Source organism: Botrytis fragariae (genome assembly GCF_013461495.1).
Source record: "Botrytis fragariae strain BVB16 chromosome Unknown tig00000012, whole genome shotgun sequence".
NCBI lineage: Eukaryota > Fungi > Ascomycota > Leotiomycetes > Helotiales > Sclerotiniaceae > Botrytis > Botrytis fragariae.
Window position 1 is genome coordinate 1580542 of NW_023500989.1, and position 112693 is coordinate 1693234.

Consider the following 112693-nt stretch of genomic DNA (forward strand, 5'->3'; position numbering starts at 1 on the left):
AATTACCTATAAAAACAAATCAAATTCAAATATAATCTAACTCTAACTCCTCAATATCTATTCTCAAAAAACTAGATTCTTTAAAAACTATCCTTTTAACCCAATCTGGATAGATTTCAAACCCACATATAGAAATATACCTAAGCACAATCTCTCAAGGGTTTCAAACCTGAATTATATTATCTCTAGTTTTTAGGAATATATCTATACTGATATAACCCTTAAAGATTTCAAATCTATATTAGGAATATATCTAAATACAACCTATCCCAGAGATTTCAAACCCACTCTAGAGAATATGCTTTTAGCACGATCTCTGTAATTAATTAAAAAAATAATTGTTGACTCTTAAATAATGTGACAAACCTAAAGCTCTCTTTTTTATTATTAGGCCACAACCCTAAAAGGGACAATTCAAGAATGTAAGCTCTTGAAGAAGAGAGTCTATATACTAGAATCATATGACTCGTCATACTTCCTTAGACTTATATTTAAGTTTCTGAGTGATTGTAGCTCTTAGATATTATATTAAGTTCTTTATTCTTATTTTATGACATTTCGCTGGTTTTGCTATGTACTATGATAGCCGGCCTAGTACAAAGGAGATATTTAATCTTATATATATTATTAAATGAATAAGGCTACTTATAGCTTATTGATATTTAGTAATATTAATTAGTTTATTATTTTCTATAGTAGATTATAGATATGAATAATCAGTAATAGGTATTTTTTTAGTATAATATTAAGTATATAAGATTCTGAATTTAGTAAGTATAATTTCTAAATACTTTTTTTAGTTTAATGTGAATAATCTGTTTGCTTAATTTCTTATAACTCTAATATTTAGAATCTTATTAATCTCTTTTAGGTTTTTAGTATTAAAATGTAAGGAGAGTATTATAGAAAATTAATTAAATTGATTTTTTGAGATCGAGGAGATAATTATATTATTAATATAAACTAGTAGATTGAATTATTAAGCAGTATATATATATAAATATAAATCAACAAGACTTTAAATAAAGCTCTAATTAATTAATTCAGACTTTAAAAGTTGATTCCAATTTTGTCTAATTTATTTAAGGTTATATAAACTTTATAATATATGTAAAATATATTTATCTGATATATTGACTCCCTAAAATAATATAAGGTATATCTCTTTTTTGAAATAGAATTCTATAAAAATATTCTTTATATTAAAGTATTAATACTCTAAGTTTTCTTTTATAGTAATTATTAAGAATAAGTAAAATATATCAAGTTTGTTAGAAGTAGACAGCAAGTTATACATAAGGAGTGATATATTGAATATATATATATAGTCTATATATCCGGGAAGTCTGAAGAAGGAGTTTTATAGTGGTGTGTATGTACTATACATGTGCTACACATATGATTTCCAATATCCCTTTTATGGTAGAAATCTATTATTTAAATTATATAAACTTTATATATATATATGTTTGTAAAGAGCCTTATTAATTTCTGTGATAATACTAATGTTTTAATATTGTTTGTAGTGTTTATATCTTTAGTGGAGTTTAATAACTCTATAATCTAATATTATATTGTAGTATAAGAATACTCTTTTATTTGAATTCTATTCTTTTTGCTTATATTAGATGAAATCTAATTTACTAAAAGATATAATAATACAAATTCGATTTGCTTTTATAAAATCCTTTTTATATGTATACTAATGGATTGCTTCAGATTCGTTATTTTTGGATTATAGGATCACTTTTTTAGTATAGTAAACAATCTAAATCCAATCTTATATGAATAGATTTCTAGTTTATCTGTTACTCTATATGGTTTATTCGAAATGGTCAATTTAGTTAATTTGGTTAATTTAAATCAACCAAATTAATCAATTCGAATAGTTTTTGATAAATTCAACAAATCTAGTGAACAAAGTGAATCTAATAAATCTAATAAAATTATTGAAATAAATGAAATTTATTAATTTAATTAATTTAGTTAATTTAATCAATTTAAATCAACCAAATTAACTAAATCAACCAAAATAATTAATTTAACTAAATACAATACCAGTATCTATTAACTCTCTTTAATATATATATATTCAGCATTTCAGATTTAATCCTAAACCTTTTCTATAAATTATAAAGCCGAAATATATAAATTGTTTTATAAGAATATTAATAATCTATTTAGTTTCTGAAATCTATATAACATATAGCCTTTTAATATCAATTATATCTTTTCGAATATAATACTATCGAATATTGATATACTTTGTTTTATTATAAAACTTATTTTTTTATATTTAATTAATTCTATTAGTATTATTGTAATATAGAATTGGGATAAAGGGCTCTTCCTTAGAGTATTCTTTTAAATCTTTTATTAGCTTTTTTATTTAAACTAATTTTTTTGTATTTTCGTTTATTACTATAATCTTAGCTTTCATTATACAAAGAGATATCGATTTTTGTTTTATTAAAGATTATACTATAGCACCATTATATTTAATAAGAACTACTTTTTGAATAGATTTTCTATTAACTAAAAATCCCTATATCGAATCTATATAAACTCGATATTCATATAAAAACATATTAAATCGATTTGAATAAACTATACTAATTGAATATATATCAATAAAATATTGAAACAAATGTTTTATAAGTATTAAATGATTTTCCCCTAGTATATATATAATATAAACAAATTAGTCTATAGTATATACTATATTGAATTATATACAATTGAAAAAGTAAATAATACTACCAACAATTTAAAGATAAAGAGTCTTATCATCTTTATATAATAACTCTTCTTTTTCTACATTTCGAATTACTATATCTAAAAATAAAAACAAATTCTTAATATCAAAAAAATCAATTCCAAATCTATATAAAATCTTCTTTATATAATTCAATTAATATATCTTAAATAATCAATCCTATCAATAGCACTCTATCTGAATACCTAGGAATATACTAGTTTTACCCAAATCTTTACATTTCCACTTACTTGAGATCATCTTTTTCATTGAATTCACATTAATACAATTTCCTATTATTAATAGATCATCTACATATAATAAAACATACACTCCCTTTCCCATAAAGAGATTTAGATTTACTATAAATTCCTCAAATCTAATCTCTTTAAAGAATCTTTAAATAATAATCTACCAAACTTTTGATACTTATTTTAACCTATAAAATGATTTTTTCAATTTGAAATACAATTTGCTTTTGAATCTAATCTCAGAAAAGATTTCTTTAAAAAATTCTAATACTTTTATAAGAATTTCTATATTCATTAATTCATTATTCAAAAAAGCAATATCAATATTTATATTATTAATCTCTAAATTTTCTATAATAGCTTTGATTAGCAAAATATATAATATTGAATACCTTATTATATTAGCAAAGATCTCTTAAAAATCTATTCTATATCTTTAAAGATACTCTTTGATTACTAATCTTGCTTTTCTTTTAATTAATCTATCAAATTAATTTAATTTATTTCTCAAAATATATCTATTACTTAATAGTTTTTGATTTAAAAGTATAACTCTATTTATGATTTTAAAAATACTATTATTCTTTAGACTCTATAATTCAGATTTGATTATTTCCATTTATATTTAAATATCCCCTCGTATAGCATCTTCAAGCTTTATTAATTCTTTAAATATTGAATTAGAATTACTAACTAAATAATCTTCAGAATATACGAAAACAATATATAGTACAACTACATACTAAACAATCTGATTACTGAAAATCTTTTTCAATTGTTTTTTATAACTTTCATTTAGAGTATCTCAAACTAGAATAGCTATTGGAATAGATTTAACTCTTGGAATCTCTATAACTACTTATACTCTCTATCTTGAAAATAAAGATATTTGTATATTTTATACTAAGTATCTAATTCTTTGTAGTTATTATTACCATAGTATTCGTGAAGAATAGATCCAAGTTTCCTTTTACTCTTTTTGAATCTGAGTTTTCACTCGCTTATTAGTGTATACATCTTCTTATACTACCAATTGCACCCTTCTTTTTATAGTTTTTTGCTTATCATATAAATAAAGTTTTCTTTTCCTTTTTGTTCTGAACGATTCTAGAATACTCTTTTCTTTGAATTCTTTAAATAGATATCTATATTTATTAAAGTTAATATCTACTATTCTAGTAATAGTTTTAATATAAAGATTAAGAAAACAATAAATATTATTTTTATTTATTCCAATTATAATATATTCTCCTTTAAATACTCTAAACTTGAATTTCTTAGTTATCAGATTTGGTTACTAAGGGTTTTTGGTTTATACTCTATAACCAAATATTCTAAGCTTCTTAAAATCAGATTATTTGCTATATATAGTTTTATATAATATTATTACTATAGAAAGCATTTTTGCCTTTCCAAAAGGTAATACTTTAGTAAATAATCTATTCTTCAGATATATAATATATTTAATAATGAATTCCTATATATTAGATTTGATATCTGATTTACTTAATAACAATCTCACTATAATATTAATATCTTAAATCTTTTTTTTAGTCATTTCATTTATAGAGTGCTTTCTAGAAAGTAAGAGTTTGAATATTAATTTTCTTTTTCTAATCTTTATTTGAAAAGATATATTAAATTCATTCTTTCTATTATTTATTTTAATAATAACAACTTTGTAATTAAACTCTTTTTTAATCTAATTAATAAGATTTATTAATATAGATATAATAGTCTCTATAGATTTATCTTTTATAAATTTAAATCAAGTTCCTTTTATTATATTATCAATAATTACAATAAAGTATTTATTTTCATTTTCAAAAGATTCTTAAATTCCTAATAGATTTATATATAAATATTATAGTTTTATAGATATACAAATAACTATATATTTATTGAAATATTTATTCATTCTTTTTGTAAAATAAGATTTACAAATTTTTTGATTAGTATTTTTCTTTCTTTTAATATAATACAATTTATTTGAAGTTTTCTTTAGCTTGTTTATTTGATTATAATTGAAATAACTTAAGTAATAATATACAATCTTGACTTTATCATTATTCGTATTAATTTTTTCTATTTCTGAATCTATATTAATCATATATACTTATTAAATAAATAATTATCGAATAATATAATTATTATTAATATATCTTACAGTCATTTCTAGTTAACCATTTTTCTAGTATAATATTGAATCCTTTTTAAAGATAACTTTTCGATCTGTTTCGATAAGTGTTTCAATTGAAATAAATTGATTATTTCGAAAGTCCTTAATATACTAGATATTTCTTAATATAAAGTTTCCAATAGTGGTAGTTCTATATATAGTACTTATAGAATATACATTATTCGTAGTTTTGATTCTTTATAGAATACCCTATTATACAATATTAAAAAGATTTTTAATAAAGCTAGTAAAATAATGAGAGGCTCCTGAATCAAGAATCCATATATCATTTTAAACTTCAATACATATTATAATATAAGAATAAAAGAAATTAATATATTTATTTATTATAATTACTTATACAAAACTATTATTATTAATCTTTTTATTTGAATATAAGACTTTTTTAGCCTTATTATATTTCTAATAAGCATTTTACTAATATCCTTTCTTCTTATAGAACTTGTAAATATGAGATTTAGTTTTAATAACTTTATTAGAATTTGATAAAATAGTATAGCTTTTTTTAGATATATATTTTCTTTCATTTCCATAATATTCTCTATATCCTTTTCCATCTTTTCCTTAAACTCTCTTATTATCTTTTCTTTTTATATTTCTTTATATAATATTAACTATTACTAAATAACTTATTATATCTTAAGGAATTCTCTTAACTTATTATAAAGTATATAATACATTTTGTATATTTATATTTAATAATATAATAAAGTTTTATTATATTTATTAAACTTTTATATCTAATAATATATTTAAAAAATAAAAGTAGATCTTTATTTTGGATAAAGATTATATTATTATAAATAATTTATATTGATAGTCAAAAAGTCGATTAAAAAAGAATTGAATTATCTCTATTTTAAAATCGAATTACTTACAAACAAACTATTACTAGAGATTCTAAGCATATTAAAGATTCGTATTATTATTAAATATTAAGAGTTTCATCTAGGTTTTTGTAATATCTTTTATATCGATTATATATATAAATTAAAAGTAATATATAGAAATAATATAGAAATTGATAATAGAGAATACAATTCTTACTTTTCTATTTTATTTAATAATATCAGCTCAACTACTCACTAATCTTATACTTTTCTCTATATATAGAGATAACACAAATACTATTATTATAGTAATTCAAATAGTTTTATAGAAGTCTATCTAATTATAATTATTAAAAGTGATTAATATTCCCTATTTTGTTTGAACTATATTGATAATAATCTTGTTTATTATAATATCAAGAATAGGAATAATTATAAGGGAATAAGAATTCGAGATTCAGGGAATATAGAGATATAAAATAAAGCTTATAATAATATAATACTTATAATCTATTAAAAGTAGATAACAAGTTATATATAAGAAATAATATATTGAATATATATATATAATCTATATATCCGGGAAGTCTAAAGAAGGAGTTTTATAATAGTATATACATACTATATATGTGTTATACATGTGATTTCCAACAAAGTTATACTATAAAAGCAAATATTTTATTATAATCTTTTCTAAGAATTTGACTAAAATCTTTTATTATTAATTATACTTTAAATCTTTTAATCTTATTATTCTTTGTTTTTATTATAAATACTCATTTAGTTAAAACAAGATTTCCTTCTTTCAGCAAAATATATTCTTCCCAAGTATTATTTGTAATTAATAAGCTGATTTCCTTTTTGATAGCTTGTTTTCATTTTTCCCTATATTCAGAGTTTGAGATTATCTGATTATATATAATAGAAATAAGAATACCTAGAATTTATTCTATAAAGAAAACTATATCCTTATTTATTAAACTTTTCAAAATCAATTAAAGATTTTTAAACAATTTCGTTTTAACATTTAAATTAATTCTTAATATAAGGAATATAAAGATTATAATATATTTAATAATATTTTCATTTAGATTTACTAAAAATATTATTATTATTACTTTTATTAGTTTTTGAATATACTTATCTAATTTATTATTGTTTTATTTACATTTTCGAAAAAAATATCTTTTGAAGGGATCTATATTCATATATATAATTAGAGCTTTAATTAAAGATTTATTAATTATAAGTATTATATTTAATATCTTTATTTCTTTTATTCTTAGAGATAGAATTGATTTTGTAAAAGGATTAATTTCAATAATATTCTTTTTACTATTTTTGTTGAATTATTGAATATTATTAACTTTGGATATATTAGGGATTATAACTTTCGAATATTCAAAGATAATAGTATCTTATAGTAACTCAAATAGGGATTCTTATATTTCTTATATTTTATAAGATCTACTTTTTAGTTTTTTATCAGAAATAATATTCTTTATACTTTAAGATTCTAATATAGAGTTTCTTATTCTCAGATTTAAATCTCCCCTCTTTTTAGATTTATTTATAATCATTTGGCTTACTTATATAATATAGTCTAACTTTAACAAATATATTCTAATATATTTATTAATTATATATAAATATTCTATAAAAATGCTTATTTAGATTATATCTCATAATTTGTTATATTATTAATTCTTTAGGATTATCTTTAGATTAATATATATATAATACTTATTTCCCTATATTCTATAATAACTAATATCCGGAGTTAATCCTATAAACACTTTAATAAAACTAATAATATTATTATCAATAATTAATCTAATATTTGTTCTATTCCTATAATATATATTATATTCAATAGTTTTATTCTAGAATTCTAGTAGTAATTCAATCTCTTTTAGTATAGCTCTTATATTAGCTTTAATAATACCAATATTTCTTTTAACAACTTTATTCTAATAAAATAATACTATAATAATCAATTTCAATTAAATTCTAAAATTCTATTCCTTAATAGCTTAAATCAGCTCTAATATATTATCAATTCAAGCAATTAATATCTTATTGTTTATATCCAATTCTAATTCAGTTTTTTATTTCTTTAATCTTGATATAGCTTTATTTTTCATTTTTAGAATCAAAATCCAATTCACTTTTATTTAGCTATTTATAATCAATAAGAAATAGTGATTTCCTTATAAAGACTTTAGAAATAGACTAGCAATATTGAAATAAATAAATTCTAATCTTTTCGTTTTATAAAGACTAAATTGTTTTGGGATTAGATTCTTTATTTTAATAAATATACAAACTTTATATATAAGAATTTTGAATAGGATTTTGATTAGCTTTTTTAATATAATAACTTTATAAAGATTTTGTATCTTTTCTAAACTAAGGTAATTGAATTATCTATATCATAATAAATAGTTTTTTAGATTCTTAGATTTATTTGAAAAGGTTTTTATTATAATCTTATTCAATTCTATATTATTAATAATCTCTATACTTTAAAGAACAATATCTTTATATTTTTTTGTAATATCCAAAATTATATAAATTCCTTTATCTATTTTTGCTTTAATAATATTTATTTCATTTTTTCGAAAGTATATATAATTTGAATTAAATTTACTCTTAAGTTTAGCTTTATAAATCTTTTTGTTAAAGAGGAGATTAACTTCTAATCCTAATATATATAATATTTTTGAAAGTAAAACTATACTTTTGTTTTCTAATTCCATTACAGTAATATCTATTTAATCATAATATATAATTTCTCTACCAACTTTTATTATCTTTTTCTTTATTTTCTTAATATCTTTAAAAAGAGAAAGTTGATTAAATATATATAAGGAAATACCAATATCTATATATCAGTGAGAAGGGGTGGTTTTATAAATAAGTTCTTTAGAAATATGATATTCTTTATTATTGAACTTATCTTTGCTTTCTAATAAATTGAGATTAATTAAAAGACTTTTGTCATCTATAAAATAAATGTGATTGCTTTTTTTCTTAATAAATAATACTTTAATTGTCTTTTTGAATATTGCTTTTTATTGCTTAGCTTTATAATAATTGTGAATTAAAGCTTATACAAATATAAGATCTTTATAATTATATAGAAAATACTCTTTTTACTTATAAAGATAATAAGCATAGGTTTTAGCTTCATTATTTTGATTTTACTTTATAAATAAACTTAATTCTTTATATTCTCTTTATTGTTTTGGGATTATATATTTTCTACTAATAATATAACTTTATTCTATTTTCTGAATATTGAACTCCTTAATTATAAGATACTTGATTTTAATTTTTATTGTTAATATACTTTGAATGCTTATAGTATTAATTATTGTTTGATATTTGCTTAAAAGACTTTTAGTTAGAATTAAAAATAGAGCTTTATTTTTGTATAAATCCTTGAATATAGGGTTGACAGTATTAAGCTTATATTAATATTCTTTTAATTTATTCTAGACTTTAATAATAATTATTTTTGGATAGCTAATAAACTTAAAAATAAATATTTGAATTATTGTTAAATATAAGTTAACTATAATATTACTAATTCTTAAATATTTTGATTTCAGATAGTTCCATAATATTCGTATTATATCATATTTATCAACAAGTGTTTCATTATTATCACTAAATGATCTATATATATATAATAATATATTAACTTTATTTTTCAAATATTTAATCTTTTTATCTAGATTGAACTTAATGTTTATAACTTTACTTTCTTCAAGAATCAGAAAAACTTTGGTATTATCGATTTCTATTCTAATTCCTCTAACCTTAATATACTCTTGTAATATAAACTCAATTGTATAAAACTAATTCTTTTCTTTTAATTATATTTTCATTTATTGAAATTATTGATTATAGGTTTTTTAGATAAGATTCGGAATACTTTTTGTTTGCTCTTTGATTTTATTTATTTTGATATCTATATAGAGAATTTGTAAGGTTTTTCTTTCCCTTTTTCTATATAAATAAATCCGTATAGATTGTAAATATAAGTATAATTAGTATTGTATGCCTTTTTATTATATTATATATGTTTTGTTTATAAATAGTATTATATATTCTTTCAACTCTATAAGTTAATAATAATAGTAATTATAGTATCACATACTAATCATAAAGTAGTGCTGTACATTCTTCAATTCTGCAAATTGGATTATAATAATAATCATATTAATTATGTCCAGAGGTTATACTAATCAGACTTATAACCTATTAAAAGATTGAGTGGAAGAGGTCTCTATATTAACTATATTACTATACGTATAGACATCTTGATCCCCTTTTGCTCCCTTTCAAGGGAACCAATATACCTGTCTATGGTTCGTCTAATCTAGCCTATTTAGGTAACTGTATTACTAATCACAGCACGTGATTAGTACCGGTAACTTCTATTCCTTTTAACATAAACTACTTTTATTAATAACAAAATATAAAATGATTCTATAAACAATATTAGTATTCGATAAATACTTATTTATATCTATATTGATAACAAATATAGATCTATATCACCTAAAAAATAGATTCGAATAAGCCCTAAGGTGAGTATATATTAATTTCGCTCGCTTGCTTTTTTGCTGTAACCCTTATAGAATAATTAACTAAGAAAAATAGAGATCTATTCTGCTTAGCCTTTAAAGTTATATTTTAAGGAGTTATTTATTCTTTTACTCTTTATTCATTCTTTATATAATCTTCGTAAACTCCTATAATATAGATCATTGATATTAATACTAGTATTGATATATCTGTCATTTAGTTGCTACTTTCCAATCTGACGGGGAATTAAGCTTACAGAAATATCGTTAGAGAAGAACAGATTGGAGAAGAATCGGTCTAGAGAAGAAGTGTGTGAGTAGGGAGTCGTCGAGGACGATTCATAGGGGAGAGTCGAGGCAGCAAGAGGATGACATTAAGATTAGCGTTAGTTCATGTGCAAGGGTAAGTTAACTTAGCTAGAATGGGTGCTAGTATGCACGTCATTTGCGCCTTACAAGCCCCACTTGGAAATCTTTAAACAGTATACTAAGACGAATGCGGGGAATACCACGTCCCTCAATTGTTAGCACCTAAAGTAGAATAGCCTTTGATTACTCACTCACACTGATATAACACTACGATCTAGTATATTCACTCTCAGCTTCAACTATGTATTATTTGTAACGACAACTTTTTAAAGCCTCGTTAAATTTTGCAATAATGGCAGACTTAGATTATATCTCACAATTGGAAAGCATTGTTAGCTATAAGTTCGCAAATCGTCTTTTAATATACAGGGCATTGACAGCACCTGGTGCAGAAGGCAGCAAAGAAGGGAACGAGGAAGAACGGCAACAGTACGACGGTAATCGTAAGCTTGCCAAAGTAGGCGAAAGCCTCATTCAGTCAGTTTTAAAAATGAAAGAGGCCCTTGGAGAAGAGGAAGGACAAGGTACATCTTATAAGTATTTGCTAGCAATTTTGTTCTAACAATAGGGAGGTGAAATTGAAGCTTTGAAGTTCGGTATGATCAAACGAAATCACGCAGAGAAAGCTAAGGCTTTTGGAATCGATAAAATAATGAGACTCAACCCTCGCCAACGAGGAGTAGCAAGCCCGAATACGCTGCATCTAGCAATTTGTGCCATAGTCGGAGCAGTCTGGGAGGATTGTGATCAACAAATTTCGTTCATAAATTCAGTGGTAGAATTTCTCTTGTGAGTTATCTCTTACTCTAGGTCATGAATAAGCAGCACTCATTAATTATTTACAAAGAATCAGGAGCAGTACGAATTGTAAGATCATTCCCTTTGAGGAATTCATTTCTATGGAGATGTTGATTGACGACGACGTTGTGCCAAATTCTGCGATGAATGTCGGTTAGTTCATGTTTTCATAGCACTTTACATGAGGATTATAGCTAAGGTCATTATGGCTACAAATGTTTCGATGCAGACTAGGTTAGGCATTTCCAATACAAAAGATTCCAATGACAACCGGACGTTAAACGCCGAACTTAGACAGTCCTCGATGTCAGGGCTAAGCAATATCGACTTATTTGATAAAGAGACTAGTGTTAATCAAGGTTTTTCTTTAAATGCCATAGAAATCGACGACTCCAGTCAAAATATATTCTCAATCTCTCGAAGTCCATCAAGCCAGCCTTCAACGATGACACCCGGCAGGTCACTGGCTACGCCTTGTCAAGACACAAGAATATATGAGCAGAGCAGTCTATCTCCCTTTACGCAATTTCATGAGGGAATTGACGAAGCCGTTATGAGTTGTATTGGAGAGTCGCTTGAACATTCACTGAGAGAGTCATCGAATACGCCCAACACGATGGACATCGCGAATCTTGAGAGCCCACATTTTACTCGAAATCTCACCTGCGCGCGAAAAAAAAGGAAGCTACCTGCTAGTACCACCCGGGAATCAGCAAAATCTAGCAGGCTACATTTATACATTACTTCGGAGAAACAAAAGTGCCAGAGCTCCGGACTGCCTTTCTCCGAGACAGAATTTGATTTGGCGTTTAGCAAGATTCCAAATATGTCATTAGGTGCTCGTGAACTTGTCACTCTCAAGACTCTCTATTTTGCAATCGGAAGCCCAGAGTCTCTTGTCGCTTTGCAAGAAGTTTTCAAGGTGCAACGAAGGACAATTGCAGGCAAAATGCCACGAGAAGGGTACAATCTTTCTCTTGCAGAAAGAGTAAAGGTTATTGAATGTATAACTCCTAACATTGCTTATCATGTCCTTCGAAAGAGATGTCATATCTATCAGCTCTTCGTTGATAGCAATAAAGGGAGTCGAAAAACAATTGATGGGTTTGTTGTTGATACCGTGCAAAGCCTCACCACCCAGCCTCGCCACCAAACGGGAAATCCCAATAACCTTGAGAACTCTCGGATATCGGAATTGATCTTAAAAGAATTATACCCGACCTTGGAACCGAGCAGCGAAGGGTATAAAGAGAAAAAACGATTTGTTGGAAACTTGAGAAGACTGGGTGGACGTTTCGATTTGATGGTGAGAAAGTTTGGCTATGGAATATTGGCCTTGCTTCAACTACCAATAGAGGAACTAGCCGGAGAGCCAACCCTTGTCATCACAGATGAGCTGTAATTATACAGAATTCCACCTATCTTGCCTGGCTAACACGTGTAGGATCTTATCTATCTCCGATCTTAAATTCAACTCATTTCTTCTTTGCCTCGATGACTTGCAGGGTGAATATCTTCGCGGAATCAGCAACGCTATCTCCCAGGCCGTTACTGCCCTCTTTCACAATATGTTAGATCCGTCGATAATTTACGCTCTTGAGCAGGTTGAACCGTCACAAATTCTCAAGAATAGGAAGATATCTTATGGACTCGTAAATTTGATCTCATAATTTTCAATCTACTGTGGCCTATATACTTCTAGATACTAGTGAATTATATAATTATACCATTATTTTGAGTTCTAATAAGTCTAGTAGAGTTTATATCGCAAGTGCAAGTTACATATTGGGCTCTTGCCAACCTCATGGGCAACCTATGGTTTGATTAACCTTCCCGGGTTCTACCGGGAATACTCAAGTAGATACTTTCTACCCTCGACTCTCAATTTACGTATTAAATGGTTTCAGAGATAGTCTCTCATTACGAAGTATTTCCATACAAGCAGCACTTAAGCTATTTGGTCGAGAAGTGCATGTGATTCACAGGTTGAGTGTAGTTATAATTCTTGCCTTAGGCATAACAAAGCCATAACAGAGCTTTAACCTTTGTGTGACTGATGGTTTGTTTTTGGCATTTCGGCATATCTTGTCACTGCTATTTCTCCTCAATTAGTTGTTATTTCTATTCTGAGAGCGAAAGCCTAACAATACTATCGGAAGAACAGCACCTCAACTTCTTCTATCTTTTTAACGTGTATGGAGGATGCGATCTCGTGGTAGCTACCTTTATAAATTTCATGCTAAATAGTTTTATGATCTCCATAGGAATAATCAAAGTCGATCTCTAATACTATGGCTAACGTATTCGATTATATGGACGAAGCTAGTGCGGCCTTGATAATTCAACTTCAGATCCAAGATAGCCAACGACTCTCCGAAACATACGAGAGAAAGGGCAAAGGTCGGGATGGTGAACCCTCAGACTTGCAGCTTTCATTCAATCTGTATCGTGAGGAATTGGAGCGCAATGCTGTCATACTTTCCGACAGGAAGATGGCGAGAAGCGTCGTTCGAGCCTGTCAGACCGACGGTGAGATTCTCACAACATCATTATCTCAAGAACAAACCGCGGCGAGCGATCGACAGATGGCGTGCAGACTTGGTAATGTTGTAGATCCGAACTTTGTTATGCCAAGAACATCTACTTCCGAAGTAGACGAAGAATCACTTGCAAAGCTTTCAACTCTCTATATACAAGCACCTGTCAATTCTGAGTCTACCATAACAGAAGCAGACTTCGAGTACGAGCCAGAATCATCTAGTTGGGCAGCTATGAGAGAGAGAGAGAAAGCCTTAGATCGCCGTTGTACAGCCTGTCAAGAGCTGATTCGATGCTCCGATATAGCTCGAGTTCCTTGCAATCATGAATACTGCAGAGACTGTTTGCAAGATCTGTTTCGTACATCTATGGTTGATGACTCCCTGTTTCCTCCCCGGTGCTGTCGTCAACCCATCACGTCTGAGACCGTGCGTATTTTCCTGACCGACAAGCTCATATTACTGTATGAGCAGAAGAAGATTGAATTCGACACGCCAAATCGAACATATTGCTCTAATCCTCTTTGCTCGGTCTTTATACAGCCAGAAAGTATCATAAATGAGCAGGCCACTTGTCTGGATTGCAGCACTATAACATGCACACTATGCAAAGCCACTGCTCATAGGGGAGACTGCCCCGCTGATACAGCACTTCAGCAATTGCTACATACTGCGAATGAGAATGGTTGGCAGCGCTGCTACTTTTGCCATCGACTGGTAGAGCTTGATATTGGATGTAATCATATCACGTTCGTATAATCTCTCTGCCCACTGAATTCCCAAATGTTACTAATTTATCTAGTTGCCACTGCGGAGCACAATTCTGCTACATCTGTGCACAACTCTGGAAGACATGTGCTTGTGCACAATGGGACGAAGAGCGCTTGCTAAGCCGCGCGAATCAAGTTGTAGCACGTCGGCCTGTGGGGTCTAATCCCTCACAAGTAGGCGCTCAGGTTGCAGCAGCAGCGCAGAACCTGAGATATCGACACAATTGCGTTCATACGAGCTGGCAGTACGTTCAGGGAGAACATCGCTGCGAGGAGTGCTACCATACACTGCCGGCTTTTATCTTCGAATGTAGACAATGCCAAATCCAAGTTTGCAAGAGGTGTAGAATGAACAGGCTATAATTTATATACGCAATACAAATGATGATATCATTCAACTCACGTTTCACTACATCTTAAGTATATTATAGAGACTGAAGTGATCAACTCACGGCTCCATCAAAATACTCGAAACCTCTAGGTCTGGACACCCCTAGGTCGGGGAATTACCCCTCATTCATTGTATGTGACCGCATACTATACAATATTTATTGATACTTCTTCCTTTGATTCAAGTCTTTGGGGGTAGTGACAGACTCTCGGAGGAAGCTATGAATCTGGTCACATGACCATGTTAATGTTCGTGAACCTGCCACGTCTTGAATGGTCAGTACGAGCTCACGTGTTAAGCATGACACAATACCGTTGCTAAAAAAAAATTATATCTTCAGTATTGACTTTTGGGAATGTCAAATCTCCCATCTAGGTTGTTACATTTTGATGTAATTTTGAGGTTTCCTATAATTAATGAATAAATATAATATGGGTTCGCGGTCATGATTTTGAAGGGAGAAAAGCTCCGCCAGGGAAGTTAAAACGACAGCCCTAAGCGAGATTGTTATATGGAAAGTTTTTGAGCTGCTTCGATTTTCGTATTAAAATTTTGCGTTCAACTAACTCCGAACATCGTGGCAACACTTTTAATCGCCGAGCGTAGCCGTTTCGCCATATGAAGCCAAAACCTAACTGCCTATTCGCCAAATCTACGATGCCAGTATATGAAATTGAGCGGAAGTTCGTCTTTAACCCAGCCTTGCTGACACGCTTCCGAATGAACCATGGCCAACCGCCGTTTCGCTGTCTGGCTCATCAGCGCACCGAGAGCTTTCAGGACGAATATTTCGATTCTGCAAACAAGTTGTCGAAGAGTGGCATATGGATACGAAAACGCGATAAATCCTGGGAGGCCAAACACCGTCAAGATGGCAACTATCTTCGATCTTCCTTTTATGAAACCGATAAAGTTCATGAAATCAAGAGGTTGATTAGCACCTACACGCATTTAGGATATAATGCAGGTCCAGATACCAACTTCGGCTTAAAGAGCATATGTCGGTATCGTACGACAAGGGAGACTTTTCTTGCAGACGATCGATTTTTCATCATGTTAGACTTCACGGATTTTGGCCATTGGGTTGGCGAGGTAGAAGTTCAAACGCACCAAACCGCAGCAGCGCTCTTGGACATTGATATTTTCATGCAGAAGTATTCATGGTTTTTTGCGAATCGCGATATTCCTAAAGGAAAGATGACAGCTTACTTTGAATTATTCGGCTTTCCTTCTGAAGTATGTGTTAAGCATCTGAAAGGTGAAATGATACTAACGGCTAAAGGATGATTCTTAAGAAATTGAATAATGAAAATCAATATTGTATTTGGATCTGGCAGATGGGATTACTTTATGGATTACTATGGCAGGAATTACAAACGGAGAATGAAGAAAAAGTCAATACTATACTTTGCATTAGGTTTTCTGATTGTATCCGCGAGACATTCGATAGCAAACAATATCGACATAATACGTTAACAAAATCCCTATAAATATGAATCATTTGTAGGATATGAGCTGTTGCATTGAAACACAAACTAATAAGTAAAGATAACGATGTCCCGTCTATCCCAAGAGAGACAAACAAGACGACATTGAGCCTTCGATCAAACGTAACATTCGTGTTCACCAATCCAGTAGCTTATTACTATCCTCATGTGTAGCCTTGGTCCAATCATAGATACCTCCCCGACGTACAAAGTTTTCCTCGTCCCAGAAGACTCTCTGAAGAGCCTTCTCAACTCCAACCTCAAGTATCGATGCCGATGGATCGTTCCCCTTATCAAGGAATCTCATATACTCATCCAAAATGAGGTAGGAGTCTTTCATCACATTGTTTGGTTCTGCCACAAAGCCTTGAATGGTTGAGTGCTTGTTACAGAACTGCTGAAACTGATCGTCTGAGATGACAAACTGGGTCGCGGAACGAAGGGTAGTATCTGAGTCATTTTCCCCCTTGACCACCAGGACCTGGAAGCATTTCCAGCGAAAAGGTGCTATTTCTTCGATGGCAGCGCGCATGTCCTCTTTAAAGTTGTATTTGTTGACCACGGTATTGACTTTAAATTTGATGTCATGTTCTTGGCAGCTGATGCGGAGTTTTCTAAACTTCTGCAGATGATATCCTCTACCACGGCCAATCTTCACATTCGTGGCTTCATCGAAGGAGTCGCAAGAAACCGCGATAATATCAATAAATCGTCCAAAGGTTTCGAGAAATTGCGGCTTTACCAGGCTTCCATTTGTCACAATCGAAATCGATTCAAGCCCCAATTCCGTCTTGCAGTACCTCGCCAACTCTCCTACAAATCTTGGATATATCATAGGCTCTCCGCCAGCAAAGTTCAGTTTCTTCATTCCAGCCTGTTTGAGAAGTGAAAGACCCCTCTTAGCCTCTTCTAATGGGAGGATATATGATGTCTTTGCGGTATGAAAGCAGAAACCGCACTCATAGTTACATTTTCGGGTCAAGTGATAATTTACCGAAATCGGAACTGTCGATACAGACTTTGAATTCCCCCTTCGAAGTAAAATGGCAGTAAATAGGATTACCATAAAAGCTGCCATAAGAATATATGCCATAATCTTATTTTGAGGAGCTGAGTCCGTGTTATATTGTATCTCTGAGTTGATGGAGCTTTTGACAGAGTTATGGAAAACAGATAAGTTTTAACTGAATGAAAGCATCATTTTCCATCTTGAACCTTTTTATGAAGACAAGTTCCATTTTGGATGCACGTAAGTATTGCTGTACCTCGCTAAATCTCCACTGGTGTTATAAAGTTTTCCTCGCCCTTCATGTGGCAAAAGAAAGCTTTTCCGGATTTGATATCTATTATTAAAGCTTGCATATCTTATATGATTTCCTTACTACTTTGGATTGTTGATCGAATAAGATGTAACTCTTTGCTTCCAGGAGTTTCCATTCACGGGACTACATTTCTATTCTTTTCTTATTGGCTCGACAGTAGATTTGACGGATATCAATGGCCGAACTTTCAATTACATTTCTCATTTAAGATATATACTTCCAGGTTTCCAAGGGGTACTTCAAGTCAACTTATTATTTCCAGATCTTATATGGCACGATCAGAATGGATGAACAATATAACAGAGTAAATGTTCTACCACGCAGTGACACTTTTCTGATATACGTTATCGGTAAGCTCGTGCTACAAACACTTGTATGAATCAAATTAACATATTTTAGGATGCCCAGGATCGGGAAAGGGAACATTGTGTAAGCTCTTGGCACAATACTATCGCTGTCACCATATCTCAGTTGGTGATCTGCTACGAGATTTGCAAAATGAACAAAGTCTTGCTATCAAAGACTATATACAAGAGGGTGAACTAGTGCCTACAATGACTATAATCGATATCTTGAAACGTGCTATAGCAAGCAAGCTAGAATCTTGTCCTGCTATCATTATAGATGGGTTCCCACGAAGACTTGACCAGGGAATTGCTAGCGAAGAGCAGGCAAGTGATCAATAGTTTGATATATTTCTATCCTTCTCATCGTTTTGTAGTTACGCAAACCAGATCTTGTCCTTTATTTTTGCTGCGGAAAGGAAATTGCCCTGCACCGATATCTGACCAGAAAGCTGGAAGGAAGACTTGACGATAACGAGGAAATCTTTCATCGCCGGTACGAAGAGTTTGAACGGTTGAACCCGGCTATAGTGGATTATTATCGAGATCTCGGGATATTGCTTGTTGTGTGTTCAGAATCTTTTGAGCGGCGAGAAAATGCTGATAGTATTCTAGATTGAAACGAGTGGGGAAACAAGCGTTAGTTTTCGAAATCTAGTTACAATGATAAAATCGAATGGAAAGTGGGTGTGAGGGGTAGTAGAGAAACTCAAGTAGATAGAGTTGTAATGAGATTTGGTTGATATATTGATCGATTCCTTTGGTGTCCTATGTGAAATATAACTTATACGTATGTGATGGAAAGGGAGTATTGAGTTCAGAGTAGCATGACGCTCTAAGATTAAGGTACAATACTCAAGTGCAGTTTTTGATTTAGGAGATATAATTAGGTGGCTATTTGGATATCAATATTCGTAAAATCACCAGAGGGTGAAGTGATTATTCGAGTGCGTTAATACTATTGAGTGATCGTTGATTCGGTTCTTGAAATAATCTTTCCACAATGGACGTTGTTGGTCTCAGACAATCAATTATTCTAGATGTAGACTTGGAAGTAATGCTCAACGGAGTAATGAAATTGATATTTATTGAGTAATGTAAGGGAGTCGGGTAATCAGTGTAACTCCCGGTGTACAAATGGAGAGAATTGTTTGGCATGTTCATGCCATAAACAATGGCTATGGTTACAATCTGAACGATCATAGATCCACTTCGTTTTGGCTCTTCATGCCTAATGCGTTTTTGATTAAAGCTACCCGATCCTGCAAGTCCGTTACGTGCTTCGGCAAAGTGATGTATTCAATGTGGTGCTCTATAAGCATGGCATGGAACTCATTGTTTAACCGTTCCCATTCCGCAATGCTGCTGTACTTCATTCTCACTTCATCCTCGCTGAGCCAACTCGCGTCCCCAGCTTCACAAAATACTACCAGGGCATCCTGCATTCTTTTCTGCAACCTGTTCCACTCCTCTGTATCCTCTAGCTTCTTCGCCGCAGAAACTCCTATATACGCTTTTGCATACACAAGAGCATCAAGTCCAGACCGGTCTGATATACACCAGTCACCTTGAAATATCTTTTCGGCATTGTATTGTTCTAGTAGAACACATTGCTGCAACTCAAATCCCCTCTCAACATTCTTCAGATCTTGAATATTGAAGCATTCGCGACGCATGACTCTCCTTACAACCTCTTCGATAATAACAGGGCGCTCGGCACATCGGCTCTCAAACTCGCGGTTGGCGTCAATCGCATAATAGGCTCGGAGGGTTTCGAGAATAGTGGTCTTCCCGGTGCACTGCGGCCCGATTAAGTAAATATTCGGCAGTCTTAGGGAGGTATTTCTGCTGGTATGAGAAGACATATTTAAACCTTTAGTATAGGATTCCATCATACATTCGTTATCAATATGAATTCGAAGTTTTCGGATTTGAAATCTTAATGCTGGGGAAGCGTCCAAAATGTATTTGCCCAGACTGCCCTAGCACGTCCAGGTAGGCTATCTTATCACCATGTGATATAGTTTGTAAGAACCTCCACCTCTCTCGCTTCCTCAAACGCATCTCTATAGCCTGGATATCTTTTTGGTCGATGTATCTTTTATTCTCTGTGTTTCTCTCTGTAGTATAAAGTTATATAGCCGCTTGAACTCTGAACTATTTGACCGATGTATTGGTTGCTTTGCCAGAGATTGACGCTCACCATGTTTATAATAATACATAAAGCCCTAGCCATTAGGCCAGCGGTTTCTGACGCCGAGTATCGGGAGGTGATGGGATTCTGCCTACGTCACATGCAGGGGGTGGGAAAGGTGTTCTTATAATGTCCATTCCTGCGTAACGGAAAGCCCTATATGCTGGAAAAAATGATGGGCGCTTTGACTTCAAGCATCCCAAAATCTGTGCACACCTTAATATCTCCTTTGTTTTCTTATCAGTTATATTTCATGACTACTTCCAGACAGCCCTGATCCCTTCTTACCAAAAAATCACGGTCGCATCATCGCATTCACGCCTGATTTGCAAAGAGTCTCCTTTCACAGCGTAATAGGCTTCCTCTATCATAGCTGCACCACAGAACTTATACTATCTTTAATATTCATAGAGAAGTTTTATTTAAGTTTGAAGGTCTTGTACTTATGCAGGAAATCGTCGTTAGTGTTGTGACTGCTGTGGCGCGCAAATTCATGCATGATCGTCACGCGACTCTGTACCTCGGATTCAAGCAAGTAATGGTTTTGGTTAGTGCAAAACAGCCTCACGATATTTACGTCATAATTTTAATTTTATAAAATCTGAAGCAAAAAGACCAACAGTGGCTGGGCGCGCCATATCTAGCTTATTAGTAATGACTTTAACGCCTGGCGTAGTTGGTCCAGGCACGAACATAAGTGCTAGCCTGCAGCTCAGCCGAAGTCTTCAAAATTAGAGTATTCAATAGGAGAAGTGCGAGCGGCATACTACGACCTGTAGTTATATCCTTTGTACCCTCTCAACTTCCACATATTGCTCACACCCTGTATGTACAGTAGCACATCTTATCTCAAACTCTTCCTTCGTTGTCTTTTCTGTGATCCTCAACGGCCAAGGCTCGATAATAGCATGCTTCTTCCTGATCTTCACCCCATACTTCTTCGTCAGCTTGTGTATTTGGGCTTCCTGCAAGAAAGTGCCAAATGCCTTTTCAAAATCGCCGAACATTGTATAGCATGAAGAGATTCAAATCATGTCCCGGCTGCTCATTGTATTCGCACCACCGGCCATCATAGTCGTAAGTGTTATCGATGTCACCGGTATAAATTTCTGCATTAATACCCGAGACTCATTGATACGCTGATCGCTCTTCGGGTCATTGTTGTGACATACCTCGCTGACGGCGTTCAAGAAGAGTATTAGCAGTATCGCTGTTGGGTTGGTGGTTTTTGAATTAAGGAGCGGGCTGAATGTGGAAAGGATTTTTTCAGGTCCGATGTATCCGCGATGGCAGATGTTCGAGACCTATTTTTGTATCAACTGTCATCATATGTTTACTATTAAGGTCAAGAGAAAACTTGTGCGTACCTCGATGCGGTCGAACTGAGATTCTTCCATGCTGAGATGATCCGAAAGCCTTCGAACATCAACGTTGGAGAGTCGGAAATGAATATCAATATCCTTGATACTCTTACAGAAACGCAAGAGTGTATCTCTTAGAAAGAAGAAGAGGCTACCTATGACATCATTGATAGCTTTTGGTGTGAATCTGATGTACTCATGGTAGTCCCAGACTTCAAATGGACTCTCGTCATCTTTGATAGGCCAGACTCGATCCTTATGAAAGAATGTGCTTATAAAGTCGGCTGGGCCACGAACGTGAAGGGATAATGTGGAGCTGCTCACGGATTGGGCGCATTAAGCCTCTGAACCTCTGTCTCGATGCGCCATGCGGCAAAAGAATGCCGTCTTCGCGAAATGATATCGTTGCGACTCGGATCGGAGAAGGCTGATTGCATAATGCACGATGCAGATAATCGATCCTGTCCGGAGCTAACATGACGAAATGCCAAATTGCCTGTGCATTCTTCTGTGTCAAATCACATGGAACATTGAAATAGTCCTTCAGCTCGTCCCTTTGGTGCTTCTTCAGTACTAATCGCAAGGATCTCTTTCCGAAAGAAAATGTCTTTGCTTGAAGGGAAATTGATGGCTTATCCTGAATCTTCTCGCAAACTTCAACAATGCTTCCTAGTGCAATGTGACAAAGAGTGTCTATCATGGTGTGTGGTACTAGCGCTGAATACCACAAGCATATCATTATCGGGACCGCTTCTTCAGGCTCAAGGTTTAGAGCGACGAATAGTAAGACAACTTTGCGTGCGACAACCATGAAATTGATATCGTTGATGACAAGCGTGCATCGACCATCATATCCATGTGGAAGACCTTCTATGGTAAATTTAACGAGGTTTCGGATATCTCCTGATGCAGCGAAAAGTAAGGTCATATCGCGATGAATATCGCAGATACTCCGCCCTCATCCATGTTCAGTATATTCACAACCAGCATGTTTCCCCAAAGATATTGATTGATACCAAAATTCGATGAGAGACCGCTATCGGAAACCCAGCTGGGAAGACGGCCTTGCTTGATCCAGCTCGGAACGTATTCGCTCTTGATAAGATCAGACTTGCAAATCTCCTTGTGATGGGCCAGTTCGTGATCTGACACTCTTAAGAGCAATGCTTGAATACGTCAGACTTATTCACACATGTTGTGGTAATTTCTGCGGTATTCTGAGACCTAGCAAATGCGAAATGACATGTAAGCAACATACCTGAACCAATTTGCAGAAGCGGCAGACCAGGCTGGCTGTAACTTGGCATTGCGACTCCTTACCATCAGAATATTGTTTAGTGTTTGCGCATGATGCGGGATTCAGGTAAGTCGCATTGCCAGGCTGGACCGACGGCACGGGGTCCATGTTGAGGCTTGCGAAGGTCGTAACTGTCAAATTGTTGGATCGGCAATAGAAAGAGCCTTAAACGAAGGTTATTGATTTTCTATTGTATTCGAGTAGCAGACATGGTATTGTGTACCATGAAAGAATTTGAAGACAATATTGGTAGACAAGTCATGAAAGACTTTATATATCATTCCCAACGAAGTATATTAGATGAGTCTCATGCGTTGATACCCAATATCACTTGGTAACATTTTCTTTGGGTGTGAGGGGTAGGAGGCCCAAGAAACGTACCGCAGCAGACTGAAACAGGCGATGTGAGCCATACGAGGCAAAGCCTTAAGCTTAACTTTTATTATTAAACAGAACGAATTAATCTTCGGAACGAAAGGCCGAAAGCACCGTGCTCTTTTTTTTTTCCAAGGAAAATCGCGAACAAAATCCGGTACAGACCCTGTATCCAAAGTCGCAATCAAGCTAGCATCGTTGGCTGTGCTGCGTTCCGAGTAATTGTATTCTGACATGACTTATCGCTGGGCAATCACTAGCGTAAACAGCTTCGTACAGCCCTAAACTTCTATACTGATCTACACTGAAGCATGGCTTCTGAGTCCAGCAACAGCTACGAAGACTCTGCTGTTCCTCAAAGAGACAGCGATCAGACCCAAGCACCACCCTTCAATTTCGTACTTATCAAGGTCTACGATCCTAAAGGAGAACTGACGTTATATCGCCTCTATTTCTCCACCCCTTTTAAATACAATCACCACAACAAAGAGAAGATAGAGAAGCTTATGGCTATATACCACAACCAATGGAACAACCTTCATTGTAACACTTGCTATAACAAGCTTCTCTCCGAAGATTAAGAATCAATCGTCTCGATAGGATCAATAGGAACTACATGATTATATAGAAAGTGAAACCGAGGTGTTATAGATAAGATAGCAAGGAACTTGAGTGTTGCATACTCGAGTTGAAGATACTCAGAACATGGGAATCTATAGCTGAGCTCGAAATAGTGAGATTGAATGGGAATTTGTTTACATGACTTTTGTATCCATAACAAAAGAGAAAACCTGATACCCCAGGCTTGATCGGCGAGATTCCATTGAACCTCAAACCATACCTGTTGCTGACGAGATATCCCCACTTCTGAGAATGGAGGCGGTTAATGGTTATTCTGCCAGATTTATCTCAATAGAAATATGATGGGAGCATTAATGACGAAAGAACTATTTGTAATCGACAAATTTGATGGGCGAATAAACATTCTTATAATCAAACACAGTATATTCTTCGACATCGCTGTATTTACAATTGTATTCAATTATTCAATTCTAATTATCGAAAGTAGTTGTTGCAATTATTACAATAATATTTTTCTTTTTTTCGTTTTAAAACGCGGTTTTCATACTCCATATCACAATATGGACATGTTTTTCCAGAATGCGTTGACACATGTAGAGAAGCCTTGAGAACATCAAATGCGATATCCCCATTCTCCTTACACAATGCTGCGAATTCCCCTCTGTCAACCAGTTCGTTAACATGACTAGCAGCAGCTTGAATAGCAATATCTTTGAGCAGGCGATCGGACTCCGGAAGTTCATCGTACATAAGCCATAGGCTAGCTGAGAGTGAAGCAGTATTCCATTCAGTAGATACGGCTTCTTCGAACTTTGTTTTAGCGAGTACCTTCAATTCTGGAATATCATATTTTTCCGCCATGGTGAAAACGCGTGTGCAAATTGTCAAGATTTCCAGGGGTTCATCAACTGCTTCATAAACGGTTTCCTTGACGAGCACAGGTGAATTCTCATCGAATGCTTCAATTAGAGGCTCCTTGACATGTTCACTTGACGCTTCTTTGACGGTTTCGTCAGTGGAAGGTGTAGCATCGAAATCTCCCGTGTAGAGGAACTTGATAATTCTTTCGAAAATTGCTGGATGGTCGTCTGGCAGATTGATTTCGCCGGTCAAAGCCTCCTAAATCAGAGTAAGCAGAGCTAGCTCAAGGAAATAAATGTACCAACCAAAAATGCACCATCCACATGAGCGGCGAGAGGCCTTGATTGTAGACACACTACATTTCGATGGACTTTAAACACTTTATTACCACATTTGATAGTAAGATCAGAGTAGCGGCCAGAGTCAAGCATCCTATAAGTATCAACAGAGAATAGCTTCTTATGAGTTCATACAAACTTACCTAGCAAGGAGGCTTGATGTACCAGACATATTGACTTTGACCTCGAGGTGGATAACTGTTGAACAAAATGCTCAAGAAATATGATGCTGAGTGTGAAGGAGAATACAAGAGATTTATATAACGATGATTACTTGATAGCAAAGGAAGAGTAGGTGTAGTCAAGGCGAGGAAGCTCGTAACTTCTGCTTTTCTTTAGGGCGGGGGTATCAGTCACCCTCAAACTATTCGCGACATGTGGCAGTCCCGGAAGCTGTCCGGTTGAACCAATTACAGCTATACAGTCCTTTGGGCAAACCGTTGAATTAGTGACAATCAAATCTTCCTCTACAGAAGCTCTACACCTATCAGATAATGAGGAGTGGATAGTAGGTGACAATCTGATCGTTGGCTCCAATTATAACGCTAGTTTTGGGTATTATTCTTGTATGCTCACTTGTTATGAAGTTATCAAATTTTTACATTGTATGGACTGAATATCGGAGGGTTCTTCAGCGATAGGCACCACCGCGTTCAGGGTAAGACCAACCGAGCCGCTCAGCAACGGGATAGTGGAGCATATTTATGTGGGTTGTGGGACTGATCGTTGTGGGGTGCCGATCTTAAGAACAAGCAGGACTTTTCTTCTATCATGGCTTAAGACTGATTTTCTCTCGGCATGGTGGGTTTCTCGTTACTCAGGATGGAAGTTAATTGGACAGCACACCAATTTCGTCGGAGAGCGCAAGAGAAGAAGAAGTGAAAGCCGGAATGAAAAGGTGGAGGGGAAGCTTTGGCTGCGCACAGACCACAAACCACGATCTTTGATTGCTTGATTAGAGGAAGTATCAACAAGCGGTTCCATATTGTGTCAATAATCTATACTACTCCTTGCCAAAGTCCTACAATAATTTATTAACAATCAATCCTTCGTTTCATTTACCTTCAATCTCGCATCAGAATATACCGCCATCACCATCTACAGCCACAACACTTACACCGCTATCTTCGAACAATCCTCTATATCACCAAATACTATCGTATCTACCTCAGTCATCTGTTATTTACAATAAGAATACGTTGATTAACCCACAGAATCTTTCACTCGACTATAACCTTATCAATTAAGTTCCTATTTATACTAAGACGAGAAATGGAAAACGGATTTTTCGAAAGTTCTTTTCTTAATTCTCAAGCTTTCTACAGGCTTCTTTGTCTTCTATTTAGCATGACTCAAATTCTACACTTTATTCATTAATCGATTCTTATTGTTTTTATTTTATTTTATACCAAGCTATTAGAGAAGGATTTTTATTAGACTTTTCATCAATAGAGTATGATATCATAAATGATAACACGAAATAAACACTATTTGTATTACTATTATTACATCCCCTAAATCTTTTCTAACAGCGCTATTTATTGTCGACCTCATTCATTTCCAGAAGCGCGATTCGCTCGGTTTGCTGAGTGAGTTGGAGTGTGTGGGAGGAGATGGGGTTGTGGAAGTCCCGCATTTGCGTGCGCAGGAAGAGCTCGGTGAGTTCGGCGCTGGTGGCGAGGGTTTGGGTTACGGAAGGGGAGGTGGGCGATGGGGGTGCGGGTATAGGGAGGTGAGGGTGGAGGCGGGGTTGGGGGGTTGGAGTCCATGGTTTGGGGGGTTGGAGTCCATGGTTTGGGGTGGATGGGTTTGGACTAATTCTCTCATTCTACTTGGGGGTTTGTCTAGTGAGATGCTGGGGAATGGGTGTGAGTGGGTGGATTTCTCTATGCTGTGGGAATGAAACATTGAGAGGAAAAGGAGAATGTAAGAGCTTATAGCCATAAATTATTGTTGTTTCGGATATTGTTACTGATTTGTTCGCCTGAAGTACTTTCTGGTAGTTCCAGCTATGAAATCCTCATGGGTACTTCCTAGAGTTGATTGCCAATCTGATGCCAGTTTTTAGACTAATATGATGACTGCTTCAAAAAGAATTCTCGTTCACAGCATCTTTCCTTGGTCATTTCGCTTACAATTATATCCCCTCCTATATCACATAATCTACCTCAACATAAGATATGAAGAACGATTATCCCTCGAGATTTCTTGCAAGAATGTCGAATCAATAGTACTTAGCGCTTCAATTCATTTCTCAGTATCTAGTTGATAGGAATTGAAATAGGATTCTACAGGACATTTCGTAGGGTTTCATATGATATGTGATGTCTTTCACGCATGGTATGGACATCCTGATTGCTGAGATCATCCATACTAATTAGCTTCAAGCGATTGACGAAACAGGAACATGATATAGACTTTATAGAAGTACTTTAGAAAACAACGCACCTTGCGTCTAAGCAAATATCACAATGACTTGATTAAACCTTCCCGACGTGTTTCGTGTGTTTCTATCATTTTCTTGCGCAATTTGTACGTCGTCATCTGCGTCTCGAGTCTTCTCTGGATCTTTGCAGTTTTCACAATGATTCTGTGTGAGAGATCACAAATTTTGTTTTTGTAGATTCTTTCACGGGAAGATAGCATTGAGTAACTTGAACTTGTGTCTTTGAGCTTGTTGGTAGCGTTTTTCTGGTTGCGGAGTTGCTCACTGATGGTATGGTCCAAGAAGGATAAGCTAGGTATTTAGAGATTGAAATAATCCTCATGTTAGTCTATACAAGTTGTTTGTTGTTTGTGTAGATGTTAGGGAATCTTAGTCTTTATGTTGTATTGTGTTTCCAGGAGCCTGGATTTATACATTGGGGTATTCTGAGATGTTTCGGTTAGATACTTCTTAAATGAACCAGAAATACGCCTCAGCTCACTTTGTACAATTATTGGCATTTCAGTAATCATCCAAATCCTCAAAGTCTCAAGTAATCCATGTTACTTTCCTCTCAGAAGTAACACTTATTCATGTCAAAATTAATTTATGAATCATTTCGCACTAACACTCGGCACAAAAATGAATGTACTCATGTATTTTGAATGTATTTATATTATTAAAATTGAGGAAAATTCTCTAAACGTCTGAAATGCCCAAAAAGTATTTCAATCAAAGCGCATAGTTGATCAGGATGAAAAACGAAAAGTACGAGAAAAGCTTCCAATACGTTCTTAACGAAGTTTTCAGCTACCGACAAGAAAGGGTGGCTGAGGATGGAAAATATAAGAGCCCCGATGAGTATAGAAGCCGGGATAACGTATTTCTGAAACATTCTATTGTTCATTCTCGACTTCTTGTGTTGTGGATCTATTTCTTGTGTTGATTTATGTGGATGTGTACCACATTCCGAGATGGGTTTCCGTTGGTTGCTGGCAAGGTTTTCAGAAGTTTCGTTTCGGAATCCAAGAATGCCCTTTTTTGGTTGCGTTGATCTCTCCCATTCAGAAAGAAAGTCCCAGTCGGTAAATTCTGATGTTTGTCTTCTTCGTTCGGAAGAGATATGGGAGGATACCCGTGGATATTCCTCGTTATTAACTATCGCGGACTCCGCTGGGTATCTTCGTACTCGGCTATCTGTTCCAGCAGATTGTGCAAGATATTGAAAATATTGAGCTTCAGCGTTCATGGTTGCGGTTTTTTTGAGCAATTGTGCTTTCTATTGGAGACTTTTCGCAGAGCATTAAGAAGTATTTATATCCCCAGAAATTTCTTGCTTATGTTGACTTTGTACAATGGCCAATGAATGTCTTTGTCAAGTTATTTAGAAAAGATTCAATGTCCTTGTGTTGGATGATGGTGAGAATGAAAAGGAATGTCTTTATTTAGGGAGATCACAAAGAAGTTGATTATTTTGAGATGGGGAAATGCGAATTGTTTATTTGTGGATGAAGAATGAGTACTAATTGTTAAAGTTGTATCTCATTCGACAAAGAGAAATTTCCTAACTCGAGGTAAACAACAAAGGTACCTTGTATAAGGTGAGAATGGACTATGAGACTCGAATTCACAACCCAAAATCAAAAAATAATCTCTATTGTACGATTCGAATTTAGTCAATCATAGAATTTACAACTTCCTCGGGGTATGCCGAAACCTTGCGATTATCACTTTAATAACGTTGAAGACCAGAGACGGCGCGAAACTGCTTCCATCTTCCGTGCGGCCAATATATCCTATTGAAGTAAAATAATCTCGAGTAACAAAATATAATTGATCAATTGCAATGGAAAGAAGAATTCAATATGATATAGTTCGATTTCATATACGTGGAATTAATTGGACCAACTTAGTCAAGAGCGGAGGCAGTTGGGCCAAGACCTATTGCTTCAAATATTTCACGGATTCGATTTCACCTGCATCTCCATACAAAAACTGGGAAAGGGTAAAGAATATCATCGTTTTCCGCAACAGAAGGTGACGGAACCGAGAACAACAGACAAACAATCCCGTCAAAATGTATTACTGAAATCGAGTCCCCTTTGTTCGAACTTTGAACTTTTCTTCACTAACTATCAGAAATATTAGATCAGCTTACATACTCACAGGAACACTTACCCTAACAAAAAGCTCAACCTACAAAGATGTGTCTCTCAATCTGCCACGCCCATACTTGTCCACACATGTCCTATATTAATCATCTTTGCGAACCTAATGCCCACCCTCAAACATGTCAGTTCCGCAAGGAAGAAATAAAACATTTGGGTAGGAAATGCATTCGTTGTTTGAAGGAAGAAGGAATCTACATCAAGAGAGAATCTCTTCAGAAAGCAAAGTCAAAAAGACTCAGTGAAGCAGCCGCAATCAGAGAAGGTACAATTCTTACTCTTAAGAGATTAGAACAAGCAGAAGAGTATGTGAGAGAAGAAAAGAGGCAGAATATGGTAATAAGATACACAGAAAAGGTTGATAAGACACGCAAGTGTGTGATTATGTGAGGGATGATGAGCTCTCAGGAAAAGAGATGAGTGGAAGTGTGAACTAGTCCCCGTTTGAATGCGTGCTTATCAGGAGAAAGTACCGAACCGCATCACTAGTCATGATTTCAATACAACTATTTTTGGGAAAAACGAACCACCTTGACCAGAATGTGCTGTGAGATTCAATGAAGAACTGTCAGGAGATTGAATTGTGACTAGATCGAAAGACCTTCATGAATAAGCGAAGTGCCCCTGGACTATTTCTGATGATGTATCAAACAGCTCAGCAAGATTACCAACCTAAGCACATGTACGGAATTTCACCGGTGCTTGCATATTGGCTGCCTCGGCTGCCTAGGATTGACTCCAAGTGAGAGGTAAAAGAATGAGAAGTTGCCGTGGTTTCTCCGGTGTTTAATCGATTCACGATGAAGTCTTTTCATATGCCTCTAGATGAGAGCTAAAATCGTGTCATCAAATACCTAGCTAGTTAAGTACCTAGGTATGAAATATGATTACTAAACACCAAGAAACTATTCTGGTACGATTTGCGAATTTCGGCTTACATCGTATATGCGGCCCGCAAAAGTGGGGTAGCCAAACGCGTGATCTGTTCCTTCCTGTCCTACATCATGACTACTATAAATGGATGGAGATGGAAAGAATTTCTATTATCTAAAGCAACCGAAGTTTAATTCTCCCGACCTGTGGTGCTATTCAAGATCAAAATTACTACGCACTCGCGAAGCACAACCCATACAAAACAATATGTCTCCCACCAAAGAACCCTTCACCATAACTGCCTCTCCATCCACCGATATCTGGCGCAAGCCTCCCACCACCGATGCCTTCAATGCACCCACCAACATGGCTTCAGTAGTACCTCTCACCTCATTCCTTTCTTCCAAGATCACATTTTCGCTCCCTTGCAAATATCGCTACGACCAAGGTGGTCTTCTTCTCCATCTCACCAAAGCCGGTTCCAAAGATCGCTGGCTGAAGACTGGAGTTGAATTTTATAATGGCAAACCATTTGTGAGCACTGTTGGATGCGATAACTTTGCGGACTGGAGTATCTACCCGACGGGTCTTGATCCAAGTGAAGACGTGGAGGTTACTGTCGAAGTGAGGAGAGAGGGGGATGAGAATGGAAAGGGTCTTTGGGTTTATTGGATCAAGGGCGAAGAGAGAATACCGCTTAGAGAGGTGGCGTGGTTTTTCGCCGATGAAGAAGATTGGAATATTGGAGTTGGAGCGATGGCTTGCAGACCTGCTAAAGCTGAGGCTACTAACGGAGAGAGTTTAGATGTCAAATTTTGGGATTTTGAATTGAAACAGAATTGATTGCCGGATGTTTTTGATAGATGCATTAAACAACTCTGAGCACGGGCATTTGAAACTTTTATGGATGAAATGATTGTGAAGAAATGGGATCGTTTTTGGTTTCTCATGATGGGTATCACACTACATATATATTCTCAGAGAAAGACATGTAAACACATAAGTTTCTGCTTAAACCCTGAGGACTCTGATATGAAGATATTCTTCCTCAACATAATATCCCAAGAGAACAACCAGTGTTGATACTTGTATGCCTCCTGTCATTGGAAAGTTCGAAAAAGCAATGCGCAATTGAATTTCCAGTGACACCCGTCCGAAAGTGCAATTTCAAACTTTGCCCATTTCTTTAGCACAATGGATATTTAGTTGTCGTTATTCATCATTCCAGAGTATTACACGCAATACTAGCTCAGTATACATGAACAGATCTAGAATTCGTCCAGAACAATCCCACACAACTAGTATAGAAATTCGCCTCCTCTTAAATGCTTATTATCTATTCCACAGCCTCTTGACTCTCAATTTAGCTGCAAACACGAAACGCAGAATGAACACCCAAGAGCCAACAAAAAACCCCAACGCAAAGTTACAAAGGCCATCATGTGTACAGAAATATGCACCAAATTCAACGAATGCGGCTGCTGTCATTTCAACGCCAGTACCTGCCACTATTAACACCTACACAACTGCGCACTCCAAGATTGTCCTGTCTTTCGCGCCACATTCCGTCGCCAGCCAGGTAAGTGCCAGCGTTACACTTCTACTATTCCACCAAATTGATTAGGCTTTGTTTGTAATCATTTCTTTACTTTCTTTGTTTCATTTTAAAGTTGAGATGAGAACGGAATGAGGCGAGCGCACGTTTGAGGGGTTTGTAAGCGAAGAATAGATAGATACGTTGGTAGATGCTGAGAATCATCTACCATGTAGCAGTCTTAAAAATCCCCTATAAAAATTAATTTTTCCGAGAATACTTTGAACATGAAAAAGCGACCCGCGATGAAATTTGATGTGATAAATATAATCTTGCTATCTAGTCACGAAGTAGCCACACTGAGATTGACCAAAGTAATAGAAGATCAGGAAATGCGGGATGACCAAAGAATTCTCAAACAAGATCACATTGTTTTGGACTTGTTCTCCCATAATTCCAATCTTGTTTCTATGACAAGCACGTAAAAATCCAAGAATTCATACTGACATGAGAACGTAATAATTTCTAAACAAGCACAAAACAGACCCAGAATAACCCCCTATCTCAAATATAATTACCCACACATCGATCTTCATATTAACTCAAGTCTCAAATCCCCAAGAAATTCAAAACTCATCAAACATACCCAGTATCATGGTCACATAACACTTCAGCCTTCTTCCCAGATCGACCCAGTAAAAACCCAAGCCCAAAATCCAAAATGTGCCACGACCAACACACCATCCACATTTCCTGCAAGCATTCTTCCACTCATATGCAACCCTGTCTTCGGGCTCCTATCAATCCATCCGACAACACCCCTGGCCCAACACGTTGTTCATTCTACTGGCTTTCTATTGTTGAGAAGCAGAATTCTTGCGCTGTTTGTAGAAAAATTCGATGGATTCGAGTGACTAGATTTATGAGACGACGAACGGAAGGAGATGGACGGGATGGGGACGAGAGTCCATCCTTGGGGTGTGTGGTATTGTGAGGAGGGGAGGAGTTTGAGAGGGTGGGGAGGAGACAAGAAAGGTAGGTGGATGTGATGATTTGTTAGAAGCAATATTTACTCCGTTTTTTATTTTCCGTTTTATTTGCCGCCTTTTAAATAGACCGAGAATAAAAATGAAAAGAAAAAGCGTTAACTCTGAGATTAAAACTAAACAAACTATTGTGATTCCCATTGGTAAATCTGACTCAAAAAATGCCATGCATAGGTACTGTTGGTATGTGTTATATGATATCAATAATTAAACATGCGTTCCGATTTCCCAAAGCTATTTGAAGAAAAGAAAGGGAACGAAAGTGATCTAAATTCGCAACTTGAGATCAGCTTTACTATATCCGTAGTTCCTTGCCTCAAACGCTGCGTATACACTGTCAATCTCAGCTTTATACATATTTGTACAAATAGATCTAACGAGGGTTCCCTTAGCAGCTCTCTCAAATCTCTTATCCTTCTTCGCCACGAGAACCAAATGTCGCTCAACTCGAGCATGTGTTGGTACCGTATCATTAACTTTTTGCACTCCCGGCCATACCTTTGATATCAAATCTTCCTCCGTCAATGTTGAATCCTCCTTCGGTTCCAATAAGATCCCACAACGGGCTCTGCCCGTTCCGAAGACAAGACAGCCATTCAATAACGGGTGTGACTGTAGTAGAGTCTCAATGTGCACAGGGTTGACTTTGGCTGCATAAGAAAGGATGATAAGATCATCGATTCGGTTTTCAAATTTCCAAAGTGGACCAATTCCATTGGGGAGCGAACCTTCGTAACGACGCAGAATATCCCTGGTCCTCCACTGAGTCTGATCACGTTCCATCTGAAAGACAGGTTGAGCCCAAGCAAGAGCTGGATCATCGTATTTGTTTAAGATCAGTTCGCAAAGCGTAGAGTCATCATTCACTGGCTCTAATTCTGGTAAGAATTGGGGGTGGAACTCGAGATACTGCCAATGTGATTTGGGTGGTACAAGAAGTGGCAATTGGGCGGTTTCAGTCGACCCGAAAATTTGCCACAGTACTGCGTCGGTGTTGCGGGTAATGAAGTCGCCTGTTTTCTGTGATAGTGGACCTATTTTTTAATTAATAACGCACCCAAGAGCGGACTATAGGAAATATGTTTACCTCCAACCCAGGAAACATGCTTCAAAGCAGCGATTTCGTCTTCGAGGCCCTCGCTGTGATTCAAGAATAATTGCTCTGTAACGCTTGGAACCTCTATTATTCCATGAATTGGGAGAGCCTTCATGATATCATGAAGTATTTTCCCACTAGACGGTTCCCTCGGTGGGCCGCGAACCAAGATTGAACCTAAGATGATCGTTGAGAATGCAATGGCAATTCCAGATGCATGAGCAAAGCCACACCCACTCAAAAGTAGTTTGTCTTTTTCTATACACTTGTAGCCTGCAACTACTCGTCCAGGTACATCAGGTAACAATACACTGCTGTGGAGGAAACTACTGAGGAACCTATGGCTGCAATTCTTTGGCTTTGGTGCACTTGTGGAACCCGATGTATGAGCAATCAATGCAAGCTCATCTTTATGGGTATCCCAATTCTTCGTGTAGGGGTACGGCTCACTTTTTGTGGTTATTATCTCCTGTAGCGTCGGTATTTCGTGCTTTTCCAAAGTTGTAAGTACATCTAAAATTCGTGCAGCAAAATCCGAGTATTGAGATGTGTAGAAAAGTTTCGTGCTTTTGGTAGCCTTGAGTAATGAAACTGTGTTTGCTAATGCATTTCGAGTACTTGGTAAAAGTAGAGGGTTTCCAGTTTTCATACAAGCAATTTCAATGATCGGATAGCGAAAGTCCTGAGATCCAATAAACGCGAAAGTCTCCGTCGATGAAGTTTCAGACTTATAAGAGTCGATCCAATGAGCTAGGAAGTCCACACCACGCAAGAACTGTCCAGCATTGACCTGATCGAATCCCTCGGATATGTCAGATGACTTGGCCACCATTGCTATGATGCTTTGAGGATTTTCACGTGCCTTTTCCTCGAGAATGTGAGGAATGAGCCTGTTAGCACGTTTGAGTTCTGCATCGGAAGGGAGTGTCTCAATTTTATACGAGACTTGGTAGTCGTGCTTCGCACTTGTCATGATTTGTGTTGTTGAGGCCATGTTGGATGATAATGCTTCCAATTATGACAGAAAGAAGATACAGAGGATGTCCAGGTATATGTACATGTCTTCAACATCATATTATCGATCAACCACCATGATTCATACAGATTTCCAAAACGGGACAAGAAAGTCTCACACCCGAATGCAAGCACATTCCTTTTTGTTGTAATCAACTATATTGTTGATTCGCGAATGATTTGAGAGAACGGAGCACATATGAACTACAAATTGTGCTTCTAATCTGACTATTAGACAATAATTACAAGTACAGCTATTAATTGGAGGGCTGTTATATTCAATGTGAACTAACACATATCCTGTTCTCGCTCGAGAACAGCAACGATAGATGTAACAATACCTTTTCGATAAGAAGTTGGGTTTTGCAAATTGAATTTGTGTCTCACAATGCTACTTGTACTATACCAAATACTTGTAGTTTGATGAGCGATATTGAACCACCCGTATATCTGTGATAGTCATTCTTTGAAGTAATAGATCTGAAGTCTTGTTTCCACGCCAGCCTAGTAAACACAGAATGGTTCATCTACCAATTGAGTGCTTTGATCAAGTAAACCACTGAGCTTATTTCAGTGATGATCTTGTATAAATTTTCTCTCAAAGGCGAAGAGCGGTGAACTAAAGATCGTTCAGTTGGTCGGGGCATTCAATTGGTAAGTGGAACCCTTCAACTGTCAAGGACTTCAATAGCGCCATGGCATCAATAGTCTCCTCTCAGATCAAGAAAAGATAGCTTTCGAGGACGACAATGTGTCTTGGAAACGTTTATTCTTAGTCAAGCCACAGGTGTCGTGGTGTCACTTGTGCAGATGGTATCAGATGGATGTCAAGATAAGAATTGACGTACAGTCAGCAATTCCTCAGGCTCATTCGGCGACCCTAAAAAGTTTTAAGCAACGCTAAAACACCCAACGACCCTTGCAACGTGAACGTCGCCGACCCCAAAGAACATCATTTCTTCTACCCCACAAAATGAAGCCCGAGCCAAAGTTTAATGAACCACTAGGTATATAAGAATAAAGAACTCGCAACGTTATGGAAAAAGATTTCAATCTATAAAAAACAGATCAGTACCTGCCACTTCAGTCCGCAACAAACAAAGTAATCTTACAATGTGTAGACAAGCAAGCTGCCCGACCTGTCGTATGTTTCTCACCCCGCCCTCCTCTTATTCTACATCATACTAATATCGGCGGTGCGGCAGAGAAGGAAACCTGGTTCGGCTGCGGTCAACACTTACCTTCCGTCTTCTCTTCGATCCCTGCCGATCAAGAATGTACCTGCATACCAAAGTTTGAGAAGGACGGGGTCCAATATCCACCGAAAGTTGGTACCGGCACAGCACAGGATGCCGGAGAGGAGGGGGATGTTGTCATACACGATTTAAAGCGCGATACATGACTAGCCGATCTGCTAAAGGTATTAGTACCAGTTGGCTTGGGGGCTATAGTTTGGATTTGGTGGTCATAAAATTATAGGGGATATTAGGGTGGGTGGTGATAACGTTTGGCGTCAATCTTTGCAGGTTACCAAAGCAGGGTGCAGTCGATTCTGGTATGTAAGAACTGGCGAGTTGGGTAGATTTCAGGATAAGTGGCTTTCAAGCCTTTAACATAACCGCTTTTCGATCACGATACATGTGCTATGTATGCTCGCGCCTCCTGAATGTGTTTTGACAGATATATGTCTTCATTAAAGAGCGCTGAATTCGAACCCCTCTTCAAATCACAAGCGTTTCTAGAGAATTGGGAAATTCCGTTTCGTACATTGAGGAGCGAACGCTTTGGAAATCGGACGATGCACGCCATCTGTAACTTCTTCGCTATCATCTTCTCTTTGCGAAACTTGCATCGAGTAAGGCAACATTAGGAGACTTGCCTATGTATGCTCCCAATTCTTGTCCAACTCTCTTTCGATAAGAATCATTGAGATATTCACTTTATCAATTTCCGCTAGCCCACATTGTTATCCATACTTCGCGCCTCGTCAAACTCTTTTCGCAAACCATTCTCAAACTTTACAATCACAAAGGAGTGTGGTCTGGCTTCCCATTTGATCCCGATTTCACAACAAATCTTACCCAAACTCAGCTCAAACATGGATCTTAATCGGCCCCTTGGGTGAGTCAACGAGTACCTCAACAAATTTGTGATATTTCAGCCTAAGTTGACATTTTGATTAGAGGCAAGATCCAGATCAATGTCGGCAACTCTAAATACCACATCCACGAAGAGCCTTTGCGCAGAAATACGGAATCCTTCAACTACGAACATAGAAGTGTCATGAACATAGATGTAGGATCTGAAGTGTTTGAGTCGTTTGTTCAGTGGCTCTATAACCGAGATCTCTTCAAACATCCAGCTGGTGGCGCCCGGGTGATTCTAAAGTTGTGGTTCTTTGCTGCTAAAATTTCCTGCCCAGAGCTTCAGAAGTACGCTATGGATTGGATTCAGGATGACCAATATAATTCGATGAAGAAGTCGGATTCAAGATACGTTTTTTGAGACGCCCAAGGATGGTGGTGAGCATATTGCTTTAGAGAGTTTCTGTGCTGCTATGCTTCGCCAGGAAAGCACTGAGGACTGTTTCACAATAGTTCGTGATTTTCTTCAAGCAGTCCCAGTCGCCCTTGGTCCGTGTCTGCGATCCCACATGCCAAGACAAGAATCATCTTTGCCGATTCCACATTCACAGCAACAATGACAATGACAAGATCTGCGAGTCCAAACCAAATGTTCAGTAGAATCTGCGCTTCAATTGCGTCGGTGAATATCTTTGGTACGTTTCTCTCGTGTTGCTTCTCTCGACTCTCTTTGCTGACCCAACCTTAGAGTCTTTTGATAGTCTCGAGATCCCGTCAGAAGTCTTGGGATTCGCTACAACTTCGATGACCAACTTCAAGCAGCTAGTTTGGTCCATTCATACTGCTAGGGAAAGACGTTCATTCATCTGGTATATACAAAAGCAATGAAAGACATCATCAGGATTCCAAAATCTATTCATCAGGTTCCATGCACCGAATACGTGAGAACACCAGTGCTTCATGTGTATCCAACTTTGTATTCTCCCTTTTACCCATTCTCCTACTCCTCTTTCTAGAACTGAACCGTATAGCTCGTGAAACCTAGTCTTCTCAATTCCATCTCCCTCTTTACAAACTATAGTTTGTGTTAACACCCACCAGTGGATGCGCGAACTGATAGATTGATCAATATAAAATTTACATTTTCATTATTTAAGCTGCAATGAGCCATTGTCCCCGAATCCAAAACACTTCGGTCAACCAGTCAGGAAATATTACCAAATTCAATCCTAATAGTGTGCTATCAAGTAGTGCACCTACTACTAACATGTTCATTTCAAATCACTTTTGAAGAAGGCTGATATTCACTCCATACACGGTAGCCTCGATTGCATTATGTTCATTACGCGATCGTAAACTTTTCAAACGTGTTTTTCTTTTTTGTGCAACGTCAAAAGGATCGATTGTTTCGCGATAATTAGTGATGTTTTGAAGCAGCAGCTCCGAGACAACGAGAAAATGAATTCCACCCAGCGTAGCGGGTGAGTCCTCGGTTGTTTCAAGAAGTGTTAACCCATGAGATCCAGACTAGCAATATCCAGAGAAAAGATCCGAGTCGAAGTTATCGGGGGTTGCTACGAGATTCATGAGGAGTTATTGGCTGGTACAGGCTTATTCGAACGTCTGAAGGATGATCAGGCTATTATCCCGGATGAAGAGTCTGATACATTCGATTATCTGGTCCAATGGCTCTATACCCCAGGACATTTCTTTAAGGTGCCGAAAATCAAAACAGTCCTAAAACTATGGATCCTTGCCGACGGGATTGAGTTTCCAAGACTCCAAAATTATTGCATGGATTTCCTTCAGAATCACTATCGTCGCAATGACAAATTCACGGACTTGGATGAATTGAAATGTGTCTTTGGGGCCACAGAGGGCGTGTACATGGCAGGTAATCTTTTAATGAAACTCTGTGTTGCTCAACTTCATTTTCAAAACAACAGTGAGGGTAGCACAGCTGTTACATACTTTCTTCGGACTGTCCCAACGGCTATTGTCGCGTATCTCGATTATGAGACCTGGTTCAATGTATACAGCGACAACGACCCTAGAAGTCGTGAAAAATTTCCTTGTGAATTCCACGTCCACGATACCAATGAAGATCGCGAGGACTGCCAAATAAAGCTCGAATAGTTCAACTATTTTCCAGCTTGCGCTTAGTCAGTGTGTCTTCCTGTGTGCCTTTCTGTCACTTTTCTTCCTCAGAAACCGCTTGCTCACTTATCGTTCCACGTTTTTCTAGACTTCGAGTAAGCCAATACTCGTCAACACAACTTGATTTCTTTCGAACAATCGGCAGTACCCCGCGCATTGGGTCTAATTTCCATCATGCGTTTAAATGAGAGCGCGAGTCAGAGATGAAAGTCGGTGGTGGTCATGGAACGCTGCACTATCGCGCGGGCACTCAGTACTTTTCTCGTGGTATTCATAAATTCTATAGGAAGAATCAAATTCACTGAAATAACTGGAACGACGCTGAAGCGCCAAACATGTGATAACTATCCTTCCTGCCCATTCAACTCCATGACCCATAACTATCCATCCCAATTCCACCACTTCCCAAAACAACAATCATAATCCAAAGTCATAAACCCCACTAACATTTAACAATTATAATTTAAATACACACCTCGAGCACCAGCTCCATTCAAAGCATTCACATACTCAGTCCAGCTCACACTTCCCTGTCCACGAACCCAATCCGCGTATCTGAACACAAAAGCCAATCCCTGTCCACTACCCCCATTGCAAGCTTGGGCATTAATCACAATACTCTGTCCACTCGCAGGAGTGACAGAGCCGAAAATACCAGAATTGATCTTGGGACTGATGTTGTTGAATGTTGGACCGCTGGGAAGAGGTGTCGAGACGGTGTAGACGTCCAGAGCTGGAGAGATGCCGGTGATAGATGGTGCGTAGTCTGATGGGAAAGTGAGAGTAAGGGAACAGCCGTAGGATCCGGCTGGGAGAGCGGGGAAGGAGATAAGTTCCCAGAATTGATTGGAGGGGTTACCTGGAGAATGTGTTAATTTGGATTCATGATGATATTTGAGAAAGATATACATACCATTGGCGTCAGCGTCCTGACTAATCTTGACAGATCTATCCGTGTTCCATGTGTTTGGATAGGCAGTGTTTGGATTTGCCTTGGAAAGTTGAACGATTTGATTTGGGAAGAGTTGTGTTCCGCAAGTGCGTTTTTCGTTCAAGACTTCTGGAACGGGAGAAGCTTGTACGAAGCTTGTCGCTCCGATGAGAAGGGAAAGAATAGTCTTGGAAAGCATATTGATTTAAAGATTAATTTCAAGTGAAGATCAAGCGTTATGATTCTTTGTGAAGTTCTTAGCCTCTAGTAATGATGGTGATGATGGTGATGATGATGGAGAGAAGACAACATCTCCATCGATCCAGCAGCATCATTATATACTCAACAATCAAGAAGTAACCTAGTACCACTGCCACCAACGGCTGAGGGAAATCAGATGATGCTCTCATGACTTTGTGAGCGGATACGAAGAGGCTTGCTACAAGTGCTGATCTGCACAAGGCTGACGCAATACGAATTCTTCACCAAGCTGAAAACATCATATGATTGTCATGATTGTCATCTTGACATGATGAATTTAGCAAACTGGTGAGAGGAAATGTTTCTGATTTCTTTGTAAAGACAATTTTTGTGACAAATTGAATGATTGATGTGTGTAGCTGTGTAACTAAAGTTGGATTGGGCCACCAGTGAGCGTCGCGGGGTAATTGCTTGGCAGCTGTAAGGGAGTGAGATTTTGGGGAACCTCATAAAGGCTTGGGGGATGAGGCTGATGTGAGCTATTTTTGGAGGGGAATAAGCAAACAGCAAACAATATGCTGTCGGTGTAGTGGGGCTTGGGGTTTTTTTATTTGCTGGCCCGAGTATGAAGGCTGATAGTCGAATAATAATCTGAACCCCTTTCTCTCAGCCTCTCGATAAGCGAGACATTTGACGAATTCATATTGCGGTGCCAAGATAACATCCCATGGGGCTCGTTTACTGGTAGGTAGAGGCATAATCCATGTTTTTATTTTAGTAGAATCGTGATGTGCCCAAGGGCCGAGTACCTGCAACAATGCCCGAAGATTGTTCGTTGATTTGTAAAGCATTTTCTAAAGTTCTGTCAGTTGGCAGTGTTGATACACGTGTGTTAATACATTCGAGCCTGTCTCAAACAAAAAAAAATTGGTATCCCAGCGATTTCAATTTGTAATACCATTGACAAATTTACCTTGGGAGTTTGATCTATCCGGAAAATTCATAATTCTTCGGGTGCTAGAACGCTAGATTTTCTGAATTGTGAAAATAAAAGTATGGTTAAGCAAGCGCAAATTCATTTCGATAGTAATGACTTAGACGTCAAGATTTAGAATGCTATCTCTCTACAACTTGGTAAGCACTTTGAATATCTTAACTTTCATATTGCGAGTAAATTATTAACAGCTCTTAATTGTGATAACTAGTTTCTGTGTAATCCTTCCTATGATTTGAAAGTCGCACCAATTTTGACCATCTTTGAATCAAATTTCAAAGATACCAAAGCAACCCAATCCCTGAAAAGATGAAGCTGGCTTTCATTGTCCTACCTCAAATAATTGTATCCACCAATACTAGGATCTACATTCGGATCCTCGGCTAGGTGGGAAAAATGCAAGACGCTGAGGTCTAGAAGTCGAAAGTCTTCTGTACATTTAAGTTGCACTAGTATTTGTTTCTATATTGATGAGAATTCAATGCCGCGACTCAAACATACTCATCGTTATAGTTATGCTCGTAAAACGCACAGTTATCACAACGACCGCCGCGAACTCTTGGATCAGCAACAGGCTTCCCTCCAAGATCTTGTGTGAATTCTAAAACGTCTTCAAATGAGCCATTAACGTCGTTGAATATACTCTCCAAGTTAGCAACATCTTCTGGATCTCCAAACGGAATCTCCCACGCCAACATCGCGACCGCAAATACTCGGAACTCATCCCCCACGTTGTATTCTCGTATATGTGCACAATTTCAGAACGAGAAAATAGAAATCGACTTATTATTTCATCGCCAAGCGCATCTTGTAGAGCATTCATGGCGCAGTTTTTCAAGGTTATAGCTTGACACTTTTGGGCAAAAATCCAGATATTAATGATCAGCATGGGCTCTTTGGATCCCCCTCTGAGATGCTCGGAATACATCCAGTTGACGAAGATTTCGAAAACTTCCGGATCATCCTCGGGAAGAAGCATCTTGTTTTCAATACCTTCCTTGAACCTTCCATTAAAGGCTTTATCAAAGAAGTCGCAGGTTGATCTGATGAGAGTTTTATGCGCAAAGAACTCTTTGAGCTCGGGACCAACAATGATCTGGACCAATTCGTTGCCAAGGCGATTATGAATTTCTGAGTTAGCTTTGATCCATATAGTACACAAGATTATTTCTTACTTAGCAGTTGAATGTGCCATCATGGAATATGCTATTTGGGCATCTCTTTGTCTTAATCGCAGCGTTTCTGCTTGCTAATCTTGATGATTTTGTACAAATTTTGTTAGGAGAACCACGGATCGAGAATTATTGCGTCGCAATGTTAATCGTGTCAAAAAATGTTTGCCTGCGAATGCGAAGCTTTTGTTAGTTTGGTATTGGTGCTCTGTCGTACCATCATGTACCGTATATATCTTTAGGAAGTGAATTTGGTGATATAATGTCAAATCATGTAGCGAAGAATTATTCGTTTCCTCCAGTCACCTTCATTGCGGTAGTAACAGTTATGTCTGATCATGCTCAAATTACTTCATCCTCACATTGCTGCCAGTGTTGATAATTCAATTTGCATGTTGATTCTAGTAATTAAGTCATTGTGGTTGGGGGGTATTATACAAACCGGGTGTCTGGAATAGAAAGAAAATGGTTCAATGGGAATTGTCTCCTGTAGGAATAGCCATATAATGCGTAGAAAATGTGCTCATATTTTCTGTTCACTTGAGATTTGCTCTATCAAGCCTATCGACCCTAAGATTCAATCTTGTGCTCAAAGCATAGTACACTCCCGTTGCCAACCATGGATGCAAACTTTCCATTCTCACCCCCTCCAATGAGCACAAGCTGAGTTTGAACTTCCACCACTATTGCTATTCTCGAGAGTTGATAGACGAGGCGAGGACGTCGTAAGAGTAAATTAGACTAATCCCACGGGTTTATTCGGTGGCGAGTTACAGATGGCATCAAGTTTGTGTTGGTGAAACTTGCAAATACCAAATCCCTCGTCGCATGTAGAATCGTCCGTACGATATTTAGGTCCCGAATGTGTTAATAGGAGCAAAGGTATACACTTGAGAGTTTCTATCAGCGCACCGTCAATCTCTTTGAATATCCTTTCCATTTCCTGAAGTGAAGAACAAAGTGTGCCGTCAAGAACAGTACAAGCCATAATCGATATAGCAAAGCGTCGTAGCGGTTGATTAAACCTGGATTTCGTAAATTCAAAGACCATCTCAACTTCTCGGAACGAAAGGCCACTGCAGTTGTTTTTGAGAGAATTCTGAAGCGAATCCATGGCAAAGTCCATTAGCTGCACACTCTGATACTTGTCGGCGAAGATGTAAAGCTCAATGATAGCAAGATTGCAATCATCTCCGGCCTCTTCAGTTTGGTCTTGATGGCTTCCAACTTGTGCAGTATACATCCAGGTAACAAATTTCTGAAAAATATATGGCTTATCTTCAGGTAGATCCATCTTATTTTCCGCCCCTTCTTTGAATCCGTTGTCTTGGAAAGCTGCCTTGAAGAAATCTCCAGATCTGCGAATGAGATTCTTGTGGACCGAGAACTTCTTTCTTTCGGGTCCAACAAAGATATGGACAAGCTCATCTCCAAGCTCACTAGAAATATCATCAGTTAATGTTCATATCCATGGGTATTCTGAGATATTGGGGAAGAGAGCTTACTCTAGTCGTCCCGCCATGGTTGTCTATGGTTTGTTTCAAGTAACAATTGATGGATGGAAGTATTCCAGGCAGGCTGAGTAAGTCGAGAGCCCACGTAGATTTGCTTCGTGATGAAAATCTGTATTTGTTTGACGATTAAGGAGTTGTGTTGGCTGGCACTCGGTATTTCTTGTAAAGTCTTTCGCTCTAAGACCCAGTGGCAGAGTCTTGAAGATGAATATCAACCTCAACCGCAAATGTCTCTTCCGTTGTAGAAACAAAAGAATTTTATATAAAGTTGGAATGAAATTCGAGTGAGCTATTGAGGGGTGAGGCGGCAGACCAATTTTTAAAAATTGCTTCGTTGAAGGTGAATGCAAAATTTGCCCTAGGGTGCTGTTTGATTTCTGGCTCTCGATATCAGTGTTTTCCCGCCATTCGATGAATAGTACGAATGCCTTTAGATGATTGGGGCTCGTTCAGATCGTTTTTCTATATCTTCAACACGTAAGAATACCATTGAAGCAAATACACATTGAGGTGTATTTCACTATATTTGAATGCAACTCACACATTCCAAAATATTGAGATGTGCATAATTGAATAGAAAATGATGAAAATATCAATTCTTTCAAATATATTGATTGATGTTAATTCAAAGATTATTGTTGGGTATTAAGTAGAGACTTTTTCCAATCGTTTACTATTCTACTAATCTATTGGGTTTAATATCAAATTCACTTGAAAAGATTTCAGACATAATACGCTTACAAACGATGTCATTTTATTAAAGAAAGAAAATTCTCGAAATCAATATTCTGCAAATTAAAAGTTCCTTCACAGTTCAACAGAGGGCATTGTAAGAGTAAATTTCTTGTGATACGAATCTTCTATTTTATTATTATTAGATATCATGTAGAAGAAGCTCCACGCCTATCATCTATTCATATGCCATAACCATGCAATCTTCTATCCCATCATGATCGTAATGAATGTATACCTTCCATATCCCACCAACGCTGCCCTCGCTATGCTCAAAACCAAAGATACAATAAAGGGTGACTAAAACCAACTTGCGCTATGAATATGCATCCAACAAAAGAAATGTGAAATTACCAGTCCAGATCCACCATGCTCAAAGCCATAAACCCATAAAGACTAAAACGAAACATTAAAACCCCCTCCCGTCTCTACACTTCTCCACCGCTGATCACATGCCAAATGCCATGTCTTCTATGGAAATTGTAACTGGCAAGTATCAGAGCCGTATGCTACGTACAAGCCGTAATTTCTAGAAACGGTGTTGTTGACACGAAACTGATAGATATCATAGCTGAAGTCGCCTGGGTCGGATAAGTTGGCAATACCCATCAAGAACTGAGCCTGCGAAGAGCAGTCAAAGGTGCCGATGAGAGTCTCATGACCAGGATTTAAGGTGTTAGGTGTAAATACTTCCACAGTGGGCTCGCCGTTGACAGGAAAGACATCCCAGTATGTAAGGTCACTGGAGTCGATGGGGATGGATGGGCCAAAAACTTCGACTTGTGGATCCAATGGACCAGTAATGACCTCATAGTCATCTCTGCTCGAAGGGAATGAAGACCAGAGTTCACAGTTTTGTGCATCAGCTGGAAGGTCAAATGATGCATAAGTGTATTGGCGCGAGGTCCATGCTGTTCCATTCCAAGTTGCACCCATTCCAAAATAACCTTGGTCTAGATCTGAAGAGTCCTGGGATATGGTGTTGTAAGCAACATGCTGAGGAGTGTTTTCCCAGATGTACTCTAGAACTCCTGGCCATACGATTGTACAGTCACTGGAAGCGACAGTTGATGTTGCCGCGGATGAAGAGTCACTGGTAGGTGTAGGTGCAGCAGATGCAAAGCCGATGGCGGCGACGAAAGCGATTGTGGAAGCTTTGAAAAACATTGTGATGGTGGGTACTCTTTGTGTAGTAAAGTTATTCAGGTGATGTGATAAAAGAAGAGAGAATAGGAGTGGTATTAAACTGCAATCTTTGAAGTTGAGGAGTTGTATTGGAATGTTTGATGTTGATGATGGAAATTAAAATTAAGGTGGTCAGCTCAAAGTATATATACCTCGAATCCAATGTAGCACAGCACAGAAAATTAATTCACCTCCAGTAGGTTCTTACCCAGCCCACAGCTTCGTTAAGAGTATTTACCGTATCTACCAGTGGAAGACAAATAAAAGGCTGTGATCGTATTCATTGTTTGCTGTGTGATGCTTGCTTGTGTGGCTAGGGGAACAGCAATGGCAATGAATAATACCACCAAAAAGTTTTTTCAATGTAGTGAATATGTATGGGAAGTCTATTTCAAGAATCGAATATGGCCAGATGAGAGGCTGAAGAAATTGGAACCAATAGAATTCCAGTAACCATGCCACACTGTGAGGCGCGACTGACACCTTTTCAGCAAATCATACACCGCCAACCACCTCAACAGAGATCAAATCTCACGTGAGGCTGTGCATTCTAGAGCAGTGTCTCTTAGAGAATGCTGCAACATGCAGTAGAAACATAGTAAGACTTCGAACAGTTGCTTGTCTATTATGTCAAAACTTCAGGGCTTCGGAAAACTCTAGGGTATTCTGCTTGACTAGGGCTTACATCGATGGATTCTGGTTGCATCCGGGTTGAATCCCCGCCTCCATATTTGCATGCAATTAACTACCGACAACACTCTTCTTTTCAGAACAACTGTTGGAAGAAGTATCTCCAAAATAACATCTTTCGAAGTCTGTGACTCGTGGAAATGTGTATAGTGAGTGGGGTCCATGTCTCCCCGGCACAACATACCAGAACTTTTGCTCGGGAAGACTACGCCGCCTGCGCCATCATCTAACCATTGCCAACACAACCAATATTCTCATGAGTGAAACCATTGAGTAATACCAACACAGCATTGTAAGCCTCAATACTAATCGGTCTTCTCTTTTTGTTGCACTATTCAAAGACCACTCGATCGTTGAAATCCATTGAAGAGCTAACAAGCTCGCATCTGGGTAAATATCATAGATTCACGAGGGATTAGACGTGTTGGACATGTAGCAAACTGCTCACAATTCCAAATACTCAGATGTTATCCCAAAGTTACCTTCCCAGGTATGCGTACAATGAAGAAGACGTGAGATGAACGTTTTTGGTGAATGAAGTTATTCTGTCAACCGAGGTAGTTTTGGGGGTTCTTCAAATCCGGGGATATAGCGTCCGATCCACGCTAAATTGCGGGACATTCCGCATCCTCATCGGCGTCCGTCCGACCGACCACTTTCACATTCATCATTCAATCCTTGGATCCTTGGATAGGATTGATTACTGTACCTATTATTATTATTGTTATTATTGTTATTGTGAACATTATATATCATTCGCTTTGGCAATCATGGGATCAATCAGTGGTGGTAATGAGAATACACATTCCGATTCAAAGGAAATCCGAGTCTTGGTTACAGGTTTTGGTGTGGGTTATTCTGACATCGCACCCCGCTTTACCCCCCAATCATGGACTTGTTCAATCAATATGTTGAACTGGCCAAACCCTCAAAGTTCCCAAATGCTGACTGTGATTTCAAACAGCCTTTTCGTGCGCAGTTTCCCATAAATCCATCATGGGAGATAGCATCTCGTCTACCATCTTACGTTCCTACAACTGTGAAAGATGAGGGACATCATCCGCATGCACGACCACCATTAAACAAGACCACGCCACGCATTAAGATTGAAACTTATGGAGCGCCAGTCCATGTAGGATACAAGGCTGTTCGAGAACTTGTGCCTGTACTTCTTGATGACACCAAGCCTGATTATATACTACATATTGGAATGGCATCTGGTCGATCCTTCTACAGTTGTGAGCGACGGGGTCATCGAGATGGATATTTTATGAAAGATGTCGATGGGATTGTTTTGAACGATGAATACAACAAGATCAAGGAAGGCGATAACTGGGTGTGGCATGACTGTCCTGGGGAACTTTTGACGAGTTTGCCATTCGACAAAATGTTTCGTCAATGGAAGGAAGCTTGTCCTGTTCGTATTGACTTTTCTACCCATTTCATCAACAACATTCATTACCTTGGTCTGCTTCATACTTCCTAACCCTTTACTAAACACATTCATGTAGGAATTTGATACGCGTATTTCCGAAGATGCGGGTAACTACCTCTGCGATTTTATATATTACACCTCTCTCGCACACCGTTACAAGCATCAACAACCAAATAAAGCCATATTTCTGCATGTACCCGTCGATTCGGATCCCGAGTCTATACGGAAGGGTGTTGGAATTACAACTGAGCTAATCCGGGCAATGGTTGAATGTGATCTCAAAGCTCAAGCCAATGCCGTGGACAACATTAATACCACAGAAGAGAAAGTGGATCTGTGAATACTTTGAATATCTGACAGTTGAAATTATATATACCTTGACTTAGTAGAATGGAACTGGTAAATATATTAGGCAGGACGAACATAACGGGAATAACATTTTTGACATTATTGGGAGCATCAAGTATTGGTAGCATTAGCAGTTCTAAGGCCATGGCATCATGACAGCATCAGGACCTGAAGAGACATGAGAATCAGTTATCAGGAATACGATGAGAGAAATGCAATACTTCAATAAAGGCTGAAATTAAACGTTGAGTGTTCACTACGATGTTTTCAATCAGAAATCGTTAAGCAGAGTGGACATCGATCTGTCATAAATCTCGACTCACGTATACAATTCGATGAAGGGGCGGGTTCGATGCGGCGTCAAATGATCTCCAGTCACTCTTGTTAACAGCGGTAGCACAGATGAAATATTTGTTTAAGCATCAAAAAACTTGGCACAACCACGTTAAAATGCATTCTTACTGAGTGGAACATATACATTTATTCTCATTTAATATCTCCACTTCAGTGGATTATTCATGTCATCATTCTCCGTCATTACCCCATCATTATCATCATCCGATATACCCATGATTCCCCAGTCCCTGGTCCCCAATTCCCCATCATCTAAGCATACCCGACCGGACTAGTACATCCAAAACTAGTTGCATGACCCAATTTGAAATTGGCAATGATACTTTTGATACTGGTATACATACCCAAAATAGCAGTAGCAGCGCTTGCCAAGAAGAACAAGAAGCAAAAGACCTTCAACCACCATCTTGGAACAAGACCTCTCTTCCATCTGCTCATATCTTTCCAGGTATCGACTCTGTTTATGGTTCCGGTAGCAGGGTCGAATTTTTCATCTGGATGCATGGCATCTTCTTTGATGGTCATACCAAAGTAGAGAAGTGTGGGGAAGGTATATGTAAATTGCATGATACAGACGGCAGCAACGAGCGAAGAGATGTTGGTGAATTGAGGGACTGCGGATCCGAGAACAAATGCAAATGCCCAGTACAAAGGTACGATGGCAATCCAAATGAGTTTTCCTTTCTTGGTGGTGAGTTCTGGGCCACCGAAGAGATCCTCAACAATATTTTGATAGATGACCTTGATACCGATGTTACCGTATAGAACAGCAGCGATGAGACCGGAAACCAGGTTGATTGCATTAGTGACGGTTTGCCACGAGTAAGGTGAGAGCCCTTGATTGGCTGGGTTGTAGGTGAATTGACCTTGCTGCGAGTAAACGACGAGACCGAAGACGAGGTAGCAAACGAAGATGAATATCTCGGCGAGGAATTGCGCCTTAATAAAATCGAGTGGTCGTTTCATTTCAGCCATGAATTCACAGTACAACATTGCGCCACCGTAAGCATAAACGATTTGCATAGCAGAGCTCAATTGCGAATCGAAAGTTGAGCCGGAAGGAATCCAAACAGTATGCTTGATAGGAGCTTTCGCGATACCAAAAGATGCTAACACGGCGTCATAATTTGGAGGACTGTGTGCTGCCACGCCCATGGTCATGAAAATGACAAGAATGTTCAACCAAATGGCGAAATTGGCAAGATATCCAAACTTCTGCAGAGAACGGATTTGACCCAAGATCATACCAGCGAGTGCCCAGACCAAGATGCAGATGGAAAAGCAGAGCTTGTATTTGGACATTTCCGACAGTGCTTGACCGTTAGAGATGACAATAACACCAACATTGAATAGAAGTTGGATACTTTGCAGGAGATTGATACCATGGCGAGAATAAGTTCCGAAACTATTAAAGTTAGATGTGTACCCGTGAAGTTTGTGATGGACGTGGTGTCCTTACATTCTGAATCCTAAGTCACCAAATGTCCTCATTGGATACCTGTCACTGTCGAGCTTCAAAAACATGCGCCAGATTTGCCATCCAGCGAAGAAAGCCATGATGCCCATGAAGAAATACATCATCACACCTCCAACATATCCGAATTGTGAAACAGCGTATGGTGCGTTTGATGGCCCCAAAATATCGGTGGTAATAAGGTATACACTGTTTGACCGTCAGATATATCGTAGCTTCACCGAAGAGCATAACTTACACAGCTCCCCACGTAGCGTTTCTTGCTGCTCGGGATGCGGTTTCCCATTCACCAGCTCCAACGAGCGAAGGATGAGAGGCTTTCGTAATGGAACTAGGTTTTGATTCGTCGACTGGCTGAGGTTCGGTCTTCTCATCCTGAATTTCTGGAAGGGCATGTTTCTCGTTACCGATTTCCTTTCCGGCAACATGGTCTACTCCGGCAAGATACTCCTGGTACATTCGCTCCCGTTCCTCTGGACCAAGTCCATTCTTCTCCTGTTCCCGCTGAATTTTTGCATAGTACAAGTATTCCTCAAAGGGGACATTAGGATCGTGCAAGTTGCGACGAACAGACGTTGGTACGTTCACCTCGCCTACGCCGTCGATGCGAGGATCGCCGCCATCGAGGGCAAGATTTCCTAAATTGTTGGCCATGATTGAAATCTGTAGGAGACTGACTAAAGGTACCACGTCGAAACACTTTGGGAATCAAAGAGATATATGAAGGATTGTCAATTTTCTCCGGTGGATTCATCACATGGCTTCAGCATGGTTACCCGTGTAATCCGAGGTCCTTGATATGGAAGTCGTTAAAGGATGGTGGAGACGCGTATAGACGCCCCACCAGAAACCTTAAGTATTGAAGCAGAGGAAGCAGCATCACTGGATAAAGTCAAGATCAACAATCCACATTACGTATCTCTGACCCGATGGAACCGTTAACCCTCCACATTGATCCTATCAGATATAGTTTGATATGAAATTGTACTAAAGACATATCAAAATTGGAGAACCTCGATAAAAGAGGAAGGTGGTTGAGATCAAACGCATCACCTGGAAATTGCAATACGAATAGCACAATTTTCATTCGCAACTCTTGCTTATTGTATGTAGGGTCGTCAACACAAGCTTTGGGGCGTCTACGGAAAGACGGAAAGCTCTTCAAGCATTTGCCAAGACGGTCGTCACTTGACGATTCCATCAATCTGGGAATTATTTTGATTCGATTCCTTCTCAGACGAACCATTTTTTGGCAATCGTCAAAGATCGGAACTGGCCATATTGAGGGGGCAGTCCGTGCTATGTTTCCACTTCCAGCGCAAGCCCGAAATTGAGTCGGGTGAGAAAAAAATTTGCTTCGGAGCGAGCCGAGGTTCGAAAAGTGATATAGACCTATATATGATAATAGCTTCTTCAACCAGAGTAGCGTGGTCTGTCCCGCCCTGACTAGATAGATAAGAGTGGATTCAGTGAAGTAACCCTAGAGATCAATTGACCGTTTACAAGTACCGGGCCATGGTTTGCGGGTTGGGGCCCACAAAGTAGAGTGTCTGATACGCAGTGGAGTCCTGGTCAACTAGCGTAGAGGCCGAGACAGGCAATTGATTCGCTATCAACAGTATCGACGCCTTTCAGTCATCGGAAGGGCGGCGTGCTTGTTACACATGTGCGGATTAAAGGAAGAGAATGGATCCTGATCTAGTCGATATAGTCCTGTAAGAGACTGGAAGTGCACGAGGGATTTAACCTAATGCCAAATTCAGTTGCTGTGTGTGACAATTCGACACGGAAGTCATATTACTGCAACAAAAGACAAAGACAACGCTGATGGCTGTTGATTGGAATTTTGAAATTCATGACGTTGTCGGCAAAATGTAAGAAATTTCTTCGCGTGGCACGTGTGTGGCTAGTGGTGATGTCTAATGTCCCACTTAAAACATGCAGATAGCCAGGTTGGAGTCTGGAATGAATGACCAAGGGATCTGACTAATGTTAGCTGTGCAAAATCAGTTGATCAATCACAATCGTTCTAATGTTATAACTATATGATTTTGATCTCAACACTTAAACGCTCTCAATCAAGTGCGCAATAAGCCAGTACTATCCGTACGAGGCTCCTCCTGAAGAACCACCAAGCACGTTCTTTGCATGAAAGATGAGATGCTACCAACATTTCAAACATTTCCTCACTTCAATAACTTCCTTTACAAGAACGGGAGAGCATTCGAACATCGCATTGAATTGTCAGGTGTCAAGATTGGGATTGCCTCGTCAAAACAGGTCCTAACATGACAGTAACCCAAAGACCGGGCACTTGGCTCTTGTGCTTCAAATCATGACGAGATCTGATCCGAAACCTCCTTCACTTCTTCGCCTGAATGGTTATACCCGTTAAGACAATGGGGTATTTCGGTATGTAACAAAGTACAAACATACCACCAAGACACAGCGTGCGGGGTATGGCTACCTTACAATATGAGATATGTTCAAAGCAGTCGAAAAACAGCCACCGCAAGCAGATCTGCTTGCTGAACTCACTCACTGATCAAGCGTGCATCTCCCTGATTGGTTGCTATATGACTATTCAGTCATTGTTTTGTTAATTCAACCTCCTCGTTACTTGTTTTATAAGGACAAGTAGCTCCACGTGCATGCTGAGAAGTACTTCTACATGTATTACCACTTATGTTGGGTTTGAGTACTTCCCATGGCCAGCTTAGGCCATTTCCACCCAATATTTGAGTTTGAAACCCTACTTGCTACACTATATAACACAACGGTGGAGAAAAACAAGATTTTTCTACTATTTGTTGTCAAGCTAGGAGCGAATTACTGGTAGAACGGTTGCTTTTCTGGTCTGCTGCGGTTTACAATGAGTCACACTTGGTTATCGGTTGGTTTCAATATCCATAAATTCTGGAAATGGCTGGCTGATAATCTTTTCTTTGTAGTGAAAGTTGAGACTGAGTTTGAAGAACACAGCAGATTTATTGCATTTGCAGATACATTCCTGGCAATGAAATGGGAGATCTTTCGGCTAGTAGTACAAGATATGAACACAGTCGTAGAATTCAGGCATGTTACAAGCCAGTGGGATATTGACACATCTAATTGAACATGTAAGTAATTGTTAGTTGCAATTTTGGGAAGCGTGAGATGTTTGAATGGCGATATTTGATACAATGAATAATTTGCGCTTAGCAGGTTTTGGCTGGTAACAATTACTCTTGAAATATATGTAGTCCTGCCCTCCTACTTTACCAAAGAGATATTGGCTAATCGACGAGTCATTTGGGCTCTATTGCTTTCTCAAAATTTCCCATAATTGTTTTAATTATTTAATTATTTGCGTTTCTACAAAGAGAACATAGCACATATCAGCTTCCCAATTCAACTGAGCAATTCAATCGCAATCCAAGCTACCTCCGGCCATTTCACTTCCTTATCCTCATTACTCTCCTTAGCATTAAGCCTCTTGCCTACAGATTCCCCTTCAATTTAGCAAATTCTACCTCAAGAAATAGCAATATGGCAGGAGCAAACTCTGAAGGTATTGCTTGGTTCCCTCGAGCAGCTTTAAAATGCTGGGGCTTTGACCCAGATGATGCCAAACAGTTCTATAGTCATATTCTACTCGAGATAGTTTCCAACTCTTATGTCGATGAAGGCTTCGGTGCCCCTGATATTCCTTGTCGCGACATCAACCGCTTAGGAAAGCAGATTCTCAGTAAACCTGTACGAAAGACTTATGTCCGTTACAGATATATGAACGCTAGTGAGTGCAAATGTTTCACTCTTTTTTATCCTTCTACTGCATGATTCTGTTCCCCGATTCCACCTTCACTATTCTTGCTCTTCAACACAGATTTCAAGTCCTTACTTCTCCCCATAATTTGTCGTCAATAGGATAACTAACCCCCCAATTTTGTAGTGGCCGGCAGCACTTGCATGGGTACCAAACGACAAGATTCTGTCGGGGGTACCGATGCTTACTTTCAAATTAGTGATCAGAGCGGAAAGAATGAGGTTGGGCTTTGGCCATGCCTCATTCCTACGCTCGACGAACAGTTTCTCTGGGTAGATTTGTCTTATCCACTGAGATGTATCTATATCCCGCTATGTCAAGAAGCGCATAAAAGATACCCTGGTCTGTGCACGTACACTCGGGTAGCAATGCATCTTTATAGTCCAACCCTAAAGATCTACAGATATATCAAGCTCGACGAGGAAGAACTTATTAGAGGGAATTACAATCTTCTTAACCGCGAAAAGGACTACGCCAAACAGATCGATACTCTTAATAGAGGTAGTGTTGGCCAGAAAATGAGAGAAAGAGAAGGTCACACGCTGAAATCGGAGTTGACGAAATTGGCACACCGAATGGAGCATAGAAATCCGATAACAAAGCTGCCAATTACAAAGGAACCCGGTGTCTTTGGCGCCGAGAAAAGGAGAGAACAAGGAATCTTCGGTGATGACTTTGAAGTGGTAGGTAGCAAAGTTTTGCAACGAGATGATACCTTAGGGTGGAGATTCCTGCCTCAATACACGGCCCGGTTTGATGTCAGATCTCTTGCAAGTATGCTTGCAATCCCAGCTCGATTACGAAAAGAGGAGTTTCAAAACCCTTATCAATTCATCGCCCTTTTTGATTCCAGATCCGTGGCTGCAAAACAACCAACCAACATTCGATAGATGAATCAAGCAGGTCTCGTTCAACTTGACAGGTTGATCATTAGCCAATACGGCATCAGTGTTACTTACCAAGGAAATGGGTACGACAAAGATTGGATTGTCAAGTGCCTCATGGGTATTGTGGCTGTGGGTCTCAGCCGTATTCTGATGATTGGACCTTTAGTTGCTTTGGGGTCTCAATTGATCACAGATGCTATCTTAGACCCAGAGTTTTTCACAACTGCACAAGAACTTGTTGCCAAAATACCAGATATTACTCAGCCTTCGTTGCAACTGGACAGAACACCCAAGGATTTCTCGCTAAAATGAAAACTGGGAAATCAGGATCTAGGCATGTGCTGGCTTTGGAGGGTGACGACAAGCAGGGCAGATCAATTCAAGTTGGGCCTGATGCTAGTAATAGAGGCGGAGGGAGTGGTCAAAGTGATAAAAAGGTTGATACATTGATCAACAATGATACTTTTGAGAATTTCAACGATGAGCCTGAGAAGAGTGAGGAGCTGGATAATCCAGAAAGCAAAAGCGAAACTGGTGAAACGTGGGAAGGGAAGGTGGGGAGGAGGAAAACGATGGGAAGGAGGGCAGTGAAATCGATGGAGATAATACTTCTGAAGATGGGGCCAAGCATGACCCGGAAAACGAGGCAGAAGAGGGCGATGAGAATAATCAGGAAGAAGAGGGAACAAGGAGTAATGAGGAGGGAGAGGAGGGAGAGGAGGGAGGAAGTGAAGTTCAGGTAGGCTCTGATGGGGAAAATGGGAAAAGTCAGGATGAGGAAGAGGCGGAAGGAAGTGAGGCTCAGGTGGGTTCGGATAATGGGGACAATGAGAAAAGTCAGGATGAGGGTGGGAGTGGAGCGAATGCCGTTGTGGATCAAGATGACGCAAACAGCAAAGATAGTCAGGAGGGAGATGAGATTTCTAAGAACGAGGCTTCTGAGGAAGATCTTAAAAGCGAGGACGATGGTGGAGAAAATGATGATAATAATGAAGAAGAGAACGAGGGAAAAAATCAGGAAGCTGAAGATGAAGGATGAAGATCAGAACAATTCGGATAGCGGAGATATGGGGGTAATTGGGAAGGCTGATGACTCAAAAAGTGGGAACGGTCAGAACGAAGAGGACAATGATGATGGTGGGGATGTTAGGGATGGAATAGGGGTGGCGAGCAAAGTTGAAAATGGTTCGGATAGCGGAAACAATGAAAAAGACGAGGCGAGTGGAGATGCTGATCAAGAAATCAGAGAAGGGGATTCCGATGCTAATGACAATCAGGAGAAGTAAGAGGTGGACGATGGCGATAAAAGCGAAAGAGAAGAAGGCAAGTTAGAAAGCGGGGGTGATGGAAGTGATAGAGATGGTGAAGAGAACGACTCAGAAACGAAGTAGTCGACCAAGATGACAAAGAGGAAAGTGGTACTCAAGAAGTAGATGCAGGAGATAACAACGATGTGGAGGGAAGTGATCAAGATAACCAACAAGCAGGTACTGGACAGGAGAGTGATCAAGAGGAGGATGATAACCAAAGTCAAGAAGAAGTTACTGAAGGGAAGAATGGCGAAATCGATTAAGTAGATGGAGACAACTAGGGAAGTGGTGAAGAAGATGACGGCAAAGGAGATGAAAAAGGGGATCATGATACTCAAGAAGAAGACTCGGGCGAGCAAAACAAGGAAAAAGAAGATCCAATGGGTACAACCGAGCAAGGGAATGACTCAGAAAGAGATGATCCAGAGAGAAACAATTCGAGAGGAGACAGCCAAAGGGAAAACAACACAAAGGGGAGTAATCCAAAAGAAAACGATCCAAAAGGAAACGCTTCAAAAGATAGCGATTCAGAAGGAGATGATCTAGGAGAATGGATTCCAGAGACATATGATGCAGATGAACAAGATCAAACAGAGGACAGTAATGTGGCGAATAATTCGAAAGGAGGGAATTAAAGCGATCAAAAAGATGAAGGAGAGAATAGCGAAAATGAAAATGAAGGGGCAGCTGATGAACAGGGCTAAGGGGGTGACGATGAATATGATCATGAAGGAAGCGAAGGAGGAAATGAGAGTGAAGATACTCGAGAGAACCAAGAAGAGGGCAACCAGGGTGACGATGGAAGTGAAAACAATCAAGACGGGAATGAAGCAAACGAGAATGATAAAGAAGAGAATAACGCAGACGGAAATGAACCAGAGAGAGATCAAGAAGGAAATGATACTGGTAATACTGAAGCGGGAGACGAGAGAGAAGATGATACGAAAGACCAAGGGGACGACCAAGTTGAAAAAGATCAGGGGGGAGATGATCAAGCAGAGGATGGCCAAGGAGAGGATGACCAAGGAGGAGATGACCAAGATGGAAATGAAGAAGGTGGGAATGATGATGATGTGAATGATAGTGGTGGGAATGATGATGAAGGTGAAAATGATGATGGTGGGAATGATGGCGGTGATAGAAATGACGAAGTTGAAGACGATTAAGTACCTTTCAAATCGTAAGGCAATATCCGGTTATGATTCAAGTATCAAAGTTAACCTCTCTTTATTTTCCCTATTATATTGATAGTCTTAAATATGCAAGCAAACAATAATGATGATTTCGTTTCTTGTCTATTTGGGCATGATACTAGTATTCGAACTCGAATGATCAAACCCAGGGCATATGTATATCAGTAGACGGGCTTTTTATATTATACTTTGAACAATATGTCGACCCATTATTCATTATACAGGCATCAACTTTCTACGTATCATTTCAGTTGCTATGGGCTTGACGCTTTTACTGAACAGCGCAAGAAGAAAATGTAATGATAGTCGTAGAATCATCTCCATGTTCAAATCATCAGGAAAAGTAATCATCTTCATATTCCACAAGAAAAGACTATTGTATTTTCATTTGCTACCTAGATCTGTATACAGATACCAAAAATGAGTGTATTGAATTCCCTCCATTCGAAATCAGGCTACCTACTGGCAGATAATCCCCTTGCCATTTACTTAGCATCAAAATACCATTTCTGGTTATCCCCATTCTTTGAAGTTGCGGAGAGAATATCGGCTCCACTTTGGGTACTAAAGTCTTTCACAGAGAGTTGGCCACGGCTGGAAATCTTGCTGTTGATACTGTGAATTCGATGTCAGCTACCTAGACTATTGACTTGCTCAGGGTGATTGGGATTATACTCACGTGAAGACTTGGTAGCCATTGGTTGTTGAGGCCTTGATGGTCCAGCGGGCAGACTGATCAGTTGGGGAGATTTGAGGAGTGGAGGCGATCTTGTTGTCGCCTATCATTATCGGATCAGCATGTGAATTCATCCCTGAAGATTATCGGTATAACGCTTACCGGTAGCGGTGAGGAAGAAACCGCTGCGAACATTGATGATCAAATACTCAGCGCTATCCCCAGAGCCAGCAACGAGTGCTACCTGCCACTTGGCATTATCACTTGGTGTGTCGCCCCGAGCGCTGCAATTTCCATAGTATTAGTTATCGTCATCTGCAATGTGTCGGGATGGTTTTCATATAAACTTACTATGTTCTGACAACCGCTCCAGGTGTGAGCAAGCCATCCCAAGCATTGAGGTTGAGAGTTGGAGCCTGGTATGGCACAATCTCGTAGGTACCGACGCCGTTGAAAACCATATTGAACAATGATATGTGTGAGTTGCTAGAAAAACTTGATTTGGGTAATGATTGTTGCGGTGAGAAATAGATGAGTAGTGAGGAATATAAATCGGATCTTGGTCTGGATATGCTCGACTTAAATATTCACCCCCTTGACCTTTGACGGCTATGGTAGTGCGGGGTCCTTCACTTTCTGTGCTTCGGTGGCTGGCTGTGATATGGCTAATGGTTGCCATCGTGAAAGATGCAAACTATTGAGTGATACATCAATAGATTCTTCATTGGAATGGCTTGACAGTAGTGTCATGATGTATCGCATGTTGCTGCAACCAAAAGAAGGACGGCATGCCCAAAAGGTTTTCTGGCATAGTCAAGTACGTTATGAAAACACTTTCATGCACTTTTGTGCAAAATCACCCAATCATGATGCCATATCACATCAATGAATTCAGCTCAGAATCACAGGCAAATTCCATCGATAATATCAATCCACCTAGATTATGGTCCTTGGCAGAGGGGTGATTTGATATCCAGCCCTTAGCGATGTTACATGGGTGCGGGGTATTTAAAGAGGCGTAGCTGGAAATTTCATTTGAATCATCTTGAATGAGTGGGGTCGTCTAAGACCTGTGATAGGTGTCAATCGCAGTATCAGATTGTTGTGCTTGGACTATATGCGCGTTTGCTACAAATTTGTAAACATTTCATTACCGCGGGGTAAAATGAAGCTGAAAACACCCATTTAAAATCTTGACTCTCATAGACAGACGCCCAATTGCGCCTCATTCTCGTATTTTCAAATTCATTTGCCCATAGAAAGAACGGATATAGTCATCGCAGAAAGACAGATCAAAGACTATCACAAGTAACTGTTCAGGTTGTGCTTAGGCCAAAAGATGACCCTGACCAATTTCGCGTGTGGAGAGCGTCATGTCGCAGACTGGACACAGTAGGAGCCTTAGTTTATTGTCAAACATAAGTCGAAAATGTCTGTATCGTGTGATTGACAGCGGTGGGACGGACTACAGTCATGCAGTGATACAGTGGGGGTACCGACTTTGGGAAGCTGTGTGCAACGTAATGAACGATAAGCTGTCGCCATACTGACGCCCCCCATCTATCTAGATGTAGCAGAGCAATTCCTCCAAAGCCCAGATTTTCGCTGTCGTATCCAAACGTCTCAATATTCCACCCCTCTTAAACTACCCAAGACTTTCTCAAACGATGCAACTGTTCTTAGCGGACGCTCTTTCGTATCTTTCAAAGTCTGTAGGATTCTGCAAGATTCCAGACTGATAATTTAGGTAGCATGACGTACTTCATGTGCACAGTCAGGACGTGAGGTTGATCAGCTAATGATCTATTCTTGATACGTCGCAGTACGCAGCTTTGAATGCAAAAGAATTTTCTTTAGGATTAACAAAATGTAGCGCACCTTGTCTGGGGGTTACATTGTGATCGGTAAGATATGTAGCATAAAGAGGATAAAAGAGCATTAAGACGTTAGCACGCTTGTCGTGATAACAATTTATGACCGACTGTAACCGTATGGACAATAGTGAGACCTGTCTTGATGGATTTGTCTCGGAATTGCGGGGAAATATTTTGTACCACAAAAGATTTGCCATCAGTGATGACTTTTTAGGCAAAGGAAGAGGTTAAAAAGTTGTGCCAAACTTACAGCAAATCTTGTCAATTTAGTATGTCTAATAGGTTTGAGTCGCCTCTTTCGGCATAATTAATCAATTCAAAAGTATACACAGCCGTAGACTCTTTCCCGCGATAATATAATATCTGCGTAGAAAATGATTTGAGATATATCAGAAGGAAGAGCATCCGTAAAACAGTATCGATTTTGTGGATATTGTGAGGATGTAGAAGAGACATTTGGATTTTCTCAAAAAAAAAAAAAAAAGTTTCCAGCCAGTTGTTGCATAGCATTACTAAACATAAATCGAGAACCTTAATAGCTACTGTTTTAAGCGTGAAGTATGAAATTGGAATTTGAGGTTTGAGCATGATGAAATCTCAGTATCAGGTTTGATAATGCCTACTTGAGACCTCCAGCAAGATTCGTATGTGCTGTAAATATTCCTCAACGACCACCGCTCATGGACCTCTTCAGCCCGACACTTGTCAGTTTAGCATAACAAAAAGCACCCAATGGACGAAATCAAATATAATCCATCTAATATCTCAATTCTTAGCCCGTAGAAGCGAACTATAGCCCCAGAAGCTCCCCCCCGTGTTGTTGGATTTCAAAAAGCTCGCGGTCAAAGAAAGAGACATCAAATACTGCACTTTATCAAAGTAGAAAATACTCTTGAGCTCTTTCTGATTTTGCATAGATCAACAGAGGGCGAAGTAAATAAATATCTTCAAATATACCTACCTATCCAGCAGACGTTCCTCTTGTATCCGTTTGTGAAGTGAGAACAAACCCACTCACTCCCAAACAGTTGTATTCTTCTTATCTTATCTCTCCCATCCAAACCAGTGCTTCCGTACGAAGAGCAGTCGTCTTGCCACTTATACAAGCCATAGCATAAGAAAATAACAAGTCTAACGTTGAGGGTCGTCTGAAGTCGTCCTCCGCACCGTTGACATCATCCCATAATCCCACACAATCTCTATGCTCGAAGTTTTCTTTCAATTCTAACTTACCCAATCATCTATCTATCCATTACCTATACTCGCAAAAGAAATTATAAATTCCCTCCCAATAAAAGCAGCGCCCCCTTCCTTCACTCGCTTTGCCCCCATGCAAAATTTTCGCCACCCACACCACCACAACTTCAAAACATCATATCTCCATCATTTCTTGACTATTTTTGATGATTTTTGATGCAAAAGAATGACAAAAGAATGACAAAAAGATGACAAAAAGATTAATTGATCACTACGAGGGTCGAACTCGCGACCTTGGCGTTTCAGGATCCTTGAACTGATCAGGACCTATTAGCACCACGCTCTAACCAACTGAGCTAAGCGACCGATTGTGGTTATTTGATGGAGGAGGGTGCCCTTTAATAACATATATTCACATGACTAGAGATGTAGAAGAGAAGAGTGAGGAGTGCGGGTGATTGGTGGTGGAGTCTAGAGACAGGGTGTATTCCGAACCGAGCCGGGCACTATTAGTGGGGCTATGGCTGGCTTGCTATTCCGAAGAGCAGGTTGCTTCCACTACTCCGTACAGAGTCTAGGCACCTATCTAGAAGTGATATGTTGAGTAAATGAGGCTACATATAGAATACAACAAAAGATTTGACTCTTTGAACTAGGAACGATCTATCGAGCCGCGACTTTACAGAGAACCCTTTATAATAAGAGATTGAGATTAAGAACCGACAAACTCCTTTAGGTGATGTCGTTGGGAAACAGTGGTATCCATATTGGAAGACGTGAGAAAGTTGAAACTAGATTAACGACATTGCGAACTTGAGATCAAATTCTAGAAATGAAAGCGAAACCCCAATGCATCCAATTAATTCGCAGCTCATGGCATTTTCAGGTTGAAACGTTCCCAGAACTTAGCAATATCACCAGCTCGTCAGAAATCTAAATTTCGCGATACAGTAACGATAAGTAAGACACGCAAGATAATTCAAACACACCAGGAGATCTATCTACAATGATGAAAATAGGAGACATGAAGGCGCTTGGGTTCAAGCAAAGGATCTTAGTTGGAATAGATGTCGTCGCGTCAGGCAATGGGTATTAGTTCACTCCCTTCTACGAGCCTCTTTATTTCCTCTAAAAAAGACACAAATGGCTCGAAATCTCCAAGTATCGAAACTTCTCCACTTCCCGTCTGCTGGGCTTTAAATTCATAATCGACGATTGGACGGCCGTGAGATAAGACTCGACTCATCACTACCGGCACGGAGACTATCACAAATAATCACACATACATACATACAAACATCCTACTAATCACACATGCATACATACAAACATCCTACTAATCATCCATTTCCAAGTCCAAACATCCTCGTAGACAGACAGCCGTCCTTTCCAACCAATCTACAGCTACCGGACTCACAATTCCAATTCCGGATAAACCCACCAACCAACCAATCAACCCTCAAACTAGCTTGAGCATCCCTCTCCCTTTCCCGGCATTTTATATTAACATTGCACCATCGCAAACCTCAGCCAACAGTACGCCTCTAAGAATATCCCGAACATATTAATAGACACAAACCAACATCAAAAATCCCATCCCATACATACATACATACATACATAGCCAAGACCCCCGTTTGTGCAACCAACATAGGCACATACATATCCCGAACAAGCCCATGTAATTTCCTCCCGCAGCAGCCACCACTTAACTCGGCAGTTTTCAAATCTCCGCAATTTTCAAGGGAGAGAAGGAGAGAGTCTCGAATATCGATTATCGAAAGAACACTATAATCATGTTTTGGCCAATTATGAGGGCTACTATACTATACTAATATATATGAGATTGATGATAAAATCAGCATGCATGTCATAACCATCACCGAGAATCACAAGGCGAAGCCCCCAGTTTTGAGTAAATTTTGATATCTTATTATATCCTATTTCATCTCATCTCAATTCATAATACATGACCGAAATTCCCTAAGCCTCTCCCACTAATTCAATTCTCAGCCCTCATCGCCATACCCATTGAACTATCTCGCCCCACAGCACTCTCTTTGTTCAACACTTTTGTATATCCATTTTAACCATCAAGATTAAAATGGAATATCAATCCCATAACTGCCCATCCAAGCCTAAAATACATAAAAGTACATAGCGTCCAAATCCTCGCCTTCGTTTCGTATGTGAAAGTCTTTTCTAAATATTAAATCATGAATGCATGTAATGGTTGTCAAGAAAAGAATAGACGCAAAAACCGCCTGCCGTGCTGCGTCGTGTTTGTTTCGTGAAGGTGAACATTATGTTTGAAATAGAATACAATGGAGAAAGAATGAAAGAAGAAAAGAAATTGTTTGAAGGAAGGAAAAAAAATGAATGTATAATGTAGGAAATAAGGAAATTGGTATCATGAACGCCGTAATAAGAATGAAAATTCTTTGTCCATCTCATTTTTGATTGAGAATTCCTTAGAAGAGTGAGGGTTTAAACCTTCACTCCAATTTCCCTTCTCGAATTCACAAAAGAGGTACCCCTAGTTCTTCCGATAGTACTTATAGCACTTCCAGGAGGCAGAGGAGGTAAAGCACAATCTGGAGGGGGAGCTGGGGGAGCACCATGCATAAGAGCTGGCAAGCTTCGTCTATTTGAGATAGGTCTTCTGGATCCACCTCCCGGCGAAACCAAACCAGAGGAATAACCTGATTTGTGATTAAGAGGGGAAGAGAGGGTTGTAGGAGCGAAAGATGAAGAATGTCGCTTGCGACGTGGAGGATTTGATGGTTCTTCAGCGATTGGTGGCTGATATCCCGAGGAAGCAAGCATACTTCTTGGACGACGCTGTAAACTTTGCTTGATAGGTATTTCTGGAAGTGTTGGTAATGACTGAGCCGGAAATAGAGATTCTTGAAGGGTTGGTAACGAATCTTTATCTCGAGTAACCTTTGGTGAAAGTGGTTCGGGAAATTTGAATACACATGATCCATTAGATTCGATAGGTGGTGTGGTCTGACGAACTGTCTGCATACTTGAGTGACGTCGTAAATCTGGGTCGCGAACGTCTAATGTATTATTTGATGGCGTAAAACTAGAGACACGTCGAGCGGACCTTAATTCTTTGCTTGATCGCTTTCCAATTGGAGACCGTGCTGGAGAGCGTAATTTGGTATCCACTGTCGATGATCTAGTTCGTTGAAAAGGCCGCTGTGAATTTTCTGCAGAGGTAACAGGTATTGGAACTCGTTTCGGTGATGTTGTATCCATAACAGGAGATAACGGTCTAGCCACAGAAAGTGCCGTTGGAGGTCCCTTTTTGTTTCTCTTCTGAGTCTCCATGGTTAGATTCATTGCAGGAAGCGATGGTCTTCTTTCCGCAGCCGGAGTCCTAGTTGAAAATCTCTTAGTTGAAGAGACAGGTACGCTAAAATTTGGTGTTGCAGGCGACGGGCTTCTCATAGTTCGGGAAGTTACACCGTAACTTGATTGTCGCAAGGTTTGTTGGGGACTTTGAAGGTGAGATGATACTTGAGATACAGTATCCCGTACCCCTTGAAGTGTTTGTAATGATCTTCTACGTTCAACGATATCTGCAGCATTCGGCCTTGCTCGTACTGCGTCCAGAGACAAAGGAGGCAAATCTTCCATGGTAGAGGTACTATCCCTAGTTGGCGAAGTTGCTGGAGACGAAATGTAAGTTCGTTGATCGGATGAGCAATATGATAATCTATTAAAACTATCCCGTAAACCCTCCGAATTTTGTTCATATGAACTGGAACTATTTGTAACTGATGCGCATCCTGTCATTGGTCTGTTAGCTGCTTCACTTTGGGCTTCGTGTAGTGACCAGCGTGGAAGGGGCTCAGGTAAGGATATCTCCTCGATATTCTGTTCTTCTGGCTGCCAAGAAGGACGACGTTCACGGGGAGTTGACCATGGTAAAGCCAATTCTATATTTTGCCCTTCTGGTTGCTGCCACGAGGGACGACGATCACTAGAAGCTCGATGTGGTGAGCATGGAATAGAGATTTGGTCCGAGCCTCTTCTTTGGCCAAGATATCGATGACTTGGTTGACTCTTCAATTCTGGTGGGTTCTCTTCTGTCTTCATAGTTCCAATTTCCGTAATCTGCTTTTTGCCTCCAAGTGTTTCAATTTCTTTCCTCAGTACAGCAATCCAAGCATCCATTTCTTCGGCGCTATCCAAGACAAGCAGAAGACTAGTAGCATTTCTCCGGTAATCTGCACTTCTGAATGCAAGTCTTGATAATAAAGACCTAGAATCTGATGTTGGAACTCCATCTGCACTCATTGATTGAGATACTTGTAATACCCAATGTTTACCAGGAATAACGTCTGACGCAAAAGCTACAGACTCCTTGCCCAATTGAATCATCTTTTCTGGCAATCGATCGAAATTTCCTTCGCCGGGATATTGTAGAAGATAACCTGAAGTTACCAAAACGAAAATCTTTTGAGTCCATTCACCTTTGGATATTGAACCCGACCTTTGCCTTTTGTGTTTGATTGTTATATTCTTCCCATCCGGCCCAATTTCGGTTGTTTGTGCTATTTCGTCTCGTAGGCTGGTATTCCTTTTGTGATTAGACATGCGGATAATGGCATCGGCTGATAAAGTCAAAGCGGAAAGACGAGCATGCTTTACAGATTGAGGATAACTTTGAAATAATGGCGGCGGATCAAATACCGAGGTTTTTGGGGTGGGTTTTGATGCAGGTTTGGCGGCAGTTTTGCCGTCCATGATCGATTTGGCTCTAAGATTCAAACGAGATGGGGTCCTAGTGGCTCTCCCTGGTGTTGCTGGTGTAGTTGGAGACGATGATTCAGCTGCATTGCCCGTACCAAACTTCCGAAAGAACCCATCTCCCACCGGGCTTGTTATTGGACTCATTAGCTTTGGTGAAAGTGGCGTTGGTGATGTGACCAATGGAGCTGGCTTGTGTTCTTCACACACTGACGATACAACATTCTTTTCAGATTTATTGCGGGTGAAAATTCCTCGAAGACCACCTTTCGACTCCTTGCGTTGAACTTTTCGACCACCCAGAGGAACTCTGCCTTCCTCTGAGTTACTTGTATTTATTGGTGGCGGACGAACGCGGCGATTGAGCGCGTTGGACGGTGATGTCGATTCATCATTGCTGATGCTCTCTCCCATAGAACTCATTCCCAGAACTACTGACATTGTAAAGATTATCCAAGCTTCCTATGTAATTGATATGATTCTGGAAACCAGATCCGTATGTCGTGGCTCGGAGAGCTCAATTGAGCCAAGCTTCGAATTCTCGCAAATGTCTCGATTTCCTTGATTGAAGAGTAGTACTGCAAGCTCTTGAATAGATACCGTTGAAGTGAATTCGATTCGCAAGTACGTTGGTGGTGTTCGTAATGTATCGTGGTGGTTGTGGAAAAATGAGCTTTTAGTCAATGTAAACAAAGCCAAAGGTGAAAAGCCGAGTCAGCAAATCACGATTGATTCAGTGAGTGACAGTGAATATCGCAAATTGTTATGATCGGGACAGGCATCATAAGAGGGGTGGACCTGATATCGAGTGAGATTCTTCGGATGAGATGGGGAGGACGTTGTAAGCAATTAACAATACACCAACCGAGCTCCTATATGTGAGCAATCTCAACACACAATGGGGTTTGATATATCTGAGAAAAGCATTTAAAGGAAGGAATGCAAGGAATGACGATAGAAATGAAACAGTGTAAGAAAATGTGAGAGCACACAAAATGTAGTGAAGGAGTGTGACTGGATAAAGTGAAGGAAAGTACATCGTACTGTATAAGAAAAACAAAACTTCTCTCTTACAGAGTACCCAGGTCCACGCGGTGACAAGGTCTTGACAAGGCCGCGACATGGATAAATAGACTTCACGTTCCCCATAGCGCTCAGAGACCAAACTGGCTGAATAGTTTTGGAGTAGAGGGTTTCTCCCATGTCAATTCCGTAGTCTGCAGTCTAAACATAGTAGACAAGGTATGGTTTAGACCGCTTAAAATTAATTTCCCAAAATCTTACTGGATGCCGGTTAAATAATCTTGGAACTATAAAAGCGCGAGAACTTAGAACTTAGAAATTAGAAGTTAGCTTTGATTTTCGTCTGTGAACTCGAACCGAAGATAAATGAATAGGGTCCCTTGGCTTGTGACGCACGGATTGCCCCAGTTTGAGGTTTTGGAGGTAGTTTGAGATGGATGAAGTCTTTTTGTTTGTTTTTGGTTTTCTCTCGAGTTGTTTGGATGAGTTCCAACTCTGAAATTTGACTTTTTTAATTGCAAAGCATCAAGCGAGTAAGTTCTATGTTGGCTTGGTAATTCTGCAACGGGAAAGCCCCGCACCGGCACACTTGTGTGAATATTAACAATCAGTACTTGAGTGGTTGAGAGCTGTGCGACGTGGAATTAAAATAGTGTAAATCGTCTTGTGCAGAGTGATTATCGATCTTTTAAGGGGTACATGAAGCCCCTATACTACTGGTAAAGTGTCCTAATTCGACTATCTTATCCTTGAAAATTCGTCAATATCAGTACGTACGATGCAGGTAATGGACATATCCAAATTGTCTACCCAATGATTTGTGTGCTGATCTCTGAAAGACGGCGGTTACATCGTAGGTAAAGATGGAGCCTCGGCAATGTGGAACCTAAACCGAAAGTTCCTGCATAAAAGCTGTCGATGATCCTGCAAGGGTGATCCTATCGTTGTATGCACACCACCTGCTCTCTGCTCTGAGTAGTGTACGGAGTATAAGCCATAGAATGCTTGTTGTGCTTATGAAATATTACCTATTAGTCCAAGTTTCTTGAGGAGAATTTTGCTAGTTTGAGGCAATGGTCGTCATGGCAGTTGAAGATTATTGTCAAGAAATGTTTTAGGCTGTTAGAGATCGTGATCTGGAGGTCTGGAATTTCTCTTGATACAAGGAAAATGAATTCGCCCACTTATCGACTTTCAATATTCCTAAATGCTCGCAAGAATAGATTGCTTTGCTCGCCCCTATTGAGCAATTGGAGGCAAAGGCTGTAGAAATCTGAGACTCTAAGGAAGGGGGGAGGGGGAAGCGGGGTGTCAAAAGAAACGACGCGAAAAGATAACGTCAACAAAAGGAGAGAATTGCGGAACACACCAGTAATAGTGCAGATATCCAGATGGGCTGATGCTGATGCTGTAAGGCTTCTGGATGGAGTGGATTTGTGATAATCCTCAAGGGATATGATCCAAATTCCCAGGGTTTCTTGTCTGTGCTTTTGATTCGAGTTGAATCAGTTGATGCCTACGATGGGGTTGATGTTGATCAGATGACAGGCTTAGCCAGAATTCGTGTCTGCATCTGTGCAATCAAGCACCAATATTGTAAATGCGTATAAGAAATAAGAAACCTTGGGTTAAGGAAGAGAAGAAGACGGCACAGAAGTTGGAGCGCAAAACAGTTGCATGAGCGGGAAGAATTGGTGCGAACTGGCGGGAACTGACGGGAGTCTGAACGTGGAACAGCCAATTTCCCCATGTCATCCAACCATCCATCTGTACCATCCATATCGCCCATATCTATCCATCTCCCAGTCTCTCTGCCTTTAAGCTTAAGGTTGGAAGGAAATACTGGACAGTGCGGAGTCTGTTCTCCGTATACTATACCAGAATCGATAGTGCTAATTACTACTGAGTTAACACATTGGTAAGTATAGGATACTAGGTAATGTGATGAAGAAACAAACTTTGCAAAGCCTCAAAAGGAGGGAATCATCAACGATCGTAATGTAACATTGATGCTGGTAGACTTGATTTGCATTGAATTCCATGTTATCTTGAAAGTATAAAATGTTGGGGCAGTAAATATATAATAAAGTTAAAGTAAACAAATCTTGAGAACTCCATGATCACGTGTTGTGCCATTTAATCATTTTGCTTTTGCGTGGTAAAATCATGTCAGTGACGCGCCGGTCGCTTCAACCCCTCAGCAACCCCAAAAATTCCAGTCTCTGAACGAGATACAGAATCCCATTAAAAAGTATGTCTCGAGCTAGTGTGTCGTCTGCAAGACCACTTTCTCTTACGGAAGAGCTTGAGAAGCTAGAGCAATCTATCACTTTGACTCTCCAAGGCAAGATTCCACCTCTGTCCTAAAACATTGTTTGTTTACTAACGCAACCTCAGAAATTGATCACAACTTTAGTCGAGCACACCGTATCGTTACTACAAGTATCCTACCGGTCGTTGAACAATATGCCAACCATTCAAATGCGGTATGGGAAGGGTCGAAGGTTGGTGCACATCTACAGAATACCTGAAAGGTAACTAATAGCGGGGTAGTTCTGGAAACAATTTTTCGAAGCCAGTGCCAATGTCTCATTATTACAAGTAGAGCAACAGGAGGAGGAAGAGGATGTCTCATATACCCAGTCCCACGAAGAACCGAGTCAATACACAGCATCACACGTTGATGATGAAACTATCCGAACAGAAGATGATGGACATCATTCTTATGATCAGGATGATTCAATGTTAGAAGATAATGACATAAGTGGTAGCACGCCTCGAGCTCCTCCTCCCAGAAAGGATAAAGAACCACAATTTGCAGACTTCTCATCTCCATACGAGGACTTGAGAAGGGAACTCAAAGGAGCGACATTACAGGATGATGAAGATGACACACAACTACCAAGTACACCTGGAGCAAAGCAAAGGGCACCGGATATGTCGATGTTACCAGATTCATCCCCATTTGATCCAACCTCATATCGAATGGACCCGACTTTATATGATTTACCATCGAATGCTCAAACTTACATACCATCAACGGCTCAAAAGTCAAAAGATCCTCAATACCTTAAAATGCTGGAGAAGAATTATCGAATCCAAGCTACGCCACTCACAAATCGGAAAGAAAAGAAAACACCTGCCAACAAACCCTCGTGGCGAGATAACCATTCACCGTTGTCTTCGCCGCCAGCTGCAGCACCTCAACTACACGCTGATATATTCAGCTCGCCGATTAGACAACCATATAGACAAAGTGCACCACGCACTCCCGGTGTAAGCGTTCAGACCCCTGCGAAAGGCAAGTCAAAGGATATCTTTGCCAGATCTGTGAAGAAAGAGAAAGATGAGATTACATGGGAAAGCGATAGTGATGAAGATGCGGAGGATATCTACAAGGAGCTTGGAATGAGTCCTCCAAAGACCATTCAATTTTCCTTACCACAATCAAGATTGTTACAAACTCCTGGTATGCTGTTGCCCTTTTTTGACCCGTTGACGATGCAAGCTAACTTGCTTATAGCACGAGAAGCAAGTAAAAGAATCGTTGAAGATCTTCTGAACACCGCAGGAGCTGGATTTGACAATACCGACGAACTGGACAATAGTCCAAGTATAGTTGCGATGAAAGATGATTTTGATGATAGTTTTTGAGAAACTTAATTTTATTTATTAAAAACCTAACGAGATATGAAAATCAAGAAGTCAATTTCCAACACCAAGCTAGAGCTTCCAAAACGCCGTTTCCCAATACATCCGTTCCCATTTAGGATAGGATTGTTTCATAGGTATCTGGCTTTGATCCAGACACTATCAGTATGTCACCAATGATTCAAAAAAACTCCACCGAACCCCATGCCGAAAGATATATAATATCACAGCATTACCGTAGAATCCCCAAATTCCAAGGATCTGCGGTAAAGACACCATTCAAACAAACAGACAGATTGAACGCTGGCTATGATTACTTCATAGCCATGATCATATATGTCTCCGTGAGTGATTGTCTCGCTAAAAATCCAATCCAATCAGCCTTCTATCCTTTCATTCACATCCATCACATCAGGCTTTGGGGTCGAACGTACGTGTCTTCTCACTTGGCGTCGAGGTATCAATCAAGGTTTTTTCGTCCGACTTGGCTGCTTCCCTCTTCGAATGCTCCTTATGCGAAAACTTTGCTTTGAGTGTACTGAGTGGATGCTTCAAAAGAGAAATGGTGGAAGTGGTGCTGTAGAGTGAAGAGGTATCGTTTGCGGGAGTGTATGTGGTAGTGGTGTCTATTGAGTCTTTTGAAGAGGAGGAAGATGTAGCAGTATAGGATCTAGAGGTGGAGTAGGAGACGGGTGTTGCTTTTGGGGATTTGGGAGAGGAGGGGTGGAAGAGCGTTGGGGGTTTTTCGTTTGGAAAACCTGGGGTTTGTTAGATGGGTTTATGGGATAGAGAAGAGAGGAGAGGAAACATACGGGAAGCTGGGTAGGCAGGGAATCCGGCAGGCATTTTTATAGATGTACTATTGATTTTGTTTGAGATGTTGGTGATGATAATCCTTTTACTTCGAAAAATGAATTTTATGTCGGAGCAGTAGTGTTGCTGTTATGTGTATTGATGTTTTCTTGTATCAGATTGATGATGATGATGATGATGATGATGATGATGATGAGAATAAGGAAGCCTTCATAATCGAGGCATCTCTCCCTCTATATATATCCAACTCAAATCCATCACAACCCCAGACTCCAAAAATTATGACACCCGTCCATGTACCTCCACTCCAACAAACCGAACCCAGAAAAAGCAAAACAGTCACAACAAACCGAGAATCCAGAATCCTAACCCCGTCCCATCTCATCTCATGCAAACTCCGCCCGCTAAGCAATCATGTAACTAAGCAATTCTGAGCAAAATATCAAAAACAAAAACTCAAAAACCTTCTCGTCCCATGCTTGCCTCATTTTCACCCACCCCAGTCTAGAAAAGAAAACAAGTACGGTATATGGATTCTGTATGCTTGCCAACCAACGACCCATGCAAGCAATGCATATCAAAAAATTTCATGTATGACTTTTTTTTAAGAACAATGAGAACGCCGGCCGCGTACACACTTTGCATGTGTTGGATGCTCGAAAGGTAGGAGCTATGCTTGAAGGGGTTTGGGATAAGGCTGATGGTGAGTGTGGATGTGTGGAATGAGTGGAAATGGGAAAATGGGTATGGGTGATGAAGGGGTCGGAGTTCGCTTATTTCACTTGTTGACGCTGTATTCCGTGATTTCTGGTTAATTAAGCGTTTGCTAGCTGCAGCGGCGATGGAAAATTTGTGGAAGCGCGGCCAGATGACTCAGGTTTTGGTGGTGGATCGGTGAGGTGAAGTTGAGGGGGGGGGGTGTACTCGGGGAGCTTTGTTTGGGACGGGGTGGTAGGGAGAAGGGGATTTAGGGTATGGGGCATGGAGATGCGTCATTCATTTTGTGATCATATGCTTTATTCAAGTGATGTTACTAAGCGTTCTCTATTCATATGGCTCTGTGCTTGATATTCCCTAAGTCCCAAATATCAGGATATCGAATTCCTATTCTTGAGCGTTCCTATTCGAAATCCCGATGTGCCCGCAAGTTGGCAGGTAATGTTTCGGATCCACGTATACCGTCAGCTCGTAAATCAACAAACAAATGAACAAATATAGATATGTATGTACTTCATTGTGCCGCGACAGCTGATCGACTGGAAATCGCTATGTGCAGGTACCAACCATACCGAACTACGTATCAGTAGTTTCATTACGAAAGACACACGAACGGATTGCGAAGAAATGTGTGTGATATGCAGGTATTCCGCGGCTTCTTGTGGCTAGTGATCTGCTGCCTGATTTCTGATCTATCTCTTGTCTTCTTTTGTCTGTTTTGTGGGAAATTCCGGTGTTGGTGGGTGGTGTTATGGTCGTGGTGTCATATTGTGATCGCCAGCTAGACAAGGCAACATTGTATTTGTAAATTGATCTGTCTATCCAGCCATCCCATACAGAAACCCTCTCATCACATAGCTCCATATCTAACGATGTTTTTCAAGAATTCATAAGTAAGCAGGAAGAATACTTCCTACACCGTAGAACTAAGATCTTACTACTCCGTGCTTCACCACTTATTAACCCAATGAATGAGTACCCAGATCCCAGCCACACCTCGCACTGAACTCCGAAACTAGATTAACATGTCGGTATAACAAAAGGCTTAGACCCCAACCCGGCCCGTTGGGTCGGAATACCTGTTTTTTCTGGACCGAATTCCCCAGAACGAAATTGGTGATGAAAATTTTTGAGATAATATTTCGTGTGATATGTCATAGTCAGACTCATTGTGATCTAGACTTGTACCTCTTCTCGGATTCTAATTGAGATTATTGAATACCTGGGTATGTACCTTGTGGTTTCTCCGCTCACTCCACTTTCGAAGCTTTCTTATAAGTTACATCGACTCCAATATCGTCTGAGCGGGAAAGAGTCATCGAAGTTAATTGATATTGATATTGAATTGACCAATTAGCATGGAGAATTGGAAAATAGAGTATTATGATGCATTGGTAAGGGAAGAGTCATTCTTAGGGTTAGGAGATTAAAGCTTTTCAGACTGCGGAGGAATTGACCATTGAGATTGTGAAACCGATGTGATAAAGATTTTACTCTCAAACATCTATTCGACTCATTTTGAGTGATTAGATGGTGACAGAGTCGGAATAGACTAGGTGTGATTCGGGAGGTTTAAAATGGGTAGCTCGATTTTGTGAGAAAAAAGGTTATATCTTATCTTATCTAGCTAATCAAATCAAATCTCATTGTCTTGAATAAATACAGAGCTGGATCAAAGTCCTGCTCCTTATACTTCAATTGCTACCAACCTTATGTGAGATGTGAGAAGGAACACACATACTTGGAATGGGAGTCAAGCAAGATCCGATACAAAAGGAGGTGTGAAGACAATCTACCACGAGTATTTAGACCTGTCTTCAGAGAAAACATCATACCTACCGACTGCGCATAATGTCCTGATGTTCTCGCTCACGTCATTGATGTGGTCGTAAATAGCAGCGACGAACGTCTTTCGCCGCCCAATCTGGAAGGTGGTGAGAAGAATTAGAAGTCATTAATCACGAAGTTCACCGTAACAGATCAAAGTAGATAACCGGAATACCGATTTTGTGTTCCCCGTCGAGCTCTTCAACTGAGCTTCCACTTGATCTTTGTAACATGGTGCACGAAGTTGACTTATAGCTTTTGGTAACGCAGAACTATCTTAGCTTCTGGTGACTTTCAAATCATCCTCTGTTGATTTAATCCTTTCCCCCTTTACAACCTGATTCATCGTGATTTTGATAATCACTCAATTCATTTCATTTGAGGACAGCGGTATCAACATCTCAGATATCTCCCAAAAGCTTCACAAAGTAAGTCTATAATGATCTATAATGACTTTTGTAGAGTTGATACCTTCACCCAATGGTAGAAGATCAGTCATTAAGCCGATATGTAGCATCCATTTCAATGTCTTCCTCTTCACCCCCACCCTCAGAATACCGCTCAGATTTCTTTACCAAGAAATGGACAATTACCATCCCATCGTACCCAACGGTCAAATTCTTCCGCGCAACACCATCTCACTTTGATGTCTGGCTCCCCATTGCGACAAGCGCCGATAACAACAAATTGCAAGACAGCAAAGACCAAGTCTGGGATGAGGATGCTATCTCGAAATGGAAAGCCAACATGTATGATCAATACGACAAGTCTAATACGGACTTTCATTGCCTCAAGATCCTCGTTGAAGTTGATGGGAAGGTTGTGGGGTTTGGGGATATTTATGTGATTAAGCCAGGAGTAGCGAACATCGGCGTGGTGCTGAATAAGGAGGTGAGGGGCAAGGGATTGGGAAAATTAACGGCTAGTGTTTTGACTCAGTTAACTCTTAATTTTGGCCTACAAGCTGTCGCTGGGACAATGAGGGATAATGAACCAATGCGCTCGACATTGAGGAATCTAGGGTTTGTGGAAGAGGAGAAAATCATCGAAATCGAAGGTCGTGGAATAGTGGCAGAATTTTCTTATTCGCTTTTGCAAGAAGGATGGAAGGATATTGCGTTGAGTGTGGAGTTTGAAGAGTGACTTGGTACAGCAGGTACATCAGATGAAACTATCTATGGACGGTGAACTTATCTCTAAAGTGGCTGTTTGCGATATCGACCCAGTGTTCATCCATGAGCTTCATTTTGTTTTTGGTGAAATGAGTTTGTCATTAAACATTTTCGTTTATTTAAATGCAGGTATGTAGCATATGAAAGTTGTTTTCCTAGGCCATCAAGTGAAGGACTGGGAGACTTAGAAGCATACATATTTGGTGACTCAAGGCGGTTTCTCAACGCATTTGTGCGAAAATCAAGCTTTTCTCTTATGGCTGCTTCTTATCAAATTGTTTGTCTTTGACTATTAAGTGCTTGAAATCTATAACGCCTATCTTTCAAATATCACGAGGGTCGTTTGCGCTTCAGAGTTGGGCCATTTTTCACATTTGGTAAATAGTAAGCCGGAATACTGCGCAAATGCATGGCTCTATATCACGTAAAATCTGTATACTTTGCTTGTAGTCTATAAGGTAGGCTCATGTTCTGACTTATATACTAATACTACTTTATTTCTTTACATGAATCTGGAAATCCTTGCGCCAAACAAACTCGCAAACCTCTTAATCCACATGGCTTCCATAGGGATCCTTGCTCAAAGTAGCGATACCGTCAGTATCTAATTTCACACAACGTCCAATTGCCCTAAAAGCTCTCAAAGGCGTCAGACCACTCGTCACTCTGTCAGAAACCAAGCCATTACAATGCGCAATATGACCCCCTTGAACCGCATCCTGCAAGATCCAAACATTTTTCTCGTTGTCGAGAACCCTCGAAATCGCATCAGTAGCCAGAGCCCAATTGTATAAGCAATGCGCAATATGCCATTCATGAGTGGTCCAAATAAATGGATATTTACTCAGCTCGTTTGCATCTTGCGGGACAGGCTCGGTCCGGTTGGACCAGCGGTACCAGGGGAATATTCCAGCTCCGTCCAGAGGTAGATTGGCATGTTTGTCGACGAAGGAGCTCATGATTTCACTGCCGTTACATGCGGCTGGAACGTAGGAGAATGCCATGACGTTGAAGGTGCAGCCTGCGGCTTTTGCAGTGGTTTCACTATCGCCGCAATCGAGGTCTGGACGTGTGGGATGAATGGATTGAGTGGATGAGACGGGAGAATGCTCATGCTTGTATTCGTGGCCTCCTCCGTGGCTTTCGTGGGAGTGCGGCTCTGATGGTGATGGTTGCTGAGTAGACGCGCTGTTATGACTATGCTTCAAGGCCTGGAAACGCAATGTCGAGTATGCTCCGAATGTGATGGATGCGAGAGCAATGAAAATAGCGATAGCGGCCACGATGTAGATTTTTCGCTTATGGCTATGTTGCTTTTGATGAGACGGAAAGTCATGACGCTCGAGGAACAATTCTTCTTCGTCTGCTTTGGAGAAGTCATTATTATCTTCTTTCTCTGACTTGAGAAGTTTTGGGTCCTCAGGACCTTCGTAGTGTGTTGCTTCGGGGTTGTATAAAGCTGACATGATAATTAGACCTGTGTTGAAAAAGGAAGAAAAGGGTTCGAAGATTGAAGATTCAAAATTCAACACCCAGCGAGGACGAGAATAGAAGTGAGTATTCGTCTTCTCAATGCGAGTACTTTGTTAAACAACCAGAGTAAATGGGAGATTGACTTGATCACGGAATTTTAGCAAGATAGAACTTCCGGCTCGAATCCATCACAGTACTGCAGCACTTCCAGAAATTCTTGATTTTCCTTCATGGTTATTTACCTCATAGATGTTATATCACATATTCTTCATTTTAACCGCATCTGCAGAGAACCCAACACAGCTTCCGCCAGCGCACAAAGTATCTTTATCTTTCTTTATAACTTCTGCAACCCCCGCGTCTTCATGATCACTTACTTGCAACAATCACCTCATCAAAAGACACAGTAGGGAACTACATGACGTGTCGATAAAAGGGTCGATCTCTGATGTTATCGTTATGTTGAAATTCATTGGTTTCAAATCCTCGCTTGCTCGCTACACAACATGCTTTTCTTATTAGCTTTGCACAACCGGTAGTTGCTTCGATTATCTAGGTTTTGGTGCGAATTAAGTGTGCGTGTATACATAATTGTGCAACATACGCTAGAGATTAGATAGTCGTTGGAGCAAGGATAGTTATCGTAAGGAGGGATTGTTAAGATTGAAAGCAAGTTTAGATATTCTACGAAGATAACAACACGATTTCCGAATTGATGGTCCATTTATCTCATTGTACGACTGACGATCTTTGGAGGAATGTTTCGAATAAATATTGCTGGAGCCAAATAAAGCTCATTAAGCTCCCGATGTATGCTCTAGTTTTCCGCGTGCATTTTATGTAACACTCGGGATTTCCTGAATATTAGAGTTAGGTTCGAGTACCTGCTCTGAGTGACTAGAATACGGCTCATATCTTCATCATACCATTAATAGGCATGGCTAATAAACAGCATTTTGCGTTTCTCCGAGTATAAAAACTCTGTGTCTTTCATTTCGTCCTAGTACTCGCTTGTAAATTGCAAATCCAGGTGTATTTCGACCATTATAGCATGTAAGCCCCATTGCCTTTCTTCTGTAGTCAAGAAAACACAGCCCCTATTCCTTCCCACCTTCTAGCTTTGGAAATTCCATCACAAAATTCACACATCCACAGCAACCATGGAAAACAAATTCAAGCCCAGCACTAGCTCACCTCTCCGCTTCATTTTATACACCATCTTCCTATCCACAGCAATAATATCAACATTCCTCCTCCTAGCCCACAAAGAACTCCTCCCCTTCCTCGCCCCCGTCCAAAACCTCATCGTCTACCAAATCTGTCCCGAAGCCCACGACCACATCAGCGGCGCCCCCCAAGCCCCTCCAAGCGAGTTCCACCCCAAGATCTTCACCCCCATCCCCGCGCTCGAAGCCGCACTCGGAGACCCCGAGGATGTAGACTGGGATGAATATCTTCTCACTCCTAACGGCGGTTTCATCATGGTGGATGAAGGAGAGGGGGTTACGAAGGGGTATGGAGTGACCATGTTTCATCAATTGCATTGTTTGGGTATGATCAGGACGATGTTATTTGGGGGACCGATGAATCATGATCATGAGGTGCAGGGGGCGGAGTGGTCGAAAAATCCGTTGCATTTTTTGCATTGTTTGGATTATATTGCGCAGGTGGGTTATTTCTCTTTTTTTTCTTGTTTCTTTTGTGTGCATGGAAGTATCGTTAATGCTAACTTTGTACTGTCTATCAGGGAATTATATGCACAGCCGATGATACCCTTGAAGTTCCTAAACCCACGACCAACGCTATGGGCAAAGTGGTGGATGGGATAGATGGTATGGGTCATGAGCATCAATGTCGCAATGCCAGTGCTCTGAGAGAAAAAGTGCTTCTTAGTGAAAGTAAGCCGGTTTGGAGAGCAGCTCTTGGTCGGACTAGTGTTTTTAGTCATCGTGCTATTCCCGTAACCTGAATTTTGAACAGTGGGACAACGGAGGAGCCAGATTTTGGGTCTCTGTTGTGGGTAGGTGAGGACGAGTTTCGGTAAATATTCTAAAGATGTAGGCTGGAGAATACAGTGTGCTGAATGGAAACGAAAATGAATCTGAGAAAGATCTGGTTCTGTCAAGTTCAACCATCATTTTCCCGTGATGTTAAGTTTCTCGAAAACTCGTGAAATGTACTTGTTTCCAATAAGACATCGGAGTAATGCTTCACAACGAAAGGGTAGAACCTGTTACAGTGAGGAAATATAATTTTGACGTTCTTGCATACATTAATTCCAATCTGGTCAACATGCACGAGAGCATTTGACTAGAATCCTTTATGAATCCTTACTCATACCAACCAATTTATCCGCCTCTCCACTCTCTTTTACCATACCCCAAAACATTCCCTTCTTGTCAATTAATTCCTTTGGACTTCCCATCTCGGCTACTTGCCCATCATTCATCACTAGAATTTTATCAAAATCCCCTACTGTACTAAGTCTATGTGCAATAACCAACAGCGTGCTATCTACAAATTCCTCGCGAATGCTTTGCTGGATAAGCGCATCCGTTTGCACATCTACAGAAGACGTCGCCTCGTCGAGAATGAGAATCTTTGGACGGCGAATGATAGCACGCGCGAGACAGAGGAGTTGGCGTTGGCCTTGGGATAGATTGAGACCACCTTCGGCGATGGAGCTGTTTAGGGAGAGGAAGATATTTTGATTTTGAGATGAGTTCGACGATGGAGTTGTAATGCCGGAGTCAGATTCATTGATGAGATGAACTCGGCGAAGGGCGTCGAAGAGCGCTGTATCATCGTACTCATTATCTGCATCTAAGTTGCTCCGAAGTGTGCCTAAGATTCTGTTAGTGCATTTCATTTTTCGAAAATCCGGAGAGCCCTAACCTGAAAACAACACTGGATCTTGAGGAATGATGGCTAGATTACGGCGCAAAGACTGTAGTTTTAGCTTCGAGATATCGTAACCATCGATAACAATGCTACCTTCTCTCGCTTCCAGAAAACGGAAGAGTGCCAATGTCAGCGTAGATTTCCCGGATCCAGTGCGACCAACAATCCCGACCCTAATAACATATTAGACTTGAAATTTAGTTGAGGTAAAGATTTCGGATATTCACCTCATTTGTCGATCAATACTGAAGTTCAATCCTTTCAAGACAGGCTCGAGATCATGGTTGTATGCAACGGCTAAATCTTTCACTTCCAAACACCCTGCTGTTGGCCAACTCGCGGGAGGTTCTTCTCCATCTAACGTCTCTGTAGGCATCTCTGTGTATTCGATCACTCGCTCCGCTGCGTTCATTCGTAATTCGAGGAAACCTGCATGGAAAAGTGACCAAAACAGGGCGCTTGAAAATTCCAGAGATATAGCAAGGACGAAACCAGCAAGCCCTGCATCAGTCACAGTAGCGGCTACAATAGCTGCGATTGACATTGTGTATGCTGCCGAAGCCATGCCGCCTATCCTCCAAACGAGCCAATTATGACATAAAGTAGTATTCCAAAGTGTTGAGCTCGCATCGTCGATCCTACGGTATACCTTTTCAAGGTAAACATCTCTCTTTTCGAAAGCTCGTATGGTAGTGATACCAATCAAAATTGTTCGAAATTGTTCAAATATGAGTGATCTGTTAGTCGAATCCAAGCGTCTAATTGCTCTCGCGGCTGTAATGGCCTGGAGCGCTAAATATGCGGAGAATGCAGACACAGCAACTGTTAAAAATATTACATATGGTGATAAGAACATGCTTTTTATTTCATTAGCAGAGGGATATTCAACGAGAATCCACTACTTACCCTGCAACTGCTATTCCAAATAACCTAAAAACATCACCGACTCCCCACGTGAGCGTATCCTAAGGTAAAAAAAATATGTCAAAAATGGGAGCAGTCCAATGTGTGAGAGGTGCCATATAATGGATCAACCAATCGATCAAGGGGAGTATAAATAAAATAGGCATACTCACAACAATATCAAAGTCGACAGTGTTGAAGTCAGTGGTGAATCTATTCATAACCCTTCCAAATGGGACAGTGTCTATCCAACGTAGAGGAGCTCTTAGAACCTTGAATAACATTGTCTTAAAGAGCTTTTTGGAACCCCGAATGCATTGCTTGTATGCATAAATATAACCGTAGATACGGAAGATGCTCATGGCGATACATAGGGCAAAATAGATTCCGAGATAAAAGGTTGTGCTGTGTTTTCCTGATACATCAGATGATAGCACGGTACCGTTTCTATCAAACGTCGAGGAAGTCATAAAAATTTGCGGTTGATCAAATCTTGCATGTAAATTGCGCTCGTTCTCACCATCAGTACTGGTCCAGAATCGAAGCCAATATGTTCGGCCTAAAGATGAGTGTTGGTGTTTGTCCTCATAAATCATTGTGAAGAAAATATCTTACCAAGATTAAATAAAGTGGTCATGGTATAAATCAGAAGGAACATAATTCCGATAGTCCATCCACCACAAGACTTGAGCCATTTTGAATAAACTGAAGATCCAATGTTTCCTTCCTTGCGAAATTCGTCTAAAACAAACTTGAGAGGATCGGTCTTTTTCGTCGTCGGAGAATTGCAGCCTGATGTACCTACGATGGTATCTTCCTTTAAATCATCTTCCATAGCAACTAGAGTCTCGTCAGTATCATCCAGGCTTTCGACGGGTGCACCAAGATATTCTTCCAATTCCTGAACGCTAGAGAATTGCTTGGCAACACCATCCTCAAGCTCTACGATAGACTTGACATGCGATTTGCACAAAGATAAATGGTGTGTTGCTAATATTATAGTACGGTCGGCGCTCAGCTTGCCGACTAGAGCATTATTAAGGATGAACTGGCCAACGTGAACATCAACAGCACTAAATATATCGTCTAGCAAAATAATTCCAGCACGTGAATACAAGGCTCTTGCCAAAGTTAATCGCCACTAGACCACCAATCAGTCAGTTTTGTGTCATAAAGTTGAGTCTGGCGGCAATGGAAAAATCGAGATGCTACGAGGAGAGCATAGGTATGTATTACTTACTCTCTGGCCACCACTTAAATTAATTCCTCCAGTCCCAATCTCCGTTTCATGCCCATCTGACAGGAGTTGGAGATCTTTGGTCAGAGCACAAGCTTCAATGACTTGTTCATAACGATCCAAGTCTAGCGGAAGGCCAAATAGAACGTTCTCTCTGACTGTACAATTTTCTATCCAGGGGATCTGTGCAACAAAAGCAATCGAATGCGGAACAATCCAGTTGTCTTTATTCGCGTGCTGGTCATAACAATCCAGTGGCCTTTCCGGTACCCTAATTTTACCATAGATAAGCTCTGCTTCGCCAAGCATTGAACTCAATAACAAGCTCTTTCCGGAACCGGTTTTTCCGCAGATAATTGTCAATTTGTTAACTGGAAATGAGATATTGATATCTCGAAGAATAAACCGATCACTTTCGTTATCTACATACTCGGTGTCGGTGGGCCAGCTTATTCTCGCATTTTCAAAAACTATCACGGGCAAATCGGAGTCGGTAGGTTCGAGTGGTTCTATTGGGCTAGAAAGAATGTTCCCGAGTTCTGGCGAATTAAGAAAACTCTCAACACGTTGCAACGATACGTTGGCAGCGATCATCTGCGTTATTATGTTGGGGAGACATTGCATACAATGATCCAATTGCAGAAATACACCAATGGCAGTGAACGCTTGTGCGGGTGTTAGTTGTTGGTATATATATGAGTGAACTCCCAGTGCAATGGCCGCAGTCATGAGTGGATTTAAAATCCAGCATGAAATCAACATTATTCTAGACATTAGAACATCCCAGGTTGCTGTAAGCTCGATATCTCGCATTGCCATGATGGATCTTTCCCATCGGTCCTCAAGAGCGGAGAATTTGATCTGGCGGAACCCTTGAAGAGCTTCGCCAATAATTGCAGCTTTCTTATCTCTAGTCTGCATCAGAATTCCCTGCGAGACTGTAAACTTCTTTGCGTAGCGACGTGTAATGGGAAAAGTTATGATGATAAAACTAGTAAGTTAGTTTCGGGATTGTGGACAAAAATCCCTGAGAGAGGATTATAAAGTAGGTAACGCACCAGAAGCCAAGTAAAATTCCCTGCCAGCTCAATAACGTAACCAGAAACGCTACAGATATGATAATCCGGCCGGGGGCTTGAACAATTTCAAAAGTTTGCCTGGCACAATCACAAATTCTTCCGGTGTCCACTCCAATCAAATTGAGAATCTTCTGAGAAGTTTTGTCAGGGTCTATGTCATCTGATGAAACTCCATTCTCATTTTCCGCCATTGCAGGCCTGCCTTTTGCATCTTTGCGCCGCATAGTTTTCTCAAATATCAAAGCTGATAGTTGAGCTCGCATTGGAACAGAAACTAGGCTCGTGCTTGTGATATCTTGCATGGCTGTTATGCAATGTTAGATTGATGTTGAGAGAGACAGATTTTGGTGATTGACACATACCTTCAACCCAAGAAGCTAGAACGGTGGCAAGGCCAAACGCCAGTATATAGAATCCTAGCTGCTTTCCAGTTTGCCCGGACTCCATTGCATTTAGTATTTTGAAGATTGCTAGTTGTGGGCCAATGGCAAGAAATGCATGAATTAAGCCGAGAATAATCTGTAGAATAAGTGACCATTTGTACGCCTTCAACAGCCTGACCCACAGTCGACCAGTGCTACTAGCAGCCATCCATGCATGGCTGAGAGTCTTTGATCTTTTTGCGTAGTGCATTGTTGGGAGTTCTTCCATATCTAAAGTATTTTGCCGCTTCGCCTTTGTGAGCAAATACTCTATTGACGAGAATGTGAATCGAGTGAGGAATGAAACGTTGAATTCATTTAAAACCAGTCTCCCGTGATAGAAAACCTGCGGTCGTCGTGGTATCGATATACTTGCGGTCCCAACAGCAAGTAGAGTAGTCATCTGGGCAATAGATAGCGCAGTGGAAGTCGACCATGAGCTTCTCAGAATTTCTTGATCCTCAACAATCACCATACAAAGGAAAGCAAAGCAGGAAGCTGCAACGTATGTGCCTTGTGTGTAGCTCACGATAGTATCTTTTGTGTAGCATACAGCGAACACTTGTATCGACAACAAGAACTATCATAATTAGCATCACTACTGCGAGATATAGATCAAACACTCACCCATCCCACAACATTAGTTGCAAATTGCTCAAGGAAATAAGTAGTACTACCAAATTGAAGGGTTTTCAAAACAAATGTTAAGACGCCCAAGATAGTAAATGTAGACAAGCATATCTTTGGGGCCTTGGAGTTAAAACTATTCTCACTGGTCGTGGTTGTGCTTCCATCTTTATTATCTCCCCAGCTTGGAGTACCCTTTCGTCGGTATGGGGCACGTGAGATCGTTACAATCGATGGCAGTGTAAAACCTCCGATAGCAGCCAGTCCAATGACTTCTGCAACGATGCTTTGAACTTGCATCCTCACTGGATTATTTTCGAAATTTTGCGATGAAAGTCATACAAAGACAATTGAGAAAAGGTGCTGATAGGAGAAATTTTATAGTCATTTAGGATTGATAAGGAGCTGCGCGAATTTTGAGTAGGAAAAACGCGCTTCCTAGGATAGTGGTTGGTATCTCGCATAATTGCGATAGTGAATTATCGACGACTCATGCAGTCAGATGTGTGGCAAAACAGATAAAAGGGTTGATGATGGTCGAAATGTTTGCAGGATTAACCCAACCCTAAGCCTCTCAACCCCCACTAAACTTTAGTACCCGCGATTCCGCAGGCCCACTGGGAGAAGCATTATGTTGGGTCTAGGCCTCATAGGGTTGCTGTTCGGTAGCTCACTACTGTTGACATGGCACGGGAACGAATAAAGAAAACCTACTGAAGCTCAGTGGATGTAGGGAGCATACACAAGCGCGATGTTGAGCTGCCGAATTGGCGGTGGCCATGCCATGTAAGAGACGCAGTAGATGCACCAACTGACCCCACTATAGCTGTCAACTGAAAGCTTCCGCAGGGTTGACATAAAGATTGTGCGTGTCGCCCAATTCCTTCATTGACCTCCGTTTGTTGCGGGATACAACACAATCAACGTACAAGAAATCCTGTATCATACTTGATTCACGGGGCGAATCATTGATAAGAACGCACATATGCGAGATGCATAATGTATATCAGTCGTTTTGGCGGTACGCCGTCTAATTTGATCGCATCTGATACATTTTTCCGGATGATTCATGCGGGGTTCAATTTCTCACGCCGCCCTCAATAGGACAAACAGATAGATAACCGTTGCTTCATGTAAATTGATTGCATTGTCACCTTGATCTGACTGCAGTCAGTGTGGGTGGTGTATTAATAGTTCGTATCACGAATACGCGCAGGATAATAGATCGAGCTTAGCTTTTTATCGGCAAATGTTTATCCGTTATCGCCTTCGCAGTATTTCCGCAGTCCAATGAAAGCTTGAGGCTATCGGACAACGCAAATCGTTCACCAGCAACCTCACAAGCACCAAGACCCTTGGTTGTCAGAAACCTCAACTTTCGAGGGAAGTCTTAGGTTATGATGTGGTACATATATCATATGTCACTGCTCTCGTTCCCAACAACATCATATATCTCAACTGCCGATGTAGCACTCATGTAGGTATTGCGGATGTGATAGCGGCTGGTGCGGAGTCGAGCGGGGGAAGTGAAGTATATGTATTGTTCTTTCCACTATTGAAGATTAGGTATCGAAGCTTCTTCTGCTTCTTGAATATTTCTTTCTTCATCATAAGATACATCAAAATGGCGACCATTCATCATAATCCCCCTTTTCGCGCCGAGCATTTGGGTTCTCTTCTACGCCCAACAGAGCTTCTCACCAAACGCAGTGCTTTCGAGAAGAATGATTTAAGCCAGGAAGAACTTACACAGATTGAGAATGATTCTATCAAGCAGGTAGTAGAGCTACAAAAGGAGTGCGGGTTCAGGGCCGTCAGTGATGGAGAATATCGGTTCGTTGTCTCGCATAATTTCATTAAATCGTCAACTGTGGCGCATGTGCTTACTTAAATCGGATGGTAGACGCGCTGTATTCTGGGGGACGTTTTTCGAAGAGCTCGACGGTATGACCGAAATTCGCAACCCTTCTATGGATATTTTCCGTCCATATGTTCCTGATATCGCTGGATTTATCGAGAAAGGTCACAAGCCAGGGCAATCTTGCCTCTGCACCGGCAAAATAAAGCACACTGGAAAGTCGACACTCATTGGTCAATTCGAATATTTGAAAACTCTTGTACCTGAAGAGAGATGGGGTGACATCAAACTGACAATGATTGCCCCACCGTGGTATCATCTCAGATATAAGGATGGAAAGGCTTTCCCCAAAGAAGTATATGCAAACGATGAGGAATATTTTTCAGATATCTCGAAAGCTGTCAGTGCAGAGTTGGATATCTTGTACGAAGCTGGACTTAGAAATGTGCAGTTTGATGACCCAAATTTTGCATGTAAGTATTCTGACGCGACGCAAATACAAACAAGAGCTAACGATTTGAAAGATTTTTGTTCCGAGAAAATGTTGAAGGGTTGGGAGGAAGACAAATCTAATACTAAAACTGCAGAAGAGTTGCTTGATGCCTATATTAAGTGTTATAACGACAGCATCGAGAAACATACCTCGAAAATGCATTTTGGTCTACACATTTGTAGGGGTAACTTTATGGGATCACGTCACTTTTCCGAAGGAGGTTATGATCGTATTGCTACCAAGCTCTTTCAGAACCTGAATGTAGCAACATACTACCTTGAATATGATACACCCCGGGCCGGAGGCTTTGAGCCATTGCTCTACCTCCCATCTCACAAGAACGTTATTCTTGGAGTCATCACCTCGAAGTTTCCAGAACTCGAAGACAAAGAGAAGATGAAGGCAAGAGTCATGGAAGCTGCCGATATTGTAGCAAAAGGAGCAGGGCAAACGAGAGAAGAAGCATTGAAGAGATTGGGCATAAGCCCTCAGTGTGGATTTGCTAGTCACGAAGAGGGTAATTCATTGGGGTGGGAAGATATGAAGAACAAGTTACTTTTGGTCAGAAGTATTGCGGATGATATCTGGCCTGGTGAAGCTTAAACTGAATGAAATGGATATTTGTACAATCGCGTATGATTGTAGATTATAATTTCTAGTAATATCATTTCTCATGATCTTTTGAAATATCAAATCTTTCCAACACTGAGTAGCACTTTGTTTGTGACGTCCAATTATAAGAATGATGCTAGTTAATCCATTACCCATGTCGGCTTTTGACCCCACTTTTTCCCTTGCTAATAACTTGTTCACAGAGTCCATTTTTACAACGTTTTGATATATTTTTACATTAAAACTCTCCCTCAACAATTGTCACAAACGGCCGGATGGTGTAGTTGGTTATCACGTGTCCTTAACACTTAACACCTGTTAAATACGGACAAGGTCCTGGGATCGTGCCCCAGTCTGGTCATTTCTTTTTGGCTTTGCTCCTAATTGCTTTTGTACTTTTCAGCATCTACCTTTATAGATGAACAGCCTTTTTGCTTCATCGTTTGCTCTCAAAGAGCTTCATGAAAGAGCGTTAGCAATGTGGGTACAATATCTGTAACTGGGTGGTGTGGGTCAAATGGTGAAGATTTTTTTTTACAAATCGCGCGTAAGCGAACTGATGAAGGGGTTGAAAGTTAGAATCTTCTGCTGCTCTCATAAGAAATTGAGGGGTCTTGTTCATCACATCGGGCTCAAGAGATAATGATGTGTCTCCCATCCATTTATTTAGTAAATGTCTGAGTGGCGGTCCATATAATTATGGCTGCAAAGCTTTTCGCTCTTCTGTAAGTTGTTAGCTTTAGGCCATGCGAAACCGAGAGTTCGGCTGAAATCATAATACCCATATATTTTTACAACTGAATCCAGATAGATTAGCTACCAAAATTATAGAGATCAATGATCAACGCGTTAGGAGGAAGGTGTATGTTAGGTGTATATTTCCAGATGCGACCCCGCATTCCCCCACTACATCCTTCAAAAGTAAAATACCCACTGTGCTGCCGCTTTAATGGTATCATCAGAGGGCAACGGTGAAGGAACGAACCGCTCATTATTTTATACCTAAAGCTGGGTGCCTAGCCAAGATTACCACGCGTCGTCTGACGATTTCGCATATAAATAAACTTCTCTGACCTATCTGATTTCTCCGTGTCATTGATGCGCTTTACTCAGAATTTAATTCCTTTCAATTGAAGATTTGGTGATATTGGTCCTCGTTAACTTCGTTGTGCCGCCCTTGCGCCAGGTGAAGGATTGTTCCATAAACGACGCGTCTCGATATCGATGTTATCCAGATTGCCTCAAGTTTCTTCTCTTGTGATCCGCTGAACTATTAAAGCTATTTACAATGGAATGCATATCGCAGTCGTCAAGTCCGCCTCCGGCACAGCTCACTACGTTCTCTCGTTTTCTGGAGCTTCCAACGGAGCTCCGTCTCAAAATTTGGCATCATTGCATGCCCGCTCCTCGGGATCTACACATCAAATCCAAAAATTATCAAAGCATTACGGGGCGATTTTCATTCCGGGGTTGGTTTATTGACAGCGCTAGCTTAATCGTTGGTGGTGATGATACAAGCGCTATCCCGTCAATACTTCATGTCAATAGCGAGGCACGAGAGGTCGGATTGACAAGATACGAATTAGCTTTTGGCTCTTACCACAGAGCAGGAACAGCATACGTTGATTTTGAAAGAGACAACTTGAATTTGACTCAGGCGGGTTCCAACTGTGTGTTCATGTTGATTGGGGGTCGTTTCGAGGGTATAAATGATGTAGAAAAGGTCCGAAACCTGGAGTTCAGGGTGCAGCTACATTTCTGGGATTCGAACGATTTTTGTTGGGACGATGTCATGCAATTCACCGGATTAAAAAGGTTGAGCTTGAGAATACATGAGAATTTCATAGATGAGGACGAGATTCCCAGTGTGAAAATGGCACTGGAGGATTTTGCGCGTCGACATACCGAGTGGAAATTACCAGACATTAGGATATGGTTTGATAAACCTGGTGTGAGAAAATGGGTAACTTTAGACATTTAGATGGTTTGTACATCACAGAAATCGACTCGGAGTAGTTTTCGATTTGACTTCTCAACTAGAGACTTGAGTCACCAAGGCTGGGATTCTATATACTTTCTAAAAGAATCGATCTTGAGTAGCATTGTGGAGCATTCGGACTGTGTATAGCTCGAGGTGACAGTGTATTGGGTATTCTTCTTCTGGCGGTAAAGAATAGTGTATTGATCTGGATTATTCTTGATTGTATCTTTCATGTAGACAGTTGATTGTCTGAAAAGTTCGTTTTGGATCGATGAGGAAAATTCTTCTTCTTTCAACGACGACTATTGTTTTGAATTTCAGCAAATCAAGAGTATGTAGTCTCATTCTTAGAAGCTCGATCCGCTCGAGTGCCTTTGCATTGCATACTTGCTATGCGGGAACTTCAAAGGCAACAAAACCCTTCACAAGAAACTTCAAACTTAGATGAACATCGAATGTGGGAAGATTCTAGAATGGCCATATCATTTCTCAGGCGGCCCTTTGGATGGATGGATAGATGGCTAGGTACGAGTGGTTTCAGTCAGATGTTTCTACCTGCCAATATCCTAAGACAACATGGTTCTCCGTTATAAATCATTGCACTCTCTTCAATAATCATTCCTCGCAATGTCCGCTGCACATCCTGGTTACCATTGTCTTCATCTGTATGCATCCCATACATTTCATCGCTTCCTTGAGTCAGCCGCTAGGAGTCCCAAAGAAACAGTCATGTGTAGAAACAAGCACTTCGAAGATTCAAATCCTTCTCATATAAAACACGAAAAGACCGGTACAATCCGCAATCGTCTCCAAACCCTCACTATTCCCTTCGATCTGGCAGACAAAATTAGGACAGAAGATTCGGATATGTCAGATCATGGGGAAGAATCAGAGCTTGTCATAAAATGGGGTAAGGCCATGGCCAAAATCTGCGAGGTCAATCATCGTGGGCTCTATCTGCTTCTCATGTCATTTTATCATCAAATTGATCATAACCGTCGGCTTCTCAGACTATCCGAGGATTGCTCTGCTTCTGATGTTCAGGAATTACAGCCTTTTCTTCGAGGCATTCCCGAATCCAAGAAGTTAACATCTGAAGCTTTGATATCATATCTTCAGCAAAATCATCCTGAGCCAGTTTTTCGATTGGTTAAGTGGATGCAGATGAGTTTCGGGCAGAATTACTTTCCTCCGCCTGACTTCTTGGAAGTTTCTGGCTTTTCAGACGATATATGGCAATTTGCCGTCCTCAATCCACCAGCACGGATTCGAGATCGATTTAACGCAGCTGTCATTCGAAACAACGGACAGACGTCGGTACGATGGCACGGCACTGCAATCAATACACTTCACTCCATCCTTCAAAATGGTTTCCAGACCGACAAAATCTGGACTGCTGGAAAACCGGGCGTATCATGGCGATATGCTTTCAAACAGGGTGCTCGCGACGCACTTAAAGCTGTCCGTCATCCATTATATGACTATGGCATATTACTAGGCCTGGAAGTGGCCGACCCGCCGGTTCCCAAAATCGTTACTCACTTACAGGCCGATTCCGACAAATTCATGGTGAGGTATATATTCGTATTACCTCCAAACACGCCAAAGCCTAGAGCTACAGCTTCGAGACATATAGCGTTATCGATGGAGGCGGCATTCAGAGAGTGGCCTAGTGAGGTGAAGGATGGACATGAGTAGTTAGATTCTTAGGGTTAAAAGATTACCTAATAGTCCTCCCACCTCTTCATTACAATCCACGTACTTTGGATAGGGGGAAAATCTCATTATTTTGTGGTCTAGCTATCAGGGTAAACATCCATCTTGCACAAATTCTGGGCTTATTTCATTTGAATCTTCGCGGTGTCATGTTAATTCAAGCTACTCTGCATTTGAGCACATGAGCATGAAGCTTGACATTGCAGTATTGGACTAATCATCGAATGGTCAAATAAAGACTTTGTGATAACCCTCGTAGACGACGTAGACTTCTTCATAGGCAGTATATCAGACATAAATCTCTTGTTTGATAAATATTGATGATAGTTTGTGGTTGTCGACGGCGGTCAGAACACTGCCGCCCAGTTTGCCGCCATTTGAAAATTCTACCTCCGATGCATGAGCTGCGCGTACAATCAAAATTGTACTGCCCCACAAGCCGTGATTTCTATCTTGATAATTAACGTTGTAGGCTTTTCTTGATGAGACATTCAGCTCACAGCTACAGACTAGCTTTACCATGGCTTGTTTGCGTTGGAATGTGGTATTGAAAACCGAATGGACATGGGGCCGGGTACGATTACGTTAGTCCAAGAGATGGGCCAGACATCTTATGTCAAAGATTGAAGTTATGAATGCTATCACCTTCCTGGTTGAGTTGTTGCCTCAATTCAGTCGCAAAAGTGGCTGCAATGATATTGGAAATCGAGCAATCCGATATGTAAAAGCAGTGCTTAGAAAATGCTTGATTTGGAAGGCGGATGCATTACATGCAGCGCTATCAGCGCTATTGAAGAAAGCATTGTCTGCTTAGAAGCTAAAATATCAGTATTGAATGCCAATAATAACGCAATTTCATAGCGTAATCAATTTAGGCAAATCTCACATACTTCAACACGACCTTCGTGAACGTCTCAAAACCCCTGCACTGACCGAACTTCAACTGTATTTAGGCAAGTCAAGCTCCGATGCGAGGCCACAGATATCTTCAAATGTTCGATAATGGAATTCTAGAACAAAATGGTGAATTCGAACATAAATGCAGGTTCCCCGCACAATGCGGAAGGCAATGTCAATTTAACCTTATTTTAACGTCTTGGCCCCCTTGGCACAAGAGATAACATGCTCGGCAAAGTATCGCAGCTTCCTATTTGGATCTACCGAGGCCGGCCACTACAGATATTTCTTCAGTCTGATCTTATGATTTGTTTAATGTGTATCTTCAATATGTGTAACTTTCTGGATGTTATTGAACGAAGTTATGAGCTTCTTGTTCAGGAATTCCTCTAGAAAAGTTTCCGTTGGTAACCGCAATTTGCCCATACAGAAATCTATATCAAACAGTATTCTCCCTCTCCTAGTACCTAGCTAATTGTACTCATCGACTTCTGAAAAGATGAAGCTTTCCCAGATATTTACTCTTGCCACTGCAGCTGCTGCTGCAGGTGTCGCTATCGCAGAGAAAGTCAACTATGATGGCTACAAAGTTTTCCGTCTCAAAGCGCAAAAAGACAACATCGAGAAGATTGATGACATTGTCTCTTCTTTGAATCTTCAAACATGGAAAAAATCTGCCAAGCTTGGGACAGCTGATGTGGTTGTACCACCCGAGCAGATCGACAACTTCTTGAGAATTACTGAAGACTTCTCAAAACAGGTCATGCACAGCAACCTTGGAGAATCTATCGCGGAAGAGGAGCACGCTGATACATATTCCATAGAGGCTGGTAAGTTTCATTCGTATTTTCTGGAGTTGTAATTAACATATATTAGCCCTCGCACCAAATGCTACGTGGTTCACTGCATACCATGCATATGCGGACCACATACAATTCCTTAAAGATCTTGTCACTGCACATCCATCAAATGCTGAGATTGTGACTGCTGGAACTTCCATTCAAGGCAATCCTATTACTGGTATTCATATCTATGGTAGTTCTGGTAAGGGAGTTAAGCCAGCTGTGCTTTTCCACGGTACTGTGCATGCTAGAGAGTGGATCACAACTTTGGTGAGTAAATGGTCAAATTTTCGACAATGCGGCAGCACTGACATTTATAGACTGTTGAATACATGGCGTACAACCTTCTCTCAAACTATGCCAGCAGCACGGAGATCAAAGGTTTTGTTGACAAATATGACTACTATATCTTCCCAGTTGTAAATCCTGATGGTGAGTTGAATGGAGTTGCATTTCTGGCATAGCTAATTTCGACCTTAGGCTTCTTATACACACAAAGTACAAATCGGTTGTGGCGTAAGAATCGTCAGACACCGCCATCTTCTTCAACTTGTTATGGTAGGGATATCAATCGAAATTGGGAGTACAAGTGGTCAACCGCTGGTGGAGCTTCCACGGACCCTTGCGCTGAAGATTATAGGGGTATGTATTGTCAATTGGCCCCAGGTTATTTGACAGAAATTTGCTAAACATCATATAGGACTTGCTGCAGTTGATGCCCAAGAAACTAAAGCACTTGCTGCATACTCCAACAAGATCAAGGCAGCCCAAGGTTTAAAACTCTTCATTGATTTCCACTCGTACTCTCAACTCATGATGTCTCGTAAGTCGAATCAACCTCGAAGAACATTGTACAAATTTTCTAACTTAATATTCACAGCGTACGGATACTCTTGCACTGCATTACCAGAGAACAATGCCCAGCACCAATCTCTCGCAGCGGGTTATGTTGCTGCCGTGAAAGCAGTTTATGGAACAGTCTTCAAATATGGTCCTATCTGTTCCACAATTTATGCAGCCACTGGAAACAGCGTAGATTATCATGATGCAACCGTTGGTGCTGATTTCTCTTTCACCACTGAACTGAGAGATACTGGAACTTATGGTTTCGTTCTACCTGCTACCCAAATCACACCCAGTGTCATCGAGGCATATGCTGGAGTAAGATCTTTGTTGATCAATATGACATGAAAGTCAAAACTTCCAATTACGACCTGAACAAAGGGGAACAGAATTTCATTGTCCTTGAATGAGGAAGGAAAGTGTGGTACGGGCGGCGTGATATAAGAATCAATAATATTTTTGACAATTTTTATGCTTTATTGTGAATCTGTTTTATTGAATGGTCTGAAAAAGTACACACCACAGTCTCGTGCAATGGGTACCTATATGCCTAAGGCACGAAAGTGCTTTGTGGCTGACCATAGACAGTGCCATTGATCTCATTGGTCGTTGTCTTCTGACGTATCTGTGGCTGACAGCTCCTTGCAAAAATAATCAACTATCAAATCCAGTACAGACCCAAATAATGAGAAGTTCAACGTGTTGTGAATCTATCGTAGGGTGTACGATATGTTCAACAAACATCAGTCAATATGTTCACACCATATCATTTGTATAGTCAATCTTTTCTTTTGTAATATCAGATCATCAGGTGAAAGCGTTGATTTACCCATTAAGCTCACATAAAGTCTTTGGACTCATTCTCGAATCTGCGGCGAAGAACTTGGGTGGATTTCTCCCTTATTACTTGTTTAACATGTGGCTACGCACAGCTCATATGCCGAGATGTGTCGTGCCATCTACCCTGCCTGCCAGACACTTTCGTCCTGACAGTGTGTCAATTTCCTTACGTCGAGGCATTACCAGAAAGCTCTCACAGACCTGCAAAGCAATGTCCAGCGGTGAATCGTCAATAAGAGCTGAGCCAACTAGAGTCAAAAACAATGCTCAAAGTCTGAACAACTTTGATTCTGCTCATGCGTCGCATCCTCAGAAGACTGCGGAAACTGATACAAACATGAAAATCTACCGAGTAGTCAAGGATTCGAGTCCCGATATGGCAACTGAGAAGAAGATGGAGGACCCTAGCGGGGGCATACGGCAGGAGCCCGACGCACACCTCGAAATGTTCACGAAGTTCTTAAACCAACTTGAGGGTGATGGCTATACGGCATTTAAAGAACCTTTGCCCTATAATGCCGCAACGCAACCTATCGCTACATTGGAAACAAAACCCAATTCCATTTCCACACGGATTGTGCCCGAAGTTAACGTCAAAGGCGAGGAACAAGTCCAGGTTTTCGCAAATAGTCTGCCACGCAATAAAGGTTTTCTCGGGGAACTCCAGAAACCGGCTGCCGAAAAGGCCGGCAGCTACCAAGGACACGAGACAGCCAAGACCGGTACGACGACCAGTCAAGACATGGAGATGCCACGCAGAATCGATCAAACCATCACCATTTGTCTGCATCTAGATGAAAAGGTCACGAAAGAGTTGGACAGAACGGTGGCTAAATACTCCCAGTACACTCCAACCATGAACAATGGTCGGGCGAACGTTGCAGTTATAAAGGGCCTGCCAGTGCAAAATTGGAGGCAATACCAAGTCTTCATGCGATTTTTACAATTTTGGAGGTCTCCTTTTAACATGGGACGAGTAAAGCCTGCCATGACACGCTTGGGACGCTACTGGGAAGTTTACTGGCAAATAGAGGACATTCCCGAAATCTTAGCCATCCGTCAGACTTTCCGTCAGGTATTAGAGGATGATCTTCCGCATTATAACTTTGCCCCCGACGCTCTTTGGGAAGCGAGAGCCGTACTCGCTCGAGGTCTCAGTCGAACTCAAGCACGAGAAGTTGTGGATTCAATCAACATAGCACATCCGGACGGGATTGACCTAGGTATGATCACGCGGTGTGTTTTAGTTCATACGATTTTCAGTTATAGCAAAGTTCGCACAACCGTCACTCAGTCCCCGGAATTTCCCTTGATGGGTGTAAAGTCGGATCAATTATCTCATGGCGCCAATGAGCACACAGAAATCAAAACCTTGTGGAATCGCTTGATGTCACAGATTGATACCACATTCTTCAAGGCCAGCAAGTCAAGTAAGTTTTACAAGACGGCGCCTGGCAAAAGATCACATGAATGAAACCTCGTTCAATATCAAAGTAATAAATTGACATCCCCTCAATGAGATGCATCAATCTTGAGTTCTATCAAAATTAAAGTTACTCACCTAGCGCTAGTTTTTAATACGATTTTAAAAACGCCCGGATCAATTGCAGGACCACGATTTAAGCTGAATTCTGGAAATCCATGACATTAAAAATCCTGACTCAAAACTAGACAGAGACGTGGGATTGTGATCTTGGATTCGGGGATTCTTTTCGAAAATTTATATCTCATAAAAGATTAAAAGGCTACAGGTATAGGGTATAGATGATGAGCAGCAGAAGAAACAGGTATCATTCATATGAATCCGAATATTGAACTAGTCCATAGTTCTATCGTGCTGATACATCAACGACGGGCATTCTTATCCCAGAATTGCTGTGGCCAGGTGACTATTTCTCTCATTTGAATGCCACTATGCATCATTACAATGACCCTATGCCAAAAACGTGCAAAAGCGTAACTTTGTGTTTCCTTTCCTCTTTGTTCAGGAGCAATAGGATGGCAACAATTGGCGACTAGTGTATATTTTCAAACCCAAACACGTCTTTGTTCTCCAATAGTGAAGTCTACAGCTTCGAGGTATTTGATTTCTTTTCAACATTCATACAATTGCAATGCCGGAATCATGGAGCCAGAAAGCACAACAAGATTTGAAAATAGACATTCCGAACAATCAGATCATCATGATTCCGATGAGGAAGTCCGTCAATCCTACAAGACAGTTGTTCAAGAGAGGGATGACCTAAGACAATATGTCAGTGAGCTTGAGGAACAAATACTACCTCGCTTCGACGTGGATGGCACAAATCTAGCTGAAGTATTTGTTACACAAAAAAATAAATATCTTGAGCGAGTGATATCTCTCGAAGGCGCTATCGCTGAAGCCGAAGCTGCGCAGTCTTATGAAATCCACAGATCGCAGCGAGAGAAGACCGAGCTACAGCATCAATACGATGAGTTGTATCAAAAAACATTTGGACAAAATGGATACAGGGACCGATTGGAAAGTGCGCATGTTGCGCTCGAACTGGCGAATGATCCTCAACCTCCCGATGTTGTGGAACTTATCAGACAATTAGCGCATGCAAAGAAAGAGAGGGATGAGTTCGATCACGAGGCGCGTAGGTTGGGAGTATGGGCCGAGGAGCTAAAACTTAATTGGAATGCTTCAATGGACGATGTTGAAAGATTAAGGAAGCAAAATGAAGAGTGGAAAAACCCACAAGATAATTCGGTTGCTTTGCAGGAAGCCAACAAGGAGATTGAACGATTACGGGGAGTAAAGGAGATAGAGGATTCTTACCGCGTGGAGGCGTCAAAGCGAGAAGTTTTACGACTACAAAAAGAGAAGATTGCGTGGGAAGAAGACCAAATGAAGTTGGAGGATTGCAATGCGGAATTATCGCTAACAATAAGAACCCTGGAGGATATGTTGGCTGCTTCAGAGGCTCGGCATTCGTCTGATGTAGAAATGTCTGATGTAGGCGATAATGAATCGGTACGCTCATCAGGACCGGAGATCCTCGGAGATGCTGTCTGGAGACAATGGTCGGAGAGGCTATGGAATCACATCCAAGCCAAGCCCCAAGCAGTAGAAGGTCTCTTTCGTCTAGCTGCAGCAAATTTGTATCGACCAGGGGTGCACTACCAGATGTAAACCCGGGGCCAGAGAGTCAACAATTCCTAGCTGTAACTTGGGTCAAAGAAATGATTGAATTGGTTTGTAATCGACCAGTTGCTTCATTCGTTGAAGAAAGCACTTGGAGAGAATGGGCAAATGAAGTAAATGATTTTGTTTTGAATGTACCTCATGAGATATCTGCATTGTATCAGTTGGCCGAAGAAGGACAACAATCAGCAGGCGCAGAATGGATTCGTCAACTTATTGCATATGCTACCCAATTACCTTCCCACTCGGAGCTTCCACGTACTTTTAAAGAGTATCAGCTTAGCGTCGAAATCAAAGAAGCTAGAGCCCGAATCGAAGAGCTCGAAAGACGCGAAGCGGGTAGAGACGAAGCAGTCGGTCATACTCAATTTCTGAATGCTAACAACCTGCTACTCGAACAGGCACTTGAAAGAGCCAACAAGAAAATCGCGGAAAAAGAGCAGGAGATAGACGGAATAACGGGTCAGTTTGAAGATGAAATAGAACAATTGACTAGGAATCTCAAGAACTCGTATGAGCAGAAAAATCTTTTTAAAAGCTTATACGAAAAAGAGAAGAAGGCTTGGGAGGAAAATGATGAAATAAAAAACTTGCAAAGAGATCTCAAAATGGCATATGAAAGGGGGAATCATTTTGTACAGCTGTACGAGAGAGGAAAGATACTTTCAGATGAACACGAGGAGGTCTGGAAGCAGAAGTTTGATAAGGAAGTTGTGGGCGCAGATAGGCATGCAGCTGGCTTGGTCGAGGAAGCGGAGACATTACAGGGAAGATTAAATGGAGCGCATGGTGTCATCGCTCAATTAGAAAATGAAGTGGCAAATTTGCGAAGTCAACTCACTGAAAGAAACGCAGTCGGTAGCGGCTCAGGTCCAAGTATAGCTGTTACCGCGCCATCCGAAGGCCCTCAAAGCCCATCCTCACATCGCACTCTCTCAACCTCAAGTCATACTCTCTCAGATGAAGAAGAATCTGCATTAGAGGAGCTCAAAATCGCAAAGACAGATCTTTACAACACGCTTGAAGAAGTAGAAGAACTCAAACTTAAGCTCGGATTTGCAGATCGTGCATATAGGGATATGAAAGAGGAATTTGAGAGAAAAATCAATACAGTTGAGAATAATGCGAAAGAAGAAGTTACGGAAAAGGAGAGAATTGAGGAGAAATTGAGGATTGCGGAAGAGAGGTTACAGAGAGGACTTGAAGCTGAGGTCCGTAGGTTGGGGAGGGAGGGGCTGTTGGGCGCGCTGGTGGGGGAGGGGAATCTAACAGGGAAAGGAAGAAAAGCTGCGCCCGGAGCACTGAAACCTAAAACCAAAGTGCCAGAAGAGGAAGAGCTTGAAAGTCCTCCGATCACACCGCTCGAAAGTCCATTGGAAAGTCCGGATATTTTGATGAAGGACGATGATGAATACCATGGTCCAAAGGGGAAGAAGGGCAAGGCTGGGAATAAGAAGGTTCAAGATGCTGTGGTATCTGAAGCTGGAAGTGAGGGGGCGACGGGGACGAGGAGGAGTACGAGAGAGACGAGGAATAAGAAGCCGGTGTATAAGGAGCAGCCTTTGAAAGTACTTTTAGGAAAGAGGAAGAGTTCAGCTGGGAAGAAGAGGAAGACTGGGGAGAGGGTCGAGAAGGTTGGTGTGCTTGAAGGTGATGTGGGAAATGAAGAGTTGGGCGATGCTGAAGACGGGGAGAGAGACAAAATCAAGAGGAGGGGAAGTAAAATGGTGTAAATTCCGGTATGATTTAGTTCAATCTTAAATGGCAGTTGCTTGTACTCAATGCTCGTGCAAGTTGAGTTTATACTACAAAAATAAAGTATAGTGAGTAGCTAAATGATCAAGTGATAGATGTTGCTAGCACGAAAGGTTGTTCGATGATGAAACGACAAGTCTACTATCGGCAATCCAGGCCATGACAATGAAAACAATACCTATCGTTCGTCTCTATTTCCATTTTTATCACAATGCATCTTATGTGCAGCAATCTATGTATCTTCAAGCTTATACATTCCGCACCAAATCTTTGATCTTAAATTCTCTACTCCCTATCTCTCGTGAGGCTTTCTCTCGTCTATATGCCCTAGCTGAGAATGAAAATCTGGTGAGGATTTATATACATTTACATTTCAAGAAAAGAGCTCTGTCTAGGTACGTGGAGATATTCCATACCAGGCTATCTGAATGCAACTGAAAATTATAATCTCTCAATTCCACACTCGAACATTCCCCTAGCCCCAAACAGAACAAACTAAAATAAGAAATAAAGGGGTATATAAGAGTGAGCTTCGACATCCCAATTACCATAAACACTCGACACTCGACGACCAATAAAATTCAATACATGGGGTAGAGGGTACAGCAAAAGAAGCACTAAACCCCGGAGATACCAGTGCGGGGTTGATGAGATTATAGATATGATAAAGAGGGGGATATAGATCCCTAGAATCTTGGATTTCGCATTCTGGTAATAAAGTTTGACAGATGACGATGCGACAGATGATTGACAGCCAAAGTACATTTTCATCATCAGGAATTCACAATCTCGTCATTAACATATGTCACTTGGACTGACGATTCATACCGTAGAATTGTAGACCGAATTCTCTAGCTAGATGACTGTGTTTCTCTTATGTAAACGTCGAATGGGCAGTTCCCATGGTTGATCATCGCTGTTGATCTCTAGATATCTGTGGAGAGTATGGAATTGGGCATGAGGAGGATGTTTATATAGGTACCTCATTCCATTCATTGAAATGGGGGTATTGTGATCAATGCAGATCTTCTACATGAGATCTCGATATCAGTGGGTTTATCAATCAGAATCAACCCACTTGGTCTTACCCATGCCTAGGACGTTTTCCAATATCAGGAGTATAAAACCCTCTATGCGTATTGTATATTCTAGAACAAATACGCAACGCGTCCTAGTATGTAGCGAATGCAAGGTTGTCGGTGTTTTGGGGAAACTTGTAGGTTACCTCAAACCTCCTCTTGTATTGTGGACGCATTATGAACGGGTATTATACCATGCTTGTGCATGTTATTGAATCATGCTTCCTGGTTTCGTTGTCGAGAACCTGCTTATTACAATCAATCTGGCGGTGATCAGTGATATTAATAGATAATAAATAAGATCCACAACACAAATATACTTTTGATAACAGAAGATAACTCGTATTTGTATGCGTGCGAATGAAAATTCATGCTCAAGTGAAGTTCTGTGTAGCTGTGATTGAACTGAATTGAGATAAACCTCGAAGGCGGAATGCAACTCCACTCTGAATCCCCATTGTACAACACTTTTGGGATTTGCTGATTAAATAGAGTTTTGTAAAAGAGATAACTTTTATACTTCACGAGAGAACTGTTGCTCTTCTTCGCATAGATAAGAGGAGCGGGGAGTGTTTGAAAAGTATGTTTTATTCACTCTTTGTAGCCAATAGGAGCCAAGCACTAATAGGGAGCTAGGCAAAGATTATATTGATCTGATCGCTTGAGTGTTTGAGATAATCTCACTTTCGGAATACGATGTGCAACAAAACTCTCAAAAATAAAACCAGGCCAATCAAATCGTCAAAGTGGGGTAGCCTGCGAGGATGAAGTGATAAGTTGAACATCGATATTCATCCTCCCCATATCCTCAGACTTAGAAACATACAATCCCTCCCTCAAATCTCCAAAGTCCCCTCCATAACCTTAACCGCCTCTCCACTCAAAACCACCTTTTCAATTTCCTGTCCATCTTCCTTCGTCTTCACATCTACAAAAATATCATTCCTCTTCCCCATCTCCACTCCCTGCTCAAACCTAAACTTTATTTCCTTCACTCCCTTCCCCTCCTCCTTCCTTGTCAAATAACAAGCCAACGCACAGCTAGCACTTCCCGTCCCAGAATCTTCTTCCGACTCAAACATTCTCGTTCGATATCTTTTTCTCCCCTGATCATCCCCAACATGTACATAATACATAGTCGCACACAAACCATTTCTCCACCCATCATCTAAACTTTCCGTGTTATACGAACTCGGATTTAGATTTTTGGTTTCTACCGCTCGTGCTAAATGTTCCAGAGAAGGAAGATTAACGAGCACGAACGCCATTCCGTTAACTATCGAAATGATAGGATATTGCGTTTCTTCCCCTGTTTCAAAGTCTTTAAACGGATATGTTTTCTCATGGACATGTACATCATGTGGGATTTCCGCCCTCGCCACTTTTCCATCCCCATCAAGCGAGATTGGGATTCTCCCAGCTTTGGTGATTAAAGCCTCTACACTCTTCAATCCCAAATAATTGAGTACGAAGAATGTGGTTCCAATAGTAGGATGACCAGCAAAAGGAATCTCGGCAGAAGTTGTGAAAATATCGACTACCAATTCCTTTGGATTTGAATCTTTCGACTCGGGAAGATGGAGAAAAACGACTTCGGAAAGATTGAATTCCTTGGCGATTTGCAATTTTTGGATTTGTGAAAGGGTGCTTGGGGACTGGGGACGGATGACGGCAAGAGCGTTACCCAGATAACGAGTATGAGTGAACACATCGAGGTTAGTGAATGGAATATGCATTTTGAAGTGATTGGGATTTTGCTTCGAGATAGAGGCCGTAACGATTGGGCTGAATCAAATGTAGCGTCGCTATGCTCCGACACTTTGTGAAAGCCAGAAGAATCTTCGGCAAGATGAAAAGTTTCAACAAGTAAATAATAAATTGGTTGTATTACAAGACCTTATTGAAAGATTGCAGGTACTTGTAGTAAGCTGGATGTAGAAGCACGTTATGAGTGTTCCCACTTGAAATATCAATTCTGACTCATATATCTCCCCCTTGTAAGATGCTCGAATCCGAGTTCGTTCTCGGATAAAGTCAGTACTGTACACCTTACGCGTTCTGATTTCCAATCTGTTTCACGAAAATTATGAATGTCAATATAATGTCAAGATGGATATAGATGACCTTTTGAAGTTGTCCAAAATCGAAGCGGGGTACGCGGTCTGCAGCGCACGTGATTTTAATAGAAGCTTAAGGGCGTGAATGTAATGCCGTCGATTTTCGCATGGCAGCAAAAAGCCAGAACAAAGGTTTGGTTCACTTGCTACTTTTGTCAAGAGTTGTAGAGTATGAAGGGATCGGTTAATATTATTAGTGAAGCAATGCGGGAAAGCTGTACAAACTACCTAGTACACCGTGCGAAGTTTGAATTTCTCATCAAAGCTCACTATTTTTGACAACCTTATGCATAGGAAAGCAATACTAGAAGAACAACCCATCATGCTTTTTATATTATCTATGTAATCCCCTAAAACTTAACAATCAATCAAAAACACCAGGTATCACATCGTATTATATCCTTAGTCCATATCCAAACAAACTTAAACAATCTTTTCAGGTTGAGTCTCATGCGCAATGCCCTCATGACTCGAGTGGCCACTCTTTTGGGCTCCAGCAGTATATCTAGTCAAAGCAGGGTCATAATTAGGAGTTCCTGGAACTTCACCCGCCAACTCTTCGAGTGTCTTTCTCTTGGTCTCGGGAATGAGGAAAGTGGTAAACAATCCCAACAACATGAACAAAGCGAAAATTTGCATAACATGATTTAACCATGGGCTGGCTGCAGCGCCAGTAGCGCCTGGAGCAGCACCTCTTGTTCGGAGTGGTCCGAAAACAACTTGTGCAATAATAGCTCCTACCTTTCCGGAAGCAGCAGAGATACCGTGAGATGTAGATCTGTAGCGTGTAGGAAAACATTCACCTGGCACGATGAAAGTGGTGGAGTTAGGACCGAAGTTGAAGAAGAATTGGGCGATGACGTAAAGGGCTAGAAGGGCATGGCCGGAAAGTTTGTTATAAGCGAATCCGATGATGATAAAGAGAATGGTAAGAATTGTGAAGCCCATAAATTGGATCGGCTTACGGCCGAGAGTATCAATTGTAGCGACAGAGACCCAGTATCCAGGAATAGCACCAGCACAGACGAGAATAAGATTACCAACGGCAGTTTTGTAGAAAACTTCATACATGTTGTGGCCACCGGACCATCCAATAGCGGAGAGAATGACGGAGTTGTTGAGACTGAGACCATAGTAGGCGACATCAAGGAAAAACCATGAACCTGCTGTACCGAGGAGAATTTTGCCGAATCTCCATTGTTTGTAATGAGCGACAAAGTCTGCCCAGCTGGCCTTGGGGATCTCGAGCTCTTGAGCAGCTTGATTGTTGGTGGTAGCGCGAGTGATCTCATCTGGTTCACCATGGCTCTTTCCTTGCTTGTAGGCTTGTACATCCTCGGTAGCTTGTTCAACATCACGGGCGACATCAAAGGTGTATCGAGGAGTTTCGGGAATGGTCAAACGATAGTAGAGAGCAATGCAACCTGGGACGGCACCGAAACCGCTAGTATTCATTAGCAATGTATTATGCCAGAAAGAGCAGATAAACTTACATGATAACACGCCACATCTTGTCAACAGCAAGTTGACAAACGCCAGTGCAAGTTGAGGCCTTTGATCCAGTCACGAGGGACTCTTTGAAACCTGCGGTGACAATCAAAGCAATGATGGCAGCAGTAAATTGGCCAATACCTTGCATGGCGAATACCGCGTTCATCATAGCTCCTCTCCATTTAGTGGTTGCGAATTCGGAAGTGATAACACTTGACAAAGGATAGTCTCCGCCAATACCGATACCCTAAGATATGTAAGCATGTGAGGCAAAAACAATTCAAGCAGGTGCTAGCTTACCATCAATACACGCCAGAAGATGAATAGACCGACAATAGAGACAGCGTGTGACGGAGAAGAAAGGGCTTGGGCGAGAGTAGCAAAAATGATAATCATCAACTCAAGACCATACATCTTCTTACGACCGACAACATCTGCAAGCCATCCGAAACCAAGTTGACCAATAACAGTTCCACCGGAAGTGGCCACCTTAATAGCAGTATCACTGGTTGTTGGAATCGTACCCTTTGAGACACTGTTTTGGAAAAATGCTATACCCAACATAGAGGTGACCAAATTGATGGCGAAGATCTATGGCAATGATCAGCGATATCCTTCTCCAGTGTTGTGATCGCATGTACTTACATCGTAGGAATCGGTAAAGAAACCAATACCTGCGACAACACAGGCACGGACGTGATACCATCCGAATGGAGCTTTATCGATTTCGGCAAGAGCAAGACGTCTTCGCTCATTGGCGTCTGTAATATGGGCGAAATCATTGTTGAAGTTGTGGAAGGCGGAATTTCCACCTACGGTGGTATGTAGGGCAGGGGCAGGGGCAACCATTGCGACGAATTGAAGGAATAGTACCTTTGCAACGAAGTTTGTGGTGAGGGTTTGGTGCGAGTGCTTGACTGAGGAGAAAAAGACTTTGGCAAAAAGGAAACGATGTATCCTTATATTCCTTCTTGCAAGGTGGGATTCCAATTGTTGCTTACTTCCGAAAATTGAATTTTAACGTGAAATCCATGGTGGATTCTATTAGGCAAGGAGCTCCGAGTCCAAAGTCTGGGCATCCCAGAATGACATTGACTGATTCTAGTAAAAGTCCCAGTTCCCGGGTCGCCAAGATTGCATTTTCAGCAGTGAATAAATATCTAGACCACTCATTTGGAGTTATCGAGCGGACGACGCCGGGCAAGGCGCAGAATCAACCTTGTGGCTTTAGATTTTGCCATTGTGTAGCATGTAGATGTCTGACTTTTGAGATTTTTGGCGCCGTTGACGATCTATTCAAGCAATAGAGTTCAGCCTCTGAAGGCTGTAAATGGTCGATGATCTTTTGGTAATTCTAGACGGGCAGACGAGGAAGTCAAAGAGACCCGGGACCCTTTAGGTGATGTCCGAATTTAGTGCAGGATCCATTTGTAACCTTATGTTGACGCCAAGCCCGTTCATTCGTTGAAACCAATCAACTTCCCCAGATGTACCACGCAGCTTCTGAATGTGCTGAATTCATTGGTCGAGTGTCGTTTCCAAAAGTCCAAACTTTGATGCCTGCATGCTTTAAGATGATATGCTCTCCAAAATCATTTCAAATTCACATCCAAAGGGCTCCAAATTCGGAAGGTGCAAACACGTGGAGCGACGAATCAACCAGAATTAGAAATCCTCCAGAACATATTGCTTTCCTGGGGTCTGCAGTCTGCAAGCTGCAGTCTATAGCTTCGTATGATGGATCACCAGCGGGGAGTATTGCTATCCTCGTGGCACGAAACAACCCTTTCCTGTACATCAATATCCCTTTACTGCAATATTGCACGCGACATGGCTCAAAGATAACAGGTACGTGCCTTTCATTTAGCCAATACCGAATGGCTAAAGATCTTGTTTCAGTGAAGCTTTTTTGCTTACAATGCGAAGATTCAACAAAAGTTGTTGGCAATAATTGACATGTTCTTGGCTGATGTTGTGGATATCCAATGAAAGTTGGGGAAATAACAACGTGCTCGAAGATTCAGCGGAGATCAGAACTAAAAACGCCTTGGGTGCGCTAACCCAATATTGGAGTTCTGGCCCGACAGCCACCAACAGACTAATAACTTTCACAGGTACGAAATATTTCAATATACTAGCTAAGTTACAGTCTTATCTAAGTTATCGAGCTTCCGGTATCTTATCGACGCCTCCCAGTGGAAAAGAGATTCTTGAGTTTCCTCGGCCACACGTGTCAAACGGAAACACAAGAATCTTACGAAAGGCTTGAATTGACGAAAATGTCTCTGATCTCGATTTGCCTAGAAAATTCTACACCAGTGTGCGAAAAAACTCAAAAATAGGAGGTGACCTTCTAGCCAGGCACCAAACTCTACAAAGATCATGGCATGATATCTGAATGGTGGATGTGAATGGTGGCGGATGCTGCCAGTACCCAATTTTACTTTATATTGATCGACAAATACTCCTTCTTATCCAATCATCTCGACATGAATCTCTTCCTCGCCAAAAATGGTGCCCTTCATCACTCCCTCAATCATATAACATTCGAACGAGGCTTCGAAAGAAGCTACTTGCATCCATCGTATTAGCTCCAATTGGAAAACTCACATGGTGTGAAATTTCTCATAACATATTCAATTATTGTCAGATGGTTGAAAGTTTCCATTGATTCTGCTACCCCAGACTGTACTGTTCCCAACCACTTTTACTTTCATTTTCTACACTATGCTATGCACACATCTTCAAGAATACAAAGCTTCTTTGTCGTCTCTCACGATGCAGGTACAATGTCTTTGTTACAACTACAAAACGATCCCCAAATATGGATTGAACAACGGTACAATCTTGGTTATATAAAGGCACCTGAAATTCCCTTGTCAATTGGTACCATATTCTTCATCTACTCACGAGTTCTTTACATTCGACAAAGAGAAATCCAGCATACTTCTTTGTCAAGAAAACTACAAGTCTTAATTAACGGTAAGTATAACTTCCCGCAAATATGTCCGCAGCCTTCGATTACGATGCGAATCTCGCCAAAGTTTTGAATGACCCCGAACGACTTAGACAGAGATACGATCCATATGAAGATCCCGACAATTATACTACCGGAGAGTCAGAAGTTTTAACACCCATAGAATATCTCGAACGCGGCCACGCCGTTCTTGAAGCTAACAGAACTGCTATCATTAATACTTCTCACCAAGATGTTGCATATCCCGACTGGAACATTCGGTATGCGAACGTCGACGGAGGTCACGACCGGGGAACCTCTGAGTTTTTCTCTAGATTTGGCATAGCAACAGTTCTCACGGAGCTTGGAATCGAGCATGAAGGTTATTGCTGGTCTAGATACAATCTTTCTTCTAAAGAAGTTGTAAACCCGGCGAACAAGGAAAAGTATCAAGATCTCCGTTCTGTTAATGTAGCTGCAATCTATGCATCCGCGAAGTTTGGGACTATTTTCACTCTGAACCAGTGGGCAGATGCAGATTTTGACAATCCAGATGTACATACGCCCCGTCTCTGGAATAGCGAGCTCTTGTTTCAAGCGTGGCGCGATACATGTGCTGCATATGTTTCCCCGATTGGGGGGGATATGCAAATTTTGCAACCTTTACAGATGCAAAAACTCAAGTATGTCATCATTGCCCCGATCTCCAATAACGGAACCTACGCAACAATTTGTGATGCACTCAAAATCAAAGGACTTTCAATCGAGGATAACAAATACAATATGGTTACTTTCTCATGCAACGACATTTCCATAGCGAGTGCTGAGTTTACGATGTTGATGGGAACTACCAACGCAAGACCGGTCGCTAGAATGCTTACTGATCATGTCGAGAGCTTAGGTGCGAAACGAGTTGTAAAAATTTATGCTTGGTTATCCATGCCCGAGTTCGAGTGTCCAATGTTGATTTTTGAATTAGCGCGCGATGATCCTCTCGCTCATGCTCCTACTCCTGTCCCTACTCCTGCTCCTACTCCCAAGAAGCTTGGTAGAAGAATCAGTACCAAGGTACAAAACTTGATGAAGAAGTTTCAAGGCTGAGAGGTGAGTTCTTAGCGACTATTTCTCATTTCTTTACTATAACCTCAAGAGCGCTGGCGCTCACCAAAAAAACTTACTTTAAAGATTCTACTGGAGTCGCGAACAAAACGAATAATAACAAAATAGAAAAAACCAATTAGCTACGCTGCTGCGATATAGTGATTTATTAGAACTTGTGAAATTAAAAATGAGAATCTTTCAATTTTCATCGAGGAAGTCATATATATGAAAAAGGTGCGATGATTTAGCTTGATTTTAGTGATAGCAGTATGTCAAGTAACATAACAGAAAGAAGTCTTTCTCTGGATTAAATTTATTCAAGCAATCAAACGGGGCGAGTGTTATGATTTCATCTCAGTTGATTTAGTACCTGTTTGTACCACCTTAGTATCACATTAGTAGATAATACTGCTGTTCAGTGAGTTTGAACTTTAGTTCATGTATCTCATATTACTTATACCTCAAGTGATGGGAGAACGTTTGGAGCCTATGAAATGCTGCAAGAGACATTGAAGTAGCATTGAAAAGAAGATTATATCTACATTCATCAACAATCTAGAGAGGCAATCTTGCAGATGGTAGGTATACAATATTAGATCCAGTTAACACCAAGAGCATAGAATTGGGTGCACAACACCACGAAATGATGAGGAAGTTCAAAGAATAGTATGATAAAGATAGGCATGCGGAAGTCCATACAATCGCATGCGGCGACGATATGGGATTTGGAGCGAAATGAATAACATGATGTGTATTGCACATCATTCATGGGTTGTGAGTGAATTGGAAACTCCAACGCGTGAACTTATGATAGAATTTAATGACTTGCCCAAATTTGCATAGATGTTCGAGAGGTTTCGAATGTTCTTTGAGTTCGAAGTTGACATAACTCTATTTTCTCTAATGTTTATTTCAAATCCATACAGAGTAAGTTTAAGTTCCACACAATGTATCTCCTGCGTACCAACTCTCCATCTCTTTCAAATCTTGCTTATAGTCCGCAAACTGAGTATCACATTATTCAAATTTACATATTATTACATAAAACAAGCTTAGAGCTTATTGTCAAACCCCCACGACAAACGCTTTTTAAAGGGCCCATATCATCTGAAACCGCTTGTACGTCATGAATATGTAACACCGTCTCCCAGATGAATCGGATACTTAGGTCGATATATGTCGCGTCCACAATTCACAGTCCACGTTCAAGCAAGCGTGTTGTGTTTCGACAGCGTATTATGGGGTTCGTGGGCGCTTTAATACGAGACCGGCAGAGATGTCTTCCGATGTTCTTCTACCAAATACTAGCGGAGTGGTGATCGCCGGTTGCTTTATGAGTTTTCGGGTAATTCCAGACAATCCAGGACATTCATCTCCCCCTGCGTCAATTATTTCGAAGAGTATCTCTCAACAATGCAACTTGATCCAGCTCACTATATTGAAAAATCAGCATCAAAATCATCGACTCTACGACTGGAGATAGTAGTTCAAGATACTATCCTTTCAAACAATTGTATATCTTATCAAAATCAAAGTACACGCAACAGAGAAGGCACAGTGTGTGAGATCTAGAATCTTCCACATCTCCCTATTCAGCGAATTTTCAAGATAGACATGCACCCTTCTCCAAACTGCTATCTAAAAGTGTCATCGGACAAGTCCGGCATCCATACACTGTGATTCAGAAGAAAGATGACTAGGTAGATAGGTAGGCATAGTCTTGAGAGAAAAAATGATACCATCAACCAAGACTAAGATGCAAATGTGATGTTTACGCGTTTTTCCATCGCGTGTTGAATCTATGTCTCATATCAATCAACCCACCACTGTGAGACTTCCAATCTTCTTCGGTGATCAGATCAGTGCTTGCGGTAACTCTGCTAAATAAGTAGATTATCCGAATTCCGAGCGATCGCATCTATCATTTCTATACACGAAAATTCGACCGAAATCCATAATAATACCTATTGAGACAGAACACGGATTGTAATTATAAAAGACAAGCTTCATCTCCAACCCCCCAATGCCAGAAATATAACACTCTATCTAACTTTCAATCAGGTACAATTTTTCAATACAACTTGATAGAAAAATAGATTACATCATTAGATAGTCTTCACAGTTATTTCTATTATTCAAATCTTAGAATCTATTTCAGAACCTTCTATAAGAAGTGTATTGATATTTAAAAAACTGTAGAGGTTTACACGTGACTCTTTCGAGTGTCGCGCACAGACCACTGCGAAATAGATATTGATTGATGCCACCCCTTATACGCGTGTAACCTTAACTCCCAGGGATCAATACGGCTCAGGCAGCGAAGTAAGCCACACCTACCCCTCGTTGTGGCTGCGCCAGTACACTCAAAGACTAAATCGAAACCCCTATCAAAACTTTCTAAAAATATACTTTTCGCGGAACAGCCAGCGATAATAATATTGCTAAGCTCTGGATTTGCATTAGATGTTTGCTCATCGTGAGATGTGACTCTAGCGAGTCTGACTTCCTTCCAGCATCGTAGGATGGTCATCTAGATCTGGCCACAAAGTATGTGGTGAGGAGAGGGAGGGTTACAGAGAGTATATATTGTTTTCCGAATATTATTCATGGTACTGTTTTGAGTTCCTATGTTACAATCTGTTTGATTCTTCCCATCCAGTGGTGGGCTAATTGCATGTATCACAATTCCTGTCAAGCCATGCCTCAAAACTTGTAAAAAGAATATACAATTTAATCGCTGTCCCAACCTTACAGGTTGATGATTAACGCTGACTCCTGGATCCAAGTCCTGCCACGCTATTGTTCATTAAACCATACCTATAATCCACAGTAAACTTTGAAACAAACCCAAGTCTTCTTACGGCGAGAAACGGAATATATCCTCACTATCTTCATCATCATCTCCCCGACAACAATTTTTCAATAAATCTTCCATGCTCATATTTGGCTCTTCGATACTAGTGTGTAAACTTTAATCACTTGGGCTGAAGAACTCCGCCAATGGAGCCTCCTCATCGACGGGTGGACTTGGGCTGTTGGAATTTTCCGATGCATTGTCGTCATCAGAGGGTGGCAGTTGGGGCTCGTCCGGCTCGTTCAATTCTCCAGATGTAAGCGACTGGGGCGATGATTCATCTTCAAGACTTTCCTCTGCTGAAGGAAACTCAGGTTCTGTGGAATATGAAGCTTCGGAATCATATATATCTCTTTCTGCGTCCTCTATTTCCGCGTCGGGCATCTTCGATTTGTCGTCCATTGACATTGCAAAACAGAATGCGTGGGACAATCCAATTCTTTTGAAACCCATTGCTCTCCAAAATGCAATCGCATCTATTCTCGCTGCTCCTTGGAGTTCTCCTACGTATGTGAAAACGTATGAGACGTTGAGTCTGAAGGCTCTCATCTGGTATAGCAATTCAGAAACCAAATATCTTGCAAAGCCTCTGCGACGATATCGTTCTCTAACTTCCACTGAATCAATCATAAAAAAGTTGCCAATGTTTATACGAGCATCCCAAGTGCCCGATCCCTTACGAGTCCCTAAGAACCACTTTTGTTGCAGTTGACCATATTCATCAAATATCATGCTCGCCATTGTTAAGCTGCATTCAGTATCTACTTCTTCCATCGTTCTTCCAAACCCCGCTTGTACTGCAAGTTCGCGATTAACTAGGTGGCCCTCCATGATGCCGATGTTACCATTATGATCGGACATATCGCAGGAAATTTCAAAAGGTAGATAACGGCGGTCTCTATTCCGTGTGGGATCAAAGTTGCGAAAGCCTGAATTGATGTTTAAGATGAAATCCGGGTTTTGCGGGGCAGGAGAAGGATCCATCTCGAGAGCGTTGCTACTAGAAGTTACAGCTGTAGACTGATAATTGTGTTGCTGAATTGATATTATAGACGATAGAAGCATAGCGAAGAGAAATGAAGGGGAAACAGTAAACAGACCTGAAGTTTAAGTTTCACATGCAACTTACTAATTTTCAAATTAACTTCCAACTTTCTAATCGTAGGGTGCATTGGGGCAGCACGGTGTTCACGCTCAGGAATCCCTCAGTCAAAAAGAACCCCATGTTGTCTATGTATTCTATTCCGAGGAAACCAATCTCAAAATGTGAGGTATGCATGGTTAAAGTTGCATTCTCAAGAGATGACATTGTCTTTCATTGTGTTGGTGGTCTAAATTGATGCTATTGCTCTTAACATTTGTTTATGAAGAAATGCCGGTCCTATATTGATGCTATCGTTCCTTCTCTCCATGATTATACCGAGTAAAGAAGGAATGGTTCATGTGTGCTTGATGGA

General features: G+C 40.3%; 38 protein-coding genes across 38 annotated transcripts; 21 read left to right on the plus strand and 17 right to left on the minus strand.

Moving 5' to 3' along the window:
- Positions 1 to 11292: 11292 nt before the first annotated feature.
- On the plus strand, positions 11293 to 11956 carry Bfra_002703 (putative ribonuclease iii protein; the record flags this gene model as incomplete). Its single annotated transcript, XM_037333118.1, has 3 exons — positions 11293 to 11524; positions 11573 to 11789; positions 11848 to 11956. The coding sequence occupies 3 exons, from the start codon at positions 11293 to 11295 to the stop codon at positions 11954 to 11956; spliced, it is 558 nt and encodes a 185-aa protein (XP_037195246.1).
- Positions 11957 to 12003: 47 nt separating this feature from the next.
- Bfra_002704 (putative ribonuclease iii protein) lies at positions 12004 to 13468 on the plus strand (the record flags this gene model as incomplete). Its single annotated transcript, XM_037333119.1, has 2 exons — positions 12004 to 13196; positions 13243 to 13468. The coding sequence occupies 2 exons, from the start codon at positions 12004 to 12006 to the stop codon at positions 13466 to 13468; spliced, it is 1419 nt and encodes a 472-aa protein (XP_037195247.1).
- Positions 13469 to 14089: 621 nt separating this feature from the next.
- On the plus strand, positions 14090 to 15468 carry Bfra_002705 (putative ibr finger domain protein; the record flags this gene model as incomplete). The annotated part of the gene is made up of 2 exons (XM_037333120.1): positions 14090 to 15084; positions 15138 to 15468. 2 exons carry the CDS (start codon positions 14090 to 14092, stop codon positions 15466 to 15468), a joined length of 1326 nt encoding a protein of 441 aa, XP_037195248.1.
- A 685-nt stretch (positions 15469 to 16153) lies between these two features.
- Bfra_002706 (uncharacterized protein) lies at positions 16154 to 16790 on the plus strand (the record flags this gene model as incomplete). Its single annotated transcript, XM_037333121.1, has 2 exons — positions 16154 to 16732; positions 16779 to 16790. 2 exons carry the CDS (start codon positions 16154 to 16156, stop codon positions 16788 to 16790), a joined length of 591 nt encoding a protein of 196 aa, XP_037195249.1.
- Positions 16791 to 17119: 329 nt separating this feature from the next.
- Bfra_002707 (putative radical s-adenosyl methionine domain-containing protein) lies at positions 17120 to 18076 on the minus strand (the record flags this gene model as incomplete). The annotated part of the gene is made up of 1 exon (XM_037333122.1): positions 17120 to 18076. The coding sequence occupies one exon, from the start codon at positions 18074 to 18076 to the stop codon at positions 17120 to 17122; it is 957 nt and encodes a 318-aa protein (XP_037195250.1).
- Positions 18077 to 18588: 512 nt separating this feature from the next.
- Bfra_002708 (putative ump-cmp kinase protein) lies at positions 18589 to 19269 on the plus strand (the record flags this gene model as incomplete). The annotated part of the gene is made up of 3 exons (XM_037333123.1): positions 18589 to 18655; positions 18705 to 18850; positions 19027 to 19269. The coding sequence occupies 3 exons, from the start codon at positions 18589 to 18591 to the stop codon at positions 19267 to 19269; spliced, it is 456 nt and encodes a 151-aa protein (XP_037195251.1).
- Positions 19270 to 24932: 5663 nt separating this feature from the next.
- Positions 24933 to 25829, minus strand: Bfra_002710 (putative btb poz domain protein; the record flags this gene model as incomplete). The annotated part of the gene is made up of 3 exons (XM_037333124.1): positions 24933 to 25577; positions 25625 to 25751; positions 25801 to 25829. 3 exons carry the CDS (start codon positions 25827 to 25829, stop codon positions 24933 to 24935), a joined length of 801 nt encoding a protein of 266 aa, XP_037195252.1.
- Positions 25830 to 28761: 2932 nt separating this feature from the next.
- On the minus strand, positions 28762 to 29331 carry Bfra_002711 (uncharacterized protein; the record flags this gene model as incomplete). The annotated part of the gene is made up of 1 exon (XM_037333125.1): positions 28762 to 29331. The coding sequence occupies one exon, from the start codon at positions 29329 to 29331 to the stop codon at positions 28762 to 28764; it is 570 nt and encodes a 189-aa protein (XP_037195253.1).
- A 2059-nt stretch (positions 29332 to 31390) lies between these two features.
- On the plus strand, positions 31391 to 31966 carry Bfra_002712 (uncharacterized protein; the record flags this gene model as incomplete). Its single annotated transcript, XM_037333126.1, has 1 exon — positions 31391 to 31966. The coding sequence occupies one exon, from the start codon at positions 31391 to 31393 to the stop codon at positions 31964 to 31966; it is 576 nt and encodes a 191-aa protein (XP_037195254.1).
- A 415-nt stretch (positions 31967 to 32381) lies between these two features.
- On the plus strand, positions 32382 to 32802 carry Bfra_002713 (uncharacterized protein; the record flags this gene model as incomplete). The annotated part of the gene is made up of 2 exons (XM_037333127.1): positions 32382 to 32702; positions 32794 to 32802. 2 exons carry the CDS (start codon positions 32382 to 32384, stop codon positions 32800 to 32802), a joined length of 330 nt encoding a protein of 109 aa, XP_037195255.1.
- Positions 32803 to 33970: 1168 nt separating this feature from the next.
- Positions 33971 to 35793, minus strand: Bfra_002714 (putative nrps-like enzyme protein; the record flags this gene model as incomplete). Its single annotated transcript, XM_037333128.1, has 2 exons — positions 33971 to 34737; positions 34791 to 35793. The coding sequence occupies 2 exons, from the start codon at positions 35791 to 35793 to the stop codon at positions 33971 to 33973; spliced, it is 1770 nt and encodes a 589-aa protein (XP_037195256.1).
- Positions 35794 to 36786: 993 nt separating this feature from the next.
- Positions 36787 to 37215, plus strand: Bfra_002715 (uncharacterized protein; the record flags this gene model as incomplete). The annotated part of the gene is made up of 2 exons (XM_037333129.1): positions 36787 to 36820; positions 36881 to 37215. 2 exons carry the CDS (start codon positions 36787 to 36789, stop codon positions 37213 to 37215), a joined length of 369 nt encoding a protein of 122 aa, XP_037195257.1.
- A 696-nt stretch (positions 37216 to 37911) lies between these two features.
- On the plus strand, positions 37912 to 40033 carry Bfra_002716 (uncharacterized protein; the record flags this gene model as incomplete). Its single annotated transcript, XM_037333130.1, has 7 exons — positions 37912 to 37934; positions 37997 to 38245; positions 38292 to 38446; positions 38509 to 38592; positions 38646 to 38766; positions 39319 to 39378; positions 39424 to 40033. The coding sequence occupies 7 exons, from the start codon at positions 37912 to 37914 to the stop codon at positions 40031 to 40033; spliced, it is 1302 nt and encodes a 433-aa protein (XP_037195258.1).
- Positions 40034 to 40503: 470 nt separating this feature from the next.
- Positions 40504 to 41184, minus strand: Bfra_002717 (uncharacterized protein; the record flags this gene model as incomplete). Its single annotated transcript, XM_037333131.1, has 2 exons — positions 40504 to 40913; positions 40968 to 41184. 2 exons carry the CDS (start codon positions 41182 to 41184, stop codon positions 40504 to 40506), a joined length of 627 nt encoding a protein of 208 aa, XP_037195259.1.
- A 776-nt stretch (positions 41185 to 41960) lies between these two features.
- Positions 41961 to 43692, minus strand: Bfra_002718 (putative btb poz domain containing protein; the record flags this gene model as incomplete). The annotated part of the gene is made up of 4 exons (XM_037333132.1): positions 41961 to 42093; positions 42682 to 42919; positions 42964 to 43311; positions 43659 to 43692. 4 exons carry the CDS (start codon positions 43690 to 43692, stop codon positions 41961 to 41963), a joined length of 753 nt encoding a protein of 250 aa, XP_037195260.1.
- A 396-nt stretch (positions 43693 to 44088) lies between these two features.
- Bfra_002719 (putative btb poz domain containing protein) lies at positions 44089 to 44874 on the minus strand (the record flags this gene model as incomplete). Its single annotated transcript, XM_037333133.1, has 2 exons — positions 44089 to 44791; positions 44858 to 44874. The coding sequence occupies 2 exons, from the start codon at positions 44872 to 44874 to the stop codon at positions 44089 to 44091; spliced, it is 720 nt and encodes a 239-aa protein (XP_037195261.1).
- Positions 44875 to 46069: 1195 nt separating this feature from the next.
- Bfra_002720 (uncharacterized protein) lies at positions 46070 to 46765 on the minus strand (the record flags this gene model as incomplete). The annotated part of the gene is made up of 1 exon (XM_037333134.1): positions 46070 to 46765. One exon carries the CDS (start codon positions 46763 to 46765, stop codon positions 46070 to 46072), a length of 696 nt encoding a protein of 231 aa, XP_037195262.1.
- Positions 46766 to 48243: 1478 nt separating this feature from the next.
- Positions 48244 to 49248, plus strand: Bfra_002721 (putative pyroglutamyl peptidase type protein; the record flags this gene model as incomplete). Its single annotated transcript, XM_037333135.1, has 3 exons — positions 48244 to 48321; positions 48438 to 48890; positions 48985 to 49248. The coding sequence occupies 3 exons, from the start codon at positions 48244 to 48246 to the stop codon at positions 49246 to 49248; spliced, it is 795 nt and encodes a 264-aa protein (XP_037195263.1).
- Positions 49249 to 49862: 614 nt separating this feature from the next.
- On the minus strand, positions 49863 to 51738 carry Bfra_002722 (putative amino acid transporter protein; the record flags this gene model as incomplete). The annotated part of the gene is made up of 3 exons (XM_037333136.1): positions 49863 to 51015; positions 51070 to 51273; positions 51323 to 51738. 3 exons carry the CDS (start codon positions 51736 to 51738, stop codon positions 49863 to 49865), a joined length of 1773 nt encoding a protein of 590 aa, XP_037195264.1.
- Positions 51739 to 54612: 2874 nt separating this feature from the next.
- Positions 54613 to 56815, plus strand: Bfra_002723ia (uncharacterized protein; the record flags this gene model as incomplete). The annotated part of the gene is made up of 5 exons (XM_037333137.1): positions 54613 to 54859; positions 55016 to 55572; positions 55780 to 56045; positions 56111 to 56271; positions 56331 to 56815. The coding sequence occupies 5 exons, from the start codon at positions 54613 to 54615 to the stop codon at positions 56813 to 56815; spliced, it is 1716 nt and encodes a 571-aa protein (XP_037195265.1).
- Positions 56816 to 56843: 28 nt separating this feature from the next.
- Positions 56844 to 58252, plus strand: Bfra_002724 (uncharacterized protein; the record flags this gene model as incomplete). Its single annotated transcript, XM_037333138.1, has 4 exons — positions 56844 to 57058; positions 57157 to 57316; positions 57368 to 57686; positions 57792 to 58252. The coding sequence occupies 4 exons, from the start codon at positions 56844 to 56846 to the stop codon at positions 58250 to 58252; spliced, it is 1155 nt and encodes a 384-aa protein (XP_037195266.1).
- Positions 58253 to 58764: 512 nt separating this feature from the next.
- Bfra_002725 (putative chain agglutinin ssa protein) lies at positions 58765 to 59416 on the minus strand (the record flags this gene model as incomplete). The annotated part of the gene is made up of 4 exons (XM_037333139.1): positions 58765 to 58894; positions 58959 to 59058; positions 59118 to 59239; positions 59307 to 59416. The coding sequence occupies 4 exons, from the start codon at positions 59414 to 59416 to the stop codon at positions 58765 to 58767; spliced, it is 462 nt and encodes a 153-aa protein (XP_037195267.1).
- A 5097-nt stretch (positions 59417 to 64513) lies between these two features.
- On the minus strand, positions 64514 to 67228 carry Bfra_002726 (putative peptidase family m20 m25 m40 protein; the record flags this gene model as incomplete). The annotated part of the gene is made up of 1 exon (XM_037333140.1): positions 64514 to 67228. One exon carries the CDS (start codon positions 67226 to 67228, stop codon positions 64514 to 64516), a length of 2715 nt encoding a protein of 904 aa, XP_037195268.1.
- Positions 67229 to 70063: 2835 nt separating this feature from the next.
- On the plus strand, positions 70064 to 71464 carry Bfra_002728 (putative dash complex subunit ask1 protein; the record flags this gene model as incomplete). Its single annotated transcript, XM_037333141.1, has 4 exons — positions 70064 to 70154; positions 70208 to 70314; positions 70364 to 71279; positions 71334 to 71464. The coding sequence occupies 4 exons, from the start codon at positions 70064 to 70066 to the stop codon at positions 71462 to 71464; spliced, it is 1245 nt and encodes a 414-aa protein (XP_037195269.1).
- A 408-nt stretch (positions 71465 to 71872) lies between these two features.
- On the minus strand, positions 71873 to 72307 carry Bfra_002729 (uncharacterized protein; the record flags this gene model as incomplete). The annotated part of the gene is made up of 2 exons (XM_037333142.1): positions 71873 to 72219; positions 72274 to 72307. The coding sequence occupies 2 exons, from the start codon at positions 72305 to 72307 to the stop codon at positions 71873 to 71875; spliced, it is 381 nt and encodes a 126-aa protein (XP_037195270.1).
- Positions 72308 to 75343: 3036 nt separating this feature from the next.
- Bfra_002730 (uncharacterized protein) lies at positions 75344 to 75961 on the plus strand (the record flags this gene model as incomplete). The annotated part of the gene is made up of 1 exon (XM_037333143.1): positions 75344 to 75961. One exon carries the CDS (start codon positions 75344 to 75346, stop codon positions 75959 to 75961), a length of 618 nt encoding a protein of 205 aa, XP_037195271.1.
- Positions 75962 to 76538: 577 nt separating this feature from the next.
- Bfra_002731 (uncharacterized protein) lies at positions 76539 to 77456 on the minus strand (the record flags this gene model as incomplete). The annotated part of the gene is made up of 1 exon (XM_037333144.1): positions 76539 to 77456. The coding sequence occupies one exon, from the start codon at positions 77454 to 77456 to the stop codon at positions 76539 to 76541; it is 918 nt and encodes a 305-aa protein (XP_037195272.1).
- A 1167-nt stretch (positions 77457 to 78623) lies between these two features.
- On the plus strand, positions 78624 to 79432 carry Bfra_002732 (uncharacterized protein; the record flags this gene model as incomplete). The annotated part of the gene is made up of 2 exons (XM_037333145.1): positions 78624 to 79130; positions 79211 to 79432. The coding sequence occupies 2 exons, from the start codon at positions 78624 to 78626 to the stop codon at positions 79430 to 79432; spliced, it is 729 nt and encodes a 242-aa protein (XP_037195273.1).
- Positions 79433 to 79783: 351 nt separating this feature from the next.
- Positions 79784 to 84932, minus strand: Bfra_002733 (putative abc bile acid protein; the record flags this gene model as incomplete). The annotated part of the gene is made up of 10 exons (XM_037333146.1): positions 79784 to 80307; positions 80359 to 80537; positions 80592 to 81221; positions 81271 to 81329; positions 81441 to 81826; positions 81883 to 82408; positions 82508 to 83495; positions 83563 to 83887; positions 83946 to 84585; positions 84633 to 84932. 10 exons carry the CDS (start codon positions 84930 to 84932, stop codon positions 79784 to 79786), a joined length of 4557 nt encoding a protein of 1518 aa, XP_037195274.1.
- A 1324-nt stretch (positions 84933 to 86256) lies between these two features.
- On the plus strand, positions 86257 to 87586 carry Bfra_002734 (putative methionine vitamin-b12 protein; the record flags this gene model as incomplete). Its single annotated transcript, XM_037333147.1, has 2 exons — positions 86257 to 86465; positions 86536 to 87586. The coding sequence occupies 2 exons, from the start codon at positions 86257 to 86259 to the stop codon at positions 87584 to 87586; spliced, it is 1260 nt and encodes a 419-aa protein (XP_037195275.1).
- A 1297-nt stretch (positions 87587 to 88883) lies between these two features.
- Positions 88884 to 89576, plus strand: Bfra_002735 (uncharacterized protein; the record flags this gene model as incomplete). Its single annotated transcript, XM_037333148.1, has 1 exon — positions 88884 to 89576. One exon carries the CDS (start codon positions 88884 to 88886, stop codon positions 89574 to 89576), a length of 693 nt encoding a protein of 230 aa, XP_037195276.1.
- Positions 89577 to 90203: 627 nt separating this feature from the next.
- Bfra_002736 (uncharacterized protein) lies at positions 90204 to 91274 on the plus strand (the record flags this gene model as incomplete). The annotated part of the gene is made up of 1 exon (XM_037333149.1): positions 90204 to 91274. One exon carries the CDS (start codon positions 90204 to 90206, stop codon positions 91272 to 91274), a length of 1071 nt encoding a protein of 356 aa, XP_037195277.1.
- Positions 91275 to 91927: 653 nt separating this feature from the next.
- On the plus strand, positions 91928 to 92295 carry Bfra_002737 (uncharacterized protein; the record flags this gene model as incomplete). Its single annotated transcript, XM_037333150.1, has 2 exons — positions 91928 to 92013; positions 92154 to 92295. 2 exons carry the CDS (start codon positions 91928 to 91930, stop codon positions 92293 to 92295), a joined length of 228 nt encoding a protein of 75 aa, XP_037195278.1.
- A 393-nt stretch (positions 92296 to 92688) lies between these two features.
- Positions 92689 to 99616, plus strand: Bfra_002738 (uncharacterized protein; the record flags this gene model as incomplete). Its single annotated transcript, XM_037333151.1, has 9 exons — positions 92689 to 93019; positions 93066 to 93301; positions 93352 to 93463; positions 93512 to 93673; positions 93732 to 93854; positions 93912 to 94192; positions 94686 to 96144; positions 96775 to 97812; positions 97866 to 99616. 9 exons carry the CDS (start codon positions 92689 to 92691, stop codon positions 99614 to 99616), a joined length of 5493 nt encoding a protein of 1830 aa, XP_037195279.1.
- A 1937-nt stretch (positions 99617 to 101553) lies between these two features.
- On the minus strand, positions 101554 to 102453 carry Bfra_002739 (putative phenazine biosynthesis-like protein; the record flags this gene model as incomplete). Its single annotated transcript, XM_037333152.1, has 1 exon — positions 101554 to 102453. The coding sequence occupies one exon, from the start codon at positions 102451 to 102453 to the stop codon at positions 101554 to 101556; it is 900 nt and encodes a 299-aa protein (XP_037195280.1).
- An 804-nt stretch (positions 102454 to 103257) lies between these two features.
- Positions 103258 to 105786, minus strand: Bfra_002740 (putative phosphate:h+ symporter protein; the record flags this gene model as incomplete). Its single annotated transcript, XM_037333153.1, has 6 exons — positions 103258 to 104278; positions 104328 to 104572; positions 104626 to 104916; positions 104971 to 105242; positions 105518 to 105617; positions 105772 to 105786. The coding sequence occupies 6 exons, from the start codon at positions 105784 to 105786 to the stop codon at positions 103258 to 103260; spliced, it is 1944 nt and encodes a 647-aa protein (XP_037195281.1).
- Positions 105787 to 107329: 1543 nt separating this feature from the next.
- Positions 107330 to 108382, plus strand: Bfra_002741 (uncharacterized protein; the record flags this gene model as incomplete). The annotated part of the gene is made up of 1 exon (XM_037333154.1): positions 107330 to 108382. The coding sequence occupies one exon, from the start codon at positions 107330 to 107332 to the stop codon at positions 108380 to 108382; it is 1053 nt and encodes a 350-aa protein (XP_037195282.1).
- A 2971-nt stretch (positions 108383 to 111353) lies between these two features.
- Bfra_002742 (uncharacterized protein) lies at positions 111354 to 112461 on the minus strand (the record flags this gene model as incomplete). The annotated part of the gene is made up of 2 exons (XM_037333155.1): positions 111354 to 112336; positions 112389 to 112461. 2 exons carry the CDS (start codon positions 112459 to 112461, stop codon positions 111354 to 111356), a joined length of 1056 nt encoding a protein of 351 aa, XP_037195283.1.
- Positions 112462 to 112693: the final 232 nt, after the last annotated feature.